General features: G+C 38.7%; 15 protein-coding genes across 37 annotated transcripts; 9 read left to right on the top strand and 6 right to left on the bottom strand.

Annotated features, from left to right (window-relative positions):
* The first annotated feature begins 9,759 nt into the window (after positions 1 to 9,759).
* LOC148696557 (uncharacterized) lies at positions 9,760 to 12,355 on the top strand. Its single transcript, XM_088693228.1, has one exon. It carries the CDS (start codon positions 9,796 to 9,798, stop codon positions 12,124 to 12,126), a length of 2,331 nt encoding a protein of 776 aa, XP_088549354.1. The 5' UTR covers positions 9,760 to 9,795; the 3' UTR covers positions 12,127 to 12,355.
* Positions 12,356 to 20,136: 7,781 nt separating this feature from the next.
* Positions 20,137 to 22,861, bottom strand: LOC137726317 (large ribosomal subunit protein bL21m). The gene is made up of 5 exons (XM_068465228.2): positions 22,216 to 22,861; positions 22,033 to 22,113; positions 21,135 to 21,236; positions 20,600 to 20,674; positions 20,137 to 20,518 (listed from the first exon to the last, which is right to left on the bottom strand). Exons 1-5 carry the CDS (start codon positions 22,666 to 22,668, stop codon positions 20,390 to 20,392), a joined length of 840 nt encoding a protein of 279 aa, XP_068321329.1. The 5' UTR covers positions 22,669 to 22,861; the 3' UTR covers positions 20,137 to 20,389.
* Positions 22,862 to 24,656: 1,795 nt separating this feature from the next.
* LOC137725299 (vesicle-fusing ATPase) lies at positions 24,657 to 31,823 on the top strand. Its single transcript, XM_088693749.1, has 21 exons — positions 24,657 to 25,022; positions 25,251 to 25,346; positions 25,445 to 25,526; positions 25,637 to 25,687; positions 26,163 to 26,336; positions 26,786 to 26,940; positions 27,030 to 27,138; positions 27,984 to 28,083; positions 28,165 to 28,220; positions 28,391 to 28,456; positions 28,581 to 28,663; positions 28,749 to 28,882; positions 29,181 to 29,391; positions 29,645 to 29,776; positions 29,863 to 29,923; positions 30,004 to 30,063; positions 30,283 to 30,341; positions 30,457 to 30,544; positions 30,711 to 30,833; positions 31,134 to 31,199; positions 31,293 to 31,823. Exons 1-21 carry the CDS (start codon positions 24,835 to 24,837, stop codon positions 31,434 to 31,436), a joined length of 2,238 nt encoding a protein of 745 aa, XP_088549875.1. The 5' UTR covers positions 24,657 to 24,834; the 3' UTR covers positions 31,437 to 31,823.
* A 4,076-nt stretch (positions 31,824 to 35,899) lies between these two features.
* Positions 35,900 to 41,435, top strand: LOC137722980 (linoleate 13S-lipoxygenase 3-1, chloroplastic-like). The gene is made up of 7 exons (XM_068462124.2): positions 35,900 to 36,296; positions 36,683 to 36,951; positions 37,252 to 37,798; positions 39,186 to 39,379; positions 39,562 to 39,866; positions 39,983 to 40,249; positions 40,454 to 41,435. Exons 1-7 carry the CDS (start codon positions 35,915 to 35,917, stop codon positions 41,217 to 41,219), a joined length of 2,730 nt encoding a protein of 909 aa, XP_068318225.2. The 5' UTR covers positions 35,900 to 35,914; the 3' UTR covers positions 41,220 to 41,435.
* Positions 41,436 to 44,349: 2,914 nt separating this feature from the next.
* Positions 44,350 to 45,583, bottom strand: LOC137726430 (uncharacterized). The gene has a single exon (XM_068465360.2). It carries the CDS (start codon positions 45,083 to 45,085, stop codon positions 44,639 to 44,641), a length of 447 nt encoding a protein of 148 aa, XP_068321461.1. The 5' UTR covers positions 45,086 to 45,583; the 3' UTR covers positions 44,350 to 44,638.
* A 644-nt stretch (positions 45,584 to 46,227) lies between these two features.
* LOC137725549 (putative hexosyltransferase MUCI70) lies at positions 46,228 to 51,416 on the bottom strand. The gene is made up of 9 exons (XM_068464274.2): positions 50,529 to 51,416; positions 49,739 to 49,978; positions 49,333 to 49,546; positions 49,056 to 49,165; positions 48,773 to 48,972; positions 48,326 to 48,429; positions 47,332 to 47,519; positions 47,051 to 47,250; positions 46,228 to 46,876 (listed from the first exon to the last, which is right to left on the bottom strand). Exons 1-9 carry the CDS (start codon positions 50,779 to 50,781, stop codon positions 46,616 to 46,618), a joined length of 1,770 nt encoding a protein of 589 aa, XP_068320375.1. The 5' UTR covers positions 50,782 to 51,416; the 3' UTR covers positions 46,228 to 46,615.
* Positions 51,417 to 59,548: 8,132 nt separating this feature from the next.
* LOC137726758 (L-type lectin-domain containing receptor kinase VII.1-like) lies at positions 59,549 to 62,454 on the top strand. Its single transcript, XM_068465716.2, has 2 exons — positions 59,549 to 62,001; positions 62,153 to 62,454. Exons 1-2 carry the CDS (start codon positions 59,913 to 59,915, stop codon positions 62,239 to 62,241), a joined length of 2,178 nt encoding a protein of 725 aa, XP_068321817.2. The 5' UTR covers positions 59,549 to 59,912; the 3' UTR covers positions 62,242 to 62,454.
* A 2,571-nt stretch (positions 62,455 to 65,025) lies between these two features.
* Positions 65,026 to 74,796, bottom strand: LOC137726712 (uncharacterized). Of its 18 annotated transcripts, none has more exons than XR_015962261.1 (8): positions 71,949 to 72,297; positions 71,666 to 71,854; positions 71,482 to 71,583; positions 71,130 to 71,288; positions 70,705 to 70,917; positions 70,519 to 70,608; positions 70,210 to 70,396; positions 65,026 to 65,382 (listed from the first exon to the last, which is right to left on the bottom strand). XR_015962261.1 is itself a non-coding variant. In XM_088693751.1 (7 exons), exons 2-7 carry the CDS (start codon positions 71,755 to 71,757, stop codon positions 70,300 to 70,302), a joined length of 753 nt encoding a protein of 250 aa, XP_088549877.1. In that variant the 5' UTR covers positions 71,758 to 71,854; positions 74,483 to 74,796; the 3' UTR covers positions 69,948 to 70,299. The 18 variants fall into 18 exon arrangements, 3 of the variants coding, with proteins under 3 accessions (XP_088549877.1, XP_088549876.1, XP_068321748.1); XR_015962265.1 differs by lacking the exons at positions 65,026 to 65,382; positions 71,949 to 72,297 and adding exons at positions 66,995 to 67,637; positions 74,483 to 74,796; XR_015962267.1 differs by lacking the exons at positions 65,026 to 65,382; positions 71,949 to 72,297 and adding exons at positions 66,995 to 67,637; positions 74,483 to 74,795 and having other exon boundaries at positions 70,214 to 70,396; positions 71,130 to 71,261.
* Positions 74,797 to 76,513: 1,717 nt separating this feature from the next.
* LOC137726655 (uncharacterized) lies at positions 76,514 to 77,890 on the top strand. Its single transcript, XM_068465594.2, has 3 exons — positions 76,514 to 76,803; positions 76,904 to 77,129; positions 77,289 to 77,890. Exons 1-3 carry the CDS (start codon positions 76,582 to 76,584, stop codon positions 77,717 to 77,719), a joined length of 879 nt encoding a protein of 292 aa, XP_068321695.1. The 5' UTR covers positions 76,514 to 76,581; the 3' UTR covers positions 77,720 to 77,890.
* Positions 77,891 to 78,258: 368 nt separating this feature from the next.
* LOC148696558 (uncharacterized) lies at positions 78,259 to 80,285 on the bottom strand. Its single transcript, XM_088693752.1, has 5 exons — positions 79,940 to 80,285; positions 79,726 to 79,810; positions 79,494 to 79,575; positions 79,305 to 79,354; positions 78,259 to 78,714 (listed from the first exon to the last, which is right to left on the bottom strand). The coding sequence occupies exons 1-5, from the start codon at positions 80,014 to 80,016 to the stop codon at positions 78,592 to 78,594; spliced, it is 417 nt and encodes a 138-aa protein (XP_088549878.1). The 5' UTR covers positions 80,017 to 80,285; the 3' UTR covers positions 78,259 to 78,591.
* A 2,326-nt stretch (positions 80,286 to 82,611) lies between these two features.
* On the top strand, positions 82,612 to 86,101 carry LOC137725446 (serine/threonine/tyrosine-protein kinase HT1). 6 transcript variants are annotated; one of them, XM_088693755.1, is made up of 4 exons: positions 82,612 to 83,044; positions 83,481 to 84,639; positions 84,854 to 85,309; positions 85,546 to 86,101. In XM_088693755.1, exons 2-4 carry the CDS (start codon positions 83,887 to 83,889, stop codon positions 85,912 to 85,914), a joined length of 1,578 nt encoding a protein of 525 aa, XP_088549881.1. In that variant the 5' UTR covers positions 82,612 to 83,044; positions 83,481 to 83,886; the 3' UTR covers positions 85,915 to 86,101. The 6 variants fall into 6 exon arrangements, with proteins under 6 accessions (XP_088549881.1, XP_068320234.1, XP_088549880.1 ...); XM_068464133.2 differs by having other exon boundaries at positions 85,639 to 86,101; XM_088693754.1 differs by having other exon boundaries at positions 82,614 to 83,044; positions 83,398 to 84,639.
* A 9,848-nt stretch (positions 86,102 to 95,949) lies between these two features.
* On the top strand, positions 95,950 to 97,170 carry LOC137723947 (transcription factor bHLH162). The gene is made up of 3 exons (XM_068463011.2): positions 95,950 to 96,217; positions 96,412 to 96,762; positions 96,840 to 97,170. The coding sequence occupies exons 1-3, from the start codon at positions 96,098 to 96,100 to the stop codon at positions 96,936 to 96,938; spliced, it is 570 nt and encodes a 189-aa protein (XP_068319112.2). The 5' UTR covers positions 95,950 to 96,097; the 3' UTR covers positions 96,939 to 97,170.
* A 1,807-nt stretch (positions 97,171 to 98,977) lies between these two features.
* On the top strand, positions 98,978 to 101,707 carry LOC137725289 (eukaryotic translation initiation factor 3 subunit D). Its single transcript, XM_068463927.2, has 2 exons — positions 98,978 to 100,762; positions 101,413 to 101,707. Exon 1 carries the CDS (start codon positions 99,059 to 99,061, stop codon positions 100,757 to 100,759), a length of 1,701 nt encoding a protein of 566 aa, XP_068320028.1. The 5' UTR covers positions 98,978 to 99,058; the 3' UTR covers positions 100,760 to 100,762; positions 101,413 to 101,707.
* Positions 101,708 to 106,839: 5,132 nt separating this feature from the next.
* On the bottom strand, positions 106,840 to 108,128 carry LOC137726110 (non-classical arabinogalactan protein 30). The gene is made up of 2 exons (XM_068464980.2): positions 107,605 to 108,128; positions 106,840 to 107,344 (listed from the first exon to the last, which is right to left on the bottom strand). The coding sequence occupies exons 1-2, from the start codon at positions 108,023 to 108,025 to the stop codon at positions 107,046 to 107,048; spliced, it is 720 nt and encodes a 239-aa protein (XP_068321081.2). The 5' UTR covers positions 108,026 to 108,128; the 3' UTR covers positions 106,840 to 107,045.
* An 8,505-nt stretch (positions 108,129 to 116,633) lies between these two features.
* On the top strand, positions 116,634 to 117,748 carry LOC137726524 (VQ motif-containing protein 4). The gene has a single exon (XM_068465458.2). It carries the CDS (start codon positions 116,746 to 116,748, stop codon positions 117,496 to 117,498), a length of 753 nt encoding a protein of 250 aa, XP_068321559.2. The 5' UTR covers positions 116,634 to 116,745; the 3' UTR covers positions 117,499 to 117,748.
* Positions 117,749 to 120,411: the final 2,663 nt, after the last annotated feature.

A 120,411-nucleotide genomic window follows, 5' to 3' on the forward strand; every position in this document is an offset into this window, starting at 1 on the left:
TAGTGTTTGATGAAATACCTTAGTTAATAAGCATTGACAGTTTTTAACATTACTTCACAGTATCTTACATCCACCCTCGATAAGCCACTACAAACAATAGTAGTTGTCAACGTATGTTGGCATAAGCTTTTGGCATATGTTAGCAGAAATTGACAAATACCTTCTAGGTACTCGACGAAATGACCTAATAAAACCTTTTTTGATAGATATTATGACCACATGATTTAAAAGTCCTGGTTCGACCACTGCTAGAGAGCATCTTGAGGTCGAATATTCAATCATTCCTTTAGCAATATATTTCTTTTTTCTCAAGCATGCCAATTAATAAATATAGATCGGCTGGAAAATGCAATCATATATGTTCTTTAATTGGTATGTTGTGCATCTAAAAGCTTTGATAATTTAAAACCCTAGTAGTTCATACAGCGCAGGAAGTGTATAGTAGTGCCCCATTAGATCAGCAAGTGGAATATAATTGATTGATCACTCGTGATCAATTCCGTCTGCACTTTTGTGTATAGTATAAATGAATTCGAATGCAATGTCATTTAGCACTGGTGTTTAAAAGAGCTAGCTTGTATAGTATAGTTATACCGCCGGTCACATGCCAATAATACAAAACAAAAAAGCGAAGTTAGTACATGTCTTTGTATTATTGGCACGGGAAGTTATGTGACGATAGTCTTATGTCATACAAGTCCTTCTCAAAATACTTATAAATGGAAAATCTTAAGTTTGACACCCATAGACCGTAAGTTTGATATTAAATTATTATAACTTGGCTCAAATGTTTCAACCTGCACACAGTGGCCCCAACGGCGTACAACAGTGGATATGGGTTTTCAGACACCGAATTTGGTGCGTCGAGCCCTGTATTTCAATGTCCTCTGTACTTTTTACACAATTACTCTCATTATGGCTTCGTCACCCTTCATATGTCGGATAACACCCTTCGATTTCGGTGTCCACATGGATTTCGGGTCGGGGTGTATTAGTTTGATACCAAAGCTTAGGTTTTTCGAATTTGGTCTCATGATTGCGTTGATGCCAGTTTGGTATCAGAGCTTAGGTTTTCAAAATTGCTTTTATGATTGCTCTGATGCCACCAAAGCATAGGTTTAAGCAGTCATGCATTCATTGCACATGTACGTGATGTTAAACACTAATTATTCTCCATCTCTTATGTCAGAACTATGCCACCTCGTTGAGCGCAAGCTACGCTTACTTTTTCCGAATTTGAGCAATTTGACGCGGCTATCTCTAATGCCATCTAGATAGCTTTTCGTCCTTCTCAGAAGAATGCTTCGAAGATACGTATCCGATCTTGCTCTGATGGTATTGTTATAATTAAAATAATAAAAATTCAGACGAGAGACAACGTATCTGGTAGGAGACGAAGACGATTTTACTTTTACAAACCCTAGTTAGTCGAGGGGGACGGTTTTGGAATGTTGTTGGTCCCGGCTATAATATTGCAGTAGCGTGTATCCATAACGTTGAAGGTGGATACAAAATAATTTGGATCTTTTAAATATTTTAAGCCTTGAAAGGTTCACCTTCTTCCATTCACTCAATGTGCGTTTAGAATTCTGTGCTCATACCTTGTGACACCATACATAATTGGTTTTTTTTAGCCAAAATGGTTTCTGAGATTTGCATAACTTCTTATTTTGATCTCTGAGATTTGAAATTAATAGAAGTAGCACTGAGTTTGTCCACCATCAATCATTTTGGTCATTCCATGAAAAATCTCCATTAAATAAGGCTAAAATGACAAAAATACCCTCAGTTTTTGTCAAATCATTTGGCCCATTGTTTATTAAATTCAAGATGTTTTTGTCATTTGGGTCCTTATTTAATATAATTTTTTATGAAATGACCAAAATGATTGATGGTGGACAAACTCAGGGACCACTTCTATTGATTTCAAATCTTAAGAACCAAAGTAATGAATTATACAAATTTCAAAAATGATTTTGACTAAAAAAAGTCTACATAATTTCTTTCATTTGTTTGGATTTGCAATCAAATGCGCCTGTGACCTAGCAGTACAAATTATATTATCCAAATCGCAACTCACAGCTCCACGTGTACAAGGCATTAGGGCCTGCATAGAGGCAACCTCTTTGGAGTCAACATGAATTAGCTGGTATCTATCTAGTCTATAATCCGGTGATATTCATCGTGAAAACGATACCCATATAATTGCCTTAAGCCTCGATTTTTTTTATTCGACTAACATAGTAGCATGGACGAAAAGAGCGATATATGTGTGTGTGTTGGTCCGAGACCTAGTTTTTTGATAATCAGCGTTGTAATAGCGTATTTTTGTAGCCATAAATCGTTTTCTTAAAGAGCCAGTTAGTATCTTAATTGTAAGGTAAATGACGTTTAACTATTTTTAAGTCACACTAAATCATGTCTGTTAATGAGATCGGGGAGACGGATTAGCTTAGTGTTTATCCTGAACAGAAACCGGGTATTATAATTAGTGGTCATTATTGGTCCAAGACACTTATTAAGAACAGTTTAGGAAAGATAATATGCTAATCTGTCGTCGTCAACCCGATCATATTCTGTAATAGTGCAAAGACAGATAGAATTAATTAACTAATGACATAATTAGGTTAGTTAAGATGGTATTCGTGGAGATTTATTAGGAAAATCTGTATGAATGAGATGAAGTGGAGAAACTATTAAAGTGACAAAGAATTCCATTAGCATAATCATATTAAACTGAAAGTGGGATACAAAAGTGCTTTAGGGAAAATAGCCAACTCTGCACAAATATAGTTTTGTAGATGGGTGGCAAAGAGAAGGTGATTAGTCCACTTAAAAAAGCACTTTTGTTCATGGAAGAGGGATATTCTCCTTTTACCGGAAGCCGGCCCTTCAGCCATCCAGAGCAACACCAACAGAAAAGATTGGACTTCAAAGAAAAATAAATCATAGAAGTGGATTTAGTTGGGTCAATTACCCAAATGACTTATTAGCACTCTCTCCAGCTGTCCTCCTTAAGCGCTCCTGCTTCGTCCACTCATTCTAATTGAGCACATTTTAATGTGCTCACTTGCAATTCGAATCATGGGTTATAAATTGAGATGTTATCTTCTATAGTTGAGATCTAATTCTAAGTAAACATGCAAAATAATATGCGAAATTCCACAAACAACAAATCATGAGTTACAATATCATAAACTACGGTAAATTACTAGTTCAAATCTCATAGACGATGACAGATAAGTTCAAATCTCATAAAAAGAGGACAAATCATAAGTTCAAATCTCATTATAAACTACGACAAATCATGAGTTCAAATCTCATTAGATGACGACATATCACAAGTAAATCTCATAAAAAGGGGACAAATTATGAGTTACATTACTATAAACTAAGACAAATCATGAGTTCAAATCTCATCATAAACTACGACAAATCATGAGTTCAAGTCTCATAAATGACTACATATCTGTTTGGGCCCGAAATATTATTGCTGGGCCGAGCAGCAGGATGTGCTCGGCCCAAGGAGATGATAAATACTATGGGCCGAATAATAAGGCCCGGGCCAGCTGGCAGGGTCGGCCAAATCCCATCAGAGGTAATCCGGATAAATAGAAAGGTCGAGGAAACCTGATGCAATTAGGATTCTCGACCAGCAAGGAATGAAGTCCCGAAAAGAAGGAAAATTCAGAATCCCAGTAGGAGTAGGATTGTTCGAGGAAGAGGCGAATTGGGAAAAGGACTCCCGATCCAAATCGGAGTCAGATTCAAGGAATGGGGGACTATAAATACAAGAAATCATGCAACAGAAAAGGACCTTGAACTCAGCATACAATTGCCCTGCGCAAAACCTCTCAATCACCTTGAGATTTTTCCTTTTCTTTTTCCTGCCGACACACCTTCAGTTTGGATAAACAGCACTGTGGAAGCAACCGGCGAGCACCTTCAGTTTGGATAAACAGCACTGCTGCCGCAGGATCAGCCGACCAAGAAGCATCTTCAGTTTGGATAAACAGCACTGCGTCGAGGCCGACCGATTATCTATCCAAGTCTCGGTCGAGGAAGGTTTTCGAACCTTTGTTGGCAGAGGTCACCTTACTAAGCTTTCTCGGCATAGTTAGGTGTTACGAATTACATTGCTCGGCGTACTGGTTGCCGAGTGGTTTTATGATTGGATACTCACAGGTGAGTTTCAGGGTTCGGCATTCCGACGGCCGAACTACGTTTACCATCAAGACATATATCACGTTCGAGTACCTGTGCCCATACACCTTGGTCTCGATTCGACGTGCTTATACTCTCACGAATATAATCACAGTGACCGAATCGGGCTCCGACGATTATTGAACTCCGCAGAATTGGCAGCCTTGTCTTCAGGCTGTAGAACTCAGAGACCGAGAGCGTTCCTTCCTCGGTCGCAATCGCAAGATACAGAAGTCAACGACGCGCTCCAAGCGATATCAACAAATTGTACTCCTCGGCCGAGCTCGGCCGACGAGTTGGCACGCCCCGCATTCAACCGAAGGACGTAGTTAGCTTACTAGTTGCTCGGCCTGCGCGCCACGTAGGTTTTGTAATTATTAGGGTCAACATTTTGGCACGCCCGGTGGGACCATTTGTGCTAAACCTTCGGAGTTCATGACCATTGAGACACGGTCTACGAAGCAGAAAACAACCATGGGAAAGTCAACGACTGACTTGCCAGTGCAAGGCCTTGGGCAGGATTTGCACTCTACAAAAAATCCGATCATAATTGCGCCGCCCGAGGCCACAAGTGTAACACGCCGAGAGAATGAGGTCTGTCTCGGCGGGCAACCTTACAACCCCGCAGTCCCGAATCAAACAGCTGGGGTGTTCATGGAAGGGATTGTGGAAGATTGTGATGACGATGGTGGGGAAGGTTCCGATCCACCAACTAGGACATTCCTTCGGAGACGACTAGATGAACAATATCGTCAGGTCGAGCAGTCGATTGGTCAGAAGATGAATGATTTGCTAGACGCAATACGTAGTAACAGCGATACACAGACCAGAATGCTTGAACTACTGGTTAGTAAAGCCTTCGAAGATGGCCAGGTCGGCCAGCCTCGGCAGCTCCCGACGAATTTGCCCATCCCAGCCGAGAGAGGGTCCGCTCGGCCGCAACCAGTCCTCTTGGAAAGAAGAGGACCAGGAAATAGAGCCGAGGGACCAAGCCAGGGAGAAGAAGCCGCTTCCGTAAACATCACCGAAGTCCAGAGAATGATTGACTCGGCCCTGAAGAAAGGGCCGAAGTTTCCAAAATTTATCCATCCATACCCAGCTTATGTAGAAAGGTTTGAATACCCACGAGGATTTAAGATCCCCGATTTCAGCCTCTTCGCCGGAGAATCATCTTTATCCTCACTAGAACATGTGGCTCGGTTCACAGCGCAGTGTGGGGACGTCAATAGCGATTTCACAAACTACGGTTGTTTAACTTTTCACTGACAGGCTCAGCTTTCGCCTGGTACATTAATCTTCCACCCAACTCCGTGCAAAGTTGGGAAGAGTTGGTCGAAAAGTTCCATGAACAATTTTATCGGCCAGGGATGGAGATGTCCGTATCGTCGTTGGCCAGGATGGCTCAAGCATCTGACGAATCTCCAATGGAATACCTAACAAGGTTTAAGTCGGCCAGGAATTGGTGCCGAGTACCACTCCCGGAGGTGGAGTTCGTCAGGATCGCCCTTAACGGATTAGACGTGGAGTATAAAAAGAAGTTTCTGGGGGCAAATATTCGAGATATGTACGAACTTGCTCAACACGTCGAACAATATGAGTATCTGCTCCGAGAAGAAAAGATATCCAAGTCACCATCCCGGGGGACGTTGTATAAGAACCCCACGGTGAGCTATGCATCGGCCGAAAGTGAAGACCCTCAGTATGTTAGTGTGGATGCGGCCGAGATAATAATAGACAAACCCTATGTTTGCAAGGCCTTGGCGCAAGTAAATACCAAAGACGCCAAAACCCGTTTGGTCACCGAGGAAACGAGTAAGTCATCAAAAGTATACACTTTTGATATCACCAAGGCTGATGCAATTTTCGATCAATTATTGGCAGCAAAAATCATCAAGCTTCGGCCGGGACATACTATCCCTAAGGCCGATGAATTAAAAGGAAAGATATACTGCAAATATCATAATTCTAATAAGCATGCAACCAATAATTGTGTTGTGTTCCGGGACACAATTCAAAGTTGGATCGAAAAAGGAAAGTTGAAATTTCCGGAAAAGATGGCGGTCGATGTTAATCCTTTCCCTTCCACAACGATTGGTATGGTGGATGCTCACATTCCCAGAAACAAAGGGAAGGCCGAATATGTCCCGGTGCAGCATATCCGTAAAGGGAATGGTCAAACAAGACTAAAGCTTGATATATTTTCAAATGCACCACCAACGGAACAATCGGTGCGACCCGCCGATGAGCCGATGACGAGGTCAAATTCCGACGAAACTTGTGGATCGAAGGTTTTATGTGACCATTGTAAAACAACAGTTGAACCTGGGAAGAAATCTTCAACCCCACCAACGGCCCCTACGGCGTCATCAAAGGGATTAGGTCCACGACGTCAAGTGTTCGACCGACTCGGCCCACAAGTAAAGCCGAAAGAACAGACCTCGGTCAGGCGGCGTCTTGACTTCGCCGCACCCTTCTACAATGAGGATTATTATTCGCGCAATGCCAACAGTTCGGGCTCGCCAGTTGATCGCAAAACTTTCAAACCACCAAGGACATCGGATCAACGCTGGTACAGTTACAATTCTCCGACAGGTTTGTATACGGCGCTGTCCAAATCCCAAAAACGTCGTCGTCAACGGATAGATTGCATGGCTCGGCGACGAGAAGCGCAGGCCAGCCCGGCCAACAAATGGCAACCAAAAAAGGCCGTGGAAGATAGTAGCGAACGGCCAACCCCGACTATCATGACCGAGTTAGCCGAAGGCAAGAAAGTAGCGGATGCTAATTTCGAAACCACCATTGAGGAGGCTGAGAAACGTATTAAGATCCTTCTCCGGCCTGGGGAAACGAGAGCTCGTCTAGAGTACTTTACACAAGAGGCCGAAAGGAAACTGTCTCCGTTACCACCGCGCGAGCCGTTTATCAAAATACGGCGCAACTTACACCCTCCATTCCTCGGTGCATCCATGGAATACATGCGAGAATTTCATAAGAAATACTCCGCAAATGATTTGTACGGACTCCCCAAGGCATGTCAGGAAGCCCTCGACTTAACGCTGACTTGTCCCGATGCCGAGCAAATTATCCAGAAAACTTCTGATCCAGCCATTAAAGCTCGGTTTCAACATATACGGGAGGCTCGGGTCCTGGGTTTTGAGGTCGATCCTTATACAGATATCGACACCGCCGAATTACCCTTCTCGCTTGAAGACCTCCAGCATTTACGTTATCATTTCGAAGTTTTCTCGGCTGTATCGCTTTTCGGCCTCACGGCCGACGAGGAACAACGGATAGCACGGTTGGATACGTATCTAGACACGAGGAACGCCCGTATTGCCTATGAAAAACGAGCCCGTGTAACCAAGGATCAACATGAATCTTCGGCAGTCAACATTGTCGAAGGAAATCGCCCACCCACATTCGATTTGGTTCCTACTTCTCAGATACCGGCTCTTACCGAGGAACTCAAAAGTTTAATTCAGGATGTTCCGCCAACTACTACTGAGGCTAGTTCTGCAGACGACGATGACCACGAGCCAATGGGTCCCTCGGTCCTCGAACATATGGAGATCAGTATGGTCCACGTCCTACCAGCCGAATTCCAGCCAGGTACCCACCAGTCGAATTTCTTGGACGGGGACGTAGTTACCGAGGAAGCAACGCAAGTAGACTTCGTCGCAAACGACGACGATAGAGAAAACCGAAGCGGGGACAACCTTACGGCAGCTTTGGCCGAGCTATTTCCCCGCTCCCCTTCGGTTAATCTCCAACACCTGAAGCCGTTGTATGTCACGGCTCATGTCGAAGGATTCCCCATTTCTAAGGTGTTCGTCGACTGCGGCGCCACAGTCAACATTATGCCAATCTCCGTCATGAAGGCTTTACGCCGTTCTGATAGTGAACTCATTCCGTCAGGGATTACTATGAGCAGCTTCGTCGGTGACAAGTCTCAGACCAAAGGCGTACTTCCGTTGGAAGTTAGCATTGCCGGTCGTCAACATATGACAGCTTTCTTTGTCATTGATTCCAAGACCGATTATAACGCATTACTTGGTCGCGACTGGATCCACCAAACCAGTTGCATTCCGTCATCACTCTACCAAGTCCTCATCTTTTGGGATGGCAAATCGGTCGTGGTCCACCCAGCCGATAACCAGCCATTTGAAACCAACATGATTCAGGCTCGCTATTACGATGATCACGTCGGCTACATCACCCTCCAAGGCCTTAATGAGGATGGGCGGCCGACGAGAATTTCGGTACAGAAAGTAATTGAGGTCGGCGCCGAGACTGTCCAACAGGATTCGGCGAGACTTGGCTTGGCAGATCTAGTCACCAACGCCGATGATTGAGCACACCACGCAAGAAAGGCGTCAGGCCGCGGTTTCATCTACAATGGAACGTCTGCTGGCCCATTGGTACGCCATTACCAAGCAACCGCACTCGGGCGTCAATTTAATCGAATTTCTGGCCGAAGCAGATAACGGCCCCGTTCTTTCTTTCGATAAAGTTCAGGCTGCGCCGGCCGAACTCGAAGACCATCGGCCTCAAGTCAAGGACCCGTTGGAGGAAGTTAACGTAGGCACGGCCGAGGATCCTCGAACATTGTTTATTAGCGCGTTACTCCCACCGTCCATGAAGGTCGAACTACGGAAGTTACTCCACGAATTTAAAGATTGCTTTGCGTGGAGCTATCATGAAATGCCCGGCCTCGACCGAAACCTTGTAGAGCATGAGCTACGCATCAAGGAGGGGTGTAAACCTTTTCGACAGCCTCCTCGACGATTTTCGAACGAAGTACAGCTCGGCATTAAGGAAGAATTAGTTCGGCTTCTGAAAGCCGGATTTATTAGGACCGCACGGTATGTCGAATGGTTGGCCAATATCGTCCCCGTGTTAAAGAAAAGCGGTGCCCTTCGCATTTGCATCGATTTCCGTAATCTAAATCTGGCTACTCCCAAGGACGAGTATACAATGCCGATTTCAGATTTATTAATTGATGCCGCAGCTAATCATGAACTGCTCTCTTTTATGGACGGTCATGCGGGTTATAACCAGATTTTCATCGCCGAAGCTGACGTCCACAAGACGGCTTTCCGATGCCCGGGGGCACTTGGTACTTATGAATGGGTCGTCATGCCTTTCGGCCTCAAGAATGCCGGCGCCACATACCAACGAGCCATGAATATGATCTTCCACGACTTAATCGGTACAATCGTCGAAGTTTATATCGATGATGTGGTCGTGAAATCCAAACGTCGTCAAACACATCTGGACGACCTGAGGCAAGCGTTCCTTCGCATGCGCAAGAACAAGCTCAAGATGAACCCGGCCAAGTGTGCTTTCGGTGTTTCGGCCGGTAATTTCCTAGGATTTTTAGTGCACCACCGCGGTATCGAAGTCGACGAAAATAAAGCTCGCGCCATCATTAGCGCCCCACCACCAACGACAAAGAAGCAGCTCCAGTCGTTACTCGGGCAGATAAATTTCCTCCGTCGCTTCATCGCCAATTCGGCGGGTAAGATGAAGGCATTCTCTACGCTCTTGAAGCTTAAGGATACCGACAAATTTGAATGGCGCGAAGAACATCAAATGGCATTTACACAAATCAAGGTGGCTCTTTCAACCCCACCCGTGCTCGTTCCACCATGTCGCAACAAACCCTTGAAATTATACATTTCGGCAGCTACTGAATCCATTGGTTGTCTCCTCGCTCAAGACAACAATGGAGGGCGTGAACAAGCGATCTTTTATCTTAGCCGAAATCTGAATTCACCAGAGCTCAATTACTCCCCTGTCGAAAAACTGTGCTTAGCTTTGTTTTTTGCTGCGTCCAAGCTTCGGCATTACATGCTCCCATCAGTAACGCAGGTCATCGCCCAAACAGACGTAATTCGGTACATGCTCACTCGGCCTATTGTCAAAGGCCGAATCGGGAAATGGACGCTCGCGTTATCCGAGTTCAGTCTTCAGTATGTACCCCAAAAGGCCGTTAAGGGGCAAGCTCTCGCCGATTTCTTGGCCCAACACCCTTCTCCTTATGGTTATGAGGGAGACAACGTCGATATCGGTTTCATCACCACGCGCGATAGTCATTGGACTATGCATTTTGATGGTTCCAGCACTTCGACCTCGGCGGGTGTGGGAATTGCAATTCAATCGCCTGACCACTGCCGATGGTATTTTTCCCTCAAGTTGGATTTCAGCTGCACCAATAATCAGGCCGAATATGAAGCCCTCATTATCGGCCTCCACGTTTTACACGATCTACGGGCCTCCCGCGTTCTCGTCCTCGGTGATTCCGAACTGGTGATTAACCAGATAAACGGCCTGTTTCGTTGCATGAGTTGTACTTTAGCGCCCTATCACATGGTCGCCACCTACCTGGCCGAGTCGTTCGAACGGATCACATTTGAACACATTTCACGCATCCACAACACAGACGCCGACGAACTCGCCCAGATCGCCTCCGGAGCACAACTCAAGGGGGGCAAGCTAGGCCGAATTGCAGTCACAAGTCTGCGCTCATACCCAGCCTTGATTAATCGGCAAACTCTCCAGCGCGCACACGTAATACGCACAAGGGTAATGTCTCTCCCATCCTTACTAGAACGAGGAGATCCCGTGGAAATATGTGCTGTCGAAGTAGAACCAAATGATTGGAGAAGGACGATGTTACGATACCTCGATAACCCCAATGGGAAACATGACCGAAGAATGAAGGTCCACGCCACGAATTACGTGTCGTACCAAAATGAGTTATACCGCAAGGGCGAGGACGGGTTACTACTATTGTGCCTCGGCCCACAAGAGGCCACCCAAGTAATGGCCGAGGTACATGAAGGAATTTGTGGGGCACATCAGTCCGGACGAAAGATGCGTTGGTTGCTCCGACGACACGGTTATTTCTGGCCCAATATATTAAAAGATTGTATCGAATATGCACGGAGATGCGTCCCATGCCAAATTCATGGACCTGTACAGAGAGCCCCGGCCGAATTACTACACTCGGTCACTAAACCTTGGCCGTTCAGGGGTTGGGCAATGGACGTAATTGGCAAAATCACGCCATCATCAGGGGCAGCGAAACACGCGTGGATAATGGTAGCAACTGACTATTTCACCAAGTGGGTCGAGGCAAGGTCATACGCCGAATTAACTGCTAAAGAAGTATGCAACTTCGTAGAAGAGAATATTGTGACCAGATTCGGCGTGCCAGAAACGATCATAACTGATAATGGCACTATATTTACGGCCGATAGGTTTAGGGAATACGCGGCAAGTTTGAATATCCGACTGGAGCAATCTACGCCGTATTACCCACAGGCAAACGGGCAGGCCGAGGCAAGCAATAAAGTGTTGATCGGCATCCTTGAAAAAATGGTAAAAGAGAAACCAGGGTTGTGGCATTTGAAGTTAAATGAAGCATTATGGGCATACCGAACTTCACCCCGGTCGGCTACTGGAACCACTCCCTACGCGTTGACTTATGGACACGACGCTATGTTACCAGTCGAATTGAGTATAAGTTCGTTGCGAGTAATTGAGCAGAATGATTTGTGCAGTATTGAATATAGTCAAGCGATGCGACAAGAGTTAGAAGACTTGGAAGAAAGTCGAATCGACGCGGGTAACTTGTTGATAGCACAAAAGAAAATTGCCGAGCGAGCATATAATCAGCGTGTAAGACAAAAAACGTTCGGCGAGGGAGAACTGGTTTGGCAAACTGTGTTGCCTGTTGGAATAAAAGACCCCAGATTTGGCAAGTGGTCGCCAAATTGGGAAGGGCCATTCATCGTTCACAAAGTCCTCGGCAAGGGGGCATATCATCTAAGAGATCGGACGGGTTCAGTTCACAAATTACCGATTAATGGAAAGTTTTTAAAGAAGTACTATCCAATTACATGGGAAATGCAAGAGTAAGACCATTGTATTGAGAGCAAGACGACCATTGTATAGCAAAACGACCATTGTATTGATAACAGAAAATCATTACAAGTACAAATACAATGATGAACTCCTAAGGGGTCGAGGGGAGGTAAGTCTCAAGGGCAGCTTTCAGCTCCAGCCACTTCGCCTCGCTCAAAATTATCTCAGCCTGCCGCGTTTTCTTGTTGCACTGCAGTTGCTGGATACGCCGTGCGCCGGCAGCGAAGGCCGTCAGCCGAGACTTGTTAGCCTCGAAATCCTTCTCAAGCTCGGAAGCAGCAGCCGACCTTTGACGTTGAAGGTCAGAAATCTGACGCTGGAGGTCAGAGATCTGGAGATCAAACTCGGTCAGCTTTGCTTTCTTTGCTTTGAAAGCCTCCATCTCTACTCGGCCAGCCTCATGCGCAACCTTGGCCACCTTCAAATCGTCCTCGGCCTGTAGGGCACGCTCAAAGATAAGAAAGTGTTGCCGAGTCCGCTCCAGGAGGTCGGTCAGGAAAGAGATGCCCTCCGGGCTCAGGTGACCACCGCTGGCAAGGTCATTAAGACACTCCCCAACAGAGTCAAGGCCCTTGCTCCGGAGAGCTTGGGAAGCAGTCAGAGATAGGACTTCGTGCAGCTTCACGAAGACTTCGGCGGGGGTGTCTTCTGCCGATTCGGCCGGAGCTGCAGAGGAGCCGACCTCCCCGGTCGTGCTTTGAAGCAGAGCGTCAAGTTCCACTTCCCACGATGGCTGTGCGCATAAAAGGAAAATGTGAGGGAAAGTAAGGCGTGATATGGTGCATAAAGAAAAAGGGGATTGTTTTTAGACCTGCTGAGAGGAGACTTCGGCCATGCCCTCTGGGTCATTGCTCGAACCCAGGGAGCTTAATGGCCGAGCCCAGTGCCTTAGACCGCTACGCAATTCACGCGGCCGATGGAGTTTATCTACATTTGATGGCCACGACGGCGGCCAGGAAATATAGACAACGCCCCTCGGCGCGTAAAATTGCCGGTGAAATGAATGTTCAGGCACCTGACATTTAATATCGTTTCAAAAACAATGTCACAAAAACTCAAAACACAAAAGAAACAATACTTACAAAGGCCGAAGAGACTTCCTGTGGAGGAATGGGAGGGTCTTCGTCCTGCGGGTGGATCGGTGACTCAGCCGTGGCCTCAGGATCGACCATGGGTCTCTTGCCAAGTTCCGCCGCAGTAGGACGTGGTCGAGCGGTCACCTCGACTACAGGAGAAGGATGGACGGGAGGAGAGTTGACTGGTCGACGGCGGCGTTGCAGCGGGACTTCGTCACTCTCGCTCTCGACATCCTGAACAAAAAGAGAACAGTTAGCATTACGATCAGAAACCTAAGGAAGCAAGTGAAAACAGAATTATACCTCCAAAACGACCGGTGGAGACAAGGGTGCCTCAGGTGCCGCGACCGACTCCGAAGCTAGAGCGGGTGCGGCGTTTGGATCTGCCGGGGAAACAGCTGGAGGATTCGAGGTTGGGGAGGCCGCGGCTGCCGGCACAGACGGAGAGCCGGCGGGAGCAGGCGTCCCAGTAGTATCACTGGGAACGACATGAATTTCCCGGTCGCCCTTCTTCGCCAATTTCTTGACACGTTTAGAAGGGCGAGGGGTCTCCTCCGCAGGCTCGGCCTCTCGGTGGGGGCGCTTGGAAGGCACCGATCGCTCGGTGACAAGGATTGCCTTCTTGGGCACTAGCTTCTTCGCCTTTGCCACCGCAGCGACTACTTCGACCGCCTTCGACCCACGACCCCCTGGAGCAAAGTAATTAATAACAGGGACGAGAAATAAAACAAAAGGAGGAAAGAAACGGAAATACTACCTTGGGCCGACTCCTTAGGGTGAGTCGAGGATGCTGATCTGGGCCGATCGCCGAAGATTTTCTTTACCAGATCTTCGGCCGGGGCGCCGAAGAAGTCTCCGGTATATTCCTCCCACCAATCCCCGAAGGTGTCAGTTCCCAAAGACTCAGGAATCGTCGGCCGAAGCCGAAATTTCTTGCACTTCTCCTGGAACTCCTGGTCTGACGTCTTGCATTCCCTTTCAGAGGAACCAGTAAGACGTCCCCGACTTAGGAGCGACCGAGAGGCGAGCAGGGGGACTGGACAGCCTTGAAGATAGCCGAGCTGCCGGGCGAGAAAATGAGGGTGATAAACCTCCCAGCTGGCTCGGCGAGCATCGCAACCAAGAGGAAGGTCGCGAGCCAAGACAAACGACCCCCAGCGCTGGCGGATGCCCGCATCCTCAGATTCGGCCCATGCTGCCGTAGGGAGTCTAAGCGAGGATGGGTACTCCTGGCGCCGACACACCAAGAACTCGTCATCCGAGAGGACGTCGAGGCTGAGGAAGTGTTTGAAAACCTCGGCTGCCCGGTGAGGTGGCGCTGGTCGAGAGGCCAGTTGAAGGCCGAGGGCGGCCGTTCGCTGGAAGGCAGGAACCTCCGGTCGAAGGGTGGAGAAGTAGACCTGCAACCAGAGTTGGAACACCCAGAGGGGTCCGTTCTGGTGCGGGTCGATCTTGCCAATGGTCGCCTCGGCCAGGCAGCGGTAGAGGTTGGCAAGGATGGCTGGACTGAGCGCCAGCAAGCGACCATTAGCCAGTGCCTGGGCCACCGGCATATTCTCCACCAGGCATTTATTTGACCTGGTACAACAGATGAATTTGTTGTACCAGTAGAAGAGGAAGGCCTCGTGCTCTCCCTTCCTAAGACCTTCTTCGCCTCGGCCGGCGAAGTGAAGAATGAGCGTGTTATAGTTGAAGAAATTCTTGTGCAGCTTCTGAACTTCTTCCCTTGAGGGCTCCCGGTCGTCCCGGCTTAGCGTCTCGACGGCCCTTTCGTCGAATAGTGCCTTCAGGTCGAGAGGAGAAGGGTATCCGGAAAGGGCAGCGTCAATAGGAAGGCCGGTCGGGGAAGTCCCAAGGATGGCCGAGACGTCAAGGATTGTGGGGCCGAGTGGGCCGAAAGGCAGGATCATGGTGTTGGTGGCCGAACACCATAGACTCAGGGCCGCCATAAGCAGCTCCTTATCCATGGCGACCTCCATGGTCGACAGGATGATGGCATCATAAATACCCAAAGCCTTCCATTCCTTGGAGAAGAATGTGCTCATCCGGTCGACCCAGGCAGCCCAAGCTGCAGTAGTCGACGGCCAGGCTCCCTGAGGCCGCGCCAGAGTCCATTTCGACCAGTCGAACCCCTGCAGCAGGGGTGTTAGGCACTGTTCCTTGAGCAGGTTAGTGACAGACGACGGCACTGTGTCTCTGAAAAGGGGACCCAGAATTTGGTGGGTCGTGGCCATGTCTTCTTCAAATCGTAGCGTCTTGACGGCGCTCCGGTCGACGAAATCCTTGCACTTGTTGATCTCATCAGAGAACTTTGAAATGAAGGAGGCCATTTGTGGAGAAGTGATGTTTCTGGAAAAAGAAGGTATTGCAGAAGAACTGGAAGGTTTGATTTGAACGAACAAGGATGAGGAATTTGAGATTTTAGAATTTCTGAAAGCGTAAAAGGCAAATGGCAGAAATATGGGTATTTATAGGCCTTTCAGGATGAATATCAAACGTCTGGGATTCAAAAGGCACTGGTTCAAATTGGGGGGAAATTTAACCGGGAAAGGCTCAATCATTTCGGATATTTTGGGAAACTGCGAAGAGGGGATCGAGGAGTCGAAAATCCAGGACGCACGATTGCGTGCGACGCCAGTTTTAAGGCATTAATAAGGATGAGACGTTTCAGTTAGCGCACGGTTTCGAGGCCCACGATTGAAAGTTTTAAGAGCGGCGGAGAATCGGCACGTGGCCACGCTTTGGGGGCAGCAAGAAAAGTGCAATCATGCTTCATAAATGCACAGGAATAACGGTCATTAAGTTCAAAAAAGCAATAAACGTTTTCGCTTCTTCAAGGTCGAGGCCCGACCAAGAGCTAACAGTCGGCGACCTCAGAAGCGAGGGGGCAATGTTTGGGCCCGAAATATTATTGCTGGGCCGAGCAGCAGGATGTGCTCGGCCCAAGGAGATGATAAATACTATGGGCCGAATAATAAGGCCCGGGCCAGCTGGCAGGGTCGGCCAAATCCCATCAGAGGTAATCCGGATAAATAGAAAGGTCGAGGAAACCTGATGCAATTAGGATTCTCGACCAGCAAGGAATGAAGTCCCGAAAAGAAGGAAAATTCAGAATCCCAGTAGGAGTAGGATTGTTCGAGGAAGAGGCGAATTGGGAAAAGGACTCCCGATCCAAATCGGAGTCAGATTCAAGGAATGGGGGACTATAAATACAAGAAATCATGCAACAGAAAAGGACCTTGAACTCAGCATACAATTGCCCTGCGCAAAACCTCTCAATCACCTTGAGATTTTTCCTTTTCTTTTTCCTGCCGACACACCTTCAGTTTGGATAAACAGCACTGTGGAAGCAACCGGCGAGCACCTTCAGTTTGGATAAACAGCACTGCTGCCGCAGGATCAGCCGACCAAGAAGCATCTTCAGTTTGGATAAACAGCACTGCGTCGAGGCCGACCGATTATCTATCCAAGTCTCGGTCGAGGAAGGTTTTCGAACCTTTGTTGGCAGAGGTCACCTTACTAAGCTTTCTCGGCATAGTTAGGTGTTACGAATTACATTGCTCGGCGTACTGGTTGCCGAGTGGTTTTATGATTGGATACTCACAGGTGAGTTTCAGGGTTCGGCATTCCGACGGCCGAACTACGTTTACCATCAAGACATATATCACGTTCGAGTACCTGTGCCCATACACCTTGGTCTCGATTCGACGTGCTTATACTCTCACGAATATAATCACAGTGACCGAATCGGGCTCCGACGATTATTGAACTCCGCAGAATTGGCAGCCTTGTCTTCAGGCTGTAGAACTCAGAGACCGAGAGCGTTCCTTCCTCGGTCGCAATCGCAAGATACAGAAGTCAACGACGCGCTCCAAGCGATATCAACAAATTGTACTCCTCGGCCGAGCTCGGCCGACGAGTTGGCACGCCCCGCATTCAACCGAAGGACGTAGTTAGCTTACTAGTTGCTCGGCCTGCGCGCCACGTAGGTTTTGTAATTATTAGGGTCAACAATATCACAAGTTCAAATCTCATAAAAAGAGGACAAATCATGGGTTACGGTATCGTAAACTACGACAAATCATGAGCTCAAATCTCATAAATGATAACAGAAGTTCAAATCACATAAAAAGAAGACTAATCATGAGTTGCAGTATTATAAATACGATCAATTATGAGTTCAAATCTCATAAATGATGACATATTTCAAGTTCAAATCTCATACAAAGTGAACAAATCATGAATTACAACATCATAAACTACAACAAACTATATGTTTAAATCTCAAAGACGAGGATAACGAGTTCAAATCCCATAAACAAAGAAGAAAAGAGAGAACCAAATTCATACAAAATAAAAAGCATTATGCTGGTGGGGAGTGACGTAACTGGCATGCACAGGAATGCTTTCTTGAAACTATAGGAATCGTGGGACCTTCGACAAATAAGTGGGGGGATATACACAAAAGAAAAAAAGCCATATGGCATGGTGGCCGAAAGTGATAAGTCTCATCTTAGCCAGGGTTTGGGTCAACGAAACAGATCTGCACGTATGATATGCTGCAGTTTGCTTAGTCCATTCACACATCATTTGCGTAACGAAAAAAAATTGGAGTCTCGACCATTCTCTCTCTCTCTCTCTCTCTCTCTCTCTCTCTCTCTCTCTCTCTCTCTCTCTCTCCGTATTATATAAGCATATGTAAAACGAATCTAAAGACAATCCTTCCTCTTCCGACGTTGGTTTAGTTGCATTGGTTAGAGCATTGGTTAGAATGGATACGGTCGTTTTGTACATTTGAGTTCAAGTTCCTTTTCCGCAATTAATGGCATATTCAGAAATTGTGTTAAAAAAAAAAATCAATCTTAAGTGATAATAAAATCATAATAAATAGAGCTTATATATAAAAATTACTTAAGAAATGATCATGAGCGTCAACTTATTTAGCATAAAAAATATTTTGAGTTTCTAACCTCTATATCATTATGATTTGATTAATTACATTATAGCAAATGACGCTTTATGGCAAAAAACGATCATATCTGTGCACCTTGGTGTATGATCTAGGGAGCAATTGTTATTTTGTGGTGCGAAATTGGCGGTGTGTGGTTCATCGCCTTTGGGTTTCGAGCTTCTGAGGCTGGCCATCCCTCACATAGGCTTCTAAGGTTTTCTCTGCTAGTCACTTTTGGGTCTCGGTTGGTTGGGCCACTTAAGAGGATATTTATATGAGTAAACTGCCAATTTGCCCCATGAACTATCACCCAACTTTTGATTTCCCCTCTGAACTTTTTAATTGGAAAATTAAGGACTTAAACTAATTTTTTTTGGCCGATTTCCCCCCTACCATTAGTTTTCATAGATTTCATCCAAATTAACATTAACTCTTATCATATGCAAACTCTCCGTTGTGGACAAAAGCGTCACTTCACTAGACTTTCAGTTACAAAAGCTATAGAATCACACATATTTACATAGGTTTATATTTTAGAAATCTAAGGTTTTCAATCATTTTAAAGAATGAAGCGACCAAACTACCTACACATGTTGTGCACATGCTTCCATTTAACAGAAATTTGGATGGAATGAATGAAAAGTTAACAGCAGGGAGCAAATCGGCCAAAAAAATTAGTTTAAGTCCTTAATTTTCCAATTAAAAAGTTCAGGGGTGAAATCGAAAGTTGGGTGATAGTTGAGGAGGCAAATGGGTAGTTTACTCTATTTATATTTGTGTTGAAACCCCTTATGCATTTATGTTTCACTGTTTTTGTACTCGTTACAGAAAGAAATCATTCCTCATGTTTTGTTGCATTAGCAACATTCTTTTGTATGCTAATCCTTTTTAGGGCCCGTTGTAAGTTGTTTATGTTTGTTTGGACTTTGTTTAATGAATTACTCTACCTTTGACCCCAAGAAAAATGCACCTTGGTGCAAATTGGATATAAATATTAAGACATGAAATTAAATATCTTTTATTTGATTAAGAGGCAAAAAATGAAAATATGAAATTAAGTGTTGAACACTAACTGTGAGCAAATTACTTTTGTGAGGATCAACTTTAAACATAAAAGCCAAGCCACATCAATATAGCACATATAAATACAACATTTCCGTCACTTAGTACTACAATTTAATGGTATTCCTTACAACCACAATATTGCTCGCCTATTACGAAGCTTAACCCACTCTCCCACTCTCTTAGTTAGATAATATTTTTTTGTTAAAAAAAAATTACATCATTTCAAAACTGTAAGAAGGTTCATATGACCCTCCTGGGCAGTGTGCAATTTACATTAATTTAAACCAGAAACCAAAAGACAATGATTTCCTAATTTGGTTGCCATTGGTTTAACCTTAACATAGTAATGTACAACAATTAGACTGGAGTATTGCCTTATAAGGTCGAAACAAAAGAGATCGACAAAGTTCGAGTTGACGTAACATAAAACCTATTGGTCCAAAAAAGTCCGAAAGTGCCCGTATGGGTCAGAAATTAATGGTCTAAGTTAGTTATAGCTCAGAGAAATTTTTTTGATGTTGGTGGATGTACCATTCCAAATTAGAAACCACTATCAAGGTTCTGCAAGTTGACCAAAAACAAATCACACAAAAACTAAAAAGTGACAACAAAAAGGTTTTAGGTTTACTAGTTACCCACCAAACGTTAATTTAGGGAATTTGGGGCCGCACATATTATTCATTCAACTGAAAAGAAGGATACAACTTGAACTTAATTTCGACCAATGGAACTTCCAACTTCGATTCAATCAGAGTTTCGACCAACATGCATTCATGACACGATAAGAAAACAGAGACATGCCGTACAAGGAATTGTGAAAGAAACACACTCATGGCTCATGCACGAGTTGCATCATCGTTCACGTCACGAGTCAAGACCGAGCACAAACAAAAGATTACTAAAGATCAAGAGGAGCAAAACTGATTCAATCAGCTAGGGGGATTTCATAATTTGCACTTCTAAATACAGAAGATAAAATTGGCAAAAATTTGGGACACAAATCCTACAACAACCACCCCCGTTTAAATTCTAAATTTTCTATTTCGAATGACAGCCAAAAATGTGTGTGGAGCAACGTAGGAATCTGATTATGCTCACCATAAAAGCACAACATTATGAGCAGAGTGCCATTATTGCTAATGTTCAGCCATAGTGAACGTCTATCCTAAGCAGCAACTGCAACCTTTTCCGTTTTCTTACCGGGTGCCTTTGGAGCCTTTGGAGGCTTTTCAGTGACTACAGGCTCTGGTTTCTCAATTCCTTGAACATCAACTATCCTCAACTTAGTCAATTCCTGAAAGAAACATAAAATAAATGATAATCAATGTACTAAGAAAAGAAGTTGTGACTGCTTGGACAAGGTTCCCGAACATACCTGGCGATGTCCTTTGGTTCGACGGTAATTCTTCCTCCTCTTTTTCTTAAAAATAATTACCTTTGCATCTAACGCCTGAGATGAAAAAAGGAAAAGGAACAATACAAATATAAATTCCAAAGGTGAAGAGAACCAATGTATATGTATTCTGATGGTTACAAATTTGTATTCTAGTGCCAGTGAAATTCTTAGCCTGTTATTTTCAGCTATTAAGAATTTGATGGCATTAACAATATGCGATACAATGGCGCATACCACTTCATACATTTGATGAAGCTAATCTTTTTCTTCTTGCCTGTGACAAGTTTGTGCAGCAGAATTTCCGAAAAGACTCTCGGAGATTAAGCTACAGTTTTTTCTTTAAAAAAATATTAATTAGGTTCATAGTTTTTTTCCCTGAGCCTTATGAGGAAAAAAGAAACTACAGTACTGTGACTGGTTGGATTTTGAAGCATACATATATTCATTTTTCTTCTTGCCTGTGACACTCACACACACAGCGGTAAGAAAAGAGAAACAATGCTGTCACACTTACGTGCTCCTCAACAACCGCATGAACTGCTGCATCTGGTAATATGGGCCTACCAATTATTGTCTGACTACTTGAGCCCAGCATGAGAACCTTGTTCAATACTAACTGCAATAAACAAGCAAGCAAAACATCAGACAATAGAGTTCATTTATGAAAATTATAAACGTCATCTACCAAAAAATTATGAAATAATACAATTATTTGATCTTAAACAAGGATACAATAATTTTATGTACTTAGCTAAATTCTAATAGAGATTAAGAGAGTTATTACAAAACAACACAGAAAGGATAGGATCAATAGATAACAGGAAAACCGAATGTAAGCTCGCAAGTCCGGCTTGCCCTCTTGAGGGCTCGGATACAAAACGAACACCAATGGCAAAGAAATAGCATCCAAAATTATGGTACTTCGAACTTAGGTGGCCCTCAATGCTGGTCACAAAACCATCTTCCTAGTCTAAATATTTACCAAAACCAGTGCAACTCTTAAGATCTCACGAAAGTATTCATTTCCACTTGCAAGCCCATTAACATACCATCTCAATTGATATGACACAGAACTACTTTTCTACAAAAGTTACCGTACCCCAGCATAGGACGTTGCTTCCAAATTCCAATTAAGAGCTTATTTTAAGCCCACCAAAGAGTCATAATCTTGGAAAACACAAATTCAATTGATCAAATAGTAGCGAACGCAGAATGGATGCCAAACATTAACATACCACCAGTGAACTGAACAGCTAAAGACTTCAAATTTCAATTTCAGCGACTATGAGTACTGACATTATTCCTGTGGGTAAATGCAGTACAAGTTTGCAACATAAAGTTAACGCATACATAACAACCGACGATATCCTAACACCGGAATACGCAACACGCAACAATTAATCTGTACCGACCTTATCATTCACTTCGCAGAATTTCAACTTTTCTGTGAAAATGCAGTCCCCGTTGCTAACCTTGAACTGATGTGAACCAACCTACAACAACACCACCACAAAATCACATTCATCAAAACCAATCCTACCAATACAACAGTCTCATTCGACGCCCAAAGATAATAATCCACTCTACAGACGGACCTGAACCACCGCGAAAACCGGCTCATATGGCTTGAAAACCCGATCAGACCTCTGAAGCGGCCCAATCACTTGGTACCCAATGCCGGCGGCCTCCGCCTCTTTCTCCTCTGGAGTATACTCTCTTTTCGAACCGCTGCATCGGTAAGCACTCTCGTCCTCACTGTCCCCAACTTCTTCATCGTCGTCATCGTCATCGTCGTCGTCGTCGTCTTCCTCCTCTTCACTGTGCTCATTGTCTTCATTTACGTCGCCGATTCGCGGTTTCGACGAGAAATGGCGGGTAAGTGAGCGAGTGGGATCGGGGCTGGAGGAAATGAGGGAGAAATTGGAGGTGAGGGTTTTGAGGGGTTGGTAGACGGGGAGGGGAGGTGGGAGGGAGTGGAATGAAGGGCTTTTGGAGAAGAGGGCGGAGGCGTGGCGGGTCAGAGCTTGGAGGCGCCGTCGGGTCGCCATGAGCGTCGATATGGCTCTTTGGGGCTAGGGTTTTAGCTTTCTCGAGTTTGGGGTTTTGAGGTGGCCGATATTTCGGTTGGTCATGATTTGGGGGGCTTTCTTTGGGTTTTTTTTTTGCTAAATTGCTCTTTTTTCAGTTTTCAGATTTTGATTTTGATTTTTTATATTTTATAAAACTGAAAATTGAAATCTCGTTGAAGGAGAGCTTTGTTTGAGTTTTTGCTAAAACTACTTTCAGAAAGAAAACTCAAAACTCAAGAACAAATTTCGAAAATTGGAAATAAACTCAATAAATATTTTTCAGTTTTAATATATATATTTTTTAAACTGAAACTGAAAGTAGTTATCAAATGGGTTGTTTGATAACCATTTCATTTTCACTTTTTAGTTTTCACTTTTTCGAAAACTAAAAACTAAAAATTTGTTTGATAACTACTTTTAGTTTTTAGTTTTATAAAAAAAATGAAAAATGAAAATGAAAAAGTAAAAACTCAAGGACAAATTTTGAAAACTCAAAATTAATTTTTAGTTTAAAAAAAAAAACTAAAATAGTTATCAAGTAAGATTTTAGTTTTTGGATTTCAAAAAAATAAAAAATAAAAAATTGAAAACTAAAAATAAAATAATTATCAAACGATTTTTAATGTTTCAGTTTTTAAACAAGGGAAAAGTAAAAGTAAAAATAAAATGATTATCAAACTGCTCATAAGTGTTTTTAAGAGCTAAAAGTACTTATAAATTTTGTCAAAGTGTTTATAACCATTCTAAAGACAATTTCGAACTGATTTGAAGTTTAAGCAAAAAGTTTTGATCTTTTCTCATCATTGTGTCTGATTTTCTTTTTAAGTTTTGAAATTTTTTATATAAGCTATCTTAGCAAAAAAGACATGAAAATCAAATCTCACAGTCAAGGACAAAGAATTATCTTAGGGTTCTAAAAGTAGAAATTTGGGGCTTAATGAATTCATCTTCACTTGTAAATTCGGCTCGTATAAACGATGAAGACATATTATATTTGTGTTAAATTTAATATTTTATTAATAACTTATTGTGTGACGTGACTTAATTATGCACGATTCATATTCATTGTTATTATCTTAAATTTAAAACTTCTCACTGTAAATGTTCATTTACCACAATGGTGAAAAAGAGTTTGAGCTATTGCATGATGGCGTGGGTTCGAACACCAGGCTTATTAAGAGCAGTTCCAGCGTGGTGGAGGCCCCTTAGGGCTATCCACCCAGTGAACAGTAATCACCCTTAATGAACAGTAATCACTTTTTGCATATTTTTTTTATAAAATAATACCAAGATAATTAAAAAAAGACGAAGCAAAGAGTAGCATCTGACTCTCTCTCTCTCTGTTGAAATGAAGACCACCAACACCGCCACCACAAACACAAATCTTATCCTCCTCCACCCCTAAGCAATCCACAAACCCACCACAAACGGCGGAAGCCACCGCCTCTGGCTCCTCTTCTTCTTCACCTTCTTCATCCTCGCATTCACCTTCACTCTTATCACCACCACCATCCCCCAAACCCTCCCCACCTTCTCCCTCACCCCCACCTCCGCACTCCCCTCTCGCCAGTCGTCCTGGACACACTTCTTCACTACGCCATTTCATCATCAAACACCTCATCAGCACCCCACATGTCCCCGCTGAAACTCACCTCCATATCCTCTGCCCTCACCCGCGCCTGCACACCCACCTGCAATTTCCTCGTTTTCGGCCGCACCCACGAGTGCCGGCTGGTTTAGAACTTGACAGAAACAAAATTAAAAAAGGCGTCTAAAGTCTGCTGACGTCAGAATCACCTCAAGTGCTTGGGCTAGCACGAATCCACGGACCTGCTCGGGCTCCCTTGCCAGCCAACGCTAGACTTCCTCCCTTGGGCAATCAAGCCCTATGCTGAGGCCTGTCCATCGAGCAAAAGCTCCGCTGGAGCTGCTCTAAAGGGACCGACATTATGCGATCAAATCCAGCTGTTCGTTTTGGGCTTTTATTTGGGCCTCTAGAAACACAAAAATCCAAAAATTTCAAAGTTCATCGTCTCTTTCCGATCAAGGCAGAAAAATTAGACAAAAACTTCATCATCTCCATTTCTTACAACCAAAGGAACCAGAAATCCTCCACCCAGAACTCTTTCCGTCTCCGATCAAAAAATGGCTGGCCGGTTCGGCTTATCCTCCTCTTCGCCAGCGGTGATGATGACCGTCACCAACACCCCGGCCCCAGATCTCGCTTTAACCAATCTCGCCTACTGCTCCCCCACCGATCTCCAGAACTTCGCCATCCCCGGCACCAAGCTCAATCTCGCTTCCGTCGGCGACTCATTCGTCCTCACCGTTTCATATCCCTTTGATCTTCACGATTTCTGATTATTTTTATAATTTTTGTACAATTTTTCCCTGCAATCTGTCATTATTCGATCACGCCGTTTCTGCTCCATTTTTTTTATGATTTGATTATAATTAATTGTGAAATTGCTATGATTTAGTTGGAATTTTTGAAAATTCAATTGCTTGGAGTTGGTGTGGATTTTATGTTGTGTTTTTTGGTGGCCTTAATTGAAAGAAACTGGTCATCCAAGCATACAGAGCGGCCACATTGCGCTGAACGCAATCCAACGGCGACATGCTAGGGTTTCTAGTGGCGATTCTATCTCTGTGAGCAGGTTAGTCAGGCACTCAATCAATCAAAGGATCACTGGCTCGGAGCTGAGGTTTTGGTCAATTTTGGTTTCTAATTGTGTTTTTGAAATCCCTAATTTAGATTTGTTCCACCGGAGGATTTCAATCTGGCCCTGCTTACGCTGGATTTGGAGTTTGTGAAGAAAGGCACTAAGAGTGAACAGGTATTTGCATATCGATTTCAAGTTTTACATTATTGTTTTCAGTTTTCTGTATGAATGCAAATGCCATTTTAAGCATTGGGGATTTGAAGGGCTTCCGGATTGTTTTGTAGGTTGACGCTGTTGCCCTGTCAAAGCAGCTTAAGAAAAGGTTTATCAACCAGGTAACTTTTGCTTCTACACTTGTTTTTCATGTTTGTTTATATCGTCTGGTTTTTGTTGAGGAATATATGCATATGTTTATTTGTGCACCAGACAAGCAAATAATGATACAAATTTTGTTCTAATTTCGAACATGATCCTTTCTGAGGCAAGTTACCAAATTGAACATGTGTATTACTAAATGAAGATTTCTTATCGATCCAATGCATGTGTGAATTTTGCCATTAAATTAAGGAAGGAATAAAAGCAACTCATGCTAAATTATTTTGGTTAGAACTTAGAACGTAGTGGTCAAGTACTGATTCAGTTATAATAGATTCTAACTTCAGCCATATTTGCTTGAAAAAAATCAGCCATGTTCTTATTTCCTGATTTGTTTGATGGATCTTTCTCTCTCATTTAGTTTTCCCCCCTTTCCCATCAGTATATATTACTGCAGGTCATGAATTTTGAAACATTGTGCCTTACTATGCGCAGGTCATGACGGCTGGACAAAGAGTATCATTTGAGTTTCAGGGGATCAACTACATTTTTACTGTCAATCAAGCTGCAGTAGAGGGACAAGAAAAGTCTAATAATGGTATTGAAAGAGGGATGATTGTGAATGATACATATTTCATCTTTGAAACATCAAATGCAAGTGGAATAAAGGTGAGATTTTGATATTTATCTTTACTTATTAATATAAATTGTCAAATTATGTCAGACCCAGTAGTTTTAACTGGTGGAAAGGACTGTATGACATATTTTAGCATCATTGTCTTGGCAGGCTACATAGATTCTTATTCTGTGTTCAGAAAACGCAACTTCATGTAGTTGCTAATAGTTATCATTATAGGTTTTTCATGACCCTGTGTTTACAATAAGAAAACACAAAATCCTATATTAAATTGGTTGAACTCACTTCATACTTGGCCGTGAAGGTCTTGCAATGACAAATCAGCTTTGCACTTGCACCTTTGATCACTTATTTAGCTGCATGTTTTATGCAAATCAGAGTCGTGATATGATGGCCATTTACAGGAAAACATTTTCATTATCATTTAGAATACAATATCAAATAATGTATTGAAATTTGATATCTAAATTGTATTCTCCAGATCGTAAATCAGCGTGAAGCTGCAAGTAGCAACATTTTCAGGCACAAGGAGTTTAATCTTCAAACGCTTGGAATTGGTGGCTTAGGTGCTGAGTTTGCAGATATATTTCGAAGAGCTTTTGCATCCCGTGTATTCCCTCCTCATGTGACAAATAAGTAAGATAACTGATTCTTCAAGCTGCACTGATATCTTGTTGGTATATCTTTATACCATTCTCCTTATTGGAAAGATTTTGATGTCCCAGATTAGGGATCAAGCATGTAAAGGGTATGCTGCTTTATGGGCCACCTGGTACTGGAAAAACTCTCATGGCTCGTCAAATTGGAAAGATGTTGAACGGGAAAGAACCAAAGGTTTGGAGTTTGATCCACCTTTTTTTATAAATAATCAAATTTCTGAGTTGTCGATTCTCTTAACACTGTTTGGATGAGAGAAAAAACTTGGAATTCGAACAAAAGTCAGAATTTAGAAATTGACGTGCACCAATTCCCTTGTTTGGATTCATAAACATAGAAATTTAGAATTTTTGTGTGAAAATAAAAAACTTGGAATTTGGGGCTCCTAAGTTTAAATTCCGTGTAAATAGTTGGCACCCATTCTTCTTTTAGGTAGCCAACAATATTAAAAAATTCTAGGAAATAAAATTCTGTCATTCAATTTCCGTCAACCACCACCATTCATTCTTCTTTTAGGTAGCCAACAAAATTTACAAATTCTAGAAAATAAAATTCCATCATTTTAATTTCCGTCAATTTGGAATTCCTTAGTAATCTTCAATTTCCTCATCCAAACGCACTGTTAGGACTAAGAATTTGTTCTTTTCATTGGTCTGGAAGTTAAAAATTTATGAATGTTTGAATGTTTTCTAAGTTTCAGCTGTAATTTCAAATAATACTTACCAATTGATGACACATGAAACTGAGATGAAATTAAAAACTAAGTACTCATTGTCACAATCTTGTATTCTCATTTTTCATAACAGGCATATGTAATGAATCGATTAAGTTCTGCCAGTTGTAAACAGTGAACCATGCCGAATCATGTTTTAACACATTATTTTGATGCTAGTACATTATTTAAAGGTTCCAAAGCTATTTGAGCATGTCTGAATGATTTTGGATATGCAACTTTTCCTTGTATAGGTTCGTTATTAAGATGCTTTGGTGATTGATGAGATTTTTATTTTTGTGTTCCGCAGATTGTTAATGGCCCTGAAGTTTTGAGCAAGTTCGTTGGTGAAACTGAGAAGAATGTTAGGGATCTATTTGCCGATGCTGAGAATGATCAAAGGGCTCGCGGTAAGGGAAAATATATATGTCAAGTGCACTTAGGTTGGTTTTTCAATAATTTCTAATGTCATTATGTCCTTAATTCCCCAGGAGACCAGAGTGACTTGCATGTGATAATCTTTGATGAAATTGATGCTATTTGTAAGGTATAAAGATTTCTTACCCTATGCTATTTACTAAGATTCCTTATTCACCTACATTGTAAAACCTCCAAACCCTTTGTTTTCACAGTTGCATAGCTTGAATTGGATCAAAACGTTTCTTACTCTATGCTATTTAGTATTTACTATAACACATGCTTTATTTTGCAATACAGTCAAGAGGATCAACTAGAGATGGTACTGGGGTTCATGACAGTATTGTGAACCAGTTACTCACGAAGGTTGGTGAAATTTACAGTTGTGCTTTTTAAGTCTTGCAAAAACTTACAAACTTTTCTAGGCCAGTATATCTTCTTTGTGCTCCTAAGCAATCTCATCAATCTGTCTGTGAAACTTCTTTTTCAGATTGATGGTGTGGAGTCTCTCAATAATGTTTTGCTTATTGGGATGACAAACAGAAAGGATTTGCTTGATGAAGCGCTTTTGAGGTGCTCTCTCTCACTCTCTCCAAACTCATTACACAACATGTTTATTCAGTAAACATCTAATTTTTTGTCTTTTTCTTGTTTGTAGGCCAGGACGTCTGGAAGTTCAAATTGAGATAAGCCTTCCTGATGAAAATGGTCGTCTACAGATTCTTGAAATTCATACAAACAAGATGAAGGAGAGCTCTTTTCTTGCTCCGGATGTGAACCTCCAAGAGCTTGGTATGTGCATAAGTGACATGCTTGCCAAATCCTTATTAATTTGTTTCACCTTTTAATCAATTCCTCTTTTTCTCAAAAGTTGTAATTTTACATAATAAGACTTTTTTATGTGGGCGGAGGGGTATGATGTTTTTTCAAAATCAATGACCTTGGTCCTTGAGATTGGAATATTCTTTGATTGTTTAATGTTCCAAATTCTTAATGCATGAAACTTTAAGGATCCTGACAATAATTTGAACCTTTCCTGTGTATCCATGAAGGAGATAGAAGGCTTTGCTTATATCTTTCATGTTTGCAGCGGCTCGAACGAAAAACTACAGTGGTGCAGAACTTGAAGGTGTTGTTAAAAGTGCAGTGTCATTTGCTCTGAATAGACAACTAAGTTTGGATGATCTTACCAAGCCAGTGGATGAAGAGAGTATTAAGGTTACTATGGATGATTTTCTACATGCACTCCAAGAAATTGTACCTGCATTTGGAGCCTCCACTGATGACCTTCAAAGATGCAGGTATGGCTTGAGATTGTACTTCAGAACTATTGAATAATAGTAAATAAATCTGACCCGCTATTTACCTAGTTTCATCATTTTGTTAAATTAGACCCATCTACGAAGAACTGGCCCTCGTAAAATACAGAAATCTTGATTCTGGTCCCTTTAAAATGACATCATGTTTTTTTGGTAGTTTGAAGCGAAATATGGAGCCTATTAAATGTTTTTATTTGTATTTCATTTCCTCATGGTTCTGTCACTTGATTTGTAGACTTAATGGAATGGTGGATTGTGGTGATCGTCATAAGCACATTTATCAAAGAGCTATATTATTAGTGGAGCAAGTCAAATTGAGCAAAGGAAGCCCACTTGTTACATGCCTTTTGGAAGGCCCTAGTGGCAGGTAAGCATAATTGTGTGCATTTTTATTCTATTTTCATTTGCTTTTTGTTTACTTTGAGCATTCTTAACTTTACCCATCTTGGACAGTGGTAAATCTGCACTAGCAGCTACCGTTGGCATCGACAGTGATTTTCCTTATGTCAAGATTGTAAGCTTCCATTCCAGTCTTTTAATAATATATCTGCTTTTTATTCCTGTTACAAATTTTACGAGTCTTTAATTGGATAGGTTTCGGCTGAGACAATGATTGGTCTTCATGAGAGCACCAAATGCGCACAAATTGTGAAGGTTTGTTTTGTCTTCTTGAACAATTTTAGTTTTAGAGATGTCACTTTCATGACTCAAATATTCAACTTTCCGACTAATGCAAAATATTCAGTATTCTTGGATGATCTGTTTGTTTACTTATTATCCTTGTGTGTGTAAGTATAGAAACGCATATGGATGAATGTAGCCTTATCGATATAGTTTTTGTTTTTGTTTTCATTTCTTTTATTTTCTGAATAGGTTTTTGAGGATGCATACAAATCACCGTTGAGCATCATTATCCTTGATGATATTGAAAGGTCATTACTGCTGCTCTAAGTTTAATTGACTTTTGTGACTCATCGTATCTTGTCTCCAAAAGCCTTTAGCAACCATTTATCTTGAATAAATTGTTATTTTTAATTTGCATTGCAGGTTACTGGAGTATGTTGCTATTGGTCCAAGGTTTTCCAATTTGATATCTCAAACACTGTTGGTCCTACTTAAGCGTCTCCCTCCAAAGGTTCGTCATTTACCCTCGACTTCATTGAATATCAATGATACCTATTAGGATATCTATTAGCCGAGTGATTATTTTTTGGAATGTGATTACTTTTTTCTTGCATCTCTGAAGATTTTGGAGTTTGGATGCCCATAATATTTGTTTTTAACATTTCTCTCCTCTTCAGGGGAAAAAACTTCTGGTGATTGGAACAACAAGTGAATTGGGCTTCTTAGATTCAATCGGTTTTTGTGATACCTTCTCTGTCACTTACAATGTTCCCACACTAAAGACGTTGGATGCAAAGAAGGTAATGAAAAATTTGCTTCCATTTTGGTTAATTTTTTGGCTTTACATCTTCAGCTGTTTTGCTTTTAACGTTGTTGGTGAGTGAATGTTCTCGCTTTCCAAATATGATTCAGTGAGCATGTTTTTATCAAAACAAGGCTTGTATCGCTTCGCTTCCAAGAAAAAGTGAAAGCAGTCTGCCATCGTGGCTGTATATTTCTTGGAATAAGAACTGCATGTTCGTGTTTTTATCTAACGTGATGTTATAGAAACTTTAGACTTTGTACGTAATACCCTAATTTCTTCCTTTTTCTCATCGTAGGTGCTATCACAATTGAATGTTTTTGCTGATGAAGACATCGATGCGGCAGCAGAGGCCCTGAATGATGTAAACTCCGCCCTCCTTAATTTTCTTCATCCCTTCGTTCTTTTTATATTTCTCTACTGTTAATATCTGACTTTCATCTATGTCTCTCTCTAGATGCCCATCAAGAAGCTCTACATGTTAATTGAGATGGCAGCTCAGGGCGACCAAGGAGGATCTGCCGAGGCAATCTACTCCGGAAAAGAGAAGATAAACATCACTCACTTTTACGATTGCCTTCAGGACATTGTTCGATATTAGTTTATATGGCATTGTTCTAGGATATGAAAACCACAGAATTCTTATCCTTCGATAGTTCGGTTAATTATTCACTCTTATGTTTTAGATACTCCTTCCCACTTTTCGTTTTTGCTTTTGTTTCGGGTTTTGTTGTTGAGGAAAGGAGAGATGTTTTTTTTCGCAGGCTAGTGCTTTCCCCTGTTGGGATTAATCCTTGGTTGTTTTGAGTTGTACCCTGGGTGTAGTATTGTATAGATTGAGGAGAACATGGAGGGATTTTACAGTCCCATGACTATTATTTCGGCAGACTTGATTTTTGTTATTCGTTCTATGAGGGGTAATACACTGCCATGTGTAAATTTATTGCATTATTGGATTGAGATGCCATGATGGGATTGGCGGTGGACCTGTTTCGTGTAAGTTACTCTCTTGTTCTAGTTCTACTGTTTCTTTTTTTTTTTTCAGGCTAAGATGCTGCCATCAGTGATGTGTATTGGTAAATGTCACTGCTATAAAATGGATGCCTCCCAAACTGATTAAACGATGGGAAAAAAGTCGTTAACTTTGCGCGACGAAGATTGGCGTCGTGCAAAGCTGTTTTGTGTGATGTAGGTGCACTTACGTCGCCCAATGTAGTGACAAAAGCGGTAAAGCATTCTTTGTTTGGCGCCAAAATCTTGTGCGACGCCTCCTATTTAGCGTTGTGCAAACATACTTTGCGCGACGAAATTTGCTCCGTTGCGCAAATATTTTTTTGTACTAGTGCATTCGTGTTTAGTTTTAGAAATAATTAGCATTCAACTTTCAAAAATGGTGTAGTACCGTTCAGTTTCAGAAATAATGCAATACCGTTCAGTTTCAGAAATAGTGTGTGTGTGTGTGTGTGACTGACGCATGGATCATTCACATCTGTTTTTTATTACCTCTTTTATTATTATTATATTAAACTTTTGTCATTTTTCATTAAAGTGTAGGTTTTTTCCATTAAAATTTAAGTCGTTTTCATTAAAAAAAGTTATAGGATGATTTTTTGTTAAAATAAACTTAGCCCAAACCTTTTTTATTAAAGTTTTCTAAAAAATTTGATCTTCCTAACATTTATTAAGTAGCGTTCCTAAATAATTATAACGCTATATTATGTTTTTGAAAAGTGAAAATACAAGTAGAATTTATCACTCATGCAATATCAAACACGTTTTCATTTTTTTCTTCTCAAAAATTGGTTTCGGATGACCTACCGGATGCCTTCTCATGTTAAACGTAAAATTTAATATTTTTCTCTTTTCATTTTACAAAAATGCTTTTGAAAAACATTGCCAGACATGTCATTGTTGGGTTGATGCCTCCCCTACATTTGACAATTGCTCTATAGCATTATTGTTTTCTCTAATAAGAAAAATCCATATTGGAGTTCACAGAATCATGCATGGCTTTGATTTTAATTTTAAATCTCGTGAAACATAATGCAATTTAACTCATGTGTCACGTTTTATGCTATCAACACGCAGGAACTATATGTAGAATTAAAATGAAAGATACGTAAAGAGTAAAGACACATACATGCTGTCCCCTCTCAAAAAAGACATGTAGTAATGGTACAAATTACTAGTTAATAGTGAAGGAAATCGAGGTTTGAACATAAAATCAATCAACAAAAGAGGAGTGGTCAAACTCCTAATATATAAATTTTTAAAGGATCTGGTTTCTCTCCTCTCCCATCCTTTTTCCTCCTTCTCCTTTTATTAGAACACTCAAGATTAAGCCGCATCATCATCTTGTTTTACCTTATTTGAAGAGAAAAGAAGAAGAGGCCACTGAGAGACGAGAGGGGGTAGGGAAGAGAAAAAGGGAGGGGAGAGAATTCAACTCTATTTTTATATAGTTTTTCTTTTGTTCTGATATGGGACGTTTTTACTTTCTTGTCCTCACAACTAAGACCATTTGTTCTATCACTCTATTAACGCGATCTTTATCATATCGATCCCATTTCAAAATGAAGATTGATCATTTAGCTAGCTCACAAAACTTAGTCATGGCTTGAAGCTTCCCTCGTTGAAAATATATACAGAAAACTTGTCGTGGACATATGTAGTGTAAGACAAGAGACAATGTTGCAGAGGCAGCTGAGCTGCAATGACGTAGCTAGAAATTATTTGGTGGATGGGCTAAGTTAAAATTATTATTACGAAATTAAATTTTTAATCCTATGTTACCTACGTAAAGTTATATAATAGTAAAAACTTGAATGTAGTAATTTGAAGCAAGAATTTTATGCTATGTTTTCTAGGTTTCTAGCCTTCAAAGCTTTCAAGCTAATAAATAAAGAACCATTTGTGGTATGGAAGTTTTAATTTAATACTATTAAATATAATATTGGTTGAAGTGATGAGTTTATTTAACAACTATTAGCTCTTATTATTCTTAAAAACAATCTTACTAATAAAAAAATTCATTTGTTAAGTGGAATAGGACAATTAAAAATCATAAACTAACCCAAAAATTAATATTTTTAAGCTTGAAGAACCAAAGTCTCCATATGCTATAGCCTAGAGGAGCCTTGGACTTGACTCCGCCCTTGCTGAGCTGAAGCAATGCAGTTGATCCATATGCGTAGCTTTGCGTTTTGCACGTGTTACTTCTGCATAGGTTAAGACTGGTACAACACGTAATGGAAAAGCATTCACGGGTACGTATGCATGCATGACAACATAGCATACGACCTTGTTGAATTGGTTCTTTAGTTCACGTGCATGTCGGGACCATCCTTTAACTCGACCTCAAGAAAAATCTACAGAACCATATCCTACCGCGGAAACTTGACAATGTAAATTAGTAATTACCAAATGAATGATTTTATTATTAGTACAAGAAGATGTAAACACACACATCTTTTAGTTTCTCAGACACTTTTTTGTCTGTTTCATTTAATTGTAATAAGTCGATGGACAAAAATACATAAGAATAAGTAAGAAGTTAGAAAAAGTATGAAAATCATTTTTCTTAATAAAACTATATTTTAAATAATAACGTTTTATCACAATGATAATAAATAATCATAGTAATGCATCATGTTGTGGGTTGGATCCTCACCTATTATGTTAGTATGTGGTAAGATGCTACGGTTGCAGACGAAAAATGTGTAAAATAGTAGTATAAACCACTGACTGTCTTTTGGTCAAAGAGAAACAATTAATATGTTTGGTGCTTATCAGTGAAGACAGAATAGCTGCAATAATATGGCAACCAATTAAACCTGTCACGTGATTATATTCCCTACGGCCACACAGACACAGTCGAGAAACCAATTAAACGTGTTACATGATTATCTTGTCTAGTGATTAAAAAGTGTGTAAGGTACTCTTTACGATAGTGAAAATGTATTGAATCTTTATAGGATAATATGAGTTCAAAATAAATTGAGAAGCGTTATTTTTGCTAGCTACCGGTGTAGAGAAATTTTTAATTATGATGAGAATATAAATGGTACATTACGTGTTTTAGTATGAATGGTAGGAAATTTTATTTTTTAAGTTATTAACTTTTTAAAACACATATTCTACCATTTGTTTAATAAGTATCATTCTATGTATGAGCCATATCAAAAAATCTCTCGTCGGTGTGATAGTTAATACGTGTGGGCCATATTACATATATGTTCGCGACACAAGCGACACTCGTAGAGGAGAGAAGTAAATTTAGACCATTTTTGGCTATGGAGGGCTACGAAGATTTTGACTAGGTTTTAACTTTTTACAAATTAATAATTTAAAGACTACATAGGACTGAATTTATTTTTATAGTGCTCCACATAGCACCACGATCCTCTCCTAATCTAAGGATGAGCATTCTCATGATTAAGAGATGTGGATCGTTGGATAAAAATCGAACGGTTATAATTATTATAACTTTAAAAGGACCTTCTATTTGTAGCCGTTGAATAAAAATCTAACGGTCCACATCACTTGATCATGAGAATTCTCATTAAGAAAGAATCCTGGTCCGTCCACATACCGTTTTCTACTTTTGCACATCTTCTAAAATTTTTGGTCTTGTCGAATGAAATGAAAAAGTGTGTAGATATGACCAATTATTCTAGGGGCCTATATTTTATTACTTCTTGAGGTCAAAGGATTTTTTTTTGTGAGGATTTCGGAAATCCTCAAATTACATCTGTTCATCGTACATCGTGCGATAAAAAATTATTATAAATTATTTTATTTAAAATTAAATATTAACAGTATCTAACGAAAACTGATCACACGATGCACTATGAACGGATGTAATTGGATGATCATCCCTCCTATATGTTGTTTGTCTTGAAGCCAAACTTAGCTTAATTATTTTAGCCCGATTATCTTAGTTAAGGCCTTTAGCTTGAGATTGATTTTGTCAATTTTAGTGCAAAATGTGGCCTATTCGCCTTGGCTGAAGATGGCCTTACGGTCCTCGCTCATCCTACTCTATATATAGGCTATAGTTATTACACCCAATTAAGCTATATGGCAATGAGTGTGGGTGCACTTACTCATCCCAATCACGTTTCAAAACCAATGGATATCATGTGGCATGCTAATTGTTACAGGCAATTTTCCTCGGCCATTTTCTTTCCTTCAACAAAGAGAACTAGATTCCGAGCGATGAGGAAGAAGAGGGCGGCATTCGCAGAAATAGTTTGTTGCAAGTTCTCCGCTGCAGTTGATGTAGAGAAACCTGCAGCAGCAACGATGTTGGAACTCACTGCGCTGGTGACTGTTCGGAAAAGTCAGAAAACGATCATAAATGTCATGGACATGATGCTTCATTGGTTTGACAATCACGCTCTTGATCGTCATAATCAAGAGGGTGTTGTTCTAAAGCTTGTTAGTACTGAAACTGAATCAAGTAAGCTGCCTAATTGATTCTATTACTAACTATTACTGAATCAACTAAACTCTCGATCGTCACTACCAACATCGTTATAGCAACGAACTGTTTGTTACGTACATACCAAGTAAGCTGCCTAATAGATTCTATTACTAACCACTGCCTAATTGATTCTATTACTACAGCTTATTAGTACTGAAACTGAATCAAGTAAGCTGCCTAATTGATTCCATTACTAACGACTGCCTAATTGATTCTAGCAACGAACTGTGTGTTACGCACATACCAAACTGTGATTTTTTTTTTTTTTGTAACTATAATTTCCGAAGTCTTTCTCCCATTGACGTGTTTACAATATTTGACTTAATTTTCCTTTGATTTTGTGTGTGTTGAAACAAATTAAGATCGGATGTCGCCAAAGCGGAGCGATGAAGCTAGATTGGTTTGGACAAAGAACCTAAAGATGGGCTCTGATCAGAAGAGCGTTTACGAAGTCAAATTTATGGTGGATCCAAAATTTGGGATGCCAGGAGCCATCACGGTGAGCAATGGATATGAAAACGAGTTCTACTTAGAAAGCGTCAACATTGAAGGTGTTGTTGATTTTCCATGCAATTCTTGGGTTCAACCACAGAAGGTGATGTCTGTACAAAGAATCTTCTTCTCTTCTAAGGTACTTGAGACACCAAACTTAAGTTGACGATCATGTATATACATGCACACAGTTTGGTATTTATTGTCAAACTGTGAATCTGGACCAAGTTAGGTTAGTTGGCTTGGGCTGTACGCCCTTTGAAAAAAAAATGAAAAGTAAATCTGGACCAAAGTATGTTTAGAGATTAAAAAATTGCGGTAATACTTTGATTTTTTTTTCTTTTCATTTATGTAAAATTGTTTAGTACATGTGTTGCGAGATTGAAATCTGATTACCTACACGCTGATCATCACGACTTTGAGGCTTTGGATTTTGCAGGCATACTTACCTGGTGAGACACCCGAAGGGTTGAAAGAGCTAAGAGAAATGGAGCTACGGCAGCTAAGAGGTGATGGGAGAGGACTTAGAATACCGTCCGATAGAATATACAACTACGACACATACAACGACATTGGAAATCCAGATAAGGGAATTGAATTCGTAAGACCGACTCTTGGAGGCAACAAGAATCCACACCCTAGACGTTGTCGAACTGGCCGCCCTCCGACCAAGACAGACGAGAATATGGAGTCACCAGTGAATGAATCCACGACAATTTATGTGCCTAGAGACGAGGAGTTTGAGGAGGCCAAGCAAGAAGCTCTTGAAGTTGGAAAGTTGAAGGGTATTCTGAGGCATATAATACCTACAGTAACAACCATTGTTAGGGACAGTAACTTTTTCAAGGGCTACTCTGATATCAACGGTCTGTATAGCGACGCGTCTTTGCTTGAAAACAAGAAACGAAAGATGAAGCTTCCGTTGGCAAAGATTCTTGCCAAAGTCCAAGAGAACCTCAAATTTGACCCTCCAAAATTAATCTCAAGTAAGCATTTATATATCATCTTAATAAAGTAAAAATTAGTTATTTCGGATCTAACAGTTAAAGTTTCAGAGTGATGGGCCGCGTTCAGTAGCGGAGGGAGAGGGTGGGAGGCGTTCATATGACCCCAACAACTTTATATTATTCCACACAATTTTGCTATTGATCCCCATATACCCCAATAAGAATCTCCAATAATTAGGTTCAGTTTAAGTTTATGTCTGCATGCTTTTGATTTCTATTATTTATCAAAACACTATTAATCAACAGTATAGTTAGTTCAATCAATTGAAAGGATTGATCAATAATCTTTAAAAGTGGTGTATTTGCTTATGGGAGTCAAATTAAAGGTTGTGGCTGCTTCAGTGGAAAAAAAAAAAAAAAAAAAACCTAATATCATACAGTTAAGAACTTAAGATCACTATATGGTTATAATTGGTTGTATACGTCGAAATAAATAATGACACTATTGATAATGATGTCATACAATGATTAGTCAAATTTTAAGAACCAGTCATGAATTATATATCTAACAAAATGTTAAAACATGTACTTCTTTATCATGACCTAAATGAGTTCAAATCCAACCTCTGCCACTAGCCGCATTCCACCACTAATAACATTGATATTGTCTCCACTTAATCACCTGTGCAATCAATTGGTATGGAGTTTTTATACAAAATACCTTGATGCAATTAGAAATGAAACCATTTGATATAAGTGTATTTGTTTTTAAGTTGACCGATGTAAGACCATTTGCTTTATTTAACATTCCCCCTCACGTCGAACCACTTTGGATTTGGTCACACGTAGAGCTACATCAGTCATGTTTGTAAGTGAACCCAATAATTTGGCCCCAAATCTAAAACCCTTTCTAATACCATGTTAAAGTTTCAGAGAGATAGACTGTAGTCCACCACTAATAGCATCGATATTGTGTTCCATGAATGGACTAAACATATAGATATCGACTGCCATCTCGTATGGGAAAAGGTCCAAAGTGGAATGATTATAAAACGGCTCACACATCAACTTCATAGCAACCTGCGGACAAGTTCGCAAAGCCGCTGGGCCTATCAGTTTGATAAGACGGATTTGGGATTGATTTTAAAACGGCTCACATAATTTACGATCTACTTGGCAAGTTGGGAATTATCAACATACATTCTAACTTGAGGGGGAGTGTTGAGAATAAAGAATGATTTGGGATTGATTTTCCCAATCTGTATATTGTAATTTACCCTTGATTATAGGAGTGTAGGAAAGGAAAGATATTGTATAGGCTAATTTCTGGGATGTAAATTGTTTCCTGTCCAGTATATTCAACGTGGTAATATACAGAAATGTTCCAGTTTAAATGTATACAATCTCACTCCCATAATTATTTCAGGGGATACATCTTCTTGTTTAAGAGACGACGAATTCGGGCGTCAAGCAGTTGCAGGCATAAACCCTCTGAGCATAGAAAGGCTTACAGTTTTCCCACCCGTAAGCAAACTTGATTCATCCATCTATGGCTCACAAGAGTCAGCACTCGAGGAGGAACATTTAATAGGCCATCTTGATGGAATGTCCGTACAACAGGTGTGTATAATGTATGCTAATCTTCCGTTACGTGCGCATAGTACAAGAGCGAACTCATCATACCAAAAAGAGCTAAATCCTAAACTCTAAATTTCATCACCATCAGATGCCAAAAGATATATGTTTTATAATGATACAGATCATGATAGAATTCACTACAATAAATTGTGTTTAATTTGCAGGCATTGGAAGAAAACAAGCTGTTCATATTAGACTATCATGACATGTTTCTTCCATTTCTCAACCAAATAAATAGTTTGGATGACCGAAAAGCTTATGGAACACGTACAATTTTGTTCTTGACCTCATTGGGAACTTTAAAGCCAATTGCTATTGAGCTTAGTTTGCCTCCAACAAAGTCAGGTTCAGCACCCAATAAGCAGGTTCTCACACCTCCAGTTGATGCTACAGCATATTGGCTTTGGCAACTAGGAAAAGCCCATGTCTGCTCCAATGATGCCGGTGTTCATCAACTAATTCATCATTGGTATGCACAACAATTTCCATAATTCGGAGGATTGACGTAATCGTAAACATTCATTTAGACTCATCAGACAACTTTCTACTCTGCTACCAATGATGAAATTTTGAATTTTAAAACAGGTTACGCGTTCATGCATGCATGGAACCACTTATAATAGCAGCTCATTGCCATTTGAGTGTAATGCACCCAATCTACAAGCTCCTCAAACCTCACATGCGATACACCTTGAAGGTAAATGCATTGGCTCGTCAGGAGCTCATCAACGCTGGAGGCATCATTGAGTCTAATTTCACTCCTGGCAAATATTCCATGGAGTTTAGTTGTGCGGCTTATCGAGATTGGTGGCGCTTTGACCTTGAAGGCCTTCCGGCAGATCTCATTAGAAGGTTCGGACGTTATGTTTATTGCCAAAGATATCCATCTATTTTGTTATTAGTCTGACTTTAACATCATATTTGAACAAGTTTCACCAAATTAATTATTCGGATTGACAATCTGACAACCTAATATATTACATTGTCTTGCAAAAGATGAGTAAACTTTTCCTTGAGTTGATATCTTATTAACTGTATTGTCGTCTCTATATGTAGAGGAGTAGCAATACCAGACCCAACTCAACCCCATGGGCTAAGACTACTAATTGAAGACTACCCATATGCAACAGATGGACTCCTCATATGGTCAGCAATTGAGAGATTGGTTAAAACCTATGTGAATTACTACTACTCTGATGCAAGTGTGGTTCAATCAGACACAGAACTCCATGCATGGTACCACGAGTCAATCAATTTAGGGCATGCAGATCTTTCCCATGCAAGCTGGTGGCCAAAACTCTCAACCCCAAATGACCTAATCGCAATTCTCACCACCATAATTTGGATCACAACCGCCCAACATGCTGCCCTAAACTTTGGCCAGTATCCATACGGTGGTTATGTCCCAACTCGCCCACCACACATGAGAAGACTAGTGCCAAATCAGCACGATGATCCCGATGAGTACGCCAATTTCGTAAGGGAACCACAGCAATATTTTCTGTCATCATTGCCTAGCTTTTTTGAAGCAACAAAGTATATGGCAGTTATCGACATCATTTCTGCTCACTCGCCTGATGAGGAGTATATTGGGGAAAGGAAGGATTTGTTGTCGACGTGGTCAGCTGACACTGAGATTGTTGAAGCATTTTATAGGTTTTCAATGGAGATGAAGAAAATTGAGAAGGATATTGAAGGAAGAAATGGTGATTCAAATCTGAGGAACAGATGTGGGGCTGGGGTCTCACCATATGAGTTGCTCATGCCAAGCTCGGAGCCTGGCGTTACATGCAGAGGAGTTCCTAATAGTATAACAATCTGAGGTTAATTCCAGGCAGTTAAATTCTTGTATATAACTAATTTATAAGTATCAACCAGTTAATGTAATCTTCCTTGTACAATACCATAATACTTGCATCCGCATTTGGGGATGCACACATCCTTCCATTTAGAAATAACGTATTTTGATTGAATAAAATCAACGATCAAACCGTTCAACTTATTAATATTCATTTGGTTATCACTTCTACAAAAATTCATTCAAATTAGAGGTCGTTTAATCATCTAAACGTATTAAATAAGTTGACGGTTCATCATGAATATTTTACTTGGTACTTACACTGTCGATTTGTTCTATACATTTGAATAACTAAATCATCTCGATTGTAATGATTTTATGTAAAAATGATCTTAAATGAAGATTAAGAAATGAAACAGTTTTGATAATGAAATTTGTACGATCAAGATACATTATTCGTAAGAATGAAGAAGCTTATTCCCAAAAGAGGAATGCAAGTATTATTATCCGATCAAAAAAGGGTTAAATTCATAACAAATAGTTTGAACCCTTTCCTTTTCCAACCAAATTGATTTTTTTTTTTTTTTTTGTGTCAGATGATAAATTTATTACCAACAAATTATAATTGCATAAGAAGAGGCCCAATTACATGAAGAGCACAAAAGAAGATATGGACCCCCAAAACCAAAACCCAAAAGAAATTTGAGCCTAGAAACAGAAAAACCGTACAATCCTGCTTGAGTTGTGGCCGCCGAAGCATTGCCGAGAAACAGAGATCCAGCCATTCAAATCAGCAAAAATGATGGAAAAAACGACTCAAAGAATTTCCACAAAGCACCACATAGATCAGAACAGCAACCACAACCCAAAGAAAGCTAGTGAGATATGACCAATCAACAACAAGGTCATTGAAGGCAAAAAAACCCACCGAGGACAAATCTATGGCAAAATGGTGCTGTGAACACCTGAGCCGGAGCTCTACGTATCTCCGAGAAAATCGCGTCAAAACGCGTTAAAGGCGAGTGACTGCAAATTTGTAAATATGTGGGGTGGAGGAAAGCCGGAGACAGGTGAGAAGCGTAGGGTGAAGAAGGAATAAAACCATGTAGGTTGGGGATCGAAATTGAAGGCTTAGGTTTTGAAATTGATTGATATATATACCCAGAAAACAAAGAATAGTGGAGCAAGTTAGGCCATCTCCAAAAAGCAGGGCTTGTTTTAGTCATCTGATTTTTCAAAAAATTAATATTTTAATGAACAGTGCATAGTTATATTTTTTATCATCTCTAACTGAGGGTCAAAATGTCATAAGGCTCGTTTTAGTCTTATCACAAAAAATCATCTCCAACCAAAGGCCAAAAGGTCAAATATAATTTATTATTTAAATTTTAAAACTACAAAAACTTAAATTTAAAAACTACGACTAAAATTTAAAAAATACAACTTAAATTTAATAACTACAAGTAAAATTAAAAAAAATACAACTTGTATATTTCACGTCTAATGTGAGAGGTGTTACTTAGAGTTAAAATAAATAAAAAATTAAAAAAAAAAGAAAAAGAAAAAGGAAGTGGATGGGAGAGTCCCACGTCAGCCGCGGGAGAGGAAGTAGGAAAAAATATGGAAATGGGTGGGAGAGATTTGAGTAACCAAAGATGCTTATAAAAGCCACATCCCAACGTCCAACTTTTAACAAATCACCTTTGGCCCTATAATTAAATATTTTTTAAAAACTTTTGGTCCAAAAAACAAAAAAAAAATTCAAATATAATGGCTAGCTGATGTCAGCTAGCTGTTGCATTCAAATTTTTGACCCGGCCTAGGGCTGGCTGGCTAGGTTGGGCCAGCTGGTTGGCCCTTTGACCCTTTTTTGTCCAGTGGGGCCCACGAGTTATTTGGCCTAACTCTTGATTGAAGACGATTTTTGGATTATTTTCGACCCTCTAAACCCTTCAATTGGAAATGGTCTTACATGCCTTCTGGAAGGCCCTAGTGGCAGGTAGCATGATTGTGCGCACTTCTATCCTTTTTTCATTTGCACTGTCCCGGCCCGTCCACCATACATGCGGAGATAATTGCCGCAAGAGGATGACCCAGAGCATGCGGCTTTCATAAGGGATCCACAGAAATACTTGCCAGGTTTATTTGAAGCAACGGAGTGTACATGGCTGTAATAGATATCCTTTCAACTCACTCATCGGATGAGGAGGTATACTGGGGGGAGAAAAGACTTCTCAACCTGGTCAGCTGACATGGTGGTCACTGAGGCATTCTACAGATTTCCAATGAGATGAAGCGGATTGAGAAGTAGATTGAACAAAGAAATGCTGACTCAAACCTTCGGAACAGATGCGGGGCTGGAGTATCACCATACCAGCTGCTCATGCCAAGCTCAGAACCAGGGGTTACGTCCAGAGGAGTGCCAAATAGTATATCATTCTGAAGTTAATCAAACGAATAGCAATTTCTGAACCTGGCACCAACCCTACTCCTTTTCCATGATACTCAGCCAACAGACAAAACCTAATTGAGGTGACGATCAGAAGCCAACTATCGCTCCACACCAGACGTACTGTACATCAAACAAAATACTAACAGTGGACTGCTATTGTATAAGCTATATTGTTTTGGATGAAGCGATGCTATCAGTAGAAATTACTTCAGCAAAATCAACGCAAACCGAACAGAACAATTACCCAAATTAGATCAGAACTTCGTGGGGATGTGTTTTGTTCGTCAATGAACATATCAGAAATTTGCAAGCTCAAAACGAGTGAAGTGGGCAGAACTAGCAGTTCACTACCCCCTTTCACGAGAAGAAGCAGATTTGCAATCTAAATATTGTAACAAAAACTATAATGTCATCACCACTTACAACCCCTTTAAATTCCTATAAATCCAAATTCCGATTTCTACACATTTTAACTGCCTTCAAGATTCAAGATAAACACCCTTACGATCATCAGCTGATAAAGTTCAAGCCCTTAGGGCAATGGTTTATCACCCAGTCATTATGGTTTAATATAAACAAACACGGGGCGACGTGGGCGTAGTCAAATTAGTTAGAGCAATGCACGCTCCTACCTCACACAAGTCTGAATCTCCCTCCCCGTTTAGTTTAGTTTAGAATATCGCTTGAATAAAAGAAAGTACATGAACATAAACGACCACCCAAGGATGACGTGTTTCAACTTTCATTATCCACAAAAGTAAATATCTACAACAAAGATCGCCAAAATTCCACTAACATGTAACTGAACCAATAAGCAAACACCTTTTTTCTTTCTTACAAAAAAAGAAAAAAAGAAAAGAAAAAAAAAACACTAAGAGACTCCAATTTTCCACACTTTCTCAATAATCGACATACTACCCATTAATCCACAAGGCAAATTAACAACATATAACAAAACAACAGGCCGTAAATTACGAGGAAGAAGGGGGGCTTAGTCGTACTTTTCTCTCCAGGAGAAAATAAGGAAGAAAACCCAAGACGCCGCCAGCACGACGTCGCCGACCGTCTGCCTCAGCCAGTCCCAGGCGAGGTCCTCCACCCGCCGCTCGAAGTAGCACCTCCACAGCGCCATGAAAACGTGGAGCAACGTGCACCCCTTGGCGAAGAAGCTCTGGAACTCGCAATCTTTCACGAAGGAGACCATGAGCAGCAGGAAGCCGATCGCGAAGAGGAGGAGGCCGGAGAAGGAGTCGCAGGTCCGAATCAGGAGCTGGTCGTGGGGGGTGGACCCCAGCAGCTTCTGGGCGGTCTCGATCCCATGCCCGAAGGTGTAAACTTCCGTCATGTAGAACATCATGAGTGCCCCGCAGGATATGGCGATTAGGGAGTGGAGGAGGCAGATGACGAAGAAGGCCGACGACGGCGCCGGCGACGACATTGATCAATCGGACGGCTGTGATTGATTTATCGCGGCGTCGGTGCAGTACGCATCGTTATGATGCTACCAAGAACCCTAGTTTCTGAGAATTGGGGAAGAAGGTGAAGCAGAAAGATGATTAATTTACTTTTTTATTTTTTTATTTTTTGTTCAATTTCTGATTCAGGGAGGAAATATTCAAAAATGTGTTCTCGGTTTTCTACTAGTTTTTCAATACGGTGAGATTCCAGGATAAGGTTCCGGTGGGCCCCAGAGGACGTCGACAGTCGGCATGCGGTGGACTAATTTGTCTTGGATGAACACGTGTCGAGATCGTAGCAGTGCCGACAGATTCCGTTGGGACCTACTGATTCCATAAGTATTCCGTAGTCGGGATTTTTTACTGTGACCGACATGGTACATCACGTGTCATTATATAAATAGTGAGATATGTGTCTTAAAAAGTTAATAATTTAAAAAATAAAATTTTTCACCATGTATATAAAAACACGTGGTATACCACTTGTATTCCCGTCACAACCAAAACTTTCTCTCTGTAGTCAAGAAGCTGCCCTTGTCTCCAAACACAAGAGCAGACACGGTGATCGCGAAACGACGTCGTCTGAAGCTGATGTGGTGGATACCTACAGATTCAATTTCGGTTGAGCAAAAGATGAAGAGCTTCTTGTCCTACTTACCGACCAAAAATACGCGAGCGTAATTGTAATAAAATGATTAAGAGCGTTGAATGTTGCATACGACGTCTTAATTAAAAAAAAAATTGGAGGTTCCTTGTTGCGGATAGACAGAGAAATCGTCCACTTTTAATTAAATTTTATAATTAAAATCATTCATATTTTTCATTCTCACTTAAGGATCATCGCTAAAGAATAGACAAATAAAAAATTGATTGAACAATTCCATTACTCAATAACATATGTACTCATGACAGTATACCGTCTTACCTTACTAACTGATGTACTCGTGTTTGATTGACAATAGACAAACACAACTTTTTGTTTTTTCAGATTAAGACTTAGAGACAAGAAAGAAAAAAAAGAAGAGGAAAGTAGGTTTTTTTTTTTGACAAACGAGAGTATTAGTTAGTTAATTGTTAGTTGTTACGGAGAAGAGATTCGGTGGAGATCAAATCCGCACCAGGGTTAATTCAATAACTTTCTTTAACTTTATTGATTTTTCAAATTAAAAGACATGAGTGTGTAGCTACTAGTATATAATTTTTTGCGAGTGGGTCGGGGTACAATGGTAATTGAAAGGGCAAAATGGGCCACTACATATGAGGGGGTTTTGGTAGAAACTAGCAACCCATATTATTTTTAATTTGGGAAAATTATACTTATATATATACAACAAAAAATTGATTAAACTTTGACAATATTCCGAAAGGTAGAAAGAATGAGGAGAAAGCCGCTCCATGTTGAAGCATAGCTAGGACACTCATCTTGCACGAAATCCTCCGTCCCCGCCGCCGTGAACGAATTTCGAAAGGGGGAGGCTTAAAGAATGATGTAATTTTCTTGAACAAAACTTTTAACCTGAATCAATGTCTCTACCACCGGCAACAACTTTGCGGTGACGCCTAGAGCCCGGCCTCCTATCTCTCCCGCGCCTTGGAGGCCTCTTAGCTGGGGCGTTTACAACCCTTTCGGGTGAAGTTTCGGTTGATGGTTTAACTGATGGTTCGTTACTTAAAGCTGGGAGTGAGGGAGGTGGTGGTGGTAATAGCGGTGGTGGAGGAACAGCCTTAGGAAGACGAGGAGCCATGTGCTCCAATACATCTCTATGATATTTCTGTTGACGACGAAATACATACATAAAATGCATCAAGGAACATAAGAAAAAGATAAATAATTGAACTGCAATTGCACCCGATGACCACCACACATCCTTCCCAAAGGGAAAAAAGGTGTTTCTTCGGTGTTCTTAATAACGACCATTTATCTTCCAAAACATATGCATGCGTACCTGAACAACAAAATTGCGCCTTTCACAGTCGTAGAACATACTGATAGTCCAGTTTGTCTTTGCCCGAATGTGGTCTCTCACTATGCAAAAACTAATTTGATCCCTGGAAGTAAAACGATCAACTTCATGGAACCAAAGACAAGCAGCGAGGTTGCTGATGGGGACATGCTCCCTTATTATAACACATCCTTCAGGAACGTCTGCAGCATGGCAAAAACACGAAAACTTATGGTAAAGTGAAACATAGACAATATGTTTTAGCATAGTGAAGTTCCACCTACCACTTGTAATGGGAAGCTTTTCCTCAGAATATGGGGTCAAACCTTCCCTTTTGTAAAATTCAACCTGGAAGTCAATAGAGGCATTGTCGTATTTTCCAGCAGCTTTATTTGCCTCAGCTTCCGTAAACACGTCAAAGCGTTTATAATGTCTAGAAATTGCAAAAGTTGCATTCTTTCTCCACAAGAACCTGAAATAAATGTTTGTTTTCACGGAAGCGTAAGCATTGATGCTGGTAAACCCGGCTGAATAAAGATAGCACGAAAGAGCAAAAACTCACTTTGGACTGGTTACAATTTGCTTTTCAATCTGATGTTTCATATCCAAACGAAAGGGGTACATAAATGGACAGGATCCTAATATAAGTGTCGGAAGACTCAAATATCTTGTCGTGTTTCTACAGATTTCATCCATACTGGAGCATTATTTTGATTTTGTTCGCACAAAAGAAAACATAATGTCCCAGAAAAAGCAATATAGAACAGAAAGTTTAGCCATATATGACTAGAGTCGGACTAGTCAACAATGTGCGAGTCAAAATATATGGAGGGGCAAACATAAAGGAAAGTGAAATAGGGGAAGCAGCTTTTAGGACTCAAAGCACTGATTTTGTAAGTTGAGAAGCATATGATAATTCATCAACGTGCCACAGTCAGACGTGGTTGTAAGATGCAAAATTACATCAGAAAGAGGTAACCAGGAAATTGAACAAAAGATATCATGTAGAAAATGCACTTGTTTGGCAACATTACTATGATGGTTATTATTTTGCATCTGGGCGTTTGGAAGTTTCTTCTAAGAAAACCTGGCCAAAATGTTGAACAAGATACTGATGATATTCCAAACTAATTTTCTAAAAACAAAATTACGAAGACCTATTTATCATAATACTAAGCTTAAGCTATAAATTTTTTAATTTTGTTTTGGCGAAAAAAAATAACCTATAAATAAATTGATCTAAGGCTAGATATATGTGAAAATTTCAATCAGATATACCTTTCAAGAATTTGATATGGATCCACGACAAGTTCAAGTTTCCCATCAATCCATAAAGAAAAGCGGGCATTAGGAAACATCCTATGCACTAGAAGCTTGGGAATCTGCAAAAGATGTAATCTGCGTCAAAGTTTTGTCAAGGTATAACACATGTATATAAAACACAGCATTCGGCAAAGAAAGCCCCATTATCCTAGTGACACATTTAAATGCATGGAAACAGAACCATTCACACTAAACTCATTTGCTTCTTTTAGAGAAGCTTAAATGATATCTTATATGTTCCCAAATCATTATACTGCTCACTTGTGATCAAATTTTGCACAACATGATAAACACCTGTCTACGGATTTCCATAACCGAAGAGCCAACTTTAAGAAACTATAACCAAGGACAAGTCCACTCTAGAGTCGAAAAAATTTGTTTGCAAAAAATTAGAAATCTTACCTTCCCAGTGCGCCTTCCATCTGTGTAAGGAGGATTATGCACAACCACAGTTCTCCATATACCAACTTTCCGATCGCTGCCCATTTTTCCAGATGTCCTCAAGTAAGCTTCTGTCACATTATCTATAAACATGTAGAAGCAAACGGTCTCCTTGGAATAATCACTAATGTTCCTTGGCTGGTTTATCTCATCAAAATTTCCTGATGAAAACAAAATTCAATTGATAATGAATCCACCATATATATCTAATAAAAAGTTGAATAGCAAATTTACTGCATATTACCAAATATAGCCGATGCAACAACCACTCCATTACACTGCTCCATATCATTTAGGTCAACCTCATCCATATCATATCCTGTATTCCGCCCAGGTTTACTTCCTTTAACAAATCTGATTGATGCTCAAATCCGTCAAGCAAAATGCACAATAAACTTAAATGAGTAGAGCCAATAGAAGCTCATTATTACAAGACTAACTAATTCAAAAAAGAAAAAACAGGTATAAAAAAATAATATTAGAAAATGTGACGAAGGGAAAGCAAAAAGGGAGAAACATACCCGCAGTGCACACTCATTGACTCTCTTATATCATAAGAATCACTCCTTTGCTTCAATGTAGGGTATCCACCAAAATCTGAGCCTCCAAATTCTGTATCTCTTGATAAATTCTCTTCATAAATGTATGTTAAATTCTTAAGAACCGGAGAATATGAAGGGACCTTCGGCATCAAGGCTATGGCTTCTTCCACAGGAAGGTAACATACTGGACAAGCTGAAACGTAAAGAAGGAAGAAACTCAGCAACATCACATGAGTTGCTAACTTATCTTAGTGCCAAATATTCTTGCCATCTTGAATTTTAAAAGAACGTAATGCAGAATATTTTTCGAGAGAAGAGGAAGAGAGAGAGAACGATAAATCTGGAATAACCAAAAAAAAAAATCAAAGAAAATGTAGAAACTTACGTCGTGGTCCAGTTCTTTTTTTATCTGCTGGTGGGGGAGGCAAAGTGAATGTATTACATGGATGCCCAGGAGGAAGAGTGTAACCCAGAAAAGCAGCAGGAGGAGGAGGGGGCAACGCCAGCGGAAAAGCCATGTTGATACTTTGAGCTCCATGTTGTCTTGAGGATTCAGAAAAACTTAAAGTGATGCTGTTGTTAACACTAATGTTTCCGACATTGACAACCTCTTGTCCATCTTCACCTATAGATGAGCAGATAAGCATATATTACTTCCTTAAGCAAATCAAAGAGGTAATTTTGAGCTCAGATACACGGATATCAAGCTAAATACATACATAAAGCCCATGTTTATCAAGTAAACATCTTTCAGTCTAAGAAATGAACTTAGTACTAAAAATTTCAACTAGAAGAAGATTTTAATACCACCAGATAGGGAAGCGACACTAATGCAGATGAAATTCATTCTACACTGTCACTACTAGAAGCATCTCTTGAACAAAATGGTAACCTGGTAACTCTCCCAGCATGATTCACAAAGGCCGTGCGAAATGCATTGCTCAAGTTTAATTAATGTGCTAAGACTAATCGTTTACTCTCAATTACTCTAGCATTCAACCCAATTCTCTTCCCCAGCTTCAAAATCGAACTCAATCAACTAAATTACACTGAAGAATCGGTTCTATCAAAATCCAACTCAAACAATCAATACCCCCACATCAACACACACAACTAATACAGAACCAAATTAAATTCATAAAAATCAATCATGCACAGGAACACGAATACCGAACCTTTTCCAACGTACAAAACCCAGACGAAAACTGCGGCGGAGATGAGGCAGAGCAGCAGCATTCCAACCTTCTTCCGGCCGGCAAACTTGCAGATCCAATGGAACAACCTATCCTTCTCCTTGAGCATTTTCGACGGCTTCCTTGCAGATTGGATTGGCAACACTCCGTTGATGCTGTTGATGTTGTTGTTCTGTAGCTGTTTTTCCAAAGAACCATAACTCCCTGAGCGAATCCCCAATGACCCTCCAGTCATTGTTGATTCAAACCTTCATGTGCCCCTCTCATCTCCCTCTTCCTCCCAATCCCAACCCAATCATTCAAAAACCTCCCAAAAACCCAGATTTTTTTTCTCGATCAAAAACCCATACTTTCAACTACCCAACTCATCAAATCGGCCGCAGAATTAAGGGCCACTCCCAAATTTCACTGAATCACAAGCTCCCCTGCTGCCCAATTGCACTAAAAAAAACAACACTCAGAACTCAGCTTTTCCAAAATATCTGTTTTTTCTCGAATCCGAAAGCCAAAAAACAAAGTGGGAAGTGACGAGCAAGAACAAATATGCTTCTGGGAATCGAGGATTGCAGAAAACAAGAACAAAATTCTGCTCCAACCACTGAAAGAAATGAAATTTGAACTCTGAAGGGTGGAAAATTAAAAATTGGTGATTGGGTTTGTAGGGTTTATAGCATAAATCTAGGTTTTTATGAAATCTAGGTTTTTTTGTGCGAAGAAATCTGGGATCACAATTTACAAACAAATTGTAGTTTTATTTTATTTTATTATTATTCTGCTAATTTTGAGGTGATGACGGTGAGAACAAAATCTTGGATTATTTATAGTTGTCCACATTTGTGGAAATATTTCAAATGAAAGTAGGGAATTTATGACGTGCTAACCTGCGCCATGTACGTGATGTTAACCACAAACAGACGGCGTCCCCTTGTCTCACTCAGGTGGTATTTATCTTTCGTGCTACCGTCAGTTCAAATCAAGACGTCTGGCAACTTGGGGGAATATTTGTACTCTTAATTCTTTATTTTGATTGTTTAAGACGGTAAAATCATTTCTTACAGCTTAATCCTTTTGGTTTCTGGTTTTTCTATTGGTTAATCGCTTCGGTTCGTTTACAAATTCATTTTTATGTTTTCGAAGAAAACCACAGATTTCATTTATGAAATGGGCAAATACCATGTTCATGCAGATAAAAAACTGTTGGATTGAAATCCTTAACAAATACAATGACCACTCTTTTTCTACTTGGTTTGGCTGGATTGCACTAAGAAGTTATGGATATAGGATGAAAACTTGACCATACATGACAAACCACGATCTGTAATGTTTACTTGGACGTCCAAATGGTGCTACGGAAAGTACGAATAAATTAAAACTTAGAGTAACTAAAGTTAAAGTGCGCATGTAAGCAGGATTTAGCTCGATTCTAAGATCCAAGTGTACATTCATGATTCATGGTCAGGGTGTGTCAAACTGTTAATACACTTCACTCATCCTTGTACTAGATACAATGCAAGATCATAAGGTAAGTTTTCTATAAACATAATAACACACGATTTTTTGTTTTTACGTGTACAAAAGCTCATATCTATAATATTTTCAATTAAGAACTTGTCTCGTACGTTTATTTATCGACAATAAAAGTATTTGTGCAAGGCAATACGTTTCTCAATATGTTATTCTTTTGAAACGTGGACAAAGTACAGCAGGCTTCCAATTAATATAGAGCGTTTACCTTTACGTTCAACGTACGGTGTTTGATTCATTCTTCTTTCAGCATCATTGGTTTAAAAAATGAAAAAAAATAAAAATGAATATGGGTCGCCATATACTAATTAAACGTGATAACTTTGCGTGCAGCTTTTCAGGTCACTTGCCATGCTATTACTCAAAGGGAGCATAACTTTCATTTGATGCGATCTATCCTCTTGTTTATTTTTGTTAGATTTGGATAGTTTTGAATGCTCATAAATAAGTTAATCAAAATCAATTCAAATTAAAACGTGCAAGTTGCAAATTCATCAATTTGATGCAATATGGATAAGCACAATAGCCAAGGTTTAAAACATTCGTCAAATTCATTGCTTCAAATTATAGAAGGGTTTTATCACAATTACGATATAATTTGGATGAGAAATGCTAAGGAGATTTTTTTAAAGTGAGACTTTATATGAACTCTCTATCACCTAATAGTTTAACGTCAATTATATATCATTAGAAAATATTGTGCAAAAAACATGAATTGAAAAAAAGTCATACTTTTGCGCGAGTCTCCTTAAAAATTCTCGAATACTTTATATTTATATCTTTTATAGTGTTAATAGAATAACGTATAAACAGATAAATAGTGCTCGGGAGAAGAAAAAAAAAGTGTAAAAATCTTCTTTTTTTTTTTTTTTCCGAATTACGTGAGCTCCTAAGTTAGTACTTAGAAATCGGGATTGACAAAACGAGACCCCAAGAGGTTTCATGGGTCATAACCATGCGTATGCAATCTCTAGCACCACCAAGCAAGTGGTCCACTCCACTGCCACTGTGGGCGTGGTGGGCCTGAATGTAGGAGTTTTGAGACTCCGAACACAAACATATGAATTTGTGATGTGTTGGTGTGTCATATGTTTTGCTTATTGTCTTGGTTTACTGCGGAGATAAACAGTTCAAGATTTTATATTCATTGCGTCATCTAATAAATCCGATAAGTATATAATAAGGTAAGTTCAAATCCAAAAAACACGTCTCCTGATGTATGTCACACCTATTGTTTACTCTCGTATCTTAGTTTCTCTAGGACCAAATAATCGTCTCAAAATGTGGGGTATTGTAGGAGTTTTGAGACTCCTATTGTCCCACATCGAGAAACATTGAATTGTCAATGGCATTTATATAGGTCTAATCCTTTATACTAGTAGTTAGGATTTGAACCATTTGGAAATGAATTGAAGGCTCAGGTCTTATGGTTGTGGGATTAGGTTTCTATAATATAGTCTAATACAATTAATATTAATTAATCATGACAAGGGCCTTGGAAGTTAAAATTAATCAGATTCATTAATTTTAATTTCGGATTAAGTTTTTAATTAATTTATTAATTAAAAAATGTTTTGATTAAGAGACACAACTCTTAGAAAGAGTTGGGTATTTTCAAATACGCTGAACAAGTACTTGAAAGGGTGTGAAACAACCTATATATCTACAATCATAGTTTCCAAGTAGCTTCATCTTTTCTTCCTCTTTTTCTTCCATACAAAATTCCTAAAGAGTAAGCACACAAAACAATTCGCTAGAATTCTATAATCCAGTGCGGGTTGTAGAATTAGGTAGTTGTATCCTGGTAGAGCAAACGTTGTAGAACCACAAGTACAAGAGTGAGACGGAAATATTGTTTGAAGGACATAGCTTTTGTGCTAGCATCTACCTTTGGTTCATTCAAGTTAGTATCATTTTAATTTATGTATTTATTGTGTAATTTCATTATGTATTGCAAGTATTTTTGAGTAATAAAATATAAGTACTTCAAGTTCTGTATTTCTGTTATTTTTGTTTTTAAATTGTTCTCCACCACTGAAGTCATTTGGAAAGGCATAATGCACACTTATTAATGTCTCATTTGCGAGGGTAACTAATATGTTCTAAGACTGCTTCCATATAAATGCTTAACAAAAAAACACACTTATCTTGATCACTAACCATATTTGATATTATTAAATCCCGTTAATATGTTTGTCAAGATGGTGAAGTCGTGGTAGCCTGGTCCTCATGGACGTTGACCTAATTGCCAATTGCGAAGCACATTGGAAAGTTTGGGCACTGATTTTCAAATATTTAACAATACAGAGCAATTACCTGTCGTAAGGGGATTGGAAGGATTTAGACGTGGTTTAATTTTAAAAGCAAACATTATTTATTGAATATATAATATAGATAATTAGTAATTAGTGGTGACCTTGTTCTAATTAATTATTCATGTCACCGTTATCTTTCTATAATTTGGTAACAAATGAACGTGGCACATGCAGGTAGCATCATTTTCATAGTGGGAGAAAGAGACTTTGGAGCTTTATACATAGATTACATTCCTTGTAGAAGGAATGTTAATAAGACTCTCTCAAAAGTAAGATTCTTTATAAGTTCTTCGTTACCTTATATTTTTAGCACAATTTATGTGCTAGCTTTATAAAATACTGTGCAAAAACGTGAGGTCATAAAGAATACATGAAGAACCCAACTTTAAAAGAGTCTTCTTAACATTTCTCTTCCTTCTTATATAATCTTCATCCATCAGTTTAGTGAAGTTGATGACAAAAAAACCAAAGGGCAAGACGAAAGTCATGCATAGAGATATTGAACGACAAAGAAGACAAGAAATGGCCATCCTCTATGCATCTCTACGATCTCAACTCCCCCTTGAATATATCAAGGTAAACTGGTTATATTTTTCTTTGACAATTGAGCACATGAACTATGTTTCCTTATATAACAAAGTTGCAAGATAGATGCTTGAAACATCAAACAAATTAAAAGCAGAATATAACCAATTCGAGAATGTAGATGCTTGAACAATATCATCTCATCATCATCGACTGGAATTGAAGGGGAACGCCTTGAACCGTGTGTGAATAATGTCGATTGGGGTTGAAGGAGAAGTCTAGACTTGAGTTGAGACTGACAGTCCAAATAGTTGAAAAGATTTTAGTCATGTTACGATGTAATTGAATCCATACTAAATTTATGAACTCAACTAAATAACAACTTATAACCCAACATTTAATATGAGTGGTAAAGTAAATTTTTTAAATTTTATTTTGGTGCGGTTTGATCGGTTCAAATGGTTAAAACCGAAACCAAACTGTTTTTCTTCTCCTGCAGCTTAATTTCGACCGAAACCATTTCAAAACTGTAAAAATCAAACCGTTTGATCCGTGTTCCGATTTCGGTTTTCGAAAGTGCTCCCCCCTACTTATAACGCTTCCTTGGTGACTGACCAGCACGTATGATTGATTTTTCACTTTTCACTTCTCGACTTCAAGTGCCTCTCCATTTTCAAACTTATTTACAGTCGCATGCATGCTCATGCTAACATATTGCTAGGTGGCTGCCGCAGGTAAATTAAGGCACGTGGTCATTAAATTAATTCGGTTTTAAAAGTGTTTCATTACGTGTTAACTTTAATGATTAATCCCTAATCATAGAGCAGTCCCGCGCGCTTGCTCACTGTTTGGTAGAATTTGTTGGTGGAAGGAAAAAAATATAAAAATAAATAAATTATCTTCATATAAGCTGGTATGCAATCTGCAGCCGCCATATATCTGGATACTGGATTGTTGTTGCCAATTGGTTGTCAAAACCATGTGATGCGTTGGTCGTGCACACAAGTCTCCGTTCGCAGTTTTTATATCCGTAACATAATATGTCTTACTTTTAAAGTAAATTAATAATAAAATTCACATTGGAATAATAACATTATATGGCTATATTTCAATACACCGAAAAATTACTCAGACACGGGCTTCTTGCTAACACTAACAAACGAACCATGATAACCATTTCTTATTTGCTTACCAGAATAAAAATTAGTGATGATGATGAATCAGATTATGGTGTTGTTTAATCAAGCCAGCAACCTCCCAAAGGTAGCAAAGATTAGTCTGAACTCTGAAATGGTCACTTAAACCCGTTTTGGAAAACCAAATCTTCAAATTATTTAATTGACCACTGATTATGATAGGCCACCAAGTCACCATCTCTTTTCCATTTGAGGTGCTTAAACCTTATTTTAATTATATTTTGAAAATTATTAATTTAATTCATTAAAAATCTACTGTCACATCCCAGCCTGGGCCCTCACCACTTCTCGGGCTCGATTCCACCGTAACACAATATTATCCGCTTTGGGCCCGACCACGCCATCACGGTTTTGTTTCTGGGAACTCATGAGCAACTTCCCGGTGGGTCACCCATCCTGGGATTGCTCTTGTGCGAACTCGCTTGGCTTCAGAGTTCCTTGTAAGATCTCACATCACCCAGGGGTGAGGATCCTGTAAGCCTTATATGTATATTCCCATCTCTACCTAGTATGAGGCATTTTGGGAGCTGACTGGCTTCGGGTTCCATTGGAACTTCGAAGTTAAGCAAGTTCGCGCAAGAACAATCTCAAGATGGATGACCCACTGGGAAGTTCTCGTGTGAGTTCTCAGAAACAAAAGCGTGAGGGCATGGTAAGGGCCCAAAGCGGACAATATCGTGCTATGGTGGAGTCGAGCCCGGATGTGGTGGGGGCTCGGGTCAGGATGTGACAATTTGGTATCAGAGCCAATCCCTGGCGGGATGTGTGCCGACGAGGACGTCGGGCCCCTAAAAGGGGTGGATTGTAAGATCCCACATTACCCATGAATGAGGATCTTGTAAGCCTTATATGTATATTCTCATCTTTACCTAACACGAGGCTTTTTGGGAGCTCATTGGCTTTGGGTTCCATCGGAACTCCGAAGTTAAGCGAGTTCGCACGAGAGCAATTCCAAGATAAGTGACCCACTGGGAAGTTGCTCGTGAGTTCCCAGAAACAAAGCCACGAGGGCGTGGTCGAGGCCCAAAGCGGACAATATCGTGCTACGATGGAGTCAAGCCCGAAAAGTGGTGGGGGCCCTGGCCAGGATGTGACATCTACTACATAATCATACAATATATTTCTTTTTTAATATAGGAAAAATAAAAAATTATACATCTCTCTTATTCATATCCACACTTTATATCACTAATTATACTAATTCATATTCTCTACTTGCAAAAATCAAGTAATTTGTTGGCATTAGTTTGTTGCAAAATGTTACTTTACCTCTACAAATATTGTGAATAATGTTATAGGAAAGTACAAGTCACACACTCATTTTTACCTCCCATACATCTTTGTTAATTTTTTACCATTAGTCTTCTTCAATTCATTTTATTTGACGGCCAAAAATTGAGAGAGGCGTGTGAGAAGTAAAAAATAGTGTGTGAATAGCACTACCCATGTTCTATCTTTTATACTTTTTCAAGTTTTAGGTTGGTTTCCATAATTAAATTGTCAAAAGATTCTTTTCCCTCACATTGCATTATGTATTATAAAATTGAATCATTTTATGTCTTTTATTTATTTGTTCCATATGACCATTAAATTAATGATGTGACATATAGTTGACCGTTTATAGGTAAAAGCAACACGCTTAAACCAAATGAACCAAACTGTTCGTTTATCGTTTTAGAATTCGAAGTACTGAGTAAAAGCTTAAGCTCCATGATGCCTAGTTATGGTTCATGTGCGCATGTGTGCCAGTGCTTCAACATAAACTCAAAAAACAATCACTCACTTATCACGTTATCAACTTAAAAATGATCATGCTAACATCATAAAATAGAAATTAATACAATTTTAAATTCACATAATACAATATAAAAAAAATTAAATTCGTAAACATTTTAAAAAACCCTTAAGACTTGAAAAGTGTAAAATGTATTCAATCCTAAATATAATAATCAAATGTTTAATTAATTTTCATTCTGACTTTTCTTTGTGTTCAACTTGAGAGGTATTATTCTGAAAAAAAGAATTTGAGAGGTATTAACTTGGCCAACCAAACCTAATTATCCCCAAAGTAAAAAACAACTCTTTTTCCATTCTCAATGTATGGTAGCAGATGGATTTTTCTGGGATGTCCAAAGTACATATTATATATCAGCCAACTAGGGTTTAATAATTTGTCCCCTTCTCTTCAATGGAGAAGATAGGTTTTTCAGTATATCGAGAACACAATTTGATATATTAAGCGTTGAAATCACTTATATTATAACATTTTATGTATCTATCCATGTTCAGAATGCATTTAAAAGTTTGTTGACAGAGAGTCCAACGGCAGCTAGAAAAAGGCATCCATTCCATTATGTTTTGTGTACATTTTACTTTATTTATTTGATGGCGGTCGTTCTGGTTCATACAAAATAGACATCCATTCCATTCACTCTTCAACCTCAATTCCAGATTTTTAATCTGGATTTTTCCTGGAAACTGGCCAACGTTTCTACCGAAATAAGGCATCCATTCCATTGACTCTTCAACCTCAATTCCGGATTTTTAATCTGGATTTTTCCTAGAAACTAGCCAACGTTTCTATCAAAATAAGGCATCCATTCCATTGACTCTTCAACTTCAATTCCAGATTTTTTTAATCTGGATTTTTCCAGGAAACTGGCCAACATTCTACCGAAATAATCAATATGCCATTTTGGTATTCATGGCAAGTGAATTTTGTCTTATGACTATTTTGATTTTAGTTTGGTGTTAGAGCTGAGGTTTTGAAATTAGTTTTACGATATTGTGTTGATACCAGTTTGATGATGGATAGATGTTGCTTTTTTTTTTCACTAAATTTTGTTTAATAAAGTGATAGAAATATAGAAGGATCGAAGAATCAACTCATTTCCGTTCAAACAAAAATTCTTTTAATCTAATTCAAAAAAGAAATGCAAAGGCGAAAAAGATCGCAACACTAAAATGTGATTAAGAATCCGAATAAACAAGGGAACAACTAATTTTTCCGATTCTTAGACCAAATAAATTTTTTTTGGTCGAACTCAGACTAAATAAGTTGACTTAAATAAAATCACACTTAGGAGGACTTTTATTCGATCAGCCGATGGCTTCTTTGCCCTTTGAAATTTCAACTCTCAAGAAAGAATGCTGCTGTTTTGCATGTTCATGGTGGCCTTTCGAGTCGGCAAGTGTGCCTTCAGCCAGACAGCAAATCCCACCTCCTAACCCTACCATTTTCGTAATTAAACCCATCTCCAAGGGCGAAAAAAAAAAAAGGACGAGGATCCTCTCCGGATTCTTTTTATGGAAATCCTAGGAATCCTCACATCTTAACCGTTTATCGTACAACGTATGACCAGTTTTTATCAGGTACTATTTATGTTTAATTTTAAATAAAAAAAATTTAAATAATTTCTGACAATACGATGTACGATAAATGATTAAGATGTGAGAATCCTTTAACTATTTGGATTCGGACGCGATCCAAATCTGAAAAAACAGACGCATCTCCTGACCTGGAGTGCTTGACCATGCACTCACTCACCTTAACAGCTAATGCGAAAAGGACAAAGAACACTTCTCTGCGTCCCCTGCAATTCTCCTGTTTCATTCACTTCCCGAAACTCCATGTGTGACCCTTTACCTCCCTCCTCCACCTTTTTCAGCTTCTTCCCTTTTACTTTGGAGATTCTGGACTACCCCAATCTTCACGGCCGGACATTCAGCATCAGTTATAGTCGAGCGACTCCACCAACTGGTCATCTGACCTAACTCACCTCTTCTACTTCCTTAGTTTCTCTACAATGAACAAAACAAAACCAAATCCCAAACCTCTCCTCCTCGTAATTCTACTACCTTCGATCCTATCTTGCCAACCAGCTTTTGCTGTCGACTTTGTCTTCAACGGCTTCAACTCCTCCGACATGTTGCTCCTCTACAGCAACGCCACCGTCGAATCTCGAACCATAACGCTCACAAACAACACCAACTTCTCCATCGGTCGAGCTCTCTACAAATCCAAGATCCCTACCAAAGAACCTAACTCATCGTACGTATACCCTTTCTCAACTTCTTTCATTTTCTCCATTGCCCCTTACAAGAACACACTTGCCGGTCACGGCATGGTCTTCATTTTTGTGCCGCAAACTGGCATCAAGGGGACGAGCCCGAGCGAGCATCTCGGACTCTTCAACTTCACCAACGGCGGTAGCTCCGACAACCATGTTTTCGGTGTTGAATTTGATGTGTTTAAGAATGAGGAGTTCACGGATATTAGTGACAACCATGTCGGCATCGATCTGAATTCTCTTCAATCTGTCAAGGCACACGAGGCAGGGTTTTGGCCGGAAAATAGTGATGGAAGTGATGAAAAAAGTTTCAAGAAATTGAAGCTTAATAGTGGGGAAAATTACCAGGTTTGGATTGATTACAAGGATCTTTTGATCAATGTTACAATGGTGCGGGCCGGCGCAAAAAGGCCGAAAACACCGTTGTTGAGTTTTGGCTACAATTTGTCTGATGTATTGTTGGATGAAATGTTTATTGGGTTCACAAGTGCAACGGGGCAGTTAGTTGAGAGCCACAGGGTTTTGGCATGGAGTTTTAGCAATTCCAACTTTTCGTTGAGTGAGAGTTTGATCACTTCTGGTTTACCTTCTTTTGTGCTTCCAAAGAGTTCGATTTTCGCATCAAAAGGTTTCATTGCAGGGATCACAGTGGGTGGATTTTTTGTGATTTGTATACTTGCTCTGTTTTCTCTGTTTTTGGTCAAGAGGCATAGGAGGCTAGCAAGGGAGAGGGAGGAAATGGAAGATTGGGAATTGGAGTACTGGCCACATAGAATGACTTATCAGGAAATCGAGAAGTCGACGAAGGGTTTCGATGAAGAGAATGTGATCGGAGTTGGAGGCAATGGGAAGGTTTACAAGGGTGTTTTAGCAGGAGGGGCAAAGATCGCGGTGAAGCGCATCTCGCACGAAAATGATGGGATGAGGGAATTCTTGGCTGAGATTTCAAGCATTGGGAGGTTGAAGCACAGAAATTTGGTAGGGTTGAGAGGTTGGTGCAAGCGAGAGAAAGGTAGAATCATGTTAGTGTATGATTACATGGAAAATGAGAGTTTGGACAAAAGGGTTTTTGATTGTGATGAGAATAAGATGTTGAATTTTGAAGACAGAATTAGGGTTTTGAAAGATGTGGCTTCAGGGGTGTTGTACTTGCATGAGGGTTGGGAATCCAAAGTCCTACATAGGGACATTAAGGCAAGTAATGTGTTACTTGATAAGGAAATGAATGGGAGGCTTGGGGATTTTGGGTTGGCAAGGATGCATGGACATGGTGAAGTCCTCGGCACCACTAGAGTTGTCGGAACAGTAGGTTACTTGGCCCCGGAAGTGATCCGGATGGGGCGAGCATCAGAGCAAACCGATATATTTGGGTTCGGGATCTTGATTTTGGAAGTGATGTGTGGGAGGAGGCCTCTAGAGGATGGGAGGCCACCTTTGGTGGAATGGGTGTGGGGACTTATGGTGCAAGGAAACTTGTTACAAGCCTTTGATGAGAGGCTAAGGGCCAGGGGAGAGTTTGATGAGGAGGAAGTAGAAAGGGTTTTGCATTTGGGATTGTTGTGTGCATATCCTGACCCAAATGCTAGACCGTCGATGCGACAAGTGGTTAAATTGTTGGAGGAGAAGAACAACGATCAGCCGGACGAGTCGGAAACTGAAGACATGGATGCATATTTGCTCCGAAAGTTGCAATCCAAGGAGATGTGGTCGGATTTTTCACAAACTTTTGGGTATGGGTCACATTCACACCCAACTTTTGAAGACATCGAGCAGTCCATATCCACTTCAACGTCTCTTTCTTGGTCCAATACTAGCATAGTGGAAGGTAGGTGAATCTCCATCATTCACCAAATGGAAAGGGTAACTCTTGGGTATATATGTATTGTAGCACACTTTACCACAGAACATGAATGAGTTTGCACAAAGATCCTTGTGTTTTTGCAATCTATTTATCTGTTCACAATTTTTGAACTTAGGTCTCGATTCATACAACATTATGAGAAGGATAATCAAAAAAGTAGAACGAGAAAATCAACTCAGAAGATCGGTAGCATCCCAACTATAGAAAGCATGTTCACTCCGCAAGGGTAGGACTCGGTGAGATTTTTGCTATGAGAGAAGCTCTTTGTCTTTCTATTTAAAGACACAATTGGACCATCATTACTAGGACCATCGATGTATCGTGGGCTTATTATATTTGCATTGCCTCTTTGAAAGGCAGGTAACAATATTTGATCAACTATCATATTATTAATCAAAATTTGCCAGTTTTTCTTAATAATAATGTTATTCTTATCATATTATTATATCACAACTTTATGACCGAGTTGGACATGTCATGTCACTTAATTATAGTATACTTAAATTTCTATACAAGTTTTACTAATTTTTATTAGTTTTTCGTGGAAATAGATATTCATTTGAAGGTTTTATAATCAAAATGGTCTACGAAATTGACATAACTCCTCACTATTGGTCCTGGAAATTTGCAATCGATAAAAGTAGTCCTTAAATTTGTCAGCCGTCAATTATTTTTGATGAGTTATGCCAATCTCATAAACCATTTTACCTATAAAACCTAGTTTGAATAGAATGGAGCTCAAAATTCAAGCAAACCACAATATACCAGAAGCTCAACATTAGGCTCAACAACAAAACAAAACCAACCTCATTCTTACTTACACGCAATTTTCCTGCAAAATAAGCAGAATTTCCTGAAAAATACTCGGAATGGAGCTCAAATTCAATGAATTCTACGATCTACCAGAAGCTCGCCAAAAACATAATCAATCGCATTATGCTGGCTACTTGCATTCAGGAAAGGCCACACACTTATTTCTATCATTTGATTGTCTTCAATCCATGTGATTCGACGGTTGAAAATTAAAATGTAGTGTAAGAAGTAAAAATGAGTGCGCTTCAAGAAAATATACGAATAAGTAAGTATATAAAGATATGCTTATTTCCAACAAAAAATAATAATTTGGTTGACAAATTGCCAAGGGATTATGGTCAAATCAGACGGAAAAGTGTGCATATATATATAATAGATATAATAGTTCTAACCCTAACTAGCCACAGTCCATCAAACTTGTGCAATTCTCTTGCTCTCTCAAACAAAGCCATGAAAAACCAACGAGTCGCAATCGCAATCGGAATCTCGGGCGGGGAGCGAACCCAACCCTAGCGCAGATGAGCGGTATGCTTTTATTTTTGGGAACTTTAACGAAAAACTCTCGGTACTGTTCACTTTAACGAAAAACCACATTTTTACACTAAAAGATCAATCCTGGTATTATTCACTTTACCCTTTATTTTGTCCTTATCGTTAAAATTTAAAGTTTTCAAGTCATTTTTCATTAGTTTTCCTTTTATTTTTTTGGGTTTTTGGTTTTTGTTTTTAGGGTTCGGGAGTGAAGGAGGAAGATTATTTGTAATTTCGAATTAAACAAAACTTTGAATTTAATTTAATTTCATACCTATTTCCTTAGTTTCGATAAAAAAAAATCCTTTTTCATATTGAAAATATGAGAATTCTTTTGATGTATAGGCTTGATTTTCATTCACATTCAGTCGCAATTAACTGAAGTTCCCAAGGGTTATGCAATTGGTTGTGTGTTTTGTGGTAACGTGCATAACAAGTGCAAACATAATTGGGGGATTGTTATTGACGTTGAGTGCTATATTTGTGATACGGAAGGAGACCACTTCACTTTGGAATGCCCCAAGATAGAAGCCCAATTCATAGCTAAAATCGATGCCCGAGCCAGGGAAGTAGCGGAAGCCGAAAAAGGGAAGGAAGGAGCTGCCAAAGACAGGGCAAGAGCCGAAGCCGAAGCCAATGGTACCCTTGAATGCCTACTTTGTCATGAGAAAGGAGATCACTTGTATTGGGAGTGTTCGAGGCTAATAACAGCAGGGCTGACCAAAGTTAATAGTGAGGGAGGGTGCCAAAGGGAAAGATGGAAAGCGGAGGACCGAACCAGTATTGAAACCTCACTTGGTGTTTTGGGACATTTGAGAGTTTGGAGTTACTTGATACTTGATTTCATTTTATATGTGTTCTATAGTCGCTCTAAACTGAGACACGACGAGCTTTCTTTTCAATGTTGGTATGTTAATATAGAAGGTGTTTGTTCATTTCAACTCAATTTTTGATATGCGTCAGTATGGTATTTTCGTATCCATTAATTTTAACAGACGGAGGTTTGGAAAGATATCTCATCCGCACGCAACTCAAACCGTGGAGGTGCGCATTGAAGCATAAAACACTTGCTCGATCTAAGCTTCTCATCCTCATTTCCTTCAAGAGAGATCATCGCTCCGACATCCAGGATTCTGTTAGAGCGGAAAAATTCGGTCGGTTCCTCCAACAAGTATGTAACGACCGTCCCAAATTTTACTGTTTTTATAATTTTAAAGCATGAATTTACAAAAATGCCCTTTAAGGCGAAATCATTGACTTTTGTTGACCCTCGTATCGTGAGACGTATAACCCATTATGTTAATGTATCCTTGTAATACTCGTTGTTACAAACACGTAGGCGCAAACGGAGTTAAATTTGGACGTTTTTACAGACTTTGAAACATTAACAATGGATAAGTGTCAATGAAGTTAACAATGACGAGATTGAACCACTTAATTTGACAACACAACTTGTTGCACACTTGCATGTAAATTACATTTTATCCCTAAGATTTGGATGTTATCGAAACCTCATATATTATTTTTAAAACATTTTAATCTTATATATTTACTCGTATTTGGTTACAATTTCATACGTTTATTAGTCAAATCGTCAATTTGATCGTTAAATGATGACGTGACAATTGCAGAGCTCATATTTGGTTTTATGCGTCAATCAATTTTTTTTTCACATAAATTCGAAACAAATTATGAAACAAAGATTTATAATTTCAAAAGGAATGACACGTTACTCATTTGCATTTTTCAATCCTATCAAACTCCAAGAAACGAAAAGACCTTCGTCAAAGATCATCCTGTATCCTCCTCTCACTCCTCCATCTCACCCGCCCGCGGCACCCAAAACCCTCGTCAACGCCGCAGAAATCCTCTCGAACTCCCACCGAGGAATATGGTCGGGTATGGAGCCACCGCCTCGTCGGGATAATACTTCCAGAATATGTTCATGCTCCTGAACTTTTGAGGCACGTGTAAGTCATCCAAGTCCTTATTCTTCACAGCCTAATTTCACAAACAAATAGTTTTCTTCATAATTAATCAAATTCTCTAATTTCATAAACAATTAAATCACCACCAACGAAAACTGAGAAAGCTTAGAGCAAATAGCAAAAGGGGTACAGCAAGTGCCGAATTTTATTTAAAGGAAAACTAATGAAAAGGGTTTGAAAACTTTGAGTTTTAATGATAAGGATAATTTTATTTAAAGGAAAACTAATAAAAAATGTTTGAAAACTTTGAGTTTTAATAATAAGGACAAAATAAAGGGTAAAGTAAATAGTACCATGATTGACTTTTTAGTGTAAAAATATAATTTTTCGTTAAAATTCCCTTTATTTAATTGATACCCCACATTTTTTTGACTACATTCTATATAAAGGTTAATTGTAAATAACTCAACTATCAGTCATATGAAATGACTCTTTAAGCCTTACAAAGTACACACCCGAAGTTCTTTTAACAGCAAAACCTAATAATAATTCAAGAGTTAACATTTTGAGATTTTTCTTGTTTTCAAGTTGTAGTCTAAGAGTTCACATTTGAAAACATTTTCTGCGACTCCGGTACCAGTTTTTCAAAGAAAATTTTCAGAAGCTAGGGGTGTGATCGCGATCGCAATCGCAATTGCAAATGCTGCAAGGAACCCATTGGATTTTTCGTAAGGAAAATATAATGATGTTCTTTATTCTTCAGGACGCAGAAAATATGTTCGGTACCTATTAATTCAATTTTGTATGGCCCGCCCTGTGGTATTTCCAAAATGGTCGGGCCCCTCCAATTTTAGGCGAGCCCGGACGAGTCGGAAACTGAGAACATGGATGCGTATTTGCTCCGAAAGTTGCAATCCAAGGAGATGTGGTCGGATTTTCCACAAACTTTTGGGTATGGATCACATTCACACCCAACTTTTGAAGGCATCGAGCAGTCCGTATCCACTTCAATTTCTTGGTCCAATACTAGCATGGTGGAAGGCAAGTGAATCTCCATCATGCGCCAAATGGGAAGGGTAACTCTTTTGGGTACATATGTATTATAGCACACTTTTACCACATAATATGAATGAGTTTGAACAAAGATCTGTTGTGTTTTTGCAATCTATTGATCTGTTCACAATCTTTGACCTTGGGTCTCGACTAATCGAAAAAGTAAAATAAGAAAGTCCAACTCAGAAGATCGATAGCATCCCAATTATAAAAAGCATGTGCACTCCGCAAGGGTATAGGACTCCGAGAGATTTACTTTCTCGTCTTGTCTCTGTATTTAAAGATACAACTAGACCACCATTACCAGGACCATCCATATTTGCATTGCCTCAAGGAAGGGCAGGTTTTTATACTACTTTTCGTTCAGCCCTCTTTTGAATTTAAGAGAGAAAATCGGTGTATTTATACTACTTTTCGTTGTGAATCACGCGAAACTTTGTTTGTACTTTCGTACGAATGCATTACCGCATTTTGCATTAATTTGATGTGTTTTCCCCAAGTGTAGTTTGATTGTCGATGAAGTCATATAAGTTTGCTAATGCTGTAGGGGTCCCCCTTTTAAGAGAATGGAAGAAAGCTTGGGTTTTTAACCATGGTTTAAGGTATTACTCATTAGAATAAAACTAAATCCGAATCAAAATTGCTGCACTTTATTGTTTTTATATATGTTGTTTGGCTATAAAATTTCACATGGAGAACAAAAATTCACCTTGTAAACAAGTTATATAGCTTTCAGATACAAACTGACCACGCATGTAAATAAAATCTTTTACTGTCAAGTCTTTCTTAGTTAGTAATTCTGGTATAAATAATTGATATGTCTTTAAGTCCAAGTCCGCTACTATTAAGGTACTTTAACATCTTCATATTATCCGAGTTTAGCTGCTTGAAATGTTGAATGCATGGTCTAGTTCTTCATATCATCCGAGTTTAGGTTTTGGAAGCTTTTCAATAAGCTCAAATTTTTGCTCATCAACCTCAATGCCCAAGCTAGAAAAGAAATTCAATGCCCCAATACAAAGCGCCCTCTTGCACCATGAAAGGAAATTTGTCCTAGTTCAACACTAAGTTTGTTTCTTCGACATCGTTTTAGCATGAGTCAAATTGTGAAGACAATCATCAAGGGAAGACACTCGAAGACAAAAAAGTCATCCACGATGGCGAAGCCACGCGAGGGTGAGGAGTGGCGATTGCCACTCCCCTTGTCGGAAAAACACGACTGGAACACGATTTAGCCCCTCGCCTCGCAGCTCGCTTGAAACCCTACTGGTTCTGCTGCTGCACAGCAAAGCTGAGTTATATATATATTTTAAATTCCAGGCCAAAACGATGTCGTTTTGGTCTTGGTCAAAAAGTTTAATTATAAAATAAAAAAAAAAGAAACGGCACCGTTTCGTTTATGGTGGAAAAAAAAAATATAAAGGGAGGGACCGCGTGTTCCCTTTGCGCTCCCCTTCAGTCTTTCTCTCTATCATTTGCGACCTTTTCAACCCCCAATCAGAGAGCAAAGGTCGCTGCCCCCCAAGGGTCACCGGCCATGAACAGTATCAAATATCTCAGTTGTGAACAGCTCGTTGCAGACCAAAATATGTCGCTGTGGGGATCTATATGAATCCTTTCTCTTGATTGAAGATAAAGAAGGAAAAATGGAGTAAAAGAGGAGACATAATCGTGTTGTAAGAGCCTGCAAAGATTTCAACAAGCATCAAAAGTGTCGTAGAGGGTATTCATGCTATGTTTGCACCGGCCCTGGAGAAGCACATCTGGTATATTATAATGTTGAAAAGAATGGTGCAACATCCCATGGTTCTACAGAGTTGAGCTTGGGATTGCATGGCATAGGTTCCGGAGCACCCGTTGCAATGTTGGAGCTAGCTTATAAATTTTTGGGTAGACGAGATGGAGTCTTGCGTAATACCCATCTACGTTATTATGGAATAAAAGGGTCGGCTTGCAGGTCAGTGAGGAGGAAGCCATAGAGGCGGTGTGTGGAGTCCTATACCTTGCAGGTCTTAAGAGCATGAAAACTGGACCACCGTACGAGGCGCATGTGTTCCGTAGAGGGGTACAAAATTACTAATGGGCTGTGCTATTCACAGACGTTTGTTGGAAGCAGTGGGATATAACAAAGAAGTTGGTATGTGGAAAGAGAAATATGGCAGTGCTTTATTCGAAGGCATTACTCAAGAGAGAACCTTTGGAAAATGGTCACAACAAAGTATCCTTTTTTAGATGTTCATAGGCACGGACACCTTGCTCTTCTGGAAGGAGGATACGTCCTACATGTGGTTAAACTTGGGAGTGCTAGTAGCATCGAGAAAACGATGTAACATGCGACGACATCAAGTGTAACTGTACTTCCGGAGTTTATGGTGGAAAATTCAGAACTTAGTCGATCTCCCTTCTTTTTGGATTAGTGATTGGATTCTTTTAGGCACTCCAACGAATTGTCTCCAGCCCTCCTGATATAAACATTCGACGTCACTTTCCTCTTGTCCATCGTCATTGTGAAACTCAATCCGAAAACTCGCATTTCAATGTAATATGAATTTTCCACCACAAACTCCGCAAGTATAGTTACACTAGACATCGCCGCATGTTGCATCGTTTTCTCGATGCTACCAGCACTCCCAAGTTTAACCACATGTAGGACGTATCCTCCTTCCAGAAGAGCAAGAAGGTGTCCGTGCCTATGAAAATCTAAAAAATGATACTTTGTTGTGACCATTTTCCAAAGGTTCTCTCTTGAGTAACGCCTTCGAATAAAGCACTGCCATATTTCTCTTTCCACATACCAACTTCTTTGTTATATCCCACTGCTTCCAACAAACGTCTGTTAATAGCACAGCCCATTAGTAATTTTGTACCCCTATACCGAACACATGCACCTCGTACGGTGGTCCAGTTTTCATGCTCTTAAGACCTGCAAGGTATAGGACTCCACACACCGCCTCTATGGCTTCCTCCTCACTGACCTGTAAGCCGACCCTTTTATTCCATAATAACGTAGACGGGTATTATGCAAGACTCCATCTCGTCTACCCAAAAATTTATAAGCTAGCTCCAACATTGCAACGGGTGCTCCGGAACCCATGCCATGCAATCCCAAGCTCAACTCTGTAGAACCATGGGATGTTGCACCATTCTTTTCAACATTATAATATACCAGATGTGCTTCTCCAGGGCCGGTGCAAACATAGCATGAATACCCTCTACGGCACTTTTGATGCTTGTTGAAATCTTTGCAGGCTCTTACAACACGATTATGTCTCCTCTTTTACTCCATTTTTCCTTCTTTATCTTCAATCAAGAGAAAGGATTCATATAGATCCCCACAGCGACATATTTTGGTCTGCAACGAGCTGTTCACAACTGAGATATTTGATACTGTTCATGGCCGGTGACCCTTGAATCAACAGCCAACAAGGCAAAGCCTGGGAAGGAGAAGCAAAGGCATGTAGTGCCCTCCTGTCTTTGAAGTTCTTCAACAATTTTATCAAGAGACTCCTTTAAATGGCCCGTTGCAAGGCGAAGATATTGTTACTCATTTATAATTGAGTCAACCTGGTTATAACAACGTGACCATAAAAAAGTATGGAACTATATAAACAAAATAGACATCAGATGTTCAGTTTCTTAGCTACAACTTGTCATTCAGCTCCTAGGCTTAAATTACCGATGCATAATCATACGGAATGGCGCTATCTGCTCAAATTATGGACAGAAGATAATGATGCCTTGCAGTCCTAATTTCTCTTTATAATTTATATGAATTCATTTTTCAGGCGTTTGAATTCTTTAATTATAATGCACATATAATCTCGCCATGAAAGAAGTGGTAACTTACTCACATCTTCAAGCTCCTTGTCCATAGCGTATGCTTCAGCCTCTTCAACAATTCCATTGTTTTCCGTTACTGAAGGAATATCAAGTTCCATCACATAGATCGCGCAAGGACTACCAAGTCCAGAGGTCGTATGGTCATCAAAAGTGCTGTTAGACTTGCTCCCCACACGACTCTCATGAATGCAAACCTAGCGAAAACGTAAAAAAATATTTTACCAAGTTTATCCACTAGAGGCTCCCGCCTAATTCACTTAAGAGATACACTTGGCAGTCGTTATAAATCGTTAATTCTATAGAGTTAGTTGAGAACCTGCTCTGAAACAACAACTTTTGAAGGTTCTTTGAAATTTCTGCAGGTCTTTCTAGAAGCATTCGATGAAACTTTACTGCCACAATATTCCTACATTTAGAAACATCAAAACATTCAAAATCACAACCAAAACATTTCCGCACCGAAAAGAACTGAAACATAGGAATAATTACACTCGCACCATACTTTGAAATGTTCAAGGTAGAAAGCTTGGTTTTCTTCTTGGCAGGTTTATCAGGACAAAGTTTACTCCCTTCAACTGTAATGATCTTTGAGTTCCTCATAGACTCCAGGCTTGAAAGCATGGATTTAGGATTTACACATGTCTGCGCACTAGGTTTAATAGTCTTCTCGATTAAGCTGAAAGGATTTGCTTGACTGCTAGAAATCTCCACATGCCTAAGTACATATATTGACAATCAGACGTTTCACTAGAAGGTCCACTCGACCATTGATTATGTTGCTCAACAATGTACGAAATAAATTGTCGTGTGCATGAGAAATAAGCAGAGTCACATCTTTGGATAAGAACATCAGTCAAAAGAGCCACATTCTTAATGATAAGATATGCAAACTACAAGATGGATCAAGGTCTTTTATAAAAGCCTTACCTGAGATCATGAAGACTTTTTCTTGTTCCACTTCCCAGGACAGGTTCCCTTTCTGTTACTTCTTTTTCAGACAGACGTGAATTCCCAACCGGTTTGGCCGTCCTGGGTACACTGTCAGAATTGAAATCCTCTCTGTTGATGATTACAAAGGACAGGACACTGCTGTTTAGCATCGTCAGTAGCTTTATTGTATTTTCTATGAACTAAAATGACGTCATCTTTTTTCTTGAGCGATTCAAAATAATATGATGTCAGTGTAAAAACTTTACAAATCTGTTTATTTAAAACAATAAGGTTACTGGAATATGTTGCCTTGAGTCATCAGCTGATACTACTTGGATTTTAACATCACCTTCCCGATATGACATGTTTGGCTTTTGTTTCCTTATCAACTAAGGCAGGAGTCTCAGGCAATTTGCTTCCAATTTGTGCATCATTAGCATTAGTAACCACCCTGTTGAAGATTAACCAAAACAGTTTATAACTTAAATTCCTACTATTCAATTGTTACGGGAAAGTATCACTGTATCGCTCACCCTTGCTCAATTGCACGATGTAGACGCATGGTATCAATCCCTTTGGTTCCACATGAGAGATATGTTGCTCCTATCAATGATGGCTGACACATTTGAGATCCAACTTGCTCCAATCTCTTAGAAATCTTTGAGTGGAATTCTCCACTTTTGCTTTCATTTGTCAGCGTAACTTTATCAACTGCAGATTCACTGCATCAAGAGGGGAAAATGTAAATGACGCGTTGATACTAATGCTCACATGTTTACTCTCTATCAGAGCTATCTACACAGTTCAAGAGCATACCTGTTATACATACAGATTGGAGTCTGTTAGTTATTAGAATTTTTTGTGCTGTTTTTTTATTAGATTATTATCATAAAGCACTTGCATGTATCAACTCAGAGCACTTCCACCGGAGAACAAATAGGCCGGCACCCAGCCAAATTATTGGCCTGGCACCTAGCCATTCCACTCCAGCCTAGCAGATAGGCTGGCACCCAGCCCAAGCTGGTCTCCAGGCCAGCCTAAAATCGGCAGAGCCATGGACCGGCCCGTATGACGTCATGCGGACGCCAGCGTGGCGTCAGATGATTAGAAAACAAAATTTTCTGGAGATACAAAATTTTACTTCCTATTATTTTTTGTGTAATTAGATTTCTAGGTATTGGAAATGGAAAACTCAATAATAATAAAAAAGGAATTAAATCAAGGAGCCGGCGTGAGGTTTGGGGATGAACAGGGAGTAGGGATTTTCCCACCAACCAAACAGAATAGTTGGATTGGACACGAAAGCCAACTCGATCGATCTCGTCCGCTGCTGGTCTTGCTGCAGCAGGCAGTACCGGAAGCAGCAGCTCAGAGAGAGGGAGAGAGAGGAGAGGGTGAGGGGGTGGAGAGAGGGAGAGGATTTGGCTTTTGTTGTTTGTAGAAGGTTCCAGAGGTGGAGTTAATGGTAGGAGGGAGAGGGTTTATTCATGGGTTCGAGAAGGAAAGGGAAAGAAAATAATAATTAAAAAAAAAATATATATATATATATATATATTTTATGAAAAAATAACTGTGGGCCCACGAAGAATAGAGAGAAAGAGAAGAACATGACGTGGCGTGACGAGATTGATTAAAAATATTATCCGAAATTAAAACTATAAAATATTTTAAATGTGTTGGGTGCCAGTATATTTTTTTAGGGATGAAAATGCATTTGACCTATTACTGTTTATTGAAGTCTATCACTTTTCACTGAGTGGATTAAATATGCTGAATAATAACGTATTTTTTTAGAGGTGGAACTGCTTTTAAAAACAACTATTCTGGGCATGCGGTTTAAGATGAGGTTTGAAGGTGAAGAAGCTCCACTCCTATTATCTTTTTTCTTGGATGCATATATTCACGGGTCACATTTTTTTTTCTCTTGGCCCTAGGTGTTTTAAACTTTTGATGGAATTTTATTGATGTAAATATTGTGCGTTATTCGGGGTATTACCGTATTAGGAGAAGATGAAGTCTATTTGGATAACAGTAAATTGGTTGTGTTTTTTTTTTTTTTTTTTTTTTTTAATTCAGATAATCATGTTCAATTCTTTGGTTTGATTTAAGAGAGTTTTAACGAAAAACCCACGATACTGTTCACTTTAACAAAAAATCATATTTTTACACTAAAAAGTCAATCTTGGTACTATTCATTTTACCTTTTATTTTATTCTTATCATTAAAACTCAAAGTTTTTAAGCGATTTTCATTAATTCTACTTTGATTTAAAGGAATTTCTTACCCAAAAAAGTTAGGGTTTTCTAGTTAGTTTTTTGGGTTGTACATCTGGGTATTTCGTACGCACAAAAGTTAAGTTATTTTTGGTTGGTTTTTTGGGTTGTATATCTAGGTGATTTTATTTTCTTCAAATTTGTGGCTCACACAATGACTTGAAGTAGAGATCAATTCGTCACTCCCACCATCGGCCCGCAACTAGCACATACTATATGAAATGTCTGCTATGGTGTATTCTCAATTTAATGAGTGTGTCACATGTCCATTGGACATACACCATACAAATCTTAGTCTAAGCGCTACACAAATGCCTAACCTGCATCTAGCCTAGTCACCCCTCTCGGTGCCTACCTAGGTACTCACATCCAGCTTGACAATCTTTAACATGGATTTTAAATGAAAAAATCTCCATGTTCAACCTTTGATAGGTCTCATCTTAGACACTTCTAAGGCAATATTTACGTATATTTAGTGTATGTTTTGTACGTGAAATCATACACATGTCTGGTCTCGCACTCAAATGCATTTCAGACATATATGTCTCATCCTGCTTGCTACCTCAGCGCCAGGGCAAATCATTTTGTGTGAGTGAAATTGATTCTCAGTTGGTGACACTCGCTAAAAAATGTGCATCATAACGTTCTCTGAAATAAACGATAATTCTAATGAGTCTCATGTAGCTCATGTGACTGACTACAAACCCCAAGCACAAAACTACAGAAAAAAATCAGCTCCATGTACCCTAAATTCAGCCCGCAAAATGGCTAAAAAAACTGAAATTTTCAAGAAATCACAAAATTAGGGTATTTGATTTCTCTCAAACCGTGGCACATATTTGCATGAAGTTTTGAGGCAATAATTCTCACACATAAGATAACATATTTCTCAAAAGAAATCCTCAAAAAAAAAAAAAATGCAATGAATCAAAATGTGATTTTTTCGAGTTTATGCAACCATGGTGGATATAGTGGTTCTCGCAATTTACATCAAATTGTAAGGTGAGGAACAAGCCCTATTGCTCTAATACCACTATTGGGAATTTGTACTAATAAGGAATTTGATATAGAACATACCTTGCGAAATTAATGAATTTTGAATTGCCATCTCATTCTTACGAACCGTTGCACGAACCACAATGGATAAGGTCATCCAAAGAGATTCAATTGCATCTAGCCGTTGAATTATCTAAATACCTTATGCCATGTGCACCTTGTGTCAATGCACATGGATCAGACCACCGTAGTTCTTAGTAGCCTCCTAGTCCAAGGATCAAGGTGATACCCTAGAAGCTAAACTTGAACAAGAAAAAATTACTGGGAGTAGAGAGCATTATCTCTCCTCTCTTAGAGCTAAGAGACTTGTCTTTGTTGGTGTTCATTTTCTCCTTTCCCAAAGCCCTCTTTATATAGTAGCTAGGAGGGAAGAGAGAAAGGGAAATGTTCAATGTGGGACAAATACCACATATCTATATAAATCCTATAAATGGAATTAAGGCATTGCAAGTAGACAGATCAGGCTCACAACCTTGCTTCCCCAATTCGATCGAACACTTGATCACATTATTAGGAAGCAGAAATTTGCCAATTCTGGGGTCACGCCTAGACAAAAGGAAAATCAAACAGCAAATCCTGCAACTCATGGAGGTGCAGGTCTCAAGCCTAGAATTGGCATGACGCCATCAAGGGATTTTGTTGGCATGACTCCAAACTCCAAAGGGTACGCTTAACAGTGATGCGCTCCGTATCAATGAAGAAATTATTATACATAGACATAGTAATGCAAAACTGGAGAAGCGAAGAAACTTGCAGTTTGGTTTCGGCAATTTTCCACGGCCGAAGAACGAGTACCAGATTGAGGTAGATTTTGTTGAAATTATAGCTCAATTCTAGTGGGCCTTTAGTTGACCCAGCATCCCAGTTTAAATCGGTCTTCCGTTGTCCATCTGGGCAATTTATACGTAGTATAAGTTGGTAGAAGTTAGAAAAACACAAAAAAAAAAAAAAAAAAAAAAAAAGTGTAAATATTAATTTAGGTGTGTTTTAAGTTTTATAGTCAATTTATGCAACTTATATTCCTGAGTATAGATACAAATTCGCAACACAAACAAAATGTTTGACAAAATATCTCATATTAGTAGACTTAATAGAAAAAGAATCAAAACAACTAACCAAAGTAACTAGCATGCGCCATCTTTGACTTCAAGAAGACAAATTTCACACTCCACTATGATACCTGATTTTAGGTCTATATAGGTTACCCGTAATTTTCATGAAAATTAAGCCATGCTAAACACGAAAATTAAAAAAAGAATTCAGTCACATCTATTATAAAAATATCAAATAGCCAAACAGTGTAATATTTTGTTTTATTTATCCTAATAAAACATGTGATAGCAAAGATGTGGACGGATTGAACGCACATAGACACATTCACTGGCATGCTTCAAAATTATTGGGCCGTCAAAATAACAAAAATGCCCTTAAGTTGTTCTCCTCTCCATCTTCATTAAAAAAAGTAATGCTAAGTAGACTAAATTTGTAAATTAAATTTTGTAAATTGAATGATATATTGTTGATAATTATACTATTACTGAAATATTGATTAAGATATTTATTTTCTATTAATGACATATCATCTGACTTGTAAGTTTAATTTAAAATTTTAGTTATTCTAATATTATCACACTAAAAACTCCCTGTCCTTATGCGGAAAACCAGATGATTTGCGGTGTCTGAGACGCCGCATATTCGTAACATTTGTGAATCCAATCCTAATCTTTTCAGTATTACGATATTAACAACAATATACGAAATAATGCGTTGGTTGGACGACAGTGGGCCCCTTAATTGGATAGAGCTACAGCATCAACGGCTAAGATTGAACAATATTACAGAATTTAGGCTGGATATCCGAGTAGATGACCGCGCTGCAATAATTGGACCAACTGACGTGGATCCTAGCTGTCCAGCCCAATCTTCAGACCTCTCGGATCGTGTGCGCCGCGGCTTGTTTGGCCACGTTGTCTTGGTGGTGAGTCCGACTCTCAGGCCCCACGTTGATCCAAACTTTGGGTTTGGTATATAAATCCGATCCCATCTCTCACATTGTTCATGCCCATCTAGTCACACCATTTGTGTAGCAACTAGAAATATTTACTAGCAGTTAAACGTGAATGGGTAGAGAAACTCCGGCCACCGCTAGAGAATTATTGGCGGCGAGTTTTTCCGGCATGGTTTTCGGGTTCCTCGAAGACTGCGATGAGTTCCCAGAAAATTACGGCAGCAGCACCGAAGGCTGCCAAGAAAATGAAGCCTACTTGTTAGATGAAGAGGAAGAAGCTGGAGATCAGGAGAAGGACATGAGGTTTTGGGATAACCAGCACCAACTTTTACAAGTAATTGATCTTATATATATATATATATGTTATCCGTAGATGAATTTTAATTTACAGTATACGAGCACGATATTAATGGTTATGTAAATATGGTCTGCAGGCTACGTTATGCAGGACTAGTTCTCTAGAGACGAGGATTAGGAGTTTGACAAGGGAGGTGGTGAAGGAGATACAGCAGTCGGGGATGGAGTGTGGTTGCGGGAAAACGATGGCGGGCGGTTGCTGGAGCTGTCTCTTGAGAGAAGTTTCCGGCAGACTTTGCAATGCTGGTCACAACAGTGCCATCTGCAAGTCTAACTGGAGGAGTTCACCGGATATTCCTTCAGGTAAAAACATATACCATTGTTGTAATTCTGAAGCATTATCTGTTAAAAAAAAAATATATATATATATATATATATATATATATAGATATATAATTAATCAGATAAATTTTGTGTTTAATAAGAGAACATTTCTCATTGACTATTTTCTTTGTTCTCCAGGAGAGCACGCATTTTTGGATGTGGTGGACAATTCAAGGCTAAAGAAAGGAGAGGTGAGAGTGATCATAGAGCTGAACTTCAGAGCCGAATTCGAGATGGCTCGAGCAGGCGACCAATACAACAATCTAGTTCAAAAACTCCCCGAAGTGTTTGTTGGCAAAGTTGAAAGACTGCAAAGCCTGATAAAAATTTTATGTTCTGCTGCAAAGAAATGCATGAAGGAAAAGAAAATGCACATGGGGCCATGGAGGAAGCAGAAGTACATGCAAGCAAAGTGGCTTAGCCCCTGCAAAAGAACAACATTGACACCTGTTTTGGCCGTGGGAGACTCCTCCCGGCTGCGACCGAAGCCTAAGGAGTCGATGTTAACCGTAGATTTGCTAGAGATGATGCCTAACAGGCATTGCATGACAGCAGTTCAAGTTGTGTGATTTTAAGCAAATTTTTGTTCGTGTTCTTGCTTTGATCCTAAGTAAAATACTTTGTAATAAATACTTTAGAAGTTAGGGCATGTGTATATATGTAAACGAAAAAAATAATCTCATCAGTAATGATATGAAATAACAAAATAAGTTCCAAGAGATACTGTAACACTTTTCAAACATTTTCTTGCTGGTCGGTTTCAAGTTTGCTAAAACTATATCATGAGTGTGATCAATCTTACGAGAACTCTGTTACGTTGGCATTTCGTTCTAATATAATAAAGATATATGTAAGCTTTTGTTCATATGTTTTTATTTCATTGGCCACAATAGCATCAGTTTTTATATCTGTTGGTTTTACCTTTTTTTTTTTAAAGTATGTAAGTCCATAGTTCAAGTTTTCGCTCTATTCACCAAGGAATATTTTGGTTGCTTTTGGCAGAATGCTTACTACTAGGCATACAATGTAGACGGAGACGTATCACATAAAATTATTTTGGTTTATAGGGACCGCCCACTTCCAAGTGGCAGCACCGTGACCATGGACATATAACACAAGCCTCGTGTCCTTTAACGTAAAGAGCACAAATAAGAATTGTGCATGAAGCAATATACAGCAATAGTGATGCATTTTGTTAGACCCACTTCAGTGATGAGACATTCTCCAAACGTACCTAAACGTCTTATTGAGTTTGTCGTTTACAAATAAAAACAAATGGATTACAAAACAGACTCGAAAACTCGGTAAAATCTTGTACACGACTTGACAGGGTGGGATATCCTCCTCAAAATCTTGATTTGGTAGATGGACATGGTTATCAGTCACACAGATGGATGAACCTCCCACAAATGCAAATAAGGACACAATAAACATCCAAAACTCAGTTGTAATCATCCTCATCATCACCGTCATAGCTACAGTCATAACCATTCTCTTGATTGCCAATGTGTGATTTGTAATCTGCTGCTCCTCCATCACTTCTCGCGTCAACATTTCCTTGCTCCTGCATCATTTCAAAGTCATTGTCATGCCGTATGGTAATCTGGTTTTGTCGATTGGCATCACAATCACGAATATCGTGGCCCTTGGACTTTTGCTTTCAACCACGAGTATGGTGTGCCACGTTATATTTTGATAGTAGGCAAACTATAATTTTGTCACAAATAGGAAAATGAGGGCCATGAGGCCCATATCTTTCATTGTATGAGAATGAGAGCACGAGGACAATATACAAAAGAGTAGGAGCGGGCATGGTTCAGTTTGGTTCTTGTTGCCCTCTTAATTGTCGGCCGAATCACTCTTACCCGGTTGGTTTGGTTATGCTCACTAAAATGAAAACTTCACGTTTGTTTCAAAAAATTCAGTTTTTAAAACGAAAATCGAACCAAATCAGTCTGATCAGTCTAGTTTGGTAGGTTTTCTGGGTTCCTTGGTTTTTTTTGTCTACTCCTACACAAGAGGTTATTGTCTTGAGTAGGATGTTGTGCTTGTGTGTGTGGTTGAACGAGCCCCTAAGAATTTCTCCACTATACATGCCAACTATTGTCACATATCTAAGACTTGAAGCCTTCAGCAAATATATCAGATACTAACCTTCTTGAGTATTTTGTGGGCTGCTACTGCAGATGACTTTGACATGAACCCTAATTTAAATAAAAACACAGGAGATAGAGAAGAAGAAAAAAGTTTGAGAATAGTTTTTGACAAATTAACCGACATTGTAGAAATTAGTAAATGGAGATGTGCAAATTATATATTGTATAACAACACAACCGCATATACCCTTATTTAAAGTCCTTTTAGATGATTGTGAATGGTCACTTGAGAAGGATTTTACAATTATACAAGAACCTGCCTTCCTGTTCTGCAAAGTACAAATTTAACAGATAGTTTAGAAACAAATCGAGAATGCTACATAACAACGAGCCATTCGTCATGTGATGAGTTTAGTAAGGACACAAGGATGTATTCTCAGTTGCATGCAAGAATCTCCCGCCAATAAGCGGAATATTACCTTTGGTCCGCGGCTTTTGACAAGAGCTGCAGGTTCAGTACTATTGACACTTTGATAGAGAACTTTTCCACAAACACTACAAGATCTGATCAAGAGAAAACACGGTTAAGTAAGCAGTGATTAATACAAGAACAATCTAACATCTGGTAATTCTTTGAACTGATTCAATTGAATTATGTAGATTAACATAATAATAAAGTGTTTAGTTTCTTACGTAAAGTAGTTATCTCGTGTCGGAGGAATAAGACCTCTGCAATGCGCGCACCACAACATATTTTGTGAAGCCTCCATTTATATGTACTCAAAATTTGTCTGGAAACGAAAACATATGCCAATATTAATTTATAATCTGCATCCGAAGTATGAGCTTGATTTCTCTAACCAATATCGGTTAAAAAAAACACGTAATTTCAAACAAAATGCAGATACGTAGAAAAAAACTCTTTACAACTTGAAGATTGACCTCAAAGAATAAATCATAATATCGGAAAAAGAATAAAATTTGAAGTGCAGACAAGTAGATAATTAAAAGGTATGACCATCTCTAAATGGAGAGGTCCAAATTCGAAAATTTCCCCTGGCCAAGCCTAAAACCCAAATAAAAACCAAAGTTACACCAGAATTTAGGTTAACCTAAATCCGGTGAGAATTAGAGGCACGAGAGTGCACATGGACACGCTAATTTAGTGACCGTTGGATGACTCAAATGTTATAGTTTGAATTTCTTTTTTCTTTCGGTTAATTTTTTTTTGGTACCGAATCCAACAATAAAAAAATTAATCCAACAAACTCATATTCCACCCCCAAATAAAATATTGTTTTTTGTTTAGCAACATATAGAAGTGTGCTTGGTATGTGGTTTTTCATACTTTATTGGAATTCGAATAGTTCAAAGTTAATACATTTATCCCTAAAAATTAATGAAAAAAATTTGAGAACTTTGAGTTTTAACGATGAAGATAAAATAAAGGGTAAAGTGAATAGTAACAACATTGACTTTTTAATGTAAAAATGTGATTTTTCGTTAAAATAAACAGTACCGGAAACTTTTCGTTAAAATTTCCTTATAAAAATCCCTCTTTAAGATAACAAAAAAAATATTGTTTAAACAAAGTTTAATGGGAAAAACCATGATTCGAGCACTTGAGAGCGTAAGGCTAAATCTATATTGGAATGAGCGTGAAATAAATATACTTTTTAAGTGTAAATCATAAATTTCAAATCTTGAATAGCCATTAAAACTCACCATTAGAGATGGTCTAAGAATTTCACGTGAAAATAGCACAAAAAGACTATTTCAAAATACATTAAGGAGGTGCAAACTTGGGTTATGCAAGCTGACTTGTGTGCTTGCCCTATTGCGCGCAAGTTCGAATCACGAAGACAAACTAGGGTGAAGAAAAAACACACGCAAGAGATCACTAGTTCAGATTTAACTGAGATAGAAAACAATTATGCTTTAGAATTACGTGCTCAAATAGTGGACTTTATAAAGGAGAGTAGGGTTCTCTCTTCTTTCCTAATTTTTGTTTTCCTTCTGTATATTCCTTTCCTTTTGCCTAATTTTTTATTTATTGTATAAGCACGTTCCAGTATATTACATTAATATCTGATTAGTCCAATTAAAACACGCGCCATAAATTTTTAACACGCACATCGATACGGTCCAGGTCAAGCTTAGAACGTTCCCTGGGTTGGAACTAATTGGGCCCACTCCTAAGAATTGATCAAATCCAGCTAAATCCAGTTGGGTTTGATCATGTGGGCCTTTGGGCCTTTTTCTTTTATTTTATATATATTTTCTTCTTTTTTTTTTTGCCAAAGACCTTTTCTTTATTATTTTTTTTTGGGAAGTGTTATTGGTATTTCAAAAATCTCATTTTACACTCCTCACAAATGTATTTTTCTTTGCAAATATATAAAGTTTGGAGTGTAGAATGAGATTTTTGGAGTGTCAATAACAATTCTTTTTCCTTTTCGTAAAAGCACGAAAAACCATGTCTCCCTTTCCATTTTATTCAACGATCAAAATCTGCAAATATTATTTATTTTCCAACCAAACCTAGTCGTAAATTTCTATTTCCACACCTAGGTTTTTAATTGATTTGGAAATTAGTAGCATGGTTGATAAGTGAAATTTTTAGCTTAGACTAATCATTTGGAGCGATAAAAGAACGAATTTGTATCAATATTATCAACAATATTTGCAAATTTAGTCTCTTAACAACGCTTGTTGTATAAAGATAAAAGAACGAATTTATATCAATATTGAGATTCAAAGTAACTATTAATGCTAATTAGCAAATGTAGTTCTCTTTCAAGTAGAATTCGATAATTGTACGTGTGTGATAGCTTATGGCTTAAGTAATAAAGTACGGGATGTGCTATCCATATACCATTTTTTACTTCTTAAATACTCCTTGTTGATTTCTGTAATTTTATCTTCTTCAATTCCTCGTCTGACGGCCGAAAATTAGAAAGGTGTGTGAGAAGTAAAAAAAAGATATGTGAATATCACATCCATAGAGTATTAATCCGTATGCACGTGTTAGATGATAGAGTTCGGTACAGATGCGTTATCTATTCCGAACTCTATCATCTACACACTCCCAACAAACACACGGCCAATATATCCTCATATTCCGATAAAAGTTTGATTCCAATTACCCTTTTTAACTAACCCTAGATGCAAAACTCCACAATCCCAAGATTAGCCTCAAAACTCCATAACCCAACAGGAAACACACACCAAAAACAAAGGGGCAATTAGTAATTCCACAAACATGTCTCACCTCACACGTACACAGAGATGGCGTCCGTGCGACCCGTACCAGGAACCGTAGGGAACCGGGCTTTTTAAAAAGCCATATCCGTACCTCATTCTCTCCGATAACGACACATGGAATCCGCATTTCTCATTATTTTAATCAAACGAGTTCCTCTTCCTCCTCGCTTCTTCCTCTATCGCTCTCTCTCTCCTCCCTCACCTCGCCTCTTCCTCTCTCGCCGTCTTTTCTGACTTCCGCTGCCCCTGCCCCCGGTGGTCCCCACCACACCCCCACCGCCCCATTAACCAAAAGTTTCCGGGTCCCATGGAATCTACGTCCCAACTTACATGATACGTATGGCAATCCTCGCCGAAAAAACCCCAGAATTATTCGGATTTTTTTAATTTTAATTTTTTTTTTTTTTTGTATTTTAAATCTGCCCGTCTGTATAAAAATCATTAGCGTCTCCCATACCAGATGGTGAAAATGGTGAAATACCATTGAAGCTCGTGGTGATTCGTCGCCGTGATGTAGAAGCCATTTCCCTTGTGGTAAGCTCCTCAACAGCTCAGGCATTTTACTTGGGTACCCTTTTGTCTAAAATATGATATTTTTTACTTTTTCCGGTGATATTATGTGTGATTTATTGATTATTTTTTAGTTTTTTTTTTTTTTTTTTTTTTTTTGTATCTGGTATTTTTTTTATTCTGCATTATTTTAGTGGATTTATGATTGTTTTTGACACCATGATTATTTTTTTAGCTTTTTCTTCCGTGCTTGATGGGGTTGTAATCATAGGTGTTTCTTCCATTTCAATTTAATTGAACACACTTTTGTTTTCGTGGGGCTCTAATTTTATTTTTTATTGACTTGTTTATTGGGTTGTTTGTGTATGAATTTCCAGGCTTTTACGGAAGGTGGTGTTTGACTTTGAAACAATAACCAGTTTTTTTTTTTTTATATTTATTGATTTTTATATTTATTCAGAGAGTTTAAGGGAGTTTGGTGGTGCTGAGGAGGGTGTCCAAATTATTTGATTGGAAGAGCCTGCTGATTGATGGGATTTGGTTGGTTTGAGGGAATTTTGGTTCTGATGGAGATGAGCTTATCAGGATTTGATGCAGCCTCATTCTTCCAAAGGGGTTCAAAAAAGTTTGTTTCTTTTTCTTCAACTAGTTTTTATAAGGTTAGAGTTTGTTGTTGATGGGCTTAAAGAACTTCGGATTTTCGAGTTTTTCGAGATTTTCGAGCTTGTTTGTAGCTGAATTCAGGTTGTTTGAGGATTTCCCAGTTGGATTTAGGCCTTCGTCTCGGCTGAAGGAGAAGGAGGAGGTGATTAGTGAGGTTTTTGGGGTATAACGCTGGTTGGGATTTGAGAGAATTACTGGGGAAGATGGAGGAAGAGGCGTATTCTTGGATTCGGAGAACGAAGTTTTCGCATCGGTTTGATTCTTCAAGGTTGGCCTCCCTTCCGTTAGCCCTGCAGGACAACCGGATTGCCGGATTAAAGTCAAGGCCTGCGACAGCGGTGGCAGAAGCGGAAGCGGCTCCCTTGAAGCAGAAATCGAGTCCCAGTAATTCAAAGATACAGAGGAATTTTGTTCATACACCGGTTAAGCGAAATCTCCTTACCAACAAGCAGAGATCTTTGTCCCCTCTGCCTCAGACCAACCTCTCTGATGCGTTCAAGGAAGCCAAGTCTGATACGAAGAGGTTTTCAACACCACATCCTAAGAGAAAGGGGATGGGAAGATTGTTCAGTAAGGATTCGCATAGTAAGTCATTGAATTCGATGAATACGAGCCCCCTCAGGCACTTGGCTTCTATGAAAGTCAATGACAAGACGAAGAGCCGGAAGGAATCGCCTTGGGCCAAGTACTTTGATCATGCTGGCGGGAGAGTTAATGCTTTGGAAGCTGCCGATGAATTTAGTGTTGATTTGTCGAAGCTGTTTCTCGGGCTTAAATTTGCTCATGGGGCGCATAGCAGGCTTTACCATGGTATTTACAATGACGAAGCTGTTGCTGTTAAGATTATCAGGGTGCCAGAGGATGACGATAGCGGAGTCTTGGCAGCTCGATTGGAGAAACAGTTTAATAGAGAAGTCACTCTTCTATCTCGTCTCCACCATCCAAATGTCATAAAGGTATGTCAATTCTTCCTTTTTTCCGCCTTGTATGCATTTGGATTGTGAAATTTCGTATAATGGTGAGCAAATTATCGTTCCTAGTTTGGAGTTTTTAGACATCAGATATGTTTAAGTTTAACCATGTTTGGAACTTTCATAATTGCAAATCATGAACTTGAGGTTGCAGAATAATGTGTATCCTTTGTTACTGATATTTGTTTCCTTGAAACAGTTCATCGCAGCGTGCAGAAAGCCACCCGTTTATTGTGTAGTCACGGAATATCTATCAGAGGGTTCCTTGAGGGCATATCTCCACAAACTTGAGGAAAAGTCTCTTCCTCTGGAGAAACTGGTTGCCATTGCATTGGACATTGCTCGGGGAATGGAATACATACACTCAAAAGGAGTCATTCATCGGGACCTTAAGCCCGAAAATGTTCTTGTTGATGCAGAATTCCACCTGAAAATTGCCGATTTTGGTATAGCTTGTGAGGAGGCGTACTGTGATTCGTTGTCTGATGACCCTGGGACATACCGTTGGATGGCCCCAGAGATGATCAAGCGTAAATCCTATGGGCGTAAGGTTGACGTGTACAGTTTTGGACTCGTCTTGTGGGAAATGGTGGCTGGAGCAATCCCCTACGAGGATATGAATCCCATTCAGGCTGCTTTTGCTGTTGTAAACAAGGTACTTCCATAACTTTTGTTTTACTGGCCTATAGTTAGAAGTGTGCATATTAGGCTCCTTCATCCATACTTTTGTTAATTCCTTGGTTCTAGCTTTCGACTTCTCTATGACGGCTAATCTTCGAGAAGTAGCCAATGAAGATCCCAATGAAGTGAATTTGCAAATGATTCGGGTGTTCTGTTTCTAAAATTCTTGCGCTGAACTAATATTTCCGCCATTTACTCTTTCTCGTGAAGCTCAACCTCCAAACGAAAGTTACTTATCAGAAAAATTCTGAATTAAAGCTACGTATAAACCATATTCTAAGAAATGGTGGGTTGCTTTTTCAGAATTTGAGGCCTATTATCCCGAAGGGTTGCCCGTCTGCAATGCAAGCATTGATCGAGCATTGTTGGTCCTTGCATCCGGACAAAAGGCCCGAGTTTCCGCAGGTTGTAAAAGCATTGGAGCAATTCGAGTCTTCCCTCGCCCTCGACGGAACCTTGACTCATGTAACAAGTCCAATCTGCCAAGATCACAAGAAGGGGAAGCTCCTTCACCGGATTCAGAAGCTTGGTCCTGCGCATCCTCATAGTACACCAACGCCTAAGCCCAAATTCTCTTGAACCATCATCTTTCTTGTGAGACATCCTGGCTTTTGTAGTGTCACCAGGTCAAAATTGTAATTAAAGAAAAGGGTTTGTCTTCTTTAATCGTCATCTTATTTGATGTCACATTCATGTGGAACAAGTGGAAGTGAACCAATTGATTGATAGGCATGCATCGGAGTGAAGCAGATATATCTTTTCTATATTTTACACGTACACCACAAATGCTTATCAATTTTGCATATTTTAATCTCTCACTCACTGTGTATTTATAAATTATAGAATGAGGGGTGGAAAATGCCACATGGTGACGGTTCTGATTAACTCAACTCTCACACTAAATGTTTTCAGCTACTAAACTTTTAAACGAAATATGGTGGCATACGAATCACCTTATCTTGATACCATTGCAAGTGTAATGACCAATCCGCATGATAGGTCCATAAACTAGAGACAATTAGATAGCAATCAGACCTCCTTAGTGAATACTAGCGCCATCCTTAGATGTTGAAGTCAATTGAAGATATAGATTCAATACAAGCCCTTTCAGTTGGAAGAAACAAATATTGAGGGTATTATTCTTTTGTGAGAATACTTTTAGCAATCACGTGACAAATATTGAGGGTATTATTCTTTTGTGAGAATACCTTTACCAATCACTTGATTAACTTGTCCTTGATTGGGCTATCTTACTAAAGTTTTTCATGCAAATTAGGATTTAGAATTAAGATATTCACATTTGTTCATAAACAATCACCACCAAACCTTAATTAAGCTATCTTACTAAAGTTTTTCATGCAAATTAGGATTTGGAATTGAGATATTCACATTTGTTCATAAACAATCACCACCAAACCTTATCCAACTAAGAGGGCGGCTGTATAAATCCTAGAGCGTCATTATACTCGGTTTTGTGCCAAATCTTTCGTTAGTTCTAAGTGATCCATATCTTTTCTTATAGTCTTTATAGGTTTTTCTCAACCCTTTTTGCCCTAAGCTCGTCAGCATAGTCACATCATCTAACTAGAGCATCTGTAAATCTTCGGTTCACGTGTCCAAACCATCTTAATTGATTTTCTCTCATCTTACCTTCACATATGTTCATGAAATCATGAATTGGGGGTTCCTTTTCACATGTCATTATCACAACCAAAATGATTGGTGCAGTCTTACAATTTCTTTCCTTGGAAAAGGATCCTCGTCAGATCCTTTTTCTGGGGATCCTAGGGATCCCGTGATCAGGACCTTCCATCGTACATCTCGTCGGATCCTTTTTCTAGGGATCCTAGGGATCCCGTGATCAGGACCTTCCATCGTACATTGTACGATCAAAAATCATTTTAAAATTATTTGTAAATAGTACCTAACGAAAATTGACTGCACGATGTATGATGAACAATCGCGATCACGGGATCCCTAGGATCCCCATGAAAATGATCTGGCGATGATCCTTTTACTCTTTCCCTCATCTTCTCAAGCATTTAAATAATTTTGAGTGACTCCTCCAATTAGGTAATTACCTCAGACCATCTCCAACCGATCCAGCCAGATGGCCATAGGGTCCAAAATAGCCTGAAATGACACCAAAACCGTCTCCAACAAAGGACTAGGCCAAATGGCTTGTCGACCCCACCTGGTCAAAACCAACCAATCAGGCCAGTGGGTTGATCATCTCCGGCCAGCTAGCTAGCCCGTTGAGCCAGCCTACTTTTTTTTTTTTTTTGTTGGACAATTTTTTTCTACACCATTTCTCACATACTTTTTACCATTTCATACTATCTCACCTCATTTTATTTCACTTCTTCACATTTCGTATCATGACCCTTTGGTCCCCTCGATTAGAGATGATTTTTTGTCATAGGACTATGTTTGGCCTATAGCCCTTTGGCCCCTCAGTTGGAGATGATATGAAATATGGTCTGGCATTGTTCATTAAAATATTAATTTCTTGGAGGGCTATAGGGCTAAAACGAGTCATCTGTCCCTCATTAGGTTGGAGATGACCTTATAGCCCCTAGCTCCTTTGGTTTGTTGTTCTAACCACCCAGTCATCCACGGAGAAAGCTTGGCTAGCGAATCACGGGTGGACACATGTCTAAGTTGCGATTAAAAAATCAATTACTTGGACATGAGCCATCTATCCCTCCTTCGGTTGGAGATGACCTTACAGCCCTCAACTCCTTTGGTTTGTTGTTCTAACCACCCAGTCATCCACGGAGAAAGCTTGGCTAGCGAATCACGGGTGGACACGTGTCTAAGTTGCGATTAAAAAATCAATTACTCGAACACATGTCCACCCGTAATTCACTAGCAGTAGGAGCTGCTGCTGATTTTTCAGCAGCCAAGCTCCGTTCGTCATCCACCCCTTTGTCTATTTGTCTCCTTCCGTGCTGCCAAGCTTTGGGAACTCTTGATGTAAAACACACTTGTCTGTTTATGAAGCAGCCATGGATGCGTGGCCTACCATCTTTGCACCATGTCTCATCACTTGTATGGAAATTTAGGTGCAAAAAAATCCTGTGGTCTTTAATTAGGTAGGTGAAGGACATATTCACATTAGTTCTCACAATGTTCTTGTGTGTTTTATTGTCAAGAACTCAACTTGAATTGTCCTGTCAATTAAGGGAAAAAAACACGTTGTCCTTGTGTTGCAAAACAGTTGGGGCATGTTCGTAGCACTTTCGGATAATCATACGTGTTTCTAACAATGTTTGGCCAAAAAAAAACCCTTTATAGATTATAAAGTTTTTTGCAGAGGCAGTTCTTCTTGAAATTTTGACAGTAAACTTGTTTTGCTATTCATTCAAGCACACTCACGCTTATTTTTAGTTTTCAAATTTTCTTTGATTTATTCAATTCGAAGACATGAAATAAGAAATTAAGAGTCTACAAGGCGACAAATGAAATGTGCATAAATGACTTCCCTTCTAACAAAAGCGGATCCAAGCAAAGCACTATAAGCATGAGTATTGCTCAGACCCTTTATAAATATTTTGTTAGATAGTTTCCCATGTGCTTCTCTTTAAAACACTTCTATATTATTATGTTTCTAACGAAAGTGCTTACAACAAAAACACTTATTATTTAAAATCCACTCCTAAATCGAACCCTTATGTCCCCACATATGACATTTCGCTACCAAATTCGATGGCAGAATTTATTTAGATGCATTGCATGTAATGGCCTTTCTTCTTTATTTTGCCACCTATAAATTTCAACCTAAATCCGTGATGTTTGTAATTTCTCATGCCTTCGACGTTTTCTTTTCTACAAAAGCATAAAAACCAATTGCAACAAGCACCATCAGCACAACCAGCAAATTCGATGGCAGAATTTATTTAGATGCATTGCATGTAATGGCCTTTCTTATTTATTTTGCCACCTATAACTTTCAACCTAAATCCGTGATGTTTGTAATTTGTCATGCCTTCGACGTTTTCTTTTCTACAAAAGCATAAAAACCAATTGCAACAAGCAACATCAGCACAACCAGCAAAAATATCCCAATCTCTTGCAATGATTTGTAGTTTTTCACATGCACTGGACTTGTACAGTAACTTACATGAAACATATTTATCGTTGTTGTGATGTCTTTATCTAACTATATATTACGTTATAGTAAATTAAATTTTACTATCTTAACTTTGCATCACATAACAATATCATACTTCATATAATTAGTCCAAAACATCACAATAACGATATTGGATTGGGTGAAGAGTGGGGTCGGCATACACCACGTCAATATTTAATAGCAAAAAAATGACAAAAAAGTTGACAAAGGTCTAACAGTGTAATGAATTCGTAAATTAATGTATGACATTATAATATTTAAAAAATAAGGTATGAGATTGCTATGCGATTCAAAATTAAGGTATTAAAATGTAATTTACCTAATATATTATTAAAACAGTAAAACGTTTCAAATAGTGTTCTTATCCTAAACTTGAATCAATTTTTTTAATTGTCGCATTTGACAAGGCCTGCTGCTGTGTCGTGCATGCTTGGAGGTACAATATAATTAAGTGACAGTTGTGGTCCATAAATTAAGTGACGTAATTTAAATGCCTAATTATTTCCTTTTTGACCAGAATAACCAATGATAAAGCAAGCACATTCCCTTTAGCAAATGGTGGATGGATGTTTCCCATTAGGGCAGAGAATGCCTGGTTTTTTTTTCCTTTTAGAATTTAGAAGGTAGGCTGATAAGATTTTTTACCACCTATAAAAATAGGGAAAAAAATACTTAAAAATTTTGCAAGAGTACAAGGCTATTGTAGTATAGCAATTCAAGTAAGATTGTTCTCCATAAGAATTGAGTGAATAATTTGTATTTAAACTAATTTTTAATTAACTATTTGAAAACAAAGTTTGGAAAGAATTAATTTTATGACCTAAAATATTAAAAACGAATTTAATTAAAAAGATAAAAGAAATCGGCAAGAGCAAAGAAAATAAAAGAAAACGGTTTTGAAAGTAAAGTTAAGCCCTAGAGTTATGCCGTCACCTTAACAATCCTATGTAATTTTGCCAATTATTTATGAATTACATGTGCAACTTTGAAGGTTAGATTTTGCTAATGCATATTCTCCTCATGATATTCAAGCAAGAACACATATCTAACATGCAACCCGTCTGTGATATTCAGATCAAATATGAAGATGCAAGACTTATTAAGTTTTGTGAAAACCATTTGAAAAACCATGCAACCCCTAAGAGCGTGATATTCGCCTTAGGTGATATTACAATTATTAACCACAAGAAGCAATACTCAATCCTACCGAATTGCATCCGAATACTTATCTAAACATTCTAATGGTAGCTGAGCATTAAGACATAGAGACAGTTTAAACACAATAATTAATAATTCAATATAAGCATGCATAATATCATAACCAATTGAATAAAAACTACATATTCATGCTAAGACTCGTGGCTTCGCCCTAGAAAACGGAAATTAGTTACAAATGACCAACAAACAAAAGGAATTTTATTAAAATAGAAAAAGGATAGAAAACATCTTGAAAGAAAAATACAGATTGTCAAACCCTAGAGAAGTTCTCCAAATTGATCAATCTCCTTAATAAAAGGTCTTAAAATAAAACTAGGAAACATAATAAAATAGTAAACTAGCAAATAAAAGGTTTCCTATTTTAACTAAAATTCGGACTTCTCAGAGAATCAGACTTTTGACCGACCAAATCAACTCCGATTTAGTCCCAAAAGGTCTCTTTTGAAAGCTTAAGTCATCCCCAACAAATCATCAGAAGGAATCTTCCTCAAAATATGTCATCCTGACCTCCAAAATACCCAAAATATCCAAAAATATCAATATGGAAAAGTTGCGCGTGTGCCTTTATTTCATTGCCACGGTCAAACGACTTAGTAGAAAAATCTGATACTTTGGCACAATCATCTTGAAAGACTGAAGAACATCATCTAATTGGAATCACTCCAAAATTCGTCCGTTTGATTAATTTATGCTCAAGTCGAATATCCTACATTAGAAATTTAATTCGAAGTATCAAATTCACACAAAATAACCAAATAAATTAATATTAAGATTAGGATAAAATATATAGTATAAAATTGACTCATCACATGCTACAATTTTATCAAGAATTCACGGTCAATAAATAGACAATCAAATTACAAATTGGTTTACTATTATGTCATTTCACTTTGCTATAAGAGGTTCTAATTTCAAATCCTATATCCGCTTGATTAACGAGAAAGCAAAAGTACAAAGATAGATAAGAATAGTAAGAAAACTTTATGGAATGAAAAGGAATTTAGAATACGAATACTTCAATCAGACACTAACTACAAAATCTGCCTCACAACTTAAGTTACGTAATATGTGTTGCATACACAGAATAATAGATCGTCAGTAACACGTTAGTTTTCTCCAACCCATAATATGTACAAAAAGAAAGGACCCAAAGAAAAGCAGAAAGAGGAATCTATACCATTAACACCAGATAATTGGCTCCGCCAAGTTAGGGTCAATATTTGATCCAATGAATTGTCTTGATTGGAGAATTGGGGTAGGGAATTTTACCATATGATTTGAGTCTTGTGGTTTACTTCATGGAAAGTTAGAAAGTGTCTACCAACCAAAAAACTAATACTTAATTGTGATACACAAATCTGATATCAAACTTTTAATTATATTTCGAATTTTTGTGGAAGTGCTTATGAATGAGTCTTGGTCATTATATTTTAGTGGAAGATGCTGCAGAACCAAGATCCTTTCCGGATCTCGCTCGAAATTCAAGAATTTAGAGATCTGAATTGTTAAAGAGAAAGATATTTGGACTCTTGATTTATGAGAGGTAAGCCGATGAGAATGGGCTCATAAAAACTAGAAGATTTAAAATGAGTGGTTTGTATCTCTAAATTTGTTGGTTCTGAACACAAAAATATAAAGAGCCTCTTAGTTGGACGCCGCAGACCGATTCAATCAACTTTAGTGCATGGCAGAAGTCCACAAGGATGGGGACCCTTTTTGGTCCTTTTGCACGACTCCAGGCGTACCAAGCAAATCGCAGCATTGCCCAGAAAAACCACTATGGCAAATATGAATCATGATGCCAACTAATTATTGGAGTTCTATTTTCTTCGAGGTGAATATTTATTTTTGAAATTAGGGTTTGGTCAATTACTATTCAACGCTTTTTAGCTGCTTGTTTAATCTTGTGCCAGCCTGGGCTAAGTTCTAACTTAATTAAGCAAGATCTTCGTGTTTAATTTTGATTCTTATTCTCATATTCTAAACGATGCTTAATTTTAATGAAATTGACAGGTTTTGCTATAGTGGAACAATCTAGTTACCAAGGTATCGATTATAAAGGTAGGACTTCTGGTTCTGAAACTAGGGTTTGGGTTCAGGAATAAAATACATACTAAAAGTCATGATATATAGTTTTAGTACCATAAATCTAACCACTGAAACTGTAAAGGAGAAACTTGTTCGCATCACACAGTGTGTTATAGTTGTATTACGTACATATACTCAAATTATTTGCAAAGAAATCTTAGGTTAAATATCTATCATTTTGAACGGTTTGTAATGCTCACTACAAGAAAACCAACTTTGCAGCCTAGATACTCCAAAAAAATCATCCCTACGATAATTTACCTTGAAACGTGCTCGCTAGTTACGAATTTGTGGGAAGAAATGAAACAACGTAGCTAGCGAGAAAGATTTGAACACTAAAAGGATCGAATCAAACAACAAGATGATCCAGAGAGACTATGTGCCTCCACCTTTTGTGCATGAAGAAAGCAACAATGGCCAGGTTGTATGAGAATATTGGAGAGCAAGACGACCCTCAAAATATAAAGTAACACATTCTGGTAACTTTAGTTTCATAAATCTCCAGAAACATATGTGGCTGTGGTAGTAACACCTAAAGCTACTTTGAATAATATTTCTCTGCGGTACTGTTTCTGATAAACATATAGTGCTCTTGAAGTTTTCTGTCGGAAAAGACGAACAAAAAAACACACACTAGGTTTTAATATGTGAATGCAGATTAAAGCTGCAGCAGTATATCATCTTTAATTATTGGTTGGCTTATCATTATCATATATGCTTAATTGAAAAGGGAAATAGTATTCCTTTGCCTGATCGACCCTCTGTTTGATTTTTGGATCGTCGGGTCCGTTCTACTCTAACGACATCGATACTGTCTCCATTTTCACCTTCTGTCCAATTCGTCAGGTGTGGAGTTTTACCACAAAATGCCTTGGTATTAGTTAGAGTGAGGTAATCATATTTAAACCCCTTAGTTTTCTTTCCTACCACCAATGTGGAACTTTAACACCCTCTTCGAGCATGTGTAGAGTTTACTGGAATATTTAGCCTACCAACCAATCGATTCACATTATCCTCTAGAATTGGTCGTCAGTTCAGATAAGGTTTGATCGGGAGTAGGAATGGACAATGGTTATGGCGGACGGGTAACCGCGGTTATTTACCTATAACCGTTTAAGCTTTTACCCGCATAACCGTTTACCCATTGGGTATTTACATAAACGAGTATACTTATACACATAACTGTTTATAAACGGTTAACCATACCCATAACCGCATACCCATTTACCCATAACTATTTATAAACGGTTAACCATACCCATAACCGCATACCCATTTACCCATAACCGTGTACCCATTTACTTCTTTTTTTCTACCCGTCTACCTATTTTTTTAACAACTTGAAAATTAAAAAGAAATTTGTCATAATTTTCGTTTTTTTAACTATTAAATACCGTTATAAGTACATTTAACATGTATTTTTATATTAACGGTAATATTATTTATGAATATATGTGATGTCTCCCAATTATTTGACGTTCAATCTATTACAAGAATCATGCATGGTTGTAGGTTAATTAATATTCTTGTGTATGTATATATATATGTACGTATGTATGTATGTAAGTACACATCAATCTGCTAATAAGCTAATTTGATAAATAGTTGGATTTTTATTTAGAAACATATGTTCATCGATCCAAACCATTTAATCGATTTCTAATTTTGGGGTCAAATATTTATTGAAAACTCAAGGCCAATTAAGTTTATATATATATAGGTACGCATCAATTGATAATAACATGTTTCTAAATGCTCAAGGTAATCATTATCTTGAATTGGTCAAAGCTCCAAAAGACTTCAAAAAAAAAACTGTCGAACACTCTAATGTTTTATCACATTCAATCACATATATTAAATATTAGCCCGTTCTATCAACTATATTTTTTTTTTCTCAAGTGAGGCATAGACATACATACATACATACATACATAAATACATACATATATATATATATATATATTATGGCCTTTTATAACCAAATATATCTCGGGATACTAAACCTAGTTAGAAACTATTTTTTTTTTTTTTTTTAGTTTTACATATATTAAATAAATGTTTAAATGTGAACCCATTTATAACGGCGGGTAATACCCATAACCATCCATTTAAATTTCAGAGATAAACGGTTATACCCATAACTGTTTATTTATCTAAACGGTTACCCATAACAGTAACCGTCAAATTTAAATGGACGGATAACCGCGGTTACCCATAACCAATGAGTATTTGCCCATCCCTAATCAGGAGTGGATTATCAATGAATTTTCTAGAGAATGCAAACTCAAACCTGGGAAAAAGAAAAGGAACAAAATTGTAATGTTGTTTTAAGCTTAAACACTAGTTTCTGACTCATCATAAGTTCATCTCAACTTCTTGTTTAATTTGCTTTCGCTGTTTGTTGTTTCTTAAGATTAGTGAAGAAAGTTGAGGTGGATTCACTCCCTTTTTCAATGTGAGATTTACTCTAAACATGTATATTTCTTGTTTGATAATATATTCTCCAATTTCCAAATTGAATGTTTTACTTGCGAGAGGTGGAAGTTAAAAATGAATGTTAAAGTTACTAGGTCTTGAATAGAAAATGAATGATGAATGGTCCCTTGCATTTGTATGGCAATGAGTGTTTACGAATGGTCCCTTGCATTTGTATGGCAGAAATTTAGTCGTTGGAATTTCCAAGTCTCCGGAGTCTTCTTTAGGTTAAAGGGTGTAATGTGACATGTCAGACTCATCAGTTTCACACTACTAAATCGACACAATTTGAATGTAAAATAAATGGTCTAGGTTTCACACAATATACCTGCCAAATGATGAAATTGGCACTAATCTGTTAAATTGCGTTTTCATCATGCTTTTATTCAAAGTACCTCCACTACTTTGAAATTGCACGATTGTACATGTGTCTTCATTTGTCAAATGGACGGTCAAAATCAGTGGTGTGTTCATAGGACCTTGTTAGATGATAGATATTAAATGTGAAATGTTATATACATAGCTATATGTCTATTATAGAATAAGAAAAATAAACTTAAAATTATATACAATCGGTTATAAGACAGATTTAATTTTTTTCCTGACAAACGAGAGCAAAGGGTCCCACCGCCTTCTGAGATCTGTAAACATTTTTCAGTGGCATCTAATGATAGAGTACTGCTCTTCAGCTTTTCTTTCTCTCCTGATGAGAGTCTTAATAAAAGCGCGCATTATACCACAAGAAGTTGAAGACCAATATTTGTTAGTATTTGTATAATATAATCATCAAGTATTTCAATTTGCTGGTGGATATTGTTTGATATCTTTCTAGCTTGGAATAGATTGATGGAGAAGTGCCCTAGTTCATCTACAACTGATAGGAAAACCATAGAAAAAAACAGAAGAAATCAAATGAAAGCCCTATTCTCCAAGCTCAATTCTCTTGTTCCCCACCAACGCTCAGGGGTCTCTCTCTTTCAATCTTCTTTGTGGGTTTCGTTTTTGCATTATAGATCATGTTTTCTTGTCAGACTGTGAGTCTGTTTATGTAATTGTTAAGATTATAATCCAGACTCACAGTTTGACACCATATATATTTGTCTGCCAATACAAGCCTGCTAAAAGAAATGTGTATTTTGTTCATGGGATTATTGTTACAGGAAGCGGCATCGCTGCCGGATCAACTAGATGATGCTGTAAACTACATTAAACAACTACAGACAAACTTGGAGAAGATGAGGGAGAAGAAAGACAGGCTAATGGGGGGAATCGAGAAGAGCACTCATTGCAACGCAGGCTTTGGCCGCTGTGCTGAACCAATAACCGGGGGATCACCATTGGTTGAGATTCATGAAACGGGTTCAGTGCTAGAGGTTCAGATGATAACTGGGTTGGAATACCAGTTCATGTTCAATGAGTCGATTCGCGTGCTTCATGAAGAGGGAGCTGACGTTGTAAATGCCGGTTTCTCAGTTGTTGAAGATACAGTTTTGCATACAATACATTCCAAGGTAAGGAAACAATTAATTACTACACAAAACATCACCATTTTGTTAGAGATATTTACGTTCTTCTGAATGTAATGTAGATTGAAGAGTTGGCACCAGGCTGTGCAGCTGCAAGGATTTCGGAGAAACTTAATAAGAAGTTTGTGAATGATCAAGCTGATGCACTTGGAAGCATATGAGCACTCATTTTTCAGCTATTGTCACCATTTGGGCACCGTGACCAATGCCCATTTTTCTTGTAGTGATTTCTTAATTTGGTCATCTTTTCAGGCTGTCTTCAGCCGGAAACTTTGTCAATCAAGCTCAAATGCCCTTGTGATGATCTGAAGCTAATATTTTCTAAGTTCTAAGCATTCTGAAGCTTACTGCAGTTTGCTAATAATATCGAAATACATGTTTAAGTCGATCTTAGCGTGAATGAGCTAGCTGCCTAGCGCGTGCGTGCACACACACATAAAATTTGTACGTTGTTATCATATGTACTACTGTTTCGACAAAAATGAAAGACGATTTCATGCGAAAAGATAGACGATTCCCTACTTCCAAACCAATTGATGTCAATACCATAGTGACATGACAAGCAAGAGCAAGGAGAAGTGTACAGTAAGTTTCAAGAACTAGGTCATTGGCATGCAGAGTAACAAATAGAAAAAGGAAGGAAAGAAGCAATGCAGAAATATTATGCCTTCCTCGTACGTGCACAAATTAAATTTTAAAATTTAATGAATATTTCTTGTAACCTGAATATATTTTTCGTAAATGTTTTCTTTATCGACTTAACCTTTCTTTGAAACTCACAGCATTCACCAGTCTATTTGTATATGGAAATTAATGATTCTCGAGGATGATTAATAGGGTTCTAAAATAGCTTAATATATAATTAGTATTGTTTAAGGAATAAAATGGGATTTGATTTCAGAAAACGAATCAAATGTTTTGTTCAGCAGATTATAGAGTTTGCAAAGAATAAATACTCCAAAGCTTCATAAAAAAAATGCCGGAATCGGATTGATTTAGACAGTAGATATATGTGGGATATAACTTAAAACAATTCGTCCCGTATGTTTTTAGTTAGAGTTACACATATTGCCGACTAAAATAACAGTCGCCGATGATATTTAAATTTATAATCTCCTCTAATAAAGTAGAAACATGAAGCCATTAGACCAAACGATGGCCTAAGACATACTGCCTACACGACAAATTGCTAATTTGACAGTATTGCGAATGCAGCATATGATAGCACAAGTAGAAAAGATTGGATTTTTTTTGTTTTTTTTGGTAACCAGCTATTGAAATCCACAGATGAATTTAGAAGAATCGAATGAATCAATACCACCCATGCCAATGCTGTATGGCTGTCGTCAGCTCTTGTCGTGAGATGTTTGGTCAAGTCTTATAATGCGCAAAACTCCCATTTTATGTTGCTGAGGCATATGCGCCTAAGGAGAAAGTCTTTGCAACTGAAGTGAGAGAAAGCTAATTAATCCATCAAGAGCCATAAGTGATGCATATGACTATAGTAAACCATTAAAGCAGATAAGATTTGAAGAGTGATTTCAGAACTGAAAAGAAACTACGAAGTAAATATAAATAGCACTCACCCATCAAATATGTCATAAAAATGTACAAGTTAAAGGACTCGAACTAAAGTGCAAATAGACGAATACATTGTTTTAGCCAAACTCACCTAGTTCACACCTGTTTGATTATGATTTTTTTGATGTTTCAATTTCAGTATTAATAAAAAAAATTTCTATTAGAACTTGAGTAAATTGTAGCTGTAATCCCTTAACTTTAACTCAATTGGAGCAATAGTCCCTCAACTAAAAATTCATTACCATTGGTCCTTCAACTTTAATCTAACTAGAGAAATGGTCCCTCAACTTTAACCCAAATGTAGCAATGGTTCTTCCAACATAACTCATTTTGACAAAACTCTGACGAAGTTGACGAAAATAATCATAACTACACATTTTGATGAGTTGAGAAACTCCAATTGTAGCAAATAATGAATTTTTAGTTGTTGGACCATTGCTACAATTTACACTTAGAACTTAGATTACATGCTTGACGAATTACTTATTTTCCAAAACAATCTTAAAACCCCCAAAATAGTATAATTGGGCCAGAAACGAAGCCCCATAAATACAAACAACGGCCCAGTGGTATAACGGTAAATTACCCATGGTATAAAAAACCGTACGAAAACTAGGGTTTTAAGCACAAACCCAATCCACTGTCATCACAGCCAAAAGCTTCTTTCGCCCTCTGAATCTCATAAATCCAGCAATCAACGATGGTCGAAGGTTTCGAAGTCGGCGGCGTACCTTTCAACCCCGACGGGTGGGGCCCACCGGACAGCGCCACCACCCCAACCACCACTTCCAATTTGCCCCAAAACGTCCCCTTCGCCCCCTTCTCCCGCTCTGAGAAGCTTGGCCGGATCGCCGACTGGACCCGCACCTTCAACAATCCTGGCCGCTCTAAGAACCCATCGGACGCCGTCTTCGACTTCTCCAACGACGAGTCCTTCCCCGCCTCCGCCGATGACGACGCTTCGTTCCGTCTCGTCGATGGAAAGCCCCCTCCGCGCCCCAGATTCGGCCCCAAGTGGCGGTTCCAGCAGCAGCGACAGCTCCCCCACCGCCGTGACGAGGAGGTCGAGGCCAAGAAGCGCGAGGCTGAGAAGGAGCGGGCCCGCCGCGACCGCCAGTACAACATGAACCGGTCCAACGTCAACGCCCCTCGCCGAGAAGCCGCGGTTTTCAAATCTTCCGTTGATATCCAGCCGGAGTGGAACATGCTGGAACAGATCCCCTTCTCCACATTCTCGAAGCTCTCGTTTTCTGTACCGGAACCCGAGGACCTCCTCCTCTGCGGCGGACTCGAGTTCTACGATCGCTCCGTCGATCGAATCACCCCCAAGAACGAGAGGCGGCTCGAGCGGTTCAAGAACAGGAACTTCTTCAAGGTCACCACCACCGATGACCCCGTCATCCGCCGCCTCGCAAACGAGGATAAAGCCACAGTCTTTGCCACCGATACGATTCTCTCGACTCTCATGTGTGCACCTAGGTCAGTTTACTCTTGGGATATTGTGGTTCAGAAAGTTGGGAACAAATTGTTCTTTGATAAACGTGATGGGTCGCAATTGGATTTGCTTTCGGTCCACGAAACCTCTCAGGAGCCCTTGCCTGAAGCTAAGGATGATATCAATTCAGCTTACTCGTTGAGTGTCGAGGCTGCTTATATCAATCAGAACTTTTCACAGCAGGTTTTGGTTAGGGATGGAAATAAGGTCACGTTCGAGGAGCCTAACCCTTTTGCGAATGAAGGAGAGGAGGTTGCTTCCGTTGCTTATCGCTACCGGAGGTGGAAGCTTGAGGAGGGAATGTATCTGGTTGCGAGGTGTGAGGTGCAGAGTGTTATGGAGGTGAATAACCAGAGGTCGTTTTTGACCCTGAATGCGCTTAATGAGTTTGATCCGAAATATTCAGGTGTCGATTGGAGGCAGAAGTTGGAGACTCAGAGGGGAGCTGTATTGGCAACTGAGCTGAAGAACAATGCCAACAAGTTGGCTAAATGGACTGCACAAGCGCTCCTGGCCAGTGCTGATTTGATGAAGTTGGGTTACGTTTCAAGGGTTCATCCTCGTGATCACTTTAACCATGTGATTTTGGCTGTGGTTGGATACAAGCCCAAGGAGTTTGCCTCGCAGATTAATCTGAACCAAAACAGTATGTGGGGGATTGTGAAGTCGATTGTGGACTTGTGTATGAAATTGAATGAGGGCAAGTATGTGCTTGTTAAGGACCCATCGAAGCCCCAAGTTAGGATCTATGAGGTGCCTCCAGATGCTTTTGAGAATGACTATGTGGAGGAGCCACTGCCCGAGGATGAGCAAGTTCAGCCACCTACGGAGGAAGGGCAAGGTGCTGAGCCGAATGTTGCTGCTAATGATGTTGAGGATAAGCCGGTTGATGCTGTTGAAGCTTGAAGGGTAATGTTTCTTGCTGCATTGTCTACTGTAATATGTGTTCCTTATTGTTTTGTTTATTTTGAAAATTTTGGTATATGTTTAAGCATTTTAATTACGTTCACTGTTGCTTGTTGGTCTTTGTCTATTTGATTTCCCTGTGAATCAGGTATTCGTTCTAGTTTGTTAAAAGTTTTTGATGATGAATGTAATGGTTTACTTCAGTCATTGAAACTTCAACTGACTAGACAGTGCCAAGTTCACAGATCACTTCTTGCCGAGTCGATTCTAGGCCCATTCTTCATCAGATATAGATTCCATTGTTCCTGTATCATGGATTAAACGGTGAGAGAGCGGGGATCAGTGTATGATGTTAGGAGTCATTATATTAGAGACAAATTGGATTGTTTTAGGATTTATCCTTTTGTTGGGATACTTGTGTATTTCCAGAATCACTCTGCCGAATTGTAGAGTGGTTGACTGAACTCTTCTCGTTGCTGATCTTGAAATGAAATCCTGGGTTCTGGGATGAATGTGTTTAACTTGTTGAGGTCACTAATTGACATTTCACGTGTTACCTGTTGTATGATGCATTCGGACTTATGGTCATAATAACATGGGATATCTCTTGATCGTATATAGTTGATCGATTCATCGTTGATTGGTGACTGCAGATTTAAATCGATTTTCACAATTGCTGAGAACGGGGAAACCTGGCTACGTCTCTTAATAGTTGCGAAGCGAGAGAAGATTATAAGGCCATCAAAGACTTGTATCTGAAGTTAGTCCAACTTTTGTTGCATCGTTGGCATATAGTTTTTACGAGCATTTTGTAGCTTTTCCATCTTTTAAACTGGCATAGAGGAAACTAGCAGATCATGGGAATGGTTTTGTTTCTTCTCTCTTTATTTTAACCTGGAGCTTTGTGATATGTTATGCTATTTTATAAAAACTTGAATTTTGCCTTAATATTTGGTATCGAAGTCGTTTACCTTCCTCAATTTTGCGATATCGTGATGCTTAATGAACTTGCTTGGTTTCTTGGCCATTTTATTCGGATGTTTTGTTTCTCGTAAACGCGTTTGCTTTCTGAGTGAAGTTAGTAGGATTGCTTGTGCTTACCAGCTCTGGAGTAGCTCTAATTGCTCAATAATTCCATCCCTTCACCCAGCCAAACCATAGCAACTTACATGAAACATGTTAAGAGCTCGGAAGTGCTTTTAAAGTAACTGAAAGCGATTTTGGGAAAAATGTTTTTGGAACTAATTTTTAGTAAAAATCTAACTAGATTGTGAAAAAATACTTAGTGTTTCTTGAAAAAAAACACATATTTAATGCCTCGTACAAAAAACATTTCAAATGCCTTAGAAACTCAAAACTATTTTCTCGAAAAACTTTGTTAGTCATTGTAAAAGCATTTTCAACGAGTCCGTAAGCAACAGTGTAACATCTGATTGAATAATGCAATACCACATGTAATATGGGGGATTTGTGGGCTTCAGCCTCGTTTTCACCGTAGAAATATACTGTAATTGCAATTTCATGCTATGGGAAAGGGGGACATCAGCAAGAACATGCGAAAATCAGATTGGGGTTGAAAAATTTTAGATGTTACATCCCGTTCCAAAATTCGTTCTATTTTATTGTCCGACATGTGGACATTCCACATCGGAATGTGTCATTGTACGGATTTAGGAGGATCAATTATGGGCCTGACTCGTAGTTACAGCATAGAAATATAGTTCCACAGCCCTTTATGCAATGGTTGTTATGTTATTCTCTAAGATCAACACAATCATGGATGTTGGTTACGTTGGAAGGAATCGTACCCAAACCTATCCGAATCATTTCCTCACCATTTCTCATTGGTTTGTATAGGAGGGAATGAGTAGGAATTTGATTCCAGATCAATTTGGATCTTAACACGTCTCTATTGAAGAATGCAAGAAACTGTGCATCACAAAATTTCACATGTAATGAATGGATCCTCTACTAGTCGCACAAAATCTCACTTATTGAACTAGTAGGTAGTAATACGCAAGTTGGAGAACAATAACAACATAATTAGTAGTGGGTTGCTGGCCTTTTTCTTTATGATCGTGACGATTTCCCTTCGTTCTCTCCCTTCCTTTACTACTTGGATTAATTGCAAGAGCTTAACATGAACTCTCAGAATGTTAGTAGGAGTTGAGAAGTCCAGTATCTATAAGATCGGACAGTAGGTGCTCCCTACTTGACAAGTCATGCTAGCCATGGCATGCCAAGCACCCCGCACCTATGTCCTCAGGGGTGACAAGCCCGCCACACCCATCACATGTTACTTCAGTATAAATGGTGTGTCGAGCTTGGGACATTCCCTCCCATTGTAAAACCATAGTACTACCATGCCTCATAAAGTAGAAATGTCTCACAAATTACCGGCGGGAATGAGGAACACTAGCTTGGATTTTCGACATACAAAATTGCTGTTAAATTCCCAAGTGTCAACTAAAATCATATGGATTTTGTAACTTGAATCCTATTAGCCAGATATGCATTAATTTTCAACTAATTCGATGGTATTAAGTTCAACCTATACATGTCCATTGAGAAGACACATGATAATCGGCATGCATTAGTACAAATAATAATGTCTTATAAACAGAACCACTATCGGCGCTGCTAAATCATAGAGTTAAAAATGAATTTTCATGAAACATTTCACCATCACATGACGTTTTTCTCTGCAATTATATATTAATTAGAATATTACAGTAACGATAAATTCATTTTATTTCCTGTTCATGCTGTTTAATTCTCGATATACTTTCACTTGAGAGGGTGTGGGTGAGACTTATTATTATTTAGTGTTATAATAATTTTCACATTTTTCCCTCATGCATTTTAGTTTTTGAAAATATTGCAGAAAAAAAAAAAAACTAGAGTGAAATCACTGATTTAAAATGTTTAACACCGTGACCTTTTCCATAAATCCTAATTGAGTTCATGGAAAAAAAAAAAAACTTCAATATTCTTGGAATATAAGGCCGTAAATTAAATTTGAAAATATAAATTGATGTATAATATATATTTTCAATTGTTCATCTATTTTATTATGACGCGTAATATACTGTTTTTTATTCCTGTTACATTCTAGAGCTTGTGAAATATGTCTAAGAATATATATGCCGCCCAACAGGCTCTCAAAAGATCGATTCAACCACAACGAGTGCCTTGTAAAACATAAAATGGAGTTTGAGAAGTTTCGTATGTGATATGATCGAGTTAAGGGGAAAACGAGTCTCTGCTTTTAGGTTTTTTTAATGAAAAGAATCACACTTTTAGTTTCGGATTTTGATGCAATGGCCTAATGCAATGCAATCATGGAAATGTAGAAAAATCGTTGTTTAAAAACTACTCCTAAGAAAAGGGCGCGAAATCATCAGCATACGTATGTGTAGTCATCACAGCAATAGATAATGTACCCAATCATCATCACTATACTGGCATTTGGAATTAAAATGTTAGGAGCCTGGCGACTTGGCTATCCATGGTCGTATGGACATTTCAACAATCATTTTCTTTCTATAAAAGCAATAAAACTGAAAGAAAAATATCAAATAGTGCGACTTCAATACTACGTACGAAACACTTAAGAGTTACGAGTGTGTTAGCCGTTAAATTTGATTTTCATAACTATTAAATCTCTTATTTTCAATCTTAGCTATTTATTTTCTGTATCACGCAATACGCATTATCAAAGAAAAACTGATTGTTTCGTGTCAATCCTCCTAATGATAACATACGTGCCCGAGAGGAATTTACAAACACTTGAGTGCATAAGAGAAACGTAAACTTGCAAGCACCTACTCCATTAGGCGTTTGACACACAAGATTTTGCCCTAGACATGCATAATGACCAATCATGAAACCTAACTTGTTTGTGCATGCACATAGTTCAGAGCCAATAGACGACCACACAGAAACTGCAGTTAAATCCACACATCCGCCAACTTATGTATGTATGTATAGTATAATCCAGGAATTTCGATGGATGAAACCAAGTTGACCAACCACGTAACATTTTCTCTGTTTTCAGTTCAACCCTAAATATTCTACTCCACCACGATTTGCTTGATCAGGTCCCACTATACACATGATATGATTTGACTTATAACTCTCTCACATGTCCAAAATTTTAAAGCAAACTGTTGATCTACGATGATATCATGATGGTGTGTTCTGACTCATTATCCGTTACGAGAAGGACTTTTGCATCTGTTTGGTAAAAACGCCAATTTTTCAAACACCAAAGGGGCCGCACTGCAGTTCCATTTTAGGGTTCTTCGATGTGATTTTACGGACACTTCAAAGAATCCAATGGCTTAAGGCGCTCAGTGCATTAGACTGCATGCACGCCGAGGTTCAAATTTTTGGTCTCGATCTTTATTTTATTTATATATTTATTTATTCAAAGCGAAAGTTACTATCATGTCTGCCATAGGACAAGCAGTACCACATCTGACCGTTGAAAATACGGTAAATTACATAATATCCTCTCAAGGTCTATTACAACCCTTTAACCTCATACAACATCTTTAAAATATTTCACTTTCATATCTCGTTTATTATTTTATTTCAATATAGTACCTCTGTTATATTTTCCATCCATTGATCCATTAAGAACTGATGTGGCTGACACATTTATACCGTATGGTTGCCAAATATGTACCACATGACAAAAAAAATAATTTTTAAATTGAAAAAAAAAAAAAAAAACCTGAATCTTCTCAAACAAAAGAAGAAGAAGAAGAAGAAAAAAAAAAAAAAAAAAAACTGAAAACGCAGAACCCACCCAGCACCACCCCCCCCCCCCCAACCACCTCCCCGCAACCCCTCCCTACCTCTCTTCTCCCTCCCGAGCCTCCCAAACACCTCCCTCTCCTCCATTCTCTTCACCTCCCCTCTCATCCAAAAACACACACTGAGGATAACACTCCGACAGCCCCATCGACTCCGACACTGCTCCGCACTCCTCAGGCACTACATTCCCTAACCCCATCTCGGCACATCGACTGCCTGATCAACTACAACCAATCGCCGTCCAGGACCATCTACTCCGATAGGTTCATACCCAGTAGATCTGGTTCCAACTTCCCCCCTCTTCGACATCTCCAATACTCCATCCGAGGGCCGCGATGACTCGTCAAGCGCCTACGGCACTCTCCTACGTGCTGCCCTCTTTGGACCTGACTCCACCGGCGTCGTCCCTCCGGCGACGCCTGAGAAAAGGAGCACGATTCAGATGAACCCTCTCAGCCCCAAAATCTTCCGGTAATGCACTCGTTTTCCCCTTTTGGGTTCGATGATGTGGTCACCGGAGTTCACCATAGCCCCGTCAAGGCTCCTCAGAAGGTTCCCCAGTCACCTTATAAGATGACTTTCATCACTTTCTAGTCTTTTGGCGATTTGGGTTTGGTTTGATTTTGGACATTGTGAATTGGGTTTATATATATATAAACAGAAGTTTTGTTTCTTGTTCAGGTTTTGGATGCACCTGCTTTGCAGGATGATTTCTATCTGAATCTTGTCGATTGGTCTTCGCACAATGTGCTTGCTGTTGGCTTGGGAAATTGTGTTTATTCATGGAATGCTGATGCCTGATGGGGTGGATTTTTGGATGGGAGGGAAGGTCAAGAGAGTGGAGGAGAGGGAGGTGGTTGGGAGGCTCGGGAGGGAGAAGAGGGGTGGGGAGGGGTTCGGGGAAGGTTGGGTAGGTTCTGCGTTTTCCTCTTTTTTAGTTTATTTTTTTTTATTATTATTTTTTAAGAAGATTCAGGTTTTTTTAAAAAGAAATTAAAAAAAAATTTGCCACGTGATACAAATGTAGCAGTCACGCAGTTCTTAACGGATCAATAGATAGAAAATGTAACGGATGTACTATATTGAAATAAAATAGTAAGTAATGTATGAAAGTAAAATGTTTTTAAAATATTGTATGGATTGTAATAGACCTCAAATCTGAAGGGCTAATTTACCCTTGAAAATATATCACTTTTTACTACAAGTTAAACTAACTCAGTATATGCACGTAAGTTGAACCAAAATCTACATCAATTAAGTTGAACCAAAATCTAGATCAATTACCATTCATTATTGTAACCCAAATAACAAAGCAGTATTATTTCGAAACAGCCATTCCTTCAAGTTCAAACCATGCAGGGGCAGGGGGAAACCCTAACAATGGCACATTAATCTGGGATTAAGACTTAAGTGACAACAGAAAGCCCCATTAATTAACACAAGCTCTAATAAACTGTAAAATAAATTAACGAGGACATGTGGGCTCAAAGGCGAATGGACCGACATTGTAGAGAAGGAATGGGAGCTTCTGGGACATAAATGGCTTCGCAGGCTTCAGCAGAGCACCGCTCAGTCCACCATGCAGATCGGACGGCTTGGAGCAGGCGGCGGAGGGAGAGGAGACGAGTGACACCTTGCACTTGTGAGCTCCAAAGGTGGTGATGGTCTTGGGTGCCGTGATAAAAAAGTAGCCATTTTTATCTGTGGTTTCCTTCACAACCAATGGGAACTTTCTGTTGTTGCACTGTAGCTTTACTGTAGCACCTGCCCAAAAAAAAAAAAAACAATTCAAACAAATTATTAGAAAAATGAGTAAAATCAAACCATGTGAATTTTGTAATTTTCATAAAATGGCTGTATACCTATGGACATGAAGAGAACACTGTTTTTAGGTGCATAAAGTAAAATTAGACTAATTTGGACTAAACCAAGAACACTAATTTTTTGTTTATTTATATGTGCAAAATATGTACATTTTTTTTGTTTTGAAACGTATGTAAAAAGTAAACACATTTTAGACTAACCAAGAACTGGCTTGGCGCCGTTAAGGGTGTCGACGCCGGAGTATTTGCAAGATTTGCAGTAAACGACGCCTTGAACCGCTACAAAGCTCCTTGGGAAAGGTTTCTTAGGTGGGTACATAGGAGGGTGAACCGGTGGGTGGCCGTCGTGGTGGTGGGGGCTTGGTGGGTGAACCGGAGAGTGGGCTGGTGGGTGCACCGGAGAGTGGGCTGGTGGGTGCACCGGAGAGTGGGCTGGTGGGTGAACTGGGGAGGCAGTGGGTGGGTGTGGGTGGGGTTGGCGGTGGTGCTGGCCGTGAGTGGGTGGGTGAGCCGGTGGGTGGGTTGGAGGACTGGCGGGTAAAGTGGTAATTACATTACCGAAGACAGTGAAGCAGCTCAGTAGGAGGACTGAGAGCTGCACAAACACAGCAGGAGAACCCATGTTTCGTTTCTTTCTCTAGTCTTTTTTTCTAGAGAGAGAGAGAGATGAAGTGAGTGGCTCGAGAGAGTGAGATTTATAGGAATTTAAGCCAGGATTCCCTGCGGGTTTTCTTGGTAAATTTGGTTTCAACTTTTTTATTGCTCTGGGCTGGTATTTGAAGGGGATATAATTAATGGACTTTAGAAATGTGAGAATTGGAAAAATAATAAAGTAAAAGAATAAAAAATGTTATTTGTGGAGGAAAATAATTGGCTCCTTAGGTCAAGAATTCTTTAGACTATGTTTGGACGAGAGTATTTCAAGTTTTAATAAATTGATGCTTAAGTTATGAAGTAATGGATCATAAAATGTTACGTAGAGAAGATAAGAAAAGTTCTCAAGAAGGATTTATAGATAACATCTCTTACATAAAGATTAGCAAATTCCTCTCACATCCCTATGCAATGCATATGGAGGGTTTTTTCTAATCCCTTTTATATTTACATTTTGTAATCCATTCCTTATTAACTTGGCATTAATCTATTGGAACTAGTAAAACCCTCATCCAAACTTGGCGCGTTTAACTTTAGAGTTAAATTGTTGTTTGACATGTGTATATACAATGTTCTTTTATCACTTTTAAATAAAACTGTGAAACCACCATTTGAGTTACTATCCAGACGCATGTTTTAGTGCAAAGGTATCACCAAACTTTTTTATGGTATCAGAGCATGTTGATTCATGTGTGAAGTTAAACGGTCACACGTGCGCACTCAATTCGTGCACATCACCCAATTCCTATAGTCCATGTGTTTCGCTTAAAAATTCTTCACACGTAATGGGGAGTGTAAGGATGTGAAAGTAAAAGAGTCACATATCAATGAAAGGAAAAACTTTGTAAGAACTTATTAAAAATTGGATTACTTTCTGTAATATCAATTAATTTTATAGTGAAACTTTAACTTTTTTCGCAGGGTAACTTTCGATAAAAATTTGGTTAAAAGGTATGATTTGTTTCACATGTATTTGTGAGGAATTTTCTAAAGACTCTAGATGGCTTTAGGCTAAAGATTTAGTTGACTGGGATGATAATTGTGAAGAACATTACGTTAATAAGCTCTTCTTGATTAACATTGAAGGCATCCTCACATACTTCTTGTTTATTTTTGTTTATAGACTTTCTTCAATTCATTTGATCCGTCTGTTAAAAAAAATATATATATATATATATATATATATGTTAGAAATGAAAATAAATGCGTGAATAACATCACTTAAAGTTTTCTTCTGATATTGGCCAAAATAAAAGTTTTTTGTTTAGATTAAAAATAAGTAGTGTTTGAATTTAAATACAATCTAATTAGTATAATATTCATCTATCTATATATAAAGTCAATGGAAAAGGTAAACAGTGATTTTGGTGTCACCAAGCTTCAACAAAAATAATTTGGACAAAAATACCCCCAAGACAAAAAACTTCAAAGGCATCCCAAAATAATGCATCAAATAAGGCAGGGCATTTTTGTCATTTTAACAATATTTTTTTAATAATTAATTTTTTTGTGGTTTTTTTTATAATTAGTACCTCACAATAAGTTAGCAACAATGTGATTCAAGTTCTCTATTTTTAAACACGTTCAAAACATCTTAAGATGCGTGTGATGTCGGTTATAAAAAAGGTCATTCGCATGCGGATAATAATGTGATTAAATGAGTTGTCAAATGATTGTTTTTTTTAACAAACGATATTATCTACACTAAGAGGGAGAGGGTGGGCTTAGCCTCATAATGGGCTAGCAATAATTTGATTCAATCAATTGTTTATTAAGTATTATTTTCTCTATTTTAAACACGTTAAACATCTTAAGAGGCATGTAATGCCGGTTATAAAAAAAAGTCTTTCACACAATAATGTGATTAAATTAGTTGTCAAATGATTTTTTTTTAACAAACGATATTATCTACACTAAGGAGGAGGGGATGGGCTTAGCCTCACAAATCAATTGTTTATTAAATATTATTTTCTCTTTTTTTAAACACGTTCAAAACATCTTAAGAAGTGTGTAATGCCAATTATAAAAAGGTATTTCACACGCGGATAATAATGTGATTAAATTAGTTGTCAAATGATTTTTTTTTTTTTTTTTTTTTTTTTACAAATGATATTATCTACACTAAGGGGGAGGGGGTGGGCTTAGCCTCACAATGGGCTAACAATAATATGATTCAATCAGTTGTTTATTAAATATTATTTGCTCTATTCTTAATGTAAATTCTATAGAGATCGATTTTATTATGTTGATTCAGTTGTTTTAATTGGTTTATGAGGGATTTGTTCTAACATGATATAAGATTATTCATTTACTTCAAATATTTAACTTTCTTTTTATCAACAAGCTGCACAGAGGGGCACGTGGCCAGCAACGAGTAGCCAACATTTGGAATATTTCCCCATGCAGCAAGCCAAATGTAGAATTTTCCAAGGCCTTCGAGGGTTGACCCAAACCCTATATTAACTGGGTAACTAAACGGTACTTTAGGTCTTGATTCTCAGTTAATTTTCAATGCTGCATATAAAACCTTGGTTAAATACTTTAACAAGAGATATTTTCGATGAGTCATAAATACGATGCGATACAATAAGTGTAATTATACAATCAGTTGAAAATTTGGAAGAAAATAATTGTGAGATTGCTCACATTCTCAATCTCAATAGTAAACTTCTTGTGGGAGCTTTGTGTGTTGGGGTGCCACCTAACAAACGCCATGCCGTCTTCTTGATTACGGTGGCCACTAGTTAGAGTGTCTAATGGCCGACCTCGGATCCCTTTAATTCAGATTTGACCCGATTTTTCGGTTCAAATTAAATGTGGCACATGAAGCAAATGAACATTAAAAAGACATACACTTACAGTTTACTCAATCATAATTTTTCTCGAGTTTTGGGGCATCATGCACTGACTTCATAGGTCATAGCCCAATGGTTTTAGTTGACTCTAATGCGGCGTTTACTAGCTAGCCTCTTATTTTAGTTTATTCACACAGTTATTATTCACATAAATGATAATTATATATGTTGTGTATAAGATATTAGAATGCTTTGTTGGATGTGCAGGCATACGAGAAATAACAAGATTAATAATAAGGATATCCGAGGTAAAGTAGGAGTAGCTGTAATTGAAGGTAAGATGAGAGAAAATCGGTTAAGGTGGATTAAACGCGTGAATCGAAGACCTAGAGGTGCTCCACAATTACGAGACAGAGATTCAAGGTAAAAGAAATAAAAGAAGACCTAGGAAGACTTGGAAAGAGACTCTAAGAAAAGATATGTAGTGTTTGGAGCTAACGGAAGACTTGACACAAAATTGAGCGCAAAAACGTTATATGATTCATACAGCCAAACTCACTGAATAGGATAAAATTTTGTTATTATTATTGTTGTTGTTGTTGTATCGTTTAACAATCATTACGGATGCATTGTAGATATTGTGGTAAATGTTCAATTTGTGATGTGGAATGTTGTCCTACATCACAAAGCTAAAAGACTTTATAATGTATGTTATTATAAGAGGTTGAATTATCTTCTATATTGCAAATTGGTTAGAACCTTAACTTTCTTCATAGTACCAGTGCACAATTTGCTCACATGTAAAAGTTTAAGAATCACATATATTCCATATCACTCTATATGAATTGCCCACGTATTTATATTGATTATTGTCACACAAGAGTAATACACGGAAGAAACGAAAAAGGATCCGGATCTTTTTCCTAGAGATCCAACGATCGTGACCTTTTATCGTATATCGTGCAATCAGAAATCATTTCAAATTTTAAAATTTAAAATTAAATATAAATAGTACCTAACGAAAAATGATCGCACAATATACGATGAACGATCACGATCGCGAGATTCCTAAAAAGATTCGACGATGATCCTTTTCCGGAAGAAACCTCGACTTCCTTCCCAGTTTACATAATTTATCAAATTTTAACTGAGAAATCATTTAATACCCAGACCAGCTGGGCAGGGGCTTCCAATGCATGAATAAAAAAAGTGCCGCACAGAGGATCTAAGGTTGATATATTATCAACCGACACGTCCAATATAGAGTGTACCGGCCCCAGTCAATGCGTTTGTTTAAATTGTAAATGATTTGCAGACTTAAACAGAGACATAGAGCTCTCGATTCTAGAAATTCTGGTGAGTTTCTGATTTGTTTTCCCTCACAATCCAACGCAGCAGATCTTGATTATTCTGGCTTGAAGCTTGTCCTTTGGATCCAAAAAACAAAATTTGTTCTGATTAACTATTTTATTTTTTACTTAACGATATTGGGAAATGGGGTTAGGCTGAGTCAAACAATAACCTAACAAGTACTATTTTAATATCAATGTTATTCATGAGAGTAAAATCAGACCTAATAATTTCTCTTCTAAGTGAAGAGAGAATTTTTTGCTAGAATCATCAGCAGAGACAATCAAGTGAATCCAACCCCCCGAACAATGCCTTATTGTGTTTGTTCAAGTTGTATTCGTCATAACTTTGAGACATTCTTGAGCACGAGCTTCTGTATTGTGGAATCGTTGTTAATCACTAAAGTTCAAGGATAATTTTATAGGATGATAATAAGGTCAGCAACGTTTTATGGCACAAAGTGTAAGATGGTAAAAAAATAACATGTGCACAAAAGAGTGACAAAGGTGAGAATGTTTCGATGGTAATAGGATAAAGTATGAGGATACCCAAGGCAAAGTAGGAGTGGCTGCAATTGAAGATAAAATGAGAAAGAATCGTTTAAGGTGGTTTGGACACGTGAACTAAAGACCTATAGATACTCTAGTTACAAAATGCAACTCTGAAACGGAGACTCAAGTCAAAAAGGGTAAAGGAAGACTTGAAAAGAGACTTTAAGAAAAAATATAAAGTATTTAGAGCTAACGGAAGAATTGGCACAAAACATAGTACAATGACGTTCTATAATTCATACGACTGATCCCACTCACTAGAAATTTGGTGGTTGTTGTTTGTTGTATAGGATGCATGGCCATCATCGACGACGAGTGTGTAACTTGCATGCAGAGTCTTCGCGTGCCCAAGAATATCAATCTAAAAAACAAGACAATGTTAAGCCCACGGTACACCATGGCTTCTCAAGCCATTTAAATGTATGCCCAAAAACCAATCATAGGGCCACTTGATGTGCCCGCAGTTCAAATCAACTATGCACCCGAACCACCAAACCTGCTAAAAAAACTAACCCAAAAACCAGGTCATGTGTTGCTTACCGCCGAAGAATTGAAAATTGTAGCCACAACCCTTAAATTAAGCATTGAAGTCCCAATATGGAAAAGTTGTTCCCTTGTGACATAACAGTTATGAATTCAAGTCGTGGAAATAATATATTTGGAAAGTAAGGGTAAAACTAACCATTACAAAGCGGAGAACCTTATTTGTTTGAGATTGAAGTTTCAAGACAAGCAAGTTACAAAGTGCCCCTTTCATGCATGTGTAATGCGCACTGGATTTTCAGCTTCTGGCCCAATCAGAATTGTGGCTTGTATTGCAATGGCATTCAAATCTAACTTCCCCAAGTTGTGCTATATGCAGAAATGTTGTGGTTTTAAAACACAAATGTCTGCATCCTAACTAATTCAATTCCTAAACGTGCGCAGTGGGTGCATCCACAAATTTTCACTCATAAATGGTCATGCCTAATAGGCCAAATCAGGACAAGGATCGAAATGTTCGTCCCTGTCCCCTCTAAAAGAAGAGACACTTACAATACATGAGGATTTGAAATGTGGTGGTAGTTTCTCAATCAATATGACGTTACGTGAGAAAGTTATAATGTTTGATGAAGCTTGTTAAGTTTGAGACTATCACATTGGCCGATCCATTTGATACAAATCTTTCTCCTCTACATATAGGTTTGAAACATAACAACATTGACAATTTTGTTTTAAAAAGATTTTATTTTTAGATAACAAGAATTTCGCTACACTTGGGATGTCATTTTGACGATAGCTCAAAGCCAATGAGTGTAGGATTAATCATTGGTGTCATTTTAGGAATAACTCAAATAAAAAAATACGTGATTAGCTTAAGATACCGCAGGAACCGTTATATCCGATAGTAAGTTTTCTCATCTGACACCACGGAATGGGAACCAAAAAGAAATTGTGGCATGCATGCAGTTAAGAACAAGATAAGGGTCTTGGCAGACGCGAGAGTGGAAAAAACTTTCAATTTGTCGAGAAGGCGCCTGGCACACTACATATCAAGTAGTTGGATGTTTAAAATAAAGTTTTAACCACTTGTATGATGACACTTGATATATCAACCCATTAAAAAATCTCTCGAGATTATGGTCCCTTGTTTCTACCTTTTACACTTTCATAGTACAGGTAGGTTGGCTTTTAGTTCATGATGTAAATGAGAACTGGATTCACCTATCCTTTTCACTTTTGCCCTCATTTGGACCCGTCATTTAAGTATCAACATCACTCTGTCTGACTTTGTGGTAAAGGCAAAGGCTACTTTTTCTCCAAATATTGAAAACTCTCATCCGCCCAAATTTGTAGAAGGTTCAAAATTCGGATTCCAAATTTTGGTTAGCTTCTAACTTCAATGAGATTAGATGTATGGTTCTTTCTGTCTATTGATCACCGTATAATATGCCTAATCTAGGGCTTTACTTGGTGTCTGGCATTGACAGGATTGGACAAGTGTTGAATCAACCTCGCTCGGGTGAGAATTTAAGGGAAAAACTTGAGTAGGAGGCCCAACCATGTCATTTGTATATCAATTTCATAAAAGCACGCGGCCCCTTATATTTTATTCTCATTTAACGTAACTAATATGATAGAAAGTCATACCAAAGTTTCTCTTATCAACTAGAGACACGTGAATATAATAATTTCAAACTATAGTCCAACATCATAATCCAATCCAAACCATAACTACAATCGTTATTGATGCACATTGCTCGATAATATCAACGAGGACACTAGTGCAAGTTAAACTATAGTCGTGTCTTAACCCACCAAACCTAGTTGTACGGAAGTTGAGCCTTGTAACAATGCAATCCTTAACTGTTAGATCCTTACATCCAATGTTTTATTCATTCAGTGCATTCTATACACTGCGGCATGGTAGAGTTTTCGGATTATGAGGCTATGAAACATAAGAAAAGGAAAAAAAAAGGTCTAATTGCTTAAGAAGGTTCAATGTGTCTGAGAAAATGAAGGGGTGGTTGTTGTGTGTACTCTCACGTACTTGATAATTGGCATATAACAAACAAGTCGGTGAACTCTCATAAAGGGTAGACTCATTCAAAGTAAGTTATACCGACGTTGGATAAGATGTATCAAAAGTACAATGAGGCTCGTTCATGTGTAAGAGTGTTTGACCGTTTGGCTAGTGAGAATGTAAGACTGTTTTTCTCAAAGTCGAACACGTATCTTCTTCTCCTTTTTCTTGTGCAAATGCAATAACGAATGCTTTTAACTAATTAAGCCAGCGATATTTTAGATAAGTTGGACCTAGATTGCATCCAAATCCAAAGATAATTTAGTTAAGACTAAAGAGAATTTAATCCTTGTTTAGAATAAGGGGTGTAATATTTACACATTTCATTTTACTTTTTACACGCCCTTCTAATTTTCGGCCGTCGAATCGAATGAATTGAAGAAAATCAACAAATAAAATGTGTAAGAAGTAAAAATAAGCTGTGTGGATAACATACCCATATAATAAATGAGTTCGCTTTGTGTTGTGGGGCAATCTGCAGATTAAGTGCACTATGTATGTATGGTATGGTATTTGACTGATTGAATAATTTGTTTAATTTTAGTAGCGTAGTTAAGACTTAATCCACTCAAGGGGGCTCTCTCAAGTCAATGACAACTTTGAAGCGCTATTGACGATTTTATTTTTATTTTTCTTTATAAATTTATACATCTTTCTTACAGGCTTACAATCATTAGCCTCACTTTAGATTTTTTAACGTGCTGAAATTATAGTTGGGTATACTAAGTATTATAGTATAAATAGTGAGATATTTGAAAGAAAAATTTTCAATCACTTGTGTTATAACACTTGATGTATCGAACCGTGTTTTTAGCATACGAAAAAATTTCTACACCTTTTCATCCATGAGATGAGATGAGTGTCATAATACATTTGGTGTATCGAATTGTATTTTTGACAATTGTAAATTTATCAATCACGTAATGAGTATTGTAGACACATCTATTATGTGACAACAAAACTTGTACTGATAATTGCCTTAATTCATCAATCATGTGATGAGTATTGTAGACACATCTATTATGTGACAACAAAACTTGTAATGATAATTGCCTCAATTCGTAAATCACGCTATGATTATTTATAAGTGATTAAAAATAATTATTTATCATTTGGTTTAAAAATAATTGTTTATCATTTGGTTTATTAAATTAATTTTTTATAATTGCCTAAATTTTTACATTAATGAGTGGAATTAGTGAAAATGAATTGATCTTTATGATGATATGGAACATATACGCACCACACTCTCCCCAAAGCGCGTGAGCCGACTCCCACCAAAACATTTCTTACCAAACAAAAGACAGTAAACCAAAGTCTCATCTCATCAAAACTCAGTCCCTCTATTCTTCCCTCCCCCTCTCAATTTTCTCTCATTTTCTTGCACTTTCTCAGCAACCAAACAGAAAATAAATCAGAGAGCCCATCAATGGAATCCTCACCCAGGCACCACCAACAGGATAACCCAACTCCATCTTTGCTTCCCTCCCCAAATAGCCACAGCTCCAACAGCAGCACAACCAGCTCCAACAACAACCGTCACCTCAACGGCGGAGCTCCGCCAACAACCCCGATTCCCCATCCTCCTATACCCTACACCAGATCCGAACCCGCCAACCCGTACCCGACCACCTTTGTCCAAGCTGACACCTCCTCTTTTAAACAAGTCGTCCAAATGCTCACCGGCTCCTCCGAAACCGCTAAGCAAGCCTCTTCGAAACCCGCGTCCGACCCGCACCCGAAAACCCACATCCCACCAATCAAATCCACGCCCACAAAGCAACAATCCGGATCCGGTTTCAAGCTCTACGAGCGCCGGAACTCCCTCAAGAACCTTCGGATTAACCCGTTAATCCCCGTCTCCAGCACCGCAGCTTCCGGATTCTCGCCGCGGAATCCCGAGATTTTATCTCCGAGCATCCTCGATTTTCCTGCTCTGGTTCTCAGCCCGGTCACGCCGCTGATACCCGACCCGTTTGACCGCTCCGGGACGGCGAGTTACGGCCCAAATCCAAATGGGTGTTCGAATTTGAACAGGGAGGCGGAAGAGAAGGCGATTAAAGAAAAGGGTTTTTACTTGCACCCGTCGCCGAGCACGACGCCACGGGAATCTGAGCCCCGACTGCTGCCTCTGTTCCCGACGACGTCGCCGAGAGCTGCTTCAGGTTCATCATCTTCTTGAATTAAACGTGAATTTTTTTTTCAATTTTTAGTTTTGTGTAATTTTAATGTGTTATTAATGTTGACATTGATTATTATGATGATGAGGGAGGGTAAATTGTAATGGAATATTTCCAGAGAAATGAAGAGAGAGCCTTTAATCAATTGAAAATTTTAATGTATGCCTCTCCTTTTTTCTGAGAAATGCTAAGGATCCCTTAAATTGTTTTTAGCACAATATTTTATAATATTATTGTGTAAATTACGTTAAAGTGTGTAGTAACATAAAGTTTATGGAACGTCTCATTTTGAGAGTCTCCTTCACATTTATTTTCGAATTTACATCAACTTATTTCCTAATGCTTGTTTGGATGATGAGAAAGTAAAGGAGAAGAGAGAATTTTTCAGTTTTTAGTTTTTTGTGTTCCAATTTTTATATGGATACTAGGCCAATTGGGTGAAAAAAGTAGAATTTTATTTTAATAAAATCATATATATTTTAAAATTCAATAGAAACTTACATGAAAGGGAGACGCTTTGGCGGTAAAATAAGGAACATATCAAGTACATTAAGTGTTTTAATCTCTTAACCTAGTGTTGCATTATTGTTTTGAAACACGGAGCAAGAAAGCGGGGAGTAGACACCAAACCACAGAGCTGACGAAGCACACTCGATCTTATTTTTTAATCCCCTCTCGTAAGGAATTAACTTGGCTGCTGAACATTTCAGCAGCCAAGTCTTGTTCCTCTCGTAATATATACGAGAGGAAAATCTTTGCCCTAATTAACTAGCCTAACTATTTGCAAGGAAGGAAAAATATTTAGAATTTGAATTGGGAGTGAATAAGTCAAAATGTGGGGGTGTGAATTAAATTCAATGGAATTATGAATCACCATGCACTGCATGAGAGGTTGAATTATGCTGTTCTGAATTCTGATATGGTCTCTGCCAACTCTATTTTCTTCAATAAATGGGGAAGTAAATAGCAAGATCTAATTTTACTTCCAAAACCTTTTGACATTAATTGTGGCCGTGTGAGAAGAAGTGGAGATTAATAGGAGGATTGATTGAGTAAAGCATCGTGTTATTTACATTTATTTTTATTTCTTAGTACTTCTGTCAAATTTTGATCGTTGAATCAAACGAATGGAAGAAAATCAAAGGATAAAAAAAAAAAAAAAAAAGCGTGAATTGTACTTCCTTAGAGTAAAATAGGGTAAAAGAGCATAAGGATAGCTGTCAAAGAAAGAGTAGAAGAATGGGCAAGGAATCTTAAACTCTTTTGTTGTTTTTCTCAGTGAGATGAAGATGCCAAGCAAACTAGGGCAGCCTGCATACTGTGTGCACAGTGTCTCATTTACGTTTTTATCAGTTGGTCTATGAAATTGGATATTTCAATCAAAATGATTTCTGAAATAGGAAATTCATCAATTTGGTCTCTAAAAACGACTTCCGCAAGTTAATTTGGTCATTCGGTTAACTTTTCGTCACTGTTAGTGTGTTGATTTGGCGCACGAATGAGTTTCACCTATCCAATCATATTTTGCAATTATTTGATCAATTTGTTTGGAGTTCTTTTTTTGTGATCGGTAGCATGAATTAGGCCTTTTTTTCAGAGGGTTTGAAGTCGAGTGGTTGGTGAGAGAAGAGAAGTGGGTTGAAGAGTTAGTCAGAGGGAGATTTGGGGACCAACTTTATACATTTTCTATTTTAGGGACTATTTTGATTGAAAGGTCCAATTTTATGGACCAATCTTGATTTAAATCCGTTATATTTATGACATGGGTGTTTTTCTCCAAAAAAAAAAAAAGATTTGTGTATTCATTTTTTTTTTTTTACCCTGCTTGATATGATTTACTGAAAATTGCTCGCTTCAGAGTTGTTTCATCAACGTAAGAGATATAACCAATAAATATGATACAAATAATTATTTGGAGAAAAACACCCATGTCATGAGATAGTGAAAGTGGAGGAGGAGGAGGAGGAATGTGGGACTTGTGATCAAAACGGGAAAGCCAGAAAACATGGCAAGTGTTGTGCAGGTTAACAAAAGACTGCTTGGCCTCTTGTGCTTTTTGTTTGTTTGCCTTGCTTGCTTTTGCGGGCGATATTTTTGTAGATTGCCTTGTTTTGCACTTTGCTAGTATTGTTGTTGAGGGATTGATTGCGGATTTGAAACTTTCTATGTGCGCACTTTTTTGGAGACTCATTTGGCCTTTCCTCTCTTCAATCAATATCCATCACCTCACTTCAATTTTGGTCAAAAACACTTGTATCTATTTGTTAATATTATACTAAGGTCTGTGACACCAACCATGTCATGACGACAACGCCGTGAATATTTTTTTAAGATAGAAAATGATTCTGAAAAAATTATAAGTGTTTTCTAAATTGGAAGCGCTTTTGTGTACATTGGGCATAAAATATCTAGATGTTTGTTTTTTTTTTTAAAAGCACTTCAAGCGTTTCTTAAAAATAACACCCAATAAAAGTTGAGTATTTTTTTTTGTATAAAAACACTCTTAGTATATAACGCCTAATAAGTACTTATTATAAAAACTTTCAAACGAGTCATTAAGAATATTCGACTGTCCAATATTTGAACCTAGATTCAAGCTTGGCCCAATAGATTGGATACTCAACGAGAAGAGTTTGGTTCAATCTAAACTCTAAAGATAGGTTCATGTTCATCCATTGGGTCAATTCATCATATTATTTTTCAACCTAATCTATTTTATATATGTTGTAACATTTAAGTGTATTATAATATATACCACAGACTAATTGGTTAGATTTGGGATTGGGATCGAGCCAAGCACTACTAAAATGTCAGGCCACCTAGCCGACTCTTAGTTGCATGATGACATCACCATGCACTCTCGATCTCACTACTTTGATTTTAGTTTCATGAACGGCCTTTTATCTTAATCCACA

Source organism: Pyrus communis, chromosome 5 (assembly GCF_041283825.1).
Source record: "Pyrus communis isolate YQ-2024b chromosome 5, ASM4128382v1, whole genome shotgun sequence".
Taxonomy (NCBI): Eukaryota; Viridiplantae; Streptophyta; class Magnoliopsida; order Rosales; family Rosaceae; genus Pyrus; species Pyrus communis.

Bases quoted from the DNA above. Each gene is read 5' to 3' on its own strand.
- LOC148696557 (XM_088693228.1), top strand. From the start codon at position 9,796: ATGGCATTTACACAAATCAAGGTGGCTCTTTCAACCCCACCCGTGCTC.
- LOC137726317 (XM_068465228.2), bottom strand. From the start codon at position 22,668: ATGGCGACCCGACGGCGCCTCCAAGCTCTGACCCGCCACGCCTCCGCC. The intron at 22,114-22,215 runs GTCCGTCTGTAG...GTGTTGTTGTAG, and splicing joins CGGTTTTCGCGGTGGTTCAG to GTTGGTTCACATCAGTTCAA. The intron at 20,519-20,599 runs GTATGTTCGGGA...TGTTTCTTTCAG, and splicing joins GAACCAAAGGACATCGCCAG to GAATTGACTAAGTTGAGGAT.
- LOC137725299 (XM_088693749.1), top strand. From the start codon at position 24,835: ATGGCTGGCCGGTTCGGCTTATCCTCCTCTTCGCCAGCGGTGATGATG. The intron at 29,392-29,644 runs GTATGGCTTGAG...CTTGATTTGTAG, and splicing joins GATGACCTTCAAAGATGCAG to ACTTAATGGAATGGTGGATT. The intron at 30,064-30,282 runs GTTTGTTTTGTC...TTTTCTGAATAG, and splicing joins AATGCGCACAAATTGTGAAG to GTTTTTGAGGATGCATACAA.
- LOC137722980 (XM_068462124.2), top strand. From the start codon at position 35,915: ATGGCAATGAGTGTGGGTGCACTTACTCATCCCAATCACGTTTCAAAA. The intron at 37,799-39,185 runs GTAAGCATTTAT...TAATTATTTCAG, and splicing joins CCCTCCAAAATTAATCTCAA to GGGATACATCTTCTTGTTTA. The intron at 40,250-40,453 runs GTTCGGACGTTA...CTCTATATGTAG, and splicing joins CCGGCAGATCTCATTAGAAG to AGGAGTAGCAATACCAGACC.
- LOC137726430 (XM_068465360.2), bottom strand. From the start codon at position 45,085: ATGTCGTCGCCGGCGCCGTCGTCGGCCTTCTTCGTCATCTGCCTCCTC.
- LOC137725549 (XM_068464274.2), bottom strand. From the start codon at position 50,781: ATGACTGGAGGGTCATTGGGGATTCGCTCAGGGAGTTATGGTTCTTTG. The intron at 48,430-48,772 runs GTAAGATTTCTA...CATCTTTTGCAG, and splicing joins ATGGAAGGCGCACTGGGAAG to ATTCCCAAGCTTCTAGTGCA. The intron at 46,877-47,050 runs GTACGCATGCAT...CGTCGTCAACAG, and splicing joins GGCGCAATTTTGTTGTTCAG to AAATATCATAGAGATGTATT.
- LOC137726758 (XM_068465716.2), top strand. From the start codon at position 59,913: ATGAACAAAACAAAACCAAATCCCAAACCTCTCCTCCTCGTAATTCTA. The intron at 62,002-62,152 runs GTAGGTGAATCT...TTTTGAACTTAG, and splicing joins CAATACTAGCATAGTGGAAG to GTCTCGATTCATACAACATT.
- LOC137726712 (XM_088693750.1), bottom strand. The intron at 70,609-70,704 runs GTATGGTGCGAG...TTCTAAATGTAG, and splicing joins TCTACCTTGAACATTTCAAA to GAATATTGTGGCAGTAAAGT. The intron at 70,397-70,518 runs GTTCTCAACTAA...CGTTTTCGCTAG, and splicing joins AAGTTGTTGTTTCAGAGCAG to GTTTGCATTCATGAGAGTCG.
- LOC137726655 (XM_068465594.2), top strand. From the start codon at position 76,582: ATGGGTAGAGAAACTCCGGCCACCGCTAGAGAATTATTGGCGGCGAGT. The intron at 76,804-76,903 runs GTAATTGATCTT...TATGGTCTGCAG, and splicing joins ACCAGCACCAACTTTTACAA to GCTACGTTATGCAGGACTAG. The intron at 77,130-77,288 runs GTAAAAACATAT...TTTGTTCTCCAG, and splicing joins TTCACCGGATATTCCTTCAG to GAGAGCACGCATTTTTGGAT.
- LOC148696558 (XM_088693752.1), bottom strand. From the start codon at position 80,016: ATGGAGGCTTCACAAAATATGTTGTGGTGCGCGCATTGCAGAGGTCTT. The intron at 79,355-79,493 runs GTATATGCGGTT...TATTTAAATTAG, and splicing joins TAAAAGGACTTTAAATAAGG to GGTTCATGTCAAAGTCATCT. The intron at 78,715-79,304 runs GTTAGTATCTGA...GAAATGATGCAG, and splicing joins CCCACAAAATACTCAAGAAG to GAGCAAGGAAATGTTGACGC.
- LOC137725446 (XM_088693755.1), top strand. From the start codon at position 83,887: ATGGAGGAAGAGGCGTATTCTTGGATTCGGAGAACGAAGTTTTCGCAT. The intron at 84,640-84,853 runs GTATGTCAATTC...TCCTTGAAACAG, and splicing joins ACCATCCAAATGTCATAAAG to TTCATCGCAGCGTGCAGAAA. The intron at 85,310-85,545 runs GTACTTCCATAA...TTTCTCGTGAAG, and splicing joins CTTTTGCTGTTGTAAACAAG to CTCAACCTCCAAACGAAAGT.
- LOC137723947 (XM_068463011.2), top strand. From the start codon at position 96,098: ATGGAGAAGTGCCCTAGTTCATCTACAACTGATAGGAAAACCATAGAA. The intron at 96,218-96,411 runs GTCTCTCTCTTT...TTATTGTTACAG, and splicing joins TTCCCCACCAACGCTCAGGG to GAAGCGGCATCGCTGCCGGA. The intron at 96,763-96,839 runs GTAAGGAAACAA...AATGTAATGTAG, and splicing joins TGCATACAATACATTCCAAG to ATTGAAGAGTTGGCACCAGG.
- LOC137725289 (XM_068463927.2), top strand. From the start codon at position 99,059: ATGGTCGAAGGTTTCGAAGTCGGCGGCGTACCTTTCAACCCCGACGGG.
- LOC137726110 (XM_068464980.2), bottom strand. From the start codon at position 108,025: ATGGGTTCTCCTGCTGTGTTTGTGCAGCTCTCAGTCCTCCTACTGAGC. The intron at 107,345-107,604 runs GTTAGTCTAAAA...TTTTTTGGGCAG, and splicing joins CGGCGCCAAGCCAGTTCTTG to GTGCTACAGTAAAGCTACAG.
- LOC137726524 (XM_068465458.2), top strand. From the start codon at position 116,746: ATGGAATCCTCACCCAGGCACCACCAACAGGATAACCCAACTCCATCT.